This window comes from Pristiophorus japonicus, chromosome 1, assembly GCF_044704955.1.
Source record: "Pristiophorus japonicus isolate sPriJap1 chromosome 1, sPriJap1.hap1, whole genome shotgun sequence".
NCBI classification, from domain to species: domain Eukaryota; kingdom Metazoa; phylum Chordata; class Chondrichthyes; family Pristiophoridae; genus Pristiophorus; species Pristiophorus japonicus.
Window position 1 is genome coordinate 383,985,810 of NC_091977.1, and position 144,179 is coordinate 384,129,988.

Below are 144,179 nucleotides of genomic sequence, written 5' to 3' on the forward strand. Positions count from 1 at the left end.
CATCCCAACCAATCTGATTGATGGGGCACAGTTTGCTGGGCTGCTGAGGCACCGTGGGATCCCCAATTGACCAAGGTGAGGGAAGGGGAGCAGGCATGCAGGAAGAAAGGTGGTCAGAATGCCAAACGATAAGGCCTTCTGCTTTAACAGGAAGGTGGGGGGCGAGGGGAAGGTGGGGGGGCGAGGGGAAGGTGGGGGGGCGAGGGGAAGGTGGGGGGGCGAGGGGAAGGTGGGGGGGCGAGGGGAAGGTGGGGGGGCGAGGGGAAGGTGGGGCGAGAGGAAGACTTTCACTTACCAATGTTGCCTGCAGCAAGCTCGGCAGTGCCCACTGCCATGGTGATGGCCACCTGCGGGCCCATAACACGCAGTACTCGCTTCTCCACATCTGTCAGATGGCGAAGTTCAAGCTCTCCCCCCTTCTGTTTGCTGCTGCTGCAACCTGTTAAGTGCCATCTTGGCCTGCAAAAGAAAGGTGAGTCACATTATGTATGTGGAAGAAATGTATGGGCAGCTTAAGGATTCTAAGCAAAATTTCAAATGAGGCAATAACTGAGTAGGCACAGATGATTTTTGGCTGCATTCTGACTTAAATGCTAGTTTGCACAGAGGCTGCTTTGTAAGAGTTGTGGGAACAGACAGTGACAGGTTGCTAGGTAAGAGTTGGGTGAACATGTACTCACTTTGACTATGCGAGTGGGGTCGCTGAACTTCTTCTGACACTGTGGGTGTCGGTCAATGACGGAGGTACCCCGCACCTCGGCAGCCACCTCTGCCCAGATAGCTGTGAGAAGCTGTGGAGCGGCCCTCCCAGCCGCAGGGAAAAGGATATGCATCCTGTGCTCCACTGCCCCCACCAGTGTCTCCAATTCGGCATCGGAAAAGAGAGTCACCCTTGTGTTGCCTTGCCCAGTTGCCATGACGGCCCTTCGTGAGCAGCGACTGAACTTTACATATGAAGAGAATGAGCAGAACCTACCTGCAAGACATCCCCTTTACGAAAGTCAATGACCAGATGCCTCATTATGACTGAATGAAAGTCAGCTGAAATTGGGTCCACATTCCTAGCAGCACTCATGTAGCGCCCCGCGGAGGCCATTTGGCGCTCCAATACCGTCCCGCTCCTTTTTTCCGGCCATCTCGCCAGGCACTACTTTTTCAGATAATTCAAATTATGCGCCCCAAACCGGGCACGGGGCAATTTCGACCCCATAGTGTCTGATTCATACTATAGCCCAAAGTCAAATTACACCCCCCCGCAGCTCCAAGGAGGCCATCTCACACAGCTTGGGCTTGCCACTGCAGGGAGTGTTGCACACCTAGTTTAAAAAGTGCTCCCTTGTACTTTCTGGAAAGTTTTTAAACCTACCTGCAGGTAATTTCAAAGTTTAGACCATGCGGGTGCTCTTGTCCACGCTATTTAAACATTTCAAGCTTAACCACTGGGAGAGTAGCTCAGCACATGCACGTAACCGCACATACATAGAGGACTTGGCTGAGCAGGAGAATTGCTGTTCCAGCCTGGCAATATAAGCAGGGAACCCATTCTGAGGTTGGCAACTGCAGTATAAATGCCCCATTAACCCTCTTTAGTTTTGCCCAAGGGGAATGGCTCAGCCTTAACTGCAGTATCATACCTCTTACCTTTGTAAATTTTTTCTATTTCTCACACCAGTTATCTCTTGTGCTCTGTTTGTAATTTAAAAATAACTAGTGCCAAATTAAGGGAAGTTCTGTGCCATGGGCCCATGCCCACTAGGAACTGGATTGGTGCTGCCAAAACACATTTCACATAAGACATTCACACCCAACAGAGGAGACATTGGCTTGGATTTTGCCATAGTAATGACGATGAAACTGTCAGCATTCGCCGTCATTATTCCTCTGAAAGTGACAGTGACTTCTGGAGTCAGGACATGCCTAGATAATTGCGGAAATTCACAAGTTTCTGTCAGTGATTCTATGCTTTTTCATAGGTTGTGCTGTGGAACTCCCCAGAGCCAGCAATCAATTCAAATCACACTGAAATGTAGCTCCAGACAAAAACTTCTTCTATTATACTAGAATATCGCTGTTAGAAAAAAAAAGTTAAGCCTTGTTGAAAGAGGTGTAATTGGGTTTTTAGCAGCATATTGACTGCTGAACAACCTGGCTCTGAAAAACTAATTTTATATTTGTGAATGTCTGATTTTTCCGTTAATATGATAAGGATATTTCAGATTCTACCTTAATTCTATGTGTTTGTTCCAATCTTTATTTTGCTCTCTGTAAAGTTTATAAAAGGTAAATTATAATCAGTACATTTTACTTCCTGGTTTGCTGTCTGTGAGAATTCTTTAATGTGATTGGCTGCTTAGCCTGCTTGATGATATCAAGCTGCGGCACAAATTTTGAAAGCAGGAAAGGGGTACTGAGGTGAATGATCAGCCATGATCTTATTGAATGGTGGTGTAGGCTTGAAGGGCCGAATGGCCTACTCCTGCACCGATTTTCTAAATTTTCTATGTTTCTATCACTGTTGCTGGACGCTGGCAATTGGCTTGATTTAGTGCCAGATTCAAGCTAAATGTCGGGAGAGGTGAAATTCACATCACAGAAATCGCTCGAGGTCAGTGGCGAGCGCAAATTCCAGGCCATTCAGCCCATTAGTCTAGCTTGGGTTTGAACCGAGGATCCAAATTTGAGCTTTGCTGCATGAGGCATGTTAATTATGATTTGTGTAGTAAGCCTTTTGAGTGAATTGGCTTCATCTCTTTGTTCCGCAGATCATGTTGAGAGTTGTATTGTCCAGATGCCTGCTGCATTCAACTTCCCTTTACTGGGCACTATTTGTTTCAATGTCACGTAAAGAAATTTGAGCCAGGAATTTCCTGCTTTTAAGTTTATTGCATGGTTTTTGCTGAAGCTTACAGGCATGTGACAATAGTGTGTATGTGTCTGCATTGCTGAGCTGGCCCAGTGCCTGTAGATTACAGTGTTTAGGCCATGAGTTAGAGAAGGACCGAGGTGGGAGATCATATCGACAGGGAGGTCAAAGGTGAGTGGTCACAGGCTTAGAGCTATGAGAGGAAAGACAGATGTGTTTGCTTAAGGTCTAACTGTATTGCACATTCAACATTATTGAAAAATTGCAAATACATTCAACTTGTACCAGAAATCCACCTATGTTTTACAGTCTTCTATATAGAACACCTCCAAAAATCCATAGGCCTTCTGGCTCACTTCTGTCATTAAGTCGGGCAGGAGTGCAGCAGAAGGCCTGCGAATTAGCTCGAAACCTGCTTGCTGCTCATCTCTGCAGGGTTTTGTTTTGGGTAGTTCCCCCTGCAGCAGAGGATTCCCAAGTATCCTCAGCTCCACCTTGGGATCCGCTGGAAGCTGGTGTGCTGAGTGAAAGGATGAATACCCAGCCTCCCGGCTGACAGAAGTGGGTCCCATATGGGGTTCCTGGCTTGAACCCTTCAAAAGAAAACTAGCACATTAGTGAGTGAACCCAGCCCCTTTGCAAAGGGGGTTAAGGTGACCCAAAATAAATGTCTTTGTGCTCATGGTGAGCACATAAACATGCTGCTGCAAATGCCGCCCTGCTCTGATGGGTGCCCAAGATGCACTCATAGTGGCATGGGTACATACTGATTTCATGCAAAAGAGGGAACCTCCACCTTGCCCAGGGTACTTTTGCAGGGTGAGTGATGGAGGTTCTTGGTATTAACTAATCTCCTGTGACACTGCAAATGGGGAGTCAAGAACAGATGTGGTAGGATTAGATTGCAGAGTTTAAATGGGCCAAGTTGTGCAGATGTAATTCAGTCCACATTTTAAAGCCACATATTCTGTCTTTATTTTTATATTTAATAGAATCATAGAAAAATTATGACACAGAAGGAGTCCATTTGGCCCAACATGTCCATGCTGGTTGAAAAAGAACTACCCAGCCTAATCGCACCTTCACGCACTAGGTCCATAGCCCTGTAAGTTACGGCACTTTAAGTGCACATCCAAGTACTTTTTTAATGTGATGAGGGTTTCCGCCTCTATCACCTTTTCAAGCAGCGAGTTCCAGTCCCCCACCACCCTCTGGGTGAAAAGGTTTTTCCTCATCTCTCCTCTCATCCTTCAACCAACTACTTTAACTCCATTCCCCCTGGTTAAATTACCTCTCTGCTAAGGGAAATAGGTCCTTCCTATCCACTCTATCTAGGCCCCTTCATAATTTTATACACCTCAATTAAATCTTCCCTCAACCTCCTCTGTTCGAAAGAAAACAACCCCAGCATGTCCAATCTTTCCTCAGCTAAAATTTTCCAGTCCTGGCAACATCCTCGTAAATCTCCTCTGTACCCTTTCTAGTGCAACCACATCCTTCCTGTAATGTGGTGATCAGAACTGCATGCCGTACTCAAATTGTGGCCTAACTAGCGTTGTATACAGTTCTAGCATAGCTTCCCTGTTCTTGTATTCTATGCCTTGGTTAATAAAGGAAAGTACTCCGTTTGCCTTTTTAACTACCTTATCGACCTGTCCTGCTACCTTTAAGCATCTGTGGACATGCACTCTAAGGTCCCTCTGTTGCTCCACACCTCTCAGTATCCTCCCATTTATTATGTATTCACTTGCCTTGTTGCACCTCCCAAAATGCATTACCTCACACTTCTCCGGACTAAATTCCATTTTCCACTTTTCTCCCCAACTGAGCAGTCCATCGATATCTTCCTGCAGTCTAAAGCTTTCCTCCTCACTGTCAATCACATGGCCAATTTTTGTATCATCTGCAAATTTCATTATCATGCCCCCTGCTTTTAAGTCTAAATCATTAATATATACTACACAAAGCAAAGGACTGAGCTCTGGACCCTGTGGAACCCTACTGGAAACAGCCTTCCAGTTGCAAAAATGCCCATCAACCATTACCTTTTGCTTCCTATGGCGGAGCAGGCTCGAGGGGCTAGATGGCCTACTCCTGTTCCTAATTCTTATGTTCTTATGTTCCTATCACTAAGCCAATTTTGGATCCAATTTGCCACTTTCCCTTGTATCCCATGGGGTTTTGCTTTTTTGATCAGCCTGCCATGTGGGACCTTATCAAAGCCTTGCTAAAATCCATGTAGACTACATCAAATGACCCTCCTCGTTACCTCCTCGAAAAATTCAATCAAGTTAGTCAGACATGACCTTCCCTTACAAATCCATGCTGACTGTCCTTGATTAATCTGTGTCTTTCTAAATGAAAGTTTATGCTGTCCCTCAGAATTGATTCCAATAATTTGCCCACCACCGAGGTTAAACTAACTGGCCTGTAATTACTCTGTGTATTCCTACCTCCCTTTTTAAACAATGGTACGTTAGCAGTTCTCCAATCCTCTGGCACCACTTCTGTAGCCAGGGAGGATTGGAAAATGATGGTCAGAACCTCTGCAATTTTCTCCCTTGCTTCTTTTAATAGCTCAGGATATATTTCATCCGGTCCTGGCAATTTATCTACTTTCAAAGATGCTAAACCCCTTCATACTTCCTCTCTTACTTTGTTTATCCCTTCCAATATTTCACTCTCTTCCTTCTTAACTTTAATGTCACCATCGTCCCCCTCTTTTGTGTGAAGACAGCCGCAAATTATTCATTAAGTGCCTTACCCACATCCTCCACCTCCACACATAGGTTACCATTTTGGTCCCGCATAGGCCCTACTCTTTCCTTAGTTATCCTCTTGCTCTTTATGTAATTATAAAATATCTTTGGGTTTTCTTTGATTCTACTTACCAGTATTTTTTCATGCCCTCAACTAGCTTTCCTAATTTCCTTTTTGATTTCACCCTGATACGTTCTATATTCTTCTAGGCTTTCTGCAGTATTGAACTCTCAATGTCTAATATAAGCTTCCCTTTTTTGCCTTATCCTCTCCTGTATGCACCTTGTTATCCAGGGGGCTCTAAATTTGGCAGTTGTACCCTTTTTCTTTGTGAGTACATGTTTACCCTGAACCCCTTGTATCTCCCTCTTGAATGCCTCTGACACTTCAAAATAGCTGTTTCCAGTCCACTTCTCAACCTCGTAAAATTAGCCTTCCCTAATTTAGAACCTTTACCCCTGTTTTATCTTTGTCCTTATCCATAACTATGCTAAAACTAACTGAATTATGATCACTACCACAAAAATGCTTTCCCACTGATACTCCTTCCACCTGCCCAGCTTCATTCCCTAAAACTAAATCCAGAACTGTCCCCACTCTTGTTGGGTTTGCTACATACTGGCAAAACAAAGTTCTCCTGAATGCAATTTAGAAATTCAATGCCCTCTATATGTTTTACACTAATTGTATCCCAGTTAATATTACTTTGATTTTATATTGTTATTTACCTTTAAAAATCAAAACTGAGGATAATTTGGGAGAGTTGGCTGAAACAGGAGCGTTTCTTGCAGTACAGGGTAAGAAGCTAGGAAATTCAAAACTGAGCTACCACACCACAACCCTGGAAGGAGGGTGTGATTACAGCAGGACAAGTTTCCATTATAAATGTGGATGTAGGGATTGAGACAGGAAGTGCACAGAGACATATTTATATTAGTTGATCTCCCATGGCATTTCAATCAAATCATTAAAAAATTATTTGATAAAAGCTACTAACTGAAAGTTAGATGGTATAGTAAAATATTCCTTCAGTACAGCTGACTGAACTGTACTGATGCTTCCTGGGAATTTAGGCACACTACCCATGTTCAGACTGCACCATCCAAATTCAGCTCACAGAATCACAAATATGGGCACAAATACTGGCCTAGAAATTCAGAGGTTTATCGCCACCCGTTACAACCAGATTCCAGCGAAAAAATGTGATGGTTAATAACAGAGGGAAGGTGAATTATAGGACTAATGTTGAAAGGGGAATTTGGGGTTGTGGTCGCTGGGACCACAGGTGGATGATTCCATCCTGGATATCCTGGTTAACCTGGCATGCCTAGGACCAGCGCTGAGTTCAGTGGTAGGGTCGAAGTTCGAATTTATGATGCTAAGTCGGCGATATACACCGATTTTGTTCAGGATGGTGCTGCCAGTTACCAGCAGTGCAAAGGTAAGGACCAAAATGGTCGGTCCGCGGAACCCGCCACCAGCTGGTGAAAGAGCAGATTAGCACCAGTTAATGGTGCTCTGGAGTAGTGCTAAGGTCACAAATTTTTCACCCGTTCGGTCTTAACACTGTTCGTTTCATGGCCATATTCAATTTCTAGGCCATTAAGTCAAAGCATTGACTTTTGGGAAATGCTGATCCCTTCAAGTAAAATCCTGAATGAAAGCATTACAAAACACAATATTCAATTCAATTGATAAATTAAATCATGCTATTACAAAATGTAGAAGGAGAAAATTTCCGTTGCGCCCCATTTGGGGGTGGTAACATCCGGGAGACGGGACATTTTGCGGTAGGCTCGGAAGTCCCGCCTGGCTCGCTAAATTTGGGTTGCCACCCCCGAATGATAGTGGAGAGCAAAATAACGCATCCCATTTCCTTTCTGGGTTGGTATTGGGGTGGACCTGTCGGGAGCAGGGTGCAGCGCAATGCACTGGGCTGTGTAGCACTGCCGCGTAGGAAGGGCTCTTCCCTTAATTAAAGGGAAGGGCCCAAGCGGCAAACTTTGCAGTAATGAAAGGGGCCTCCCCGGACTGCCAGGGAGCGGGGCTATTATGCCAACAGTCCGCCATGCAAGCCGGGTGCTGGGTAGTCCGATCGCGACACGGACTCCGCGTTCAAACACCAACGCTCGTCAAAATCGTCTGAATTTTATTTGTAAAGGCCCACACCGCCCCTTTTATTTGTAAGTGCCCCCTGAAGCTGTCGTTGTCATTGCCCGGTGCAGCTTCAGGGGACAATACCCAATTTAGGGTCTGAGGCGCTAATGGGGCACTGCACACAGTGATGATGTTGTCATCATCGGCACAGCAAAGCGGGACACTACGGGCTACTACAGCCACTAAATACCCGCGGAATTTAGCTGGAGTTGTTAGTGGCACCGCGCCCAGGTGAAAAGTCATTTACGCCTCCAACAGGGGGTGCAAACAATGTGAATTTCTAGACCTCTTAGAATTTCTTGAAATCTGAAGTTAGAAATCTCAATTACTGAAAGTTGCCGTACAATCACAAGGCAATATAATGGGTCAGATTTTGCGATAAGAATAATGATGAGGCTGACAGCGCTTCGATGATGCTAGCTCTCCATTGCGACCTTCGAAAAGTACACCTCCACTTTACAACTAACTAATACATTTTGGATTATGTAAGGCAAAGAAAATGAAAAACTATTCTTCATAAATTTTTATTTACCACTCATGAAAAACAGTTGAAATACCAAGATCATTATTTTAATATTTAAACAATCAGCTTTTCCATAGATATTTGCATGTGGATTTCAAGGTGGATGACGTACATACAGTGTCAAAGTTTAAGTACCCATCTTTCAAAAATATTTTAAATACAAACACAATCAATAATATTAGCATGTTTGGGACAGTACAGTACAATGTAGAGTGAAATAAAATTAACAAACATATGCTGTTATTGCTTAGGAGAGAGTACCAGTTTTCCAGATAATTTACTTCATTTTGGGATGAGCTCAGTTTTGTTGTTAACAATGCTACTGGAATCGGGCCTGATTTTCTTGCTTATGGCAATTGCTTTGAAATTATGCTGTGGGATTACTGTGGGTAATTTTAACTTTGGCGATAATGTAAATGGGGAGATATCAGATTGGTTACATCTTTCATGATTTTTTCTATCACCAAAAGCAAAAATAGGAAAAGAAGAATTAGGAGCAGGAGTTGGCCATACAGCCCCTCAAGCCTGTTCTGCCATTCAATAAGATCATGGCTGATCTTCAATCTCAACTTTACTTTCTCACCCGATCCCTCTATGCCAGCTTTGAATATACTTAACGAATGAGCATCCAAAGCCCTTTGGGGTAGAGAATTCCAAAGATTCACAACCCTCTGAGTCAAGAAGTCCCTCCTTAACTCATTCTTAAATGGCCGACCCCTTATCCTGAATCTATGCCCCCTAGTTATACACTCTCCAGCCAGGGAAACAACCTCTCAGCATTTACCCTGTCAATCCCCCTAAGAATATTATATGTTTTGATGAGATCACCTCTCATTCTTCTCAACTCCAGAGAGTATCGGCCCAATCTTCTCACCCCACGGGTCAATCTAGTGAACCTTTGTTGCACCGCCTCTAAGGCAAGTATATGGTTCATCAGATAAGGAGACCAAAACTGTGCACAGTACTCCAGGTGTGGTCTCACCAAACCCCTGTACAATTGTAGCAAGACTTACTCTTGTACTGCAACCCCCTTGCAATAAAGGCCAATAAATTGCAATTTGCCTTGATAATTGCTTTCTGTATCTGCATGCTAACTCTCTGTGTTTCTTGTGCCAGGACACCTAAACCTTTCCGAACACCAACATTTCACAGTTTCTCACCATTTAAAAAAAATTCTGTTTTTGTATTCTTCCTACCAAAGTGAATAAACTCGCATTTCCCCACATTATACTCCATCTGCTACTTTATTGCCCACTCACTTAAAATGACCCCAATGCACCCGTAATATCCAACCCTGGCATTATTTTGTTATTTTAGTAGAGAAATGAACATGTTTAATATAAATTGGTTGTCGCCTCTGCTAAAAAAGCAGAGAAGGAATTGTAGAGAAATGCATTAAGCGCGCATATATTATCACACAGCGTAATTTTAAGGCTGATTTAAGATTTGTGTAAACTGGGTGAATGCATATTTTGAGAGATTAACTGAAAATTCTATGCTGACTATTTTGTATTCTTTTTAAACTTTGAATTTAAAAATAGAATTGTACCTTATTTCGATGCCCTGTTTAAATTTGAAAATACAGGAGCTTCAAAAACTCGAGGGTCAGAAGCGATCATGATCGGGGAGGGAAACACACAGCAGTGGTGGCCGAAGGTTCCTTGTGGAGCCCAGGTGAACACTCTTGCTCCTCTTGGTCCACAAGGAAACTAAAAGAAAATGTTTAAAAAACCTACCCTGCTGGTCCTAATCTGGCCCAGCTCCTGTTTAACTTCCCCATGCAGACCAAGCATTAATATTGCATCATCAGGACCCAATCGGCATAATTACATAAGGAACCCGCCGCTTTGGTCCTTGGTGCTTGCTATTTAAAATTGCAGTCGGCAGTATCAGGGTGAGAGGCCAGCGGGCAACTCTCCTGTTCCATTCTAATTGCCCCATACCTGGTTTTAGCCCGGCTGAGTGGGGTTTAACATGCCCCCCAATGTATCTGTGAAATGTAATGGATGATGAAACCTGTAAGTAATAACTCTTGGATCTGTGACTGTCAACAAAAACATGCCCTTCAAATAAACAAAAGTTGAACCTGAGTTGTGCAGTAGCCAGATCAAAGAGTTGAAGGTTCTTTCAAGCAAACACACTCATTTCCTGTTCACTGCCCCTATAAATGTTTAATGTTTCACATTTTTTTTCTAACGTGTAGCTTTAAAGCATAACATTGGCAAATTAATTACTCTCCAACGGAGTTTGTATCGGCACTGACACACAAATTCAGTGTTACTAATTTGTGCTAATAAAGCTAATTTGAGTGAATTTTCAACATGTTTGAATCTGCGTATCAAAATTCCAGAAAAACATGAATTGACCTTGCATGAAGCAACACAAGAGCCTCTGCCCATTTTATTCATCCCTGCCCCAGCTACAAAGGGCCAAAATTTGACCCTCTGGTTTTTTTCGTCGCGCCTCTGAGCCCCCTGCCGACATGTTACCTTAGAAGCAGCGGCAAAAACAATCCGTGCGATCATGACCGATTCTTGGGCCATCTGTGGAGCTGGCATGGCGCAGAAGAAAGATAGGGGGGCGGGGCTAGGTCCCGGCACTATAAAACAGAGTCTGCGTGCATGTGCAGTAGCTCCTGGCAGGCCGTTTTGGCAAACGCGCGCTGCAGGCTGTGTGGGAGGGGCCGAAGCACGCCGACCCTAGCCCTGGCCGAATGGGCTCCCTCATCGGCGGCCCTCTGCGTTCCCTAAGGTAGGAGTTCTATTTCTTATTTGTTATTTACTGATTGATTTTGGTGCTTTAGGTGCAGGGTTACTTCTATTTTTTTATTTGTTATTTATTGATTGCTTATTACTTTGGTCTTGGTGCTTTAGGGGCAGGGTTCCTTCTATTTTATTTGTTCATTAATTGCTTATTACTTTTTGTGCTTTGTTTGGTGCTTGGTGGTGCTTTAAATGTAGTTACTTACACCGATTCCTTAACTGTAAGTAAGGTCCTTCTGTGCGGACAAAAGTGGACACATACGCTGCCCTAAGTTAGTTTAGTACAACTTTTTTTCTGGCCAAATTGGCATAAATGGTATAAGTGGCTGGGAACGCTCCCCTTTGAAAAAAAAACTGACCTAACAAAAAACCTAACTAACTCACTTACACTGGCGCAAATTAAATGGCCATATTTGCAACTAAAATGATACACCAGAAAAATCAAGTTACACCAAAAAAAAATGGTGCAACTCATGGGGAAATTTGGGCCCAAAGAGAGTTAAAAAAAAAAACGAATTCTTAATCCCTCAAAATTGAACGCATGTGAGTGGATTTGTTACTGAGTGTTTCTGTTATAAATTGTCAGCACTCACAGAACAGTGCAGAATTCTACACTGCATTGGTCACAACTGCACCATTGCCAGATTCATTTTAAAATTGTTTTGTCAGTGTTTTTCACTGCATTAAGTTAGTCTCTGCTCCCTCTTTCATGGTGCACAGTAAAGGCAATTTACTGCCGCAAATGGAGGAATGGTAAATGAGTCATACCATGAAAAAAATGTCGAGCAAAGACATTTCTGTTACGATGCAGTTTTTAATGTTCTCCTCATCAGTTTTGTCTGCTATCTTTCTCTCCTTTCCTGAAGGCATCGATTCCCATTTGGAATACAATTCAATGTGCAAACTGGTATCTCCTCCAAGTGCGAATTATTCATGGATGAGCCTCACCAGTCATCATTGTCAAGGTATTCTTCTGTAGAGGGAAGAGTCTTCACAGCTGAGCCTGCTTCTGCTCTCATCTGGTGTCCACATATGCACACATCCCACAACTTTCCCTCCGTTACCTAGTAATAGTGAAGATAATTATAACTGTTGCCCCAGGTGAGATCAGCTGACATAACACAAACTGAGGAACCAACCTGGGGCCTTCCTGTTACCTACAGGCCCAGCTACTCACTGGAGACAAAATTGTTTTTAAATTTAGCCCATAATCTCATAAAGGTATCAAGCTTTATTATCATAATTTTGGCAATACTTTGGCCTTCAGCATACCTTCAATATATAATTTATGCAGAAAATCACCAATATACAAAACACACTCATTTGCATGACCTATTCAGATAAATAAGTATGGCACAACTTCAGTTATTCCCATTCACAAGGGCTTACCTGTATGCTTCATTAGAACTGGAATTACTCAGCCAGCAACAAGAAACACTGGGATAGAGTTTCCGCTTTGAATGCAATCGGCGATCCAGGCACAAATCGTACCCAAAAATGCCCTAGTTTTGAGATGCGTTCTTTTTCCCAAGCTTCCGCTCAAACGCGGTTGCATTTCACCGAACGCAAAATCTGCTTTAAAAAATATTCCTTGATATATTTAAGAGTGGTAACTTGGTGCAGTTTGATTATACAGCTGAAAATGGGCTTATCACAAAAAATGGCATTTTAAGCAGCATCTAGTCTACCACTTGTGTGTAACCCAGTTTTAAATAACTGAAAATGACTTAAAAAGAACCATACAGAACAATTTGCTGGTTATATTGGCGTACAGTAATCAGTTTCTTAGTAAATTAAAAACAAATTATATTCAAAAACTTTTAAAATGTGCCTATTAGTGTCCTTCTGCCTAAAAGAAGTTTAATTTTTGGAGGCTCCTCGAAGGCCTGCAAATGAGCGCAATAAGCGGAAAGTCACAATGGAGATTAATTCGATCTGGGAGCGTGGATAGTTCTGTGTGTGGGGCCAGGTTCTAGCGTTTTTTAAACCAGCGCAATAGATCACAGAAACTCAAGTTATGCTGAACGTAATTTGTGCTTAAAATTCAGCTATCTTTTGCACTGGTTTCACCAATTTTACACGAATCGCAACTGAGCAGGAACTTCAGGCCATTGTGTATGTTACATAAATCCAATCTACATCAAACTGAAAACACACCTCAGTGACCAGCCTTTGCCTGCTCAAGTGGTCATTCTTTGTGATTTATTTCTTTCCATGTATAACGTTCCTCATAACTGGGACAATTATCAAGAATGTTACACATGTTGCAAATCGCTTTTTATTTTCCTTTATTTTAATTATGATTGGGATTTCTAAAAATAAAACCAAGTAGCCAAGAATGATAAGCACAAAGCGAAAATAACAAGCTTTCATTCCAATATGACTGACATTTCCTCAGAGAAACGTCCCACAGCATTTGCTCAAAAAATGCATCACCTTCCCCAAATTCTGTCTCTGGGATTTGCTAGAGATTTTGCTGATCATCTCTATTTAGAGTGAATTGTGTACATTTGTGCACTGGTTTGGCATTAAACTTGTTATTATGTGAACGTACACATTGATCTGTGAAGTGCCTTGGGACATTTTACTGTGGAATATGCTATATAATTGCGTTCATTGTTGACATTTAGTGGGAAAATAACATTGTCAAAATCGGCAAAACATTGTTTATGAAATAAAACAATGAGGATCTAGTAAAAATAAAGGTTTGGGACCTCAGGGAAGGAGAAAGGATAATCATGCAGTCAGAGACAATGTTAGACGACAGTGAGTTGAATCCTCTGTAACTGTTGCAGAAATGATTTTTTGCACAAGAGCCTGCTCATGTGCTACCTGAAACTACAGATGTGTTTGTATGTTTGAGCTGCCAAGAGCTACAGTTTATAAATTCCCATTGTTACAGGAAAATATGTAAGTGATCAAAGTATTGATCCGAATGATCTCTAGCACCCTTATCGATTGCTCTATATTTTGTTACATATTTTACTATCTTAGATAAGTACCTTAAAGTTATGCCTGACACAGAACAGTGTGTCTCATGGAATAGTAGTTTCCTTTTTAAATAAATTTTTTAGCACCATGAGAAGCTTTAATAGTTAGACTGCCACGGTTATTCAGAGCAGAGATGATTAAATTATCATTTGCTATAATTACTGCTTTCTACAAACAAGTCCCTTAGCTCATTTAACTGTCCCTCTAGTTTTAACAGTAACCAAGGTGCAAACCTATACATACCCATTATGGATAAATAATGTACTGTTTGACCAACTCAGTAATATTATACCATATCCATGCACAAAAATTGCTGTAAACTGCTTTCTATTCTCACCTGTAAATAAAAAGGTAGCAATATTCTGAAGTATCATGCTGTTTTTCTTCATAAATAGTGTTGATATAATAAATTTTACATTTCTATAAGAGCTAACTCGGTGAAAGTTAAAAGCAGTACAATGATAATATTAAGTGTTTTGTAAGATGATATCTTTAAGGCAAAACTTTCAGTAATAATAATGGGTATATTAATGAAAATATGTTCTGCAAAGTCTCTTCCGCTGACTAGTAACTCTGTTGAGCAATCCTAATGCGGCTCTGCTAACATATTCCGTAAACCTAACCGATCACTTGAACCAGTATAGGTAGTTTGAGGTTACTCGTGGGAAGCATTGATTGTTGTTGCAGACTCCTCCATAACTGGGTGGGCAGGCTGAGCATGGCACTCCGACTTTATACGGTGCTTCTCCAATCCAGTTTCCCCTAAAGAAAACATTAAAATAAGCTATGAGGTTGTAATAGTGCTTTGGCAATGAGATTAAGCACAATACTTTAAATGTAAGGCCGATTAAATGAATATTTGTTTCTGGGACGGGGCCTTAACTGCTAGAGGCGCATTTCAGGAAACCGTAGGTAGGGGCATCTATTGGGAATCCCACCCTTGGTTTCCTGATATACACTTCAATTTCAAGGGGACATAGCAGAAACTCCAGCCTGCAGAATATCCTCAATTTCCCAATAGGAGATCCCGGTAGGCAAGTCTCTGTGCTGGGAGCATGCCTTCATAAACCTGGCCCTTATATGGTTTACTATGTGTACAGCAACATATTTAATTCACATGGTCTACCTGTGACTCTTCCCTTCCTCAAATTCTCTGACTCCATTTCTGGAGATCAATATTCACTACAAGCCCACTGACTCCCACATCTAACTTGACTGCATTTCCTCCCACCCTGCTTCCTGTGAGGTCTCTATTCCATTCTCCCCATTTCTTTGCCTCCATTGCATCTGTTCTGAGGATGCCACCTTCCACACCAGTGCTTTTGATATGCCTTTCTTTTTCCTCAACCAAGGATTCCCCTCTACCATGGTTGACATGGCCCTCAACCATGTCTGTTCCATTTCCCGCACTTCTGCTCTCACCCCTTTCTCTCCCGGAGCCATGATAGGGTTCCACTTGTCCTCGCCTTCCACCCCACCAGCTTTCACATTCAACGGATCATCCTCCGCCATTTCCGCCACCTCCAGGGTGATTGCAGCACCAATCACATCTACCCCTCCCCTCCCCTTTCAGCATTCCGAAGGGAACGCTCCCACCACTAGCCCCTGGCCCCCTCCTCAATCACCCCCATCACTACTCCCCATGGCACTTTCCCAAGCAAGCACAGGAGATGCAACACCTGCCCTTATATCTCCTTCTTTCCCACCGTCCAGGGCCCCAACTATTACTTCTAGGTGAAACAGCGACTTACTTGTACTCCTTTCAATTTAGTATACTGTATTCACTGCTCACGATGCGGTCTCCTTTACATTGGGGAGAACAAATGCAGCTTGGGTGACTGCTTTGCGGAGCACCTCAGTTCAGTCAATAAGCGTGTGTCCGAGCTTCCGGTCACCTGTCACTTTAATTCTCCGCTCCACTCCCACTCTGACCTCTCTGTCTTTGACCTCATACGCTGTTCCAATGAAGCTCAATATAAGCTCGAAGAGCAGTACCGCATCTTAGTCACTGTACAGCCTTCCGGAATCAACATTGAATTTAACAATTTCAGATCATAACCTCTGCCCCCATTTTTTCGGATGGCAGCTGTTGATGAGTCTGCTATTCTCATTACACCTCTTCTGGACCCATCTTTTGTTCCTTTACATTACCATCTCCTTTTGCCTCGCACCATTATCCTTTTGTCTTTGAATCTCTCCTGCCTTCCGCCCTATCACAGACCTTCCTTTTTGTTCGTCCCTCCCCTTCCCCTTTCCCAATCTCTGCACTTGCTTAAAACCTGTTATATCTCTAACTTTTATCAGTTCTGATGAAAGGTCATCGACCTGAATCGTTAACTCTGTTGCTCTCGCCACAGATGATGCCTAAGCTGCAGAGTATTTCCAGCATTTTCTGTTTTTATTTACGATTAACTGCATCTGCAGTATTTTGCTTTTGTATTTAATTCTACTGGTTGGTTAATACAATTGTCAAGTTATAGATAATTGTCAAATAGATTTTGATATTGTTTAGTTTGTTTTATTGACTTAAGTTCATGAAATGTAAAGTGTTTTTGTGTGCCTTTTATTTAGGAACCTCTGCTCGACAAACCATTCTGTCCAAATGGGAGGAGAAGCAGCTATCTACTTCAAGGTCTCTGCGACTGGTGATCGAGAGCGAAGTGATGATGTAAAATGGGCTGCCTCAACGATGAACAAAGCAAAGTGTAGCACTAAATGTGAGACTATGAGTTTTTAAAATTAAAATATCTGGTACCTTGCTAAAGAGTATCCTAAGTTGACCGAACGCTAGCATTTTGTACCTTAGCCTTCTCACCAATTCTGCCATTGTAGCAACATCTGACCCAGCAGAAATCATGCAAACAAACAAATTAACATCAGAATATGAAGTGCAATTACAATGGGGTAATTATTTACCTTCACCACATGGGCAGAAATCTAGCAGAGTGGGCCTGTTATTGAATCTGTCCAGTTTACATTCTGTTGATTTCTCCGCCAGATTACCCTCCATGCGGTGAAGGTTAAAACTTACGCCAGGATGAAGTTTGCTAGCTAATATCATGTAATGAATACAAATGTGACTATCTACAACTTTCATTTAGAGACTGAATAAAACAAATAATGCAATTAGTAGAAATGAATCTGTGCACCTACTTTGGAGCATAGTTGCATACGAGGTAAATAGCACGTCGCCATGTTGATCCCCAGACATGCATATTGTGGCAGGTATGGATTGCACAGCCTATTCGGTTGGATGTTGCCCAAACCATCTGAAGCGTAACAAGCATTGTTTTCAGTTATTACACAATATCACTTAATAAAACCTTTTCTTAAAAATAAGCCAGAAGAAATATTATAAATATTTGTACCTGGGTGTAGTGTGTGCACACTGGTCCATAACATTTCAGGGGACACCTGGGGTTACAGTCACGAGGATATGGAAAACCATAGTTCTTCACTTCATCATACCAAGGTTTTACTAGTTGTAGAATATTTCGATAACTACACAGAATAATAAACATTATCAAACTGTTAGATAAAAGACAACAAAGTACTAATTAAAGGAATACTTCTATTAATAAAGCATCTTATCACACTTCTCAAAAACATTTCAAAGCACATCACATAAAATAAATTGCTTTGAGGTTCAGTGTCTGTTACTCTGTACAACAAAATCCCACAGTAAGCAATGAGATGAATGAATAGTTCAATCTGCTTTGCTGGTGTTGATTGAAAGAGGAATGTTGACCAGGAATCCAAGATAACTCCGTGCTCTTCTTCAAATAATTTCCTAGGATCTTTAACATCCACCTGAACTACCAGAACAGACAAAGTCCTGGTTTAACTATTCAACTAAATTGCTGTACCTGTGATCTTTCCCGGAACTCCATGTTTAAATCCCTCCAATCGGGTTTCTGCCGCTGCCACAATATGAAATGGCTCTCATCAAAGTCACAAATGACATCCTTTGTAACTGTGACAAAGGCAAACTATCCCTCCTCGTCCTTCTGGATTTGGTAGCAGCCTTTGACCCCGACCCCTGGGAGTCCCTGGCCAAAGAACGTCCTAAGTGGAGGAAGTGCATTTGGGAGGGCGCTGAGCACCTCGAGTCTCATCACGAGAGCATGCAGAGATCAAGCGCAGGCAGCGGAAAGAGTGTGCGGCAAACCTGTCCCACCCACCCCTTTCCTCAACGACTATCTGTCCCACCTATGACAAGGACTGTGGCTCTCCTATTGGACTGTGCAGCCACCTAAGGACTCATTTTAAGAGTGAAGCAAGTCTTCCTTGAGTCTGAGGGACTGCCTATGATGATGATGATGATGACCACTCTATCCTTCTCCAACGCCTCTCCACTGTCGTCCAGCTGGATAGGACTGCACTCGCCTGATTCCATTTTTATCTATTCAATCATATCCAGAGAATAGCCTGCAATGGCTTCTCTTCCCGCCTCCGCATGGTTACCTCTGATGTCCCCCAAGGATCTATCCTTGGCCCCTCCTATTTCTCATCTACATGCTGCTCCTCAGCAGCATCATCTGAAAACACGATTCCCTAGCCACCCACTCCATTCCTCTCCCTAGCATCTGCCTGAGGATGAACCAGGCTGTTTGCAACCTTGGTGTCATATTCCCACATTCTACCCTACGTAAACTTGAAGTCATCCAAAACTCGGCTGCCCATGTTCCAACTCGCACCAAGTCCCGCTCACCCATTACCCCAGTGCGTGCTGAGCTACATTGGCTCCTAGTTAAGCAATGCCTCAATTTAAAAATTCTTATCCTTGTTTTCAAATCACTCCATAGCCTTGCTCCTCCCTATCACTGTAATCTCCTTCAGCCCCACAATCCTCAGAGATATCTGCGCACCTCTAATACTGCACTCTGAATATAATTGTTCAACCATTGGTGGCCGTACCTTCAGCTGCCAAGGCCCTAAGCTCTGGAATTCCTTCCCTCAACCTCTCCGCTTCTCTACCTCTCTTTCCTCCTTTAAGATTCTCCTTAATACTTATCTCTTTAACTAAGCTTTTGGTCGTCTGCCCTAATTTCTTCTTATACATATTCAAATTTTGGTGTAAAATTTTGTTTTGTAACACTTCTGGGAAGCATCTTGGGATGGTTTACTATGTTAAAGGCGCTATATAAATACAAGTTGTTGTTATTATTGTTGTTGATAATACAACACTCTCTCAATCCCACACTCGAGTGTCAACTCAGATCCTTGTGTTGGGCTTCAACCTACAACCTTCTGACTTGGGCAATAGAACAACCAATTGAACCAAGCTGACAATTAGGAAATGACAGTGCAGCTGATTCATTAAAAATGAACAACAATCACATTATTTATATTAAAAATAAAGGATACACAGTGACAACCTTATATTTTTGTTTGGACATGTTTGCATGGTGTAGTCACAACAATATATACAAATCTCAACGTTGCGAGCGTGAAGATATCAGGCGCAGGCAGCGGAAGGAACGTGTGGTAAATCAGCGCCACCCCCCCTTCCCCCGACGAATATCTGTCCCACCTGTGACAGGGTCTGTGGCTCTCATGTTGGACTGTTCAGCCACCAAAGAACTCACTTTAGGAGTGGAAGCAAGTCTTCCTCGATTTCGAGGGACTGCATATGATGATGATATACAAATCTAAATCAATAATAGATCCCATACCTGTTTCATTTTGTCCCTCCCTTTGTAAAAAAAAATCACCTGTCACATTATTGTGAACTGGTTACATAGATAAAGATTGAATTTATAATAAAGTACAAAGGAATAGGACACCAGGGTGCAACATTACATAAGATGTGAACATTTTTGAGAGGAAGCAATTTGCCTTAGTGCCACAATCTGCTCGTTCTGATACAGGAATACATGGGTTATAATTTTTACCTTTTTTTGACTCTGATGACACTGTTCTTGCTGGCATGCAGCTCCATGCCAGCCATCTTCTAGTACCTCACCCAAGTGGGCATCTTTCATGTGAAATGCTAGACTGTGAGTGCTAGAAAGCTATTTAATCATAGCGAAGATCATAGTCGCATCTGATCCAGTCATCACATGGCATGCACATACACGCCATTAGCTGTCACTGGATAGAGATCAGGTCTCAGAGCCCTGGTTGATTTTCCCCCTCTCTAGTCCCAGAGGACTGAGGCCAATTGTGGAGTCACTACTACCTCCTTGGCCGAGATCAGCAAACAGAGCACAGAATGAGAATTGGACCAGGGATCTTCCTGGTCTATACGGCTCAGGATATAGAAGGGAATTAAATGAACTTGCATACAAAATGGAAAAAACATTCAATCACATTTCAGGAGAAATAACTTAAAAAGCAAACATTCACCGTCCAGAGCGAACTGATAGATTTTGTCCAAGAAATCTCAGTAAATACGATGGTCCATGGTCCCATATACACATAGTAGCCCACGACTCGGCAGACTTTGCTAGATTTTCATCCCAGACCTATATTAACACAAAAATAAATAATTAACTTCACATTATGAACCTATAAATTAAGTTGAATGTCATACTTTTCCCACCAACTACACATGATATACAATTTCCTTCTGATCTAATAGCTTTCATGTTTAATATTAAATTTTCAGTCCCAATTTCCAGTGAAGAATCATACTCTATATGCAAAAATAACTTTGCCCATTTTGAAAAATATTTTTTACATAATGATAGATTTGTTGCTATGTTTTGATAATGAAAGAAAATTTATTTTGGTTGTTATTTCTAGCTAAATCATTCTAATCGTGAAGAACATCTTTAGGAATTCACCAGAACTAACTAACACGGGCATCTTCCAAAAGCGTTTATCATTTCACAAACACATGATGGCCAGAGGAAATCTTCCTCCAATGTATGTCCTTTTCCAACACATATATACAAGTTTTAGAATAATATCTAATGTAACTTCGATGCATGTTATATATATACAAAAATATTAAAATCGGTAAATGTATCATGATTTCCAAAGTCCTATGAATTTTTTCTTATGGAGAATCCCATTTTAAGTTCTTTGGGCTAAATATTCGCCTACCTTGTGCCCATTTTTTGGGCAATATTTCGCCCAAACTGGGAAATTCGGAGAAGTCTCGCATCAGCGGTTTTTAAGAACCGCTGGGGAGAGGACCGCCGGTCTGCAAGACTCGAAATAGCGCTTTCGCCAAAAATTTGGCTCACAGCGCACCTGTTGTTAGGACAAAAAAAACATTCACGAAAAACCTGCGTTGCAGCGCTTGGAACAGCGATAGGTATGAAGACCTGCAAAAAAAGGTAAGTTAATGTTTTTATGTTTTGATTCTTTTGCAGCGATTCTTGTGAATGTTTTGTGATTTTTTATTTTTTGTTTTTTGCAATTTTTGCGGGGGGGTTTTCCCCCCTCCCAAGGCCTATCTTGCAGCGGTATCGGCCTTGGAGAAAAGTTACAGAAAATTCATGGTTTGCATCACGATTCCTCGTGCAATGCCGATTTTTACCGCTGAGCAAATTGCAGGCCGAATTTTAGGCCTCGTAGTGGTAGTGGAGTGATAGTGGTATTTTTGGCAAAAAAATACCACCATCACCAAAAATGAAATTTCTAGCCCTTTACATTTACCTGTTATAATCTCATGTGATGCCAATAGATGGCACTCTAAGAGAATTCCCTATGTTAATTTATCATGTAGCTGTCTCAGTTGCCTGTCATGGATCCCTGTCAGACCATGACTCAGTGTTATATTATCTTTTCATCACAAATCACTTGAAATGCTTTCTGAGAAAAATGTCGACTGCCGTTTTGTCTCAGTAATTAAAAAGGAACAATGACAGACAGGTAAATACCCTTTGGTCCCGCGAGCCTGTCCCACATAATTATGAGACCTTGTGTATCACAATATATACACACCACCCCACCTGAAGCCATGTGGTCTCCTGGAGCGGCATATAAATATTTTAAAAACAGGTCAATTTGGAGGGGGGAATCTGGAAAATTCCTCTTGTTTATTTTCCAATTAAAAGCTGAATTTTAAAGACAACGGAAGTTTCTAATTATTTCACTGGTGTTTTGCTGACATAAAATGAAAATCTATTTGTGATTGAGATTCTAATTGCGAACACAATGAGAGATAAAAACAGGGAGGCACACATATAGGTAGAGAGAGCAGGCAGAGTGTGTTTTCTATTCTCATTTAAAGCACAAGTAAGTTGAATGTTCGAAAGGAAAGTATGTTTGAAGAAAGCATAGGATGGGAACAAATTGAGAGGGGGCCTTGTACATCTAGCCTTGGGGGAGTATGGAAATGGAAGAGTCAATGCAGAGTTCATCATCATAGACAGTCACTTGAAATCGACTGCTCCCACTCTAAAAGTTAGTTCTCAGGTGACTGAACAGCCCAATAGGGGAATTACAGTCTCTGTCACAGGTGGAACAGACAGTCATTGGAGGAAAGTGTGGGTGGGGAGTCTGGTTTGCCGCATGCTCTTTCCGCTGCCTGCACTTGTTTTCTGCATGCTCTCGGTGACAAGATTCGAGGTGCTCAGCGTCCTCCCAGATGCTCTTCCTCCACTTAGGGCAGTCTTTGGCCAGGGACTCCCAGGTGTCGCTGGGGATGTTGCACTTTATCAAGGAGGCTTTGAAGGTGTCCTTGAAACGTTTCCTCTGCCCACCTGGGGCTCACTTGCCGTGTAGGAGCTCTGAGTCGAGCACTTGCTTTGGGAGTCTTGTGTCGGGCATGTGAACAATGTAGCCCGCCCAATGGAGCTGGTCGAGTGTGGTCAGTGCTTTGATGCTGGGGATGTAGGCCTGATTGAGAACACTGACGTTGGTGCATCTATCCTCCCAGGGGATTTTCAGGATCTTGCGGAGACATCGTTGGTGGTATTTCTCCAACGATTGAGGTGTCTGCTGTATATGGTCCACATCTGGAGTGGAACTAAACTATAGAACCAGTGGGAACCTATTCAACCTTTGTTGCCTCCAGGCTACATCCAAGACGGTCCCATCCTCTGTTGTCGAACTACAGTGCACGGATGACACTTGCGTCTGCGCACCTTCAGAGGCTGAACTCCAAGCCATCGTCAACATCTTTACCAAGGCATATAAAAGCATGGGTCTTACACTAAACATTCGTAAGACAAAGGTCCTCCACCAATCTGACCCCGCCACACAGGACTGCTCCCCCGGTCATCAAAATCCATGGCGCGGCCTTGGACAACGTGGACCACTTTCCTTACCTCGGGAGCCTACTATTAGCAAGGGCAGACATCAAAGATGAGGTCCTACACTGCCTCCAATACACGAGTGCAGCCTTCGTTCGCCTGAGGAAGAGAGTGTTTGAAGATCAAGCCCTCAAATCTGGCACCAAGCTTATGGTTTACAGGGCTGTAGTGATACCTGCCCTCCTGTATGGCTCAGAGACATGGACCATATACAGCAGACACGATGCAGGGTTAAGGATGAGGTGAGTGACAGTGGAGCAAAGGGAAGGAAGAGACCAGGAAAAAGTTAGGGTAGTGATGGGAGTCAAAGGATATGGGCGTAGGGTGGGAACGTGGAGTCGAGGTAGAAGATCAGCCATGATCTTACTGAATGATGGAGCAGACTCAAGGGCCCTAAGGCCTACTCCTGCTCTTATTTCTTATGTTCCCATGTTCTTCTCCCACTTTGATGTCATAACTTTGGCACAAACCCTGTTTGCACTTGTAGATGAGGTCTTCACTGATCTTCCACCTCCCATTATAATTCATTCTTTCCCAGCACCTCAAAATTGTAGAATTTCTCACCTCCCTCAGTCCTACAATCTTCAGGCATTTAAGCCCCCAAGTATAGGGTCACCTTATCTTGTCTTCTGTTTTACAACTTCACTTTTGCTTTTCATCTTGGTTTTTCATTTAAAAGAACGCAACCAAGAAATGTCCATTTTCTCAGACACGAGAAAAACAATACTAAAACTATTAGCAGATATGCATATGATAAGGTAAGACTAAAAAGGTTATCTTTTTTTTCTGCATTACAACAGTGATTATATTTCAAAAGTACTTCATTGGTTGCAAAGTGATTTGAGACATTCTGAGGTTGTGTAAGGGGCTATATAAATGCTAATTATTTCTTTGTTTCTAAGGAAGTATGGATCTAAACTGCTAGCATTTTTAGCACTTCCATAAAAAATAATTCTTGAAGATATTTACAGTCACAGGACCAGCTGACACTAGCCAGCTATTGTAGTAATCAGTGCAGTTTGGAACATAGATCAAGTATGCGATAGATATAGTTACCTCAAAGTGACAAGTAGAAAGAGTTCTATTAGAAGTGGGAATGTTTAACAATTGCAATGAGGCAATTATTGGCAATCTCAAAATAGTTTCTAGAGGGCACCAGTACACATCACAAAAAAGCTCAGAATTGGACACAACTGTCGTTAAATCAGCAATCAGACTCAGAGAGGGCATGAGGATGGTTGTGTAGAAAATCTAATAACATTGGTATGGTAGGGGTACTGTACACAAACCTGGATTAAGGTACATTGTTGGGGCAGTGCAGTAGGAGCACTGTAAATTTCTATCAGTGCAATGCTTGATCTGGGACAATTTCATGCTGACTAGCTGCCAACACTGACATTTATCACCCTCACGAGGATAAAAAGGGTAAAGAAAATAAAGTATTGCTCAGAACCAGAGGAGTATTCTGATGAAGGATCCGACTCAAACAATTAACTTGTCTTGTCTCTTTCTCTTTTGGATATTGGGCAACCTCACTATACATTTTTAACATTTTCTGTTCTTATTTCCTACAGTAGCACAAACGTTTCCGTCCAGCCCACTCCTCCGAAAATGGTGAGCACTTAAAGAGAGACCACAACCAACAAGATTATATAAACTAGGCTGATGCTTGAATGTACAGCAGGGTTTGCCCCCTTCTTATCAGTTGGATGAGAAATTTATGGCGACATTATTCCACTTGAAATTTTGCCCAAGCAGAATGACAGCAGCAGGTGATTTAACATTGAGAGAATCTTAATTTGGGCTAGATCGTATCCTCATCCAATGTCCATACTGTTGTTTATGGAGAAAGAGTCAGACTGAACACTGTGAGCTCAAAGTAAAGTGTGACCTTCGTCTTTTATTGCAGGTCTCCAGAGTGTCTCTCCAACCTGTGAAGCCTTCTTAAATACCTGTGCTTCCAAGGGATTATGGGATCCGTTGGGACGCCAGGGGAATGAGCCCTCTGGTGGCTGTACAGAGTAAATACAAGTCCACATATATAACAACATTCCCCCCCAAAGTCAATAGTGTAACTATTTACAATTAACTATTCTTGCCCTGGTTGATCGTCTCGGTGTGAAAGCTGGTGTTGTTGAATCATTTGTTGGGACCTCGCTGGGCTGCTGTGCAGCTGGCCTTGCTGGAATGCCTGGTGTGTTGGGCCCTGCAGGGCTGCTGTGGATGATGGGTTCTGCTTCGTGGTCAACAGTGGAGTCGGTTGCCACTGGTGTGTATGTTGGGGGATCAAAAAAAGTAGGGTCCAAGTGGGTTGCTCAGGGTAGTCCGTGAATCTGAATTTGATTTGGTCCAAGTGTTTCCAGTGAATGTGTCCACTTGAAAGTTTGACCTGAAACACCCTGCTCCGCTCTTTGGCCACGACAGTGCCAGGAAGCCACTTGGGAACTTGTCCATAATTTAATACAAATACAGGATCATTGACTTCAATCTCGCGTGACACATTTGCGCTAAGCTAAGCAGGACTCGGGATAGGCGAGTTTGCAGTGAGCCTTCAGTTACCCTCTTCAAAACCTGCTTGATGGTTTGCACTGCTCTCTCTATCTGACCATAGGACGCTGGTTGGAACAGGGCAGATGTGACATGTTTGATCCCGTTACGGGTCATGAATTCTTTGAACTCAGCACTGGTAAAACATGGCCCGTTGTCGCTCACTAGGACATCGGGTAGGCCGTGTGTGGCAAACATGGCCCGCAGGCTTTCAGTAGTGGCAGCGGACGTGCTTGTCGACATTATCTCACATTCAATCCATTTGGAGTACGCATCGACAACCACTAGGAATATTTTACCCAAGAACGGTCCTGCATAGTCGACGTGTACCCTAGGCCACGGTTTGGAGGACCAAGACCATAAACTTAGCGGCGCCTCCCTGGGTACATTATTTAACTGCGAGCATGTATTACATCTGTGAAAGCAGGACTCTAAGTCCGCATCGATACCGGGCCACCACACGTGGGGTCTGGCTATCGCTTTCATCATTATGATGCCTGGGTGGGTACTGTGGAGGTCATTGTTGAAGGTGTCGCTGCCCTTCTTGGGGACCACTAATCGACTGCCCCACAGAAGGCAGTCTGCCTGTATAGACATTTCATCTTTGGGCCGCTGGAACGGCTTTATCTCTTCCTGCATTTCCACTGGGACACTGGACAAGCTCCCGTGAAGCACACAGCTTTTGACTAGAGATAATAAGGGGTCCTGGCTTGTCCAGGTTTTGATCTGTCGGGCAGTGACGGGTGATTGCTCACTCTCAAATGCTTCCATAGCCGTGGCTAGATCTGCAGGCTCCGCCATTTCCACCCCCGTGGTGGGCAATGGCAGCCTACTGAGAGCATCGGCACAGTTTTGTGTGCCTGGCCTGTGGCGGATGGCGTAGTTGTATATGGACAACGTGAGTGCCCATCTCTGGAGGCGGGCCGATGCATTGGTATTCATCCCTTTACTCTCCGAAAACAGGGATATAAGTAGCTTATGGTCAGTTTCCAATTCAAATTTTAGCCCAAGCAGGTATTGATACATTTTCTCTAGCCCATAGACTCACGCTTCTTTTTCAATCATGTTGTAGGCTCTCTTGGCCTTAGACAGACTCCTGGAGGCATAAGCAACCGGTTGCAGTTTCCCGAAGTCATTAGCTTGTTGCAAGACATACCCGACGCCATATGACGATGCATCACATCCTAGTACCAAACGCTTACATGGATTATACAACACGAGCAATTTGTTTGAGCATAACAATTTTCTCGCTTTTACAAAGGCATTTTCTTGGCTTTTGCCCCAAACTCATTCGCCCCCTTTTCATTGTAAGACATGTAGTGATTCTAGCAGGGTGCTGAGACCCGGTAAGAAGTTACCAAAGTAGTTCAAGAGTCCCACAAACGACCGCAGCTCCGTCACGTTCTGTGGCCTTGGTGCGTTCTCGATTGCCTCTGTCTTCGTGTTGGTGGGCCTGATGCCGTCCGCCGCAATCCTCCTTCCCAGGAACTCCACTTCAGGTGCCAGGAAATCGTACTTCGAGCGTTTTAACCTGAGCCCCACACGGTTGAGTCGACTAAGAATCTCCTCCAGGTTCTGCAGATGCACGACTGTGTTCCGATCTGTGACCAAGATGTCATCCTGGAAGACATGGTGTGCGGGACCGACTTCAGTAAGCTTTCTATATTTTTCTGGAATATCGCCGCTGCTGATCGGATTCCAAACGGGCATCTGTTATAAACAAAAAGAACTTGGTGCGTGTTGATGCAGGTGAGGGCCTTCAATGATTCCTCCAGTTCCTGCATCATGTAGGTGGAAGTCAGATCCAGCTTCATGAACGTCTTTCCTCCCACCAGCGTAGTAAAGTGGTCGCGGCTTTTGGTAGTGGGTATTGGTCCTGCAGGGAGAAACAATTGATAGTTACTTTGTAATCGCCACAGATTCTGATGGTGGCGTCTCCCTTGAGGACTGGGACAATAGGACTGGCCCACTCGCTGAACTCGATCGGTGAAATGATGCCCTCTCGTTGCAGCCGGTCGAGCTCAATCTCTACCCTTTCTCTCATCATGTACGGTACTGCTCTCGCCTTGTGATGGATGGGTCACGCCCCTGGAATTAGGTGAATCTGCACTTTTGCTCCTTGGAATTTCCCGATGCCTGGTTCGAACAGCGAAAGAAATTTGTTGAAGACCTGGGCAAAGTGTCGTCAGCGGGCAATAGCGCTTGGATGTCATTCCAGTTCCAGCGTATCTTTCCCAGCCAGCTACTGCCGAGCAGTGTGGGACCATTGCCCAGTACAACCCAGAGTGGTAGCTTGTGCACCGCTCCATCGTAGGAGACCTTTACGGTAGCACTGCTGATTACAGGAATCAGTTCTTTAGTGTAAGTTCTTAGTCTAGTGCGAACTGGAGTTAAGATTGGCCTTGGGGCTTTGTTGCACCACAACCTTTCAAAAGTCTTTTTGCCCATGATGGACTGGCTTGTGCCCGTGTCCAGCTCCATTGACACCGGAAGTCCATTTAGTTCAACATTCAGCATTATCGGAGGAGAATTTGTGGTGAATATGTGCGCCCCATGTACCTCTGCCTCTTTTATCTGAGGCTCTGGTTCGTAGTGATCCTCCGTGGATCTGTCCTCCTCTACAACGTGGTGGTTTGCAGGTTTAACAGGCTTAGCAGCTCACCTGCACACTCGTTGGAGGTGTCCCATTGTTCCACAGCCCTTGCAAACTTATCCTTTGAACGGGCATGAATGGAAATGATGATCACCCCCGCAGCGCCAACAAGGTGTTAATGGCCTTGCATTCATCACCCTTGATGGTAGACTCTGAGACATCTGCAGACGTGTAGCTGCAGGTATGTGTGACCTGCCCTGTATGTTACGCTTCGAAAACAACATCACTTTGTCCACAGTACTTGTAGCAGCACTTGGGTGCTGAGAGATTTCCTTCTTATTGTCACTGGTGGCAATGAACACCTGGGCTATCGCTATGGCCTTACAGTTGGGGTCTCTACAGTCAAAATTTTGCGAAGTATGGTTTCGTGGCCAATGACAAGTACAAAAATGTCTCTGAGCATGTGTTCCAAATGTCCTTCAAATTTGCAATGTCCTGCAAGGCGTCTTAGCTCGGCGACATAACTCGCCACTTCCTGGCCTTCAGACCTTTTGTAGGTGTAGAACGGGTACCTCGCCATCAGAACGCTTTTGTTCGAGTTCAAATGATCTTCGACCAGTGTGCACAAATCGTCATACGATTTCTCCATGGGTTTCGCTGGAGTGAGCAGATTCTTCATGAGGCCATATGTTGGTGCCCCACAGATGGTGAGGAGGATCATTCTACGTTTGGCAGTGCTCTCTTCCCCATCTAGCTTGTTGGCCATGAAGTATTGGTCGAGTCGCTCCACAAAAGTTTCCCAATCATCTCCCTCCGAAAATTTCTCCAGGATGCCCACTGTTCTCTGCATCTTTGGGTTTGCTATCTGTATCTCGTCGGCAGTTGTTATGTATGGAGAAAGAGTCAGACTGAACACTGTGAGCTTAAAGTAACGTGTGACCTTCGTCTTTTATTGCAGGTCTCCAGAGTGCCTCTCCCACCTGTGAAGCCTTCTTAAATACCTGTGCTCCCAAGGGATTATGGGATCCCTTTGGACTCCGGGGAATGAGCCCTCTGGTGGCTGTACAGAATAAATACTAATCCACATATATAATACATATATTGGCACTTTCCACCAGAGATTACTTGATAGCAATCAGGAGTTGGAATGACAACAGATTTTCTGCTCCCCAGCTCACGGTCAATTGTAATGCAGCAATTTGTTTCCATTCCAGTTTACCCCTATTCCTCTCAAACCATTAACTCATGTTGGGGATCAGTTCCATGGGTGATCAATCTTTGCGTGTAAGCACAGAGAGTGAGTGTTGTCAGGCCATTTAACCTTGTGTGACCAGTACACATGAACAAAATGCAATGCTTACCCAATATTCACATGAGGCCTTTGCAACAGGAGTCATTGCACTGGTAACCCTGACTTTCCTTCTCCAATGCAGTGTAATTGAGTGAATTCTAGAGCGTTTACCACTGCTCTGACTGAAATCAACTAAATCAGCCAAACATGTCCTTCCTGACCTGTACAACTTAGTACCATATTGGATTTAGTTCTGGGGAATGAAGTAGGGCAAGTGGAATGTGTTGCAGTGGGAGAACATCTGGGTAATAGTGATAATATATAATTAGGTTTAAAGTAAAGTACAGCGTCGAAAATCCGGAGTTCTGAAATTTGGAATGTTTCGGAAACCGGACACTGGGTTGATCCATGGTGGGGTCGTCCGGAAACCGAAAAATGCTCCGAAATCCGGACTCCCCCGCCTCGGCTGCCAGACCTGCCCCCGCCTCAGCCGCCCGAACCCCCTCCGCCTCGGTCCCTCACCTCAGCCGCTCGACCTCCTCCCGCCTTGGCCGTCCGACCTCCGACGACCCCCCACCCCTTACCTCGAAGCACAAGCTACATTCAGAAAAAAAATACAATCAAAAATCAGCACCTGCTCCATTTTAAAAAAAAAGCTTACTCACCTGTCACTTTGCCAGAATGGGGATTATCGAAAAAGGACATTTGGTAAAGAGTCTGAAATAATGAGCTACATGTTTGGGAATGTAATAAAGTTAACCATATTTGAGCTAGTTTTTAGTAAGTATATGAAAGAATGGAAGTGGAAGTTTCCATTCATCTAGTACCATACTCTCAGAAATACCTCGGCCGCCCGACCTCCCCTCCCCTCTCCTACTTACCTTGGCCCAGGCGTTTCCGGGCTTGGGACGTTGGAAAGACGTTCCAAAGTCCGGAAACGAAGAATCCGAAATGGCCTCGCTCCCGAGGCTTCAGGATTTTCAACACTGTACCTGTAGTTGCTGAAAGGGACAAAGAAAAATCAACGGTGAAAATATCCAAGAGAGGCAATTTCAGTGATATGAGAAGGGATCTAGCACATGTTGACTGGAAACAAGATTGGCCAAGATAACAATAAATGAGCAATGGCAGGCCGTCAAGGCGGAGATAGTTCGGGTACAAACCAACAATATTCCCATAAGGAGGAAGGATGGGGCATCCAAAACTTGACCTCCCTGGATGACAGAGGTTAAAATAAAACAGAAAAAGGAGATTTATTAGATGGAGAGAAATATGCAAGAGCATCCCTGTGGGGCCCATATTAGGACTATTGCTTTTCTGATTATATATAAATGACCTAGAATTAGGTACAGGGAATACAATTTAGAAGTTTGCGGATGATACAAAACTTGGCAACGTAGTAAATAGTGAGGAGAATAGTAGCAGAATTCAGGAGGACATAGACAGACTGGTGAAATGGGCAGACATAAGGCAGATGCAATTTAATGCAGATAAATGTGAAGTGATGCACTTTGCGAGGAACAACAAGGAGAAGCAGTATAATCTAAATGGCATTATTTTGAGGAAGGTGCAAGAGCAGAGGGACCAAGTGGGCATGTTCACAAATCTTTGACGGTGGCAGGGCAAGTTGATAAGGTGGTTAAGAAAGAATATGGGATACATGGCTTTGTAAATAGGGGAATGGAATACAAAAACAAAGGAGTCGTGCTAAACCTTTACAAATCCAGGTTTGGCCTCAGCTGAAGTAGTGTGTTCAATTCTGGGCACCACACTTTAGGGAGGATCTCTGTTACCTCATCAAAAATGCAATCAAGTTACTTAAACACGAATTGCCCCTAACAAATCCATGCTGACTCTCTTTTATTAGTCCATGTTTTTCTAAGTGGCTGTTGTAATGTATTTGCTTTGTGGATTCTTTGCTTAAGAATTCATAGTAGCACATTGCTATTAAGAACAAGTTGGGTTATTAATAAAGGTTTAACAATCACACTACACATTACCAGTTCATCCACTAGGCTCACAATTGCATACCTCATCGTGGATGACCTAGACCCAACTGACTGGGGATTTATTGAGCCTTGTGAACATCACATGACTGGCTAAGCTACTCACAATGCAACAGCTCTACAACTATTTTAAAACATAATTTTAAATTGTGCACCTTTTTGGTAAGGGCACTAGAAACCACAAATTTAAAAATTAACTGGGAACTTTGCCAATCAAATTTAAATTATTTTCCCGGGGTGATGATGCACTCCAGTCCCTCTGGCGCCCACTTCTCGTAGAAGGCCGTGAGCGTACTGGTGGACACTGTGTGCTCCATCTCCAGGGACATCCTGGCGCAAACGTAACTGTGGAAGAGAGGCAGGCAGTTGGGCTGAACGGCCCCTTGACTGCCCGCTGGACCTGTTAATGGCCACCTTGGTCAGGCCCACGAGGAGACCATCTGACCTGCCTGTTCCCCTCCGCACCGGATGCCCAAAGATCAAGAGCATGGGACTGAAGTGCAGCCAGAAATTGAGGAGCAGCCCCTTCAAATAATGGAATAGTTCTGCAACCTTGCACATTGCACGCAAATGTGGAACACGGACTCCCGCAACAGCTCTATAAACCTGTGGGCATACTCACAGGTGCATACATTACCGCTGTTAATATTCACTCAGATTATTGTTTCTAAAAGCTTCCCCACCACCGATGTTATACTGACTTACCTGTAAGTGCCAGGTATATCCTTCTCCCCTTTTTTGAACAAGGGTGTGATATTTGCAATCCTCTAGTCCTTTAGCACCACCCCTGTATCTAAGGATGATTGGAACATTGTGGCCAGCACCTCTGCAATTTCTACCCTTACTTCTCTCAGCAACCTAGGATGCATCCCATCTGGCCCAGGTGACTTATCCACTTTAAGTACTGCTAGCTAGTACCTTCTCTTTATCTATTTTTATCTCATCCAGTATCCAAGAACCTCCTTGTTTACCATAGCTTTGGCAAAGTCCTCTTCCTTGGTAAACACTGATGCAAACTACCATTTAGCACCTCAGCCATGCCTTCTGCCTCTACCAATAGTTTTCCATTTTGGTCCTGAATCGTCCCCACCACTCCTCTGACAACCCTTTTTCTGTTAATATGCCTATAGAAGACCTTTGGATTCCTTTTTATGTTCGCATCTTGTGTTAAGATCTGGAACATACTATCTGTAAGGGTGATGGAACAGATTCCATCGGAACTTTTAAAAGGCAATTGGACATGTACTTGAAAAAGATTACATTTACAGGGTTATGGAGAAAAAGCTGTGGTGTATTACTAAATTGGGCATCTCTTGCAGAGAGCTGGCATGGGTACGATTGGCCAAACGGCCTTCTTTCTGTGCTGTAAGATTCTCTGATTCTCGGCAATACAATTACCAACATAGCCATGGGGGAACTAACATTTTTATCTTAATGGACCAATTATGAATCAGCTGAATTGGGACAAAGAGAACATGTATCCAAAGCAAAATCCCGACAGTATTCAACAGCAATGGAAAAGTCTGACATCCTACTCTGCTTCAGCTTCAAATTTACAGTGCCAGAAGAGAATACCTAAAAAAAGATGATGGGTGGAATCCAAAAGTGGGTGTGTTAAATCTGTCCGCCAGTGTAGATTTGGCCATAGAGTATTCCTATGAGTCATAAGAAAACCCTGGAAAGTTCACAACCACACCAATAATTATACACTTGGCCTCACAGGCTCTTGTAGAGCCACAGATTAGAAACACATCGTATTCTTGAAGATCTGTTCCTTGTCAGTAGGTCGTCTGAGAGTCACACATTTTCCACGTAGACAGTACAAAAATCTTGGATTTGGAAAATTTAATACCCTACCTCACAGTGCTGCTGGAGTGGGGCCTTCAAAAATAGATGTATTTGTTGTCATAACCAAAGCAACTGTTTCTTGTATTACAAACTGGAGTATAGGTGCCTGACCTTTAATTGCCATCTCTCCCATTGAGGCTCACGGAGTTATAACAGTCCATTCGACGTACTAAGATTGTGTAGCCTGTGCTGTTCACAAAATCACATTTTGAATTTTCACACATCTGTGACACTTTGTGCTTGTTTAACGTTTACCGATACATCAGTTGAGGTTTTGGCCGAACTGAGAAAGATGGCTCACATCCTGAAGTCCCTTTTCTTGTAGTCTCCTTTCTTGGTCTACTGCCTATGGTGTATACTGATGTATAAATAAACATTCACAGAAAAAATTGTTGCAGATACATAGCTCCCTTTGAATGCTCAACGTAAGTATTTCAGCAAAATATGAGCACCTGATACCACATTTTTTTGCACACATTCACAACCTTTTTCATATAGTCTTTGCTGCAAAATTATACAAAGTCGATTAAGAAACATAAGTTTTCCCCTGAAAAAGCTTAGTAATTGGGAAGGTGCTTCCACCATCCACATGAAATGTTGATGGAAAATTGGGCAGGTGCTAAAGTAAGTGATGGCCCAGCGCTACAAGCCTCCATCCCAATTCTGGCTACTGTCCCCCCAATTAGCACCACAATTGCCAGAGGTCGTCTGAGAGTCACACATTTTGTAAATGAAAACTCTATGAGGGTGAATTTCCACAAGGGTTCTTCTGATCATCTATCTTAACTTCAGTGGAAGTGCCACAGAAGCTCCAGAACCCCGCCACCCCCCCCCCACCCCCGGGCAATTCAATCGCTTTGTATCTATTGCGCTTTCTGTTTTAGGTCTGTTGCTCTCTCACTCACCCCTTCAACCGGTTATCTCTCTCCTCCTTGTTCCCCAGCAATAGGCTTTATCACTTCTTTCTTGTTCTTTTCATTTTTCTAGCCGCCCTCAACAAGATATCTCTCTCTGTCCTTGAACAGTTTCTCTGTCTCTTCCTGTCTCACTAGATCCACTCCCTTCCCTCTTTCCCAACTGTTGAATCGGACCACTCTCGTTATCTTTAACACTGTTCAACAGGGTTTGTCTCAAAATCTTCCCTTTGCATCAGGGCCTTTCTCTTTCATGGACATGAGGGGGAAAAAAGTACGGTCATCTGCCCCTTCCCCACAACATGGTCTCTACCCTGCTCAGCAAGATGTCTCTCATCTCCAATCTCACGCACCCCCCACTCCAATTCTTGCTCAACAAAGGTCTCTCTTCCTCCCCTCATTGGGTTCTCTCTTTTCCAAGTCAAGGTCCATTTTTGTCTTTCTCCTCCTTCGACAAGCTATCTCACCTTCTCCTGTCAACTTATAACAAGATGTCTTTAGTTCTCCTTCTCCATCTCTCTCAATAGATTCTCTGTCCTTCTCTTTCACCATTTAGCAACAGCTCTTTTCTCACACTCAGCAGGGCCTTTGCCCTCTCGCTACTCTCTCAACAACAAAAAGCCACATGTTCCTTTAAGCCTGAAATTTGTATTTTTATCATTAAGTAATTTAAGTATGAAGAATTATCCAAATTATTTTCGAAAGCATCATTAAACTCTATGTTCTGAATCTGACGGTAAGTATTTGTAATGGAATTAAATCCTAAATATGCCAATCTACCTTTTAAAGACTCTAATTATATTTAAATTAATAATTCTGAAAATGGACTAAATTGGAACAATACCAGTTTAAAAGAAAGTACTTTCCGGGAATCTTTTACAGATTTTTATTTCTTTCCAGCATCAGACCTGGGCATTGGCCACACAGCTGCACTGCAGCCAAGAGCCATGGGTAGACGAAGGAGTATAGGCTAAATCAGGTCACCTTGGTAAAGAAGATGAGGCTAAGCAGCCCGGGAACATGCTGAATGGCTGCAGTCAGGAAGGTGTTGAGATACAGGTCAGATAGCCTTGGGTTGGACAGAAGTGGAAACAGAGCATGCAGGGAGCTCTCTGTGTGGGCTATTATGTTTTTAAAGGCAGGTTTGAGGCAGGTTTGAAGTCGGAAGTTGTGTGATAGAGCTGGAGTCTGTGAAGAGGCTGCTGCTGAGGAAGCAAGACAATTGTAAGATCTGGAGATAGATGCTCAGTAAGTGTCAATGTTCTATGATTTTTTTCTTCCTGTGATTCTTCACACCAGGAAAAGAGTTTCTGAGAGAAAAAGAAGCAGATGTTTCATGGGTAATTTTCCGACTTAATATTTCCACTGGGATGTCTGGTAGTGGACATTGTAAATTTAGAACCACAGAACCATAAATGTTTATAGCAGTGAATAAGGCCATTTGTCCATTGTGCCTGTGCCAGCAACCCTTTCACCACACTAAGCTTTGCTCTTTTCCAACCTAGCACACTTGACTTTCCATTATCTTCTTCTATTCTTACATTGACCGTAAATATTTTGATATTCGTTTTGCTGGTTTTCTTACTTAATTTTTAATTTACTTAATTTTATTAATATTCTTTCCAAATTCTCTCATAAGTTTTCCTTTCTCCTCTCATAACATTGGCCTAAATTTTAATACTTTGGTGGGTTGGAAGAGGTGGAGCTTGGAAGCGATCGGGAAGCCTAGGATAACAAGTTTTCCGCAGGCCCTGCCGAATTTAACGGCAAAGTCTGATTTGCATTTGAAACATCCGTTTCTCACCCACAGCCAGCCAGACCACCAGAAAATGGGACACCCACTCAGTCAAGTACTGGGTGGCTCCTCCCGAGAGGTCAAAGCAGCGGGATCGTTACTTCAGTAGACCGATGGTCTGCTCGACGATGTTCCTGGTGGCAGCATGGCTCTCATTATATGAGTGCTGGCGTTGCAGAGGGGAGTCATGAGCCAGGTGGAGAGCGGATAGCCCTTGTCTCCAAGTAGCCACCCTTGAGCTTGATTTGGTGGTTGGAGGAGTGCTGGCACACCAGTCTGTTGCAGGATTGCTACCAGTGCCATGTGCTAGTCAGAGTAGGAATAGCAGGATAGCTAAGATGAATACGTGGCTTGAGGAATGGTGCAGGAGGGAGGGATTCAAATTCCTGGGACATTGGAACTGGTTCTGGGGGAGGTGGGACCAGTACAAACTGGACGGTCTGCACCTGGGCAGGACCGGAACCAATTGCCTGGAGGAGTGTTTGCTAGTGCTGTTGGGGAGAGGTTAAACTAATATGGCAGGGGGATGGGAACCTATGCAGGGAGACAGAGGGAAATAAAATGGGGGCAGAAGCAAAAGATAGAAAGAAGAAAAGTAAAAATAGAGGGCAGAGAAACCCAAAGCAAAAATCAAAAAGGGCCACATTACAGCAAAATTCTAAAGGGAGAAAGCGTGTGAAAAAGACAAGCCTGAAGGCTCTGTGCCTCAATGCAAGGAGTATTCTTAATAAGGTGGATGAATTAACTGCGCAGGCAGCTAGTAACAAATATGATATAATTGGGATTATGGAGACATGGCTCCAGGGTGACCAAGGCTGGGAACTCAACATGCAGGGATATTCAACATTCAGGAAGTATAGACAGAAAGGAAAAGGAGATGGGGTAGCATTGCTGGTTAAAGAGGAAATTAATGCAATAGTAAGGAAGGACATTAGCTTGGATGATGTGGAATCTGTATGCGGAATACCAAAGGGCAGAAAACACTAGTGTGAGTTGTGTACAGACCACCAAGCAATAGTAGTGAGGTTGGGGACAGCATCAAACAAGAAATTAGGGATGCGTGCTGTCATGTATTCAACTGTCATTGCAACCCATGTATAAACTGACCTAAGTTGAACACCGTGAGAACATTGACCACTCCTAAACTGGACTTCCCGGTATAAAAGGGGAAGCTCCACCCACTTTCATCACTTCAGTGCTGGTGAATAAAGGTTACTGGTCACAGAGTGACCTTCTCTCAAGTATGGGCCTCGTTTGCATTTATACTGTAAGGACATATTATTGGCGACCAGAAACTGGGATTTAAACCATGCGAGCATGGCCACTAGCAGCACATCGAGAGGTACTGTGTTGGTGATGATTGGGACGATTTTATTGAGAGATTACAGCAAAGTTTCATCACCAAGGAATGGTTGGGACAGGATTTGGCCGACAAATGCAGGGCTCATCTCCTGACCGTTTGTGGATCCAGGACGTACTCCCTGATGAAGGATCTTCCAGCGCCAGAAAAGCCGGTGGACATGTCTTTTGAAGAGCTCAGTAAGTTGATCGGGGAACACTTTAAACTGACAAGCAGCATGCACATGGCGAGACACCGGTTTTACATGCACCGGTGGTGAGAAGGGCAAAGCGTTCCAGACTTCGTGACAGACCTCCGGCGACTGGCGAGCCTCTGTAAGTTCCCAGATGCATGCAGAGCGGAGATGCTGCGAGACTTTTTTATTGAGGGCATCGGGCACGCTGGGTTTTCAGGAAACTGATTAAGACCAAAGACTTGACCCTGGAAATGGCAGCTTTGATGGCCCAGACATTTATCTCAGTGGAGGAAGAGACCAGAATGATGTTTGACAAAATTCTTGGCTTCAATGCAGCACAAGGACATGGAGTCAACATTGTTAATGCGGGACACAGTTCTCCAGGCAGGCAGGGTCAACCCGAGCATATAGTTGAACCCAAAGGGGGAATTCAACAGAGACAATGGCTAGCTGAACGGCGATTCATGCCATCGCAAGGGACAATGTGGCCAGTAATGGGGCCATCAACACCTGTCAATGGTGTGCTTAAGGACAGTTACAGAGACAGTCAGAGACGATCGACTGGTAATAGACCTTTTGTTTCCAACAACGGCTCATGTTGGAGGTGTGGAGGCAAACACCCAGCCAGAGCTTGCAGGTTTCAGCAATATACCTGCAGAAACTGCAACGTCAGCGGTCACTTGGTGCATATGTGCAGGAAGCCTGCAGCCAGGTTGATGTACGAGGAGGACGGGCCCGATATAAGCCCTACGAGGCCAAATGAACACCGGGGGAAATCGCTGGAAGCTGAAGTTCAGCGAGTTCATGTGGAGCACATATACAGTTCATACACCAGGACGCTACCGATAAGGATGAGAGTGTTCCTCAATGGCATCCCAGTATCAATGGAGCTAGACACAGGGGCCAGCTAGTCCCTGATGAGCATCAAACAGTTCGTCCAAGGCCAGAAGGCCAAAATTATCGCCGATTGACGCACAGCTACGGACATATACAAAGGAGATCATTCCGGCGCTAGGCAGCGCCACGGTAGTCGTGACCCACAAAGATTCGGAGAACAGATTACCACTCTAGATCGTCCCGGGGGACGGTCCCGCACTACTGGGGAGGAGTTGGCTTGCTGTCATGAACTGGAAATGAGGCGATATCAATGCAATTTCTTCTGTGGAGCGAGTATCATGCTCACAACTCCTGGACAAATTTGACTCATTATTTCAACCTGGCATTGGCACTTTCATGGGGACTAAGGTAGTGATTCACATAAACCCGGACGACAGGCCAGTACACCACAAGGCCAGAGCGGTGCCAGACGTGATGCGGGAAAAGATAGAAAGCGAATTGGACCGCCTGCTGAGGGAAGACATCATCTCGCCAGTCGAATTCAGTGACTGGGCGAGCCCGATTGTCCCGGTGCACAAGGCGGATGGGTCGGTCAGGATATGTGGTGATTACAAGGCCACCATCAATCGTGTGTCACTCCAAGTACCCGCTATCGAGAGCGGAGGAACTCTTTGCGACGCTATCCGGTGGCATAACTTTTTTCAAAATTGGACCTGACCTCAGCTTACATGACCCAGGAGCTGGCGAGTGAGTCGAAGAAGCTGACCACAATCACGACACATAAGGGGTTGTTTGAGTACAACAGATGTCCATTCTGGATTCGCTCGGCTGCCGCGATCTTTCAACACAATATGGAAAGCCTCCTCAAGTCAATTCCAAAGACGGTGGTTTTTCAAGACGACATCCTCATCACGGGTTGCGATACTGAAAGACACCTCCACAACCTGGAGGAGGTGCTACGCAGACTGGACCGGGTAGGGCTGCGATTGAATAAGGCGAAATGCGTCTTCCTAGCTCCAGAGGTAGAATTCCTGGGGATGAGGGTTGCAGCAGACGGGATCAGACCTACTGCGTCCAAAACGGAAGCGATCCAGAGAGCACCCAGACCCCATAACACGATGGAGCTGCGTTCATTCCTGGGGCTCCTGAACTATTTTGGTAACTTTCTTCCCAAATTGAGCACGCTGTTAGAGCCGCGACACGTGCTTCTATGCAAAGGTCGCGATTGGTTCTGGGGGGACAGCCAGGAAAGGGCTTATGATAGAGCATGCAATTTGTTATGCTCCAACAATCTGTTAACGCTGTATGACCCATGTAAGAAACTTATTTAACGTGCGATGTGTCGTCCTATGAGGTCGGGTGTGTGCTGCAACATGTCAATGCCAAGGGTCAGTACAGCCGGTAGCTTATGCCTCCAGAAGTCTGTACCAGGCAGAAAGGGGCTACGGGATGGTAGAAACGGAAGTGCTTGCATGTGTATCTGCAGTAAAAAAAATGCACCAGTACCTGTTTGGCAGGAAATTTGAGCTGGAGACAGATCACAAACCCCTAACGTCCCTTTTGGCCGACAACAAGGCCATAAATGCAAATGCATCGGCCCGCATACAGAGGTGGGCACTCATGTTAGCCGCCTCTGAATATACAATTCGGCACAGACCGGGCACTGAAAACTGCGCCGATGCACTCAGCAGGCTCCCACTAGCCACCACCGAGGGGGCAACCGAGCATGCTGCTGAGATGGTCATGGCTGTTGAAGCTTTCGAAAGCGAAGGCTCACCCGTGACAGCCTGTCAGATCAAAGTCTGGGCAAATAGAGACCCGCTACTGTCTCTAGTCAAAAAATGTGTCCTGAATGGGGACTGGGCAGCCACGTACAGGGCATGCCCTGAGGAATTTAAACCATTTCACAGGTGCAAGGATGAACTCTCGATTCAGGCCGATTGCCTACTATGGGGTAACCGAGTAGTCTTGCCCCAGATGGGCAGAGAGGTGTTCATCAGAGAACTCCACAATGAGCACCTGGGCATTGCCATGATGAAGGCAATTGCCAGGTCACACGTTTGGTGGCCAGGGATAGATGCAGACCTGGATCTTTGTGTTTGCAGGTGCAACACGTGTGCACAGCTGGGCAATGCGCCCAGGGAAGCCCCCCTTAGTCCTGGTCCTGGCCCGCCAAGCCATGGCACGCATCCATGTGGACTACGCAGGTCCTTTCATGGGAAAAATGTTTTTGGTTGTAGTAGACGCCTACTCCAAATGGATCGAGTGTGACATTCTTAATTCAAGTATATCCTCTGCCACGGTAGAAAGTCTACGGGCAATGTTCGCCGCCCATGGTCTACCGGACGTCTTAGTCAGCGACAATGGCCCATGCTTTACAAGCATTTAATTCCAGGACTTCATGGCAAGAAATGGTATCAACCATGTCAGAACGGCACCGTTCAAACCGGCCTCAAACGGCCAGGCGGAATGAGCAGTGCAGAAAATCAAACAGGGGATGCACAGAATCCAAGTGGGTTCCCTACAAAGCCACTTTACACGCTTCCTGTTGGCCAATAGATCCAGACCACACTTGCTCACAGGGGTTCCACCCGCAGAGCTGCTAATGAAAAGGACGCTCAAAACCAGGCTATCCCTTATACACCCCACCATGAAAGAAATTCTTGAGAGCAGGCACCGGTCACAATATGACTACCATGACAGGAATGTGAGGGCATGATGTATTGATGTCAATGACCCTGTCTTTGTCCTCAACCACGCTGCAGGGCCCAAATGGCTCGCAGGCACTGTGATTGCCAAAGAGGGAAATAGGAATCTGTTAGTTAAACTTACCAATGGACAAATCTGTAGCAAACACATGGATCAAACAAAAAGGAGGATCATCAACCCATTAGAAGAAGCAGAGGAAGAACACGATGTAGAGTTCACTCCATCATAGGTGACCGAACACCGTAACCAAGTGGAGGAGAGCCCAGTCACTGTGGGCAGTCCGGACAGGCCTGAGGCACCGCAAACAGCAGACACTCAGGCCAGCGCCGAACAACCGGAGCTCCAACTCAGGCGCTCTACAAGGGAGCATAAGTCACCAGAGAGATTTAACCTGTGATCCCAATAAGACTTTTGGGGGGAGGTGATGTCATGTATTCAACTGTCATTGTAACCCATGTATAAACTGACCTAATTTGTACACCGTGAGAACATTGACCACTAGGTGGTGAACTTGTGGGAGACACTCCTAACCTGGACTTTCAGGTATAAAAGAGGAAGCTCCACCCACCTTCATCACTTCAATGCTGGCAAATAAAGGTTACTGGTCACAGAGTGACCTTCTCTCAAGTATGGGCCTCGTGTGCATTTATACTGTATAGTAAGGACATATTATGTGCAATAGAGGTACAGCAGTTATCATGGGTGACTTTAATCTACATGTAGATTGGGCTAACCAAACTGGTAGCAATACAATGGAGGAGGATTTCCTGGAGTGTATTGGGGATGGTTTTCCAGACAAATATGTCGAGGAACCAACTAGAGGGCTGGCCATCCTTGACTGGGTGATGTGTAATGAGAAAGGACTAATAAGCAATCTTGTTGTGCGAGGCCCCTGCAATATGATAGAATTCTTTATTAAGATGGAGAGTGACACAGTTAATTCAGAGACTTGGGTCCTGAACTTCAGAAAAGATAACTTTGATGGTATGAGACGTGAATTGGCTAGAACAGACTGGCGAATGACACTTAAAGGGTTGACGGTGGATAAGCAATGGCAAACATTTAAAGATCACATGGACTTCAAGAATTGTACATCCCTGTCTGGAGTAAAAATAAAATGGGAAAGGTGGCTCAACTGTGTGTAACAAGGGAAATTAGGGATAGTATTAAATCCAAGGAAGAGGCATATAAATTGGCCAGAAAAAGCAGTAAACCTGAGGACTGGGAGAAATTAAGAATTCAGCAGAGGAGGACAAAGAGTTTAATTCGGAGGGAGAAAATAGAGTATGAGAGGAAGCCTGCTGGGAAAATAAAAACTGACTGCAAAAGCTTCTATAGATATGTGAAGAGAAAAAGATTAGTGAAGACAAATGTAGGTCCCTTGCAGTCGGAATCAGGTGAATTTATAATGGGAAACAAAGAAATGGCAGACCAATTGAACAAATACTTTAGTTCTGTCTTCACGAAGGAAGGCACATATAACCTTCCGGAAATTCTAGGGGACGAGGGTCTAGCGAGAAGGAGCAATTGAAGGAAATCCTTATTAGTCAGGAAATTGTGTTAAGGAAATTGATGGGATTGAAGGCTGATAAATCCCCAGGGCCTGATAGTCTGCATCCTAGAGTACTTAAAGAAGTGGCCCTAGAAATAGTGCATGCATTGGTGATCATTTTCCAACAGTCTATCGACTCTGGATCAGTTCCTATGGACTGGAGGGTAGCTAATGTAACACCACTTTTAAAAAAAGGAGGGAGAGAGCAAACGGGGAATTAAAGACTGGTTAGCCTGATATCAGTCGTGGGGAAAATGTTGGAATCAATTATTAAAGATGAAATAGCAGCGCATTTGGAAAGCAGTGACAGGATCAGTCCAATTCAGCATGGATTTATGAAAGGGAAATCATACTTGACAAATCTTCTGTAATTTTTAGAGGATGTAGCTAGTAGAGTGGACAAGGGAGAACCAGTGGATGTGGTGTATTTGGACTTTCAAAAGGCTTTTGACAAGCTCCCACACAAGAGATTGGTGTGCAAAATTAAAGCACATGGTTTTGGGGGTAATGTATTGATGTGGATAGGGAACTGGGTGGCAGACAGGAAGCAGAGAGTAGGGATAAACGGGTCCTTTTCAGAATGGCAGGCAGTGACTAGTGTGGTGCCGCAGGGCTCAGTGCTGGGACCCCAGCTATGTACAATATACATCAATGATTTAGATGAAGGAATTGAGTGTAATATCTCCAAGTTTGAAGATGACACTAAGCTGGGTGGCAGTGTGAGCTGTGAGGAGGATGCTAAGAGGCTGCAGAGTGACTTGGACAGGTTAGGTGAGTGGGCAAATGCATGGCAGATGCAGTATAATGTGGATAAATGTGAGGTTATCCACTTTGGTGGCAAAAACATGTCGGCTGAATGGCAGCAGATTAGGAAAAGGGGAGGTGCAACGAGACCTGGGTTTAATGGTACATCAGTCATTGAAAGTTGGCAAGCAGGTACAGCAAGTGGTGAAGAAGTCAAATGGCATGTTGGCCTTCATAGCTAGGGGATTTGAATATAGGAGCAGGGTCTTAATGCAGTTGTACAGGGCCTTGGTGAGGCCTCACCTGGAATATTGTGTTCAATTGTGGTCTCCTAATCTGAGGAAGGATGTTCTTGCTATTGCGGGTGTTAAATATGTAAACCTGTAAATACCTTATGTAACCACCAGTGGGCTCATCCCCTGGAGTCCCAAGGGATCCCACAAACCCTTGGGAGCACCTGTACTTAAGGAGGCCTCACAGGCTGGAGAGGCACTCTGAAGACCTGCAATAAAAGACTAAGGTCACAATTTACTTTGAGCTCACAGTATCTGGTCAGACTCTTTATTCATACATAACAACTGCCGACAAGTGACAGATGATGAACCCAATGTTGCAGAGAACAGTGGGCATCCTGGGGAAATTTTTGGAGGGAGATGATTGGGAAACCTTCGTGAAGTGACTCGATCAATACATCGTGGCCAACGAGCTGGAAGGAGAAGCGAACCCTGCCAAACGAAGGACGATTCTCCTCACCGTTTGCAGGGCACCAATGTATGGCCTCATGGAAAATCTGCTTGCTCCAGCGAAACCCACAGAGAAATCGTACGATGATTTGTGCACACTCGCCCGGGAGCATCTGAACCCAAACGAAAGCGTTCTGATGGCGAGGTACCGGTTCTACACGTACAGAAGGTCTGAAGGCCAGGAAGTGGCGAGCTATGTCGCAGAGCTAAGACGCCTTGTGGGACATTGCGAATTTGAAGGACATTTAGAGCACATGCTCAGGGACTTCTTTTTACTTGGCATTGGCCATGAAGTGATACTTTGCAAACTTTTGACTGTAGAAACCCCAACCTTGAGTAAAGCCATAGCGATAGCCCAGGCGTTCATTGCCACCAGTGACAATACCAAGCAAATCTTTCAGCACACGAGTGCTGCTACAAGTACTGTGAACAAAGTAATGTTGTTTTCGAATCGCAACGTACAGGGCAGGCCTCACATGCCTACAGCTGCATGTCCGCAGATGTCTCAGAGAGCATCATAGAAACATAGAAAATAGGTGCAGGAGTAGGCCATTTGGCCCTTCGAGCCTGCACCGCCATTCAATGAGTTCATGGCTGAACAAGGATGATGAATGTTCTGCCATTAACAAATTGTTGGTGCTGTGGAGGTGATCATCATTTCCATTTATGCCGCTTCAAAGGATACATTTGCAAGGGCTGTGGATCAATGGGACTTCTCCAACGTATGGACGGGCGAGCTGCAAACACTGCTAATCCTGCAAACCACCATGTTGCAGAGGAGGACAGATCCACAGCGGATCACGATAAATAAGAGCCTCAGACCGAGGAGGCAGAGATATATGGGGTGCACACATTTACCACAAAGTGTCCCCCGATAATGCTGAAGGTTGAATTAAATGGAGTCCCGGTGTCAATGGAGCTGGACACGGACGTGAGCCAGTCCATTATGAGCAAAAAGGCTTTCGATAAATTGTGGTGCAGCAAGGCCTCAAGGCCAGTCCTGACTACCATTCGCACTAAACTGAGAACTTTCACAAAGGAACTGATTCCCGTAATCAGCAAAGCTACTGTAAATATCTCCTACGATGGAGCGGTGCACAAGTTACCACTCTGGGTAGTACCGCGCAATGGTCCCATGCTGCTTAGCAGGAGCTGGCTGGGAAAGATACACTGGAACTGGGACGACGTCCGAGCACTCTCGTCCGTCGACGACACTTCGTGTGCCCAGGTCTTAAACAAGTTTCCCTCGCTGTTCGAACCAGGCATCGGGAAGTTCCAAGGAGCAAAAGTGCAGATCCACCTAATTCCGGGGGCGCGACCCATCCATCACAAGGCAAGAGCAGTACCGTACATGATGAGAGAGAGGGTGGAGATCGAGCTGGACTAGCTGCAACAAGCGGGCATCATTTCGCCGATCGAACTCAATGAGTGGGCCAGTCCGATTGTTGAAGTTCTCAAGGGAGATGGCACCGTCAGAATCTGTGGTGATTACAAAGTAAGTATCAATCATTTCTCCCTGCTGGATCAATACCCACTACCAAAGCCAGATGACCTGTTTGCGACACTGGCGGGAGGAAAGACCTTCACGAAGCTGGACTTAACCTCGGCCTACATGGCGCAGGAACTGGAGGAATCTTCGAAGGGCCTCACCTGCACAAAGGTCTCTTCTTTTACAACAGATGCCCGTTTTGGATTCGATCAGCCGCACGATATTCCAGAGAAACATGGAAAGCCTGCTGAAGTCGGTCCCGTGCACGGTGGTCTTCCAGGACATCTTGGTTACAGGTCGGGACACAGTCGAGCATCGACATAACCTGGAGGAGGTTCTTAGTCGGCTCAACCGTGTGGCGCTCAGGTTAAAAAGCTCAAAGTGCATTTTCCTGGCACCTGAAATGGACTTCCTGGGGAGAAGAATCGCGGCGGACGGCATCAGGCCCACCGATTCGAAGACGGAGGCAATCAAGAACGCACCGAGGCCACAGAACGTGACGGAGCTGCGGTCATTTCTAGGACTCCTGAACTACTTTGGTAACTTCTTACCGGGTCTCAGCACACTGTTAGAACCATTGCACGCATTACTGTGTTAAGGGGATGAATGCGTATGGGATAAAAGCCAAGAAAATGTCTTTGTAAAAGCTAGAAAACTGCTATGCTTAAACAATTTGCTTGTGTTGTATGAACCATGCAAGCATTTGGTACTAGCATCTGATGCATCGTAATATGATGTCGGGTGTGTATTGCAACAAGCTAATGAATCTAGGAAATTGCAACCGGTTGCTTATGCATCCAGAAGTCTGTCTAAGACTGAGAGGGCCGACAGCATGATTGAAAAAGAAGCGTTAGTGTGTGTTTATGGGGGTAAAGGAAACACATCAATATCTGTTTGGGCTCAAATTTGAATTGGAAACTGATCATAAGCCACTGATATCCCTTTTTTCTGAAAGTAAGGGGATAAATACGAATGCATCGGCCCGCATCCAGAGATGGGCGCTCACGTTGTCCGCATGCAACTACGCCATCCGCCACAAGCCAGGCACAGAAAGCTGTGCCAATGCTCTCAGTAGGCTACCATTGCCCACCATGGGGGTGGAAATGGCACAGCCCGCAGATTTAGTCATGGTAATGGAAGCATTCGAGAGTGAGCAATCACCCATTACTGCCCGACAGATTAGAACCTGGACGAGCCAGGACCCCTTACTGTCCTTAATAAAAAACTGTGTGCTTCATGGGAGCTGGTCCAGTGTCCCATTAGAAATGCAGGAAGAGATAAAGCCATACCAGTGGCGCAAAGATGAAATGTCTATACAGGCAGACTGCCTTTTGTGGGGAAATCGGGTAGTGGTCCCCAAAAAGGGCAGGGACACTTTCATTAGTGATCTCCACAGTACCCACCCAGGCATTGTAATCATGAATGCGATAGCCAGATCCCACGTGTGGTAACATAGAAACATAGAAACATAGAAAATAGGTGCAGGAGCAGGCCATTCAGCCCTTCTAGCCTGCACCACCATTCAATGAGTTCATGGCTGAACATAAAACTTCAGTACCCCATTCCTGCTTTCTCGCCATACCCCTTGATCCCCCGAGTAGTAAGGACTTCATCTAACTCCCTTTTGAATATATTTAGTGAATTGGCCTCAACTACTTTCTGTGGTAGAGAATTCCACAGGTTCACCACTCTCTGGGTGAAGAAGTTTCTCCTCATCTCGGTCCGAAATGGCTTACCCCTTATCCTTAGACTGTGACCCCTGGTTCTGGACTTCCCCAACATTGGGAACATTCTTCCTGCATCTAACCTGTCGAAACCCGTCAGAACTTTAAACGTTTCAATGAGGTCCCCTCTCATTCTTCTGAACTCCAGTGAATACAAGCCCAGTTGATCCAGTCTTTCTTGATAGGTCAGTCCCACCATCCCGGGAATCAGTCTGGTGAATCTTTGCTGCACTCCCTCAATAGCAAGAATGTCCTTCCTCAAGTTAGGAGACCAAAACTGTACACAATACTCCAGGTGTGGCCTCACCAAGGCCCTGTACAACTGTAGCAACACCTCCCTGCCCCTGTACTCAAATCCCCTCGCTATGAAGGCCAACATGCCATTTGCTTTCTTAACCGCCTGCTGTACCTGCATGCCAACTTCAATGACTGATGTACCATGACACCCAGGTCTCGTTGCACCTTCCCTTTTCCTAATCTGTCACCATTCAGATAATAGTCTGTCTCTCTGTTTTTACCACCAAAGTGGATAACCTCACATTTATCCACATTATACTTCATCTGCCATTCATTTGCCCACTCACCTAACCTATCCAAGTCACTCTGCAGCCTCATAGCATCCTCCTCACAGCTCACACTGCCACCCAACTTAGTGTCATCCGCAAATTTGGAGATACTACATTTAATCCCCTCGTCTAAATCATTAATGTACAATGTAAACAGCTGAGGCCCCAGCACAGAACCTTGCGGTACCCCACTAGTCACTGCCTGCCATTCTGAAAAGTACCCATTTACTCCTACTCTTTGCTTCCTGTCTAACAACCAGTTCTCAATCCACGTCAGCACACTACCCCCAATCCCATGTGCTTTAACTTTGCACATTAATCTCTTGTGTGGAACCTTGTCGAAAGCCTTCTGAAAGTCCAAATATCCCACATCAACTGGTTCTCCTTTGTCCACTTTACTGGAAACATCCTCAAAAAATTCCAGAAGATTTGTCAAGCATGATTTCCCTTTCACAAATCCATGCTGACTTGGACCTATCATGTCACCATTTTCCAAATGCGCTGCTATGACATCCTTAATAATTGATTCCATCATTTTACCCACTACTGAGGTCAGGCTGACCGGTCTATAATTCCCTGTTTTCTCTCTCCCTCCTTTTTTAAAAAGTGGGGTTACATTGGCTACTCTCCACTCGATAGGAACTGATCCAGAGTCAATGGAATGTTGGAAAATGACTGTCAATGCATCCGCTATTTCCAAGGCCACCTCCTTAAGTACTCTGGGATGCAGTCCATCAGGCCCTGGGGATTTATCGGCCTTCAATCCCATCAATTTCCCCAACACAATTTCCCGACTAATAAAGATTTCCCTCAGTTCCTTCTCCTTACTAGACCCTCTGACCCCTTTTATATCTGGAAGGTTGTTTGTGTCCTCCTTAGTGAATACCGAACCAAAGTACTTGTTCAATTGGTCTGCCATTTCTTTGTTCCCCGTTATGACTTCCCCTGATTCTGACTGCAGGGGACCTACGTTTGTCTGACTGCAGGGGACCTACGTGGTGGCCCGGTATCGATGCAGATTTAGAGTCCTGTGTGCACAAATGTAACATATGTTCACAGTTAAGAAATGCACCCAGGGAGGCGCCAGTAAGTTTATGGTCTTGGCCCTCCAAACCGTGGTCTCGGATCCATGTCGATTATGCAGGCCCGTTCTTGGGTAAAATGTTCCTAGTGGTTGTTTCGCATTCTCCAAGTGGATTTAATATGAGATAATGTCGGCAAGCACGTCCGCTGCCACCACTGAAAGCCTGCGGGCCATGTTTGCCACACACGGACTGCCTGATATCCTTGTGAGTGACAACGGGCTGTGTTTCACCAGTGCCGAGTTCAAAGAGTTCTTGACCCGCAATGGGATCAAACATCTTACATCTGCCCCATTCAAACCAGCATCTAATGGTCAGGCAAAGTGAGCAGGGCAAACAATCAAGCAGAGCTTGAAGAGGGTAACTGAAGGCTCTCTGCAGACTCGCTTATCCCGAGTCCTGCTTAGTTACCGCACGAGACCCCACTCGCTCACTGGGATTCCACCCGCTGAACTGCTCATAACAAGGCTCTCATTAGTCCACCCTGAACTGCATGAATAGATAGCGAGCAGGCGGCTTCAACAAAGTACATATCATGATAGCGCAAATGTGTCACACGAAATTGAAATTAATGATCCTGTATATGTATTGAACTATGGACAAGGTCCCAAGTAGCTTCCCGGCACTGTTGTGGCCAAAGAGGGGAGTAGGGTGTTTCGGGTCAAACTTTCAAATGGACTCATCTACAGAAAACACATGGACCAAACGAAACTCAGATTCACGGACTATCCAGAGCAACTCACATTAGACCCTACCTTTTTTGACCCCCCGCAACACACACACCAGTGGCAACCGACACAGCAGTTGACCACGAAGCAGAACCCATCACCCGCAGTAGCCCAGCAGGACTCACCACACCAGGCACCCCAGCAAAGCCAGCTGCACAGCAGCCCAGTGAGGGCCCAACAAACGACTCAACAAAACCAGCATTTGCACCGAGACGATCAACCAGGGAAAGAAAGGCCCTAGATCGACTCACCTTGTAAATAGTTACACTATTGACTTTGGCAGGGGGGAGTGTTGTTATATATGTAAACCAGTAAATAACTTGTGTAACCGCCAGAGGGCTCATCCCCTCGAGTCCCAATGGATCCCACAATCCCTTGGGAGCACCTGTACTTAAGGAGGCCTCAGAGGCTGGAGAGGCACTCTGGAGACCAGCAATAAAAGATTAAGGTCACACTTTACTTTGAGCTCACAGTATCTGGTCAGACTCTTTATTCATACATAACAGAGTGAGTGCAGCGAAGGTTCACCAGACTGATTCCCGATGGCAGGACTGACATGTGAGGAGAGACAGGATCGACTGGACCTGTATTCACAGGAATTTAGAAGAATGAGAGGGAATCTCATAGAAACATATAACAGAGACGGGACAGGTTAGATGCAGGAAAAATGTTCCCGATGTTGGGGAAGTCCAGAACCAGGGGTCACAGTCTAAGGATAAGGGGTAAGCCATTTAGAACCAAGATGAGGAGAAACTTCTTCACTCAGAGAGTTGTTAACCTGTTGAATTCTCTACCGCAGAGAGTTGTTGATGCTAGTTCATTAGATATATTCAAGAGGGAGTTAGATATGGCCTTGACATCTAAAGGGATCAAGGGGTATGGAGAGAAAGCAGGAAAGGGGTACTGAGGTGAATGATCAGCCATGATCTTATTGAATGGTGGTGCAGGCTCGAAGGGCTGAATGGTCAACTCCTGCACCTATTTGCTATGTTTCTATGTTTCTAGGATGAAAGTATCATGGCTGCTGCCATTGAGGATTTGCTGTGTATGGTCACACACCAACTTCACATTTAGTGAGTGTTTGCCTTTACAGTTGTGGAGGATCTCAGGATTGTTATGTAGTGCCTGCAAAGCCACATGGGTGCAGTCGATGGCACCCTGCACCAGAGAGAAGCCTGCTATCCTGGCAAATCCACATAAATGCTAGTCCTGCAATCTGATGATCAGGAAGCCAATGTAGTGCCTTCTCCTGATGTAAGGAGCCTTTGTGACCTCTTGGATGCAGCGATGACGGCAAACTGTGAATTGTTAGATATCTCTCCTGCTGCAGACTGGAAGGATCCGCTGGCGAAGAAATTAAGGGCCACAGTGACTGCCACTGGGCGAGCTGTGGCCGCCCTGCTCTCAGGCTGAAGGTCTGATTACAGGAGGTGGCAAAGTTCTATGACCACTTCCTTGGTGAAGCAGAGCCTCGTAATGTACTGCTCCTCGCTTAACTGAAGGTAGGAGAAATGTTGTCAGGTTGGGTAAGGCTTCCTGTTGAGAGCCTTGATGGCCCTCCTCCTCCCTCTGTGCACATGTTCCTATCTTTATCACTGCCCCCGCTTCCTCCGCTGTAGATCCTGGAGGGCGAGGTCGACTGCTATACAACCCCCATGATTGTTAGAAAGTTTGTAGCATGTCAAAAATAATTAGGGAGTTTGGTACTTGCCAAAACACTCCCTTATACCAACTAACTTTGAAATAACTAAAGGAAACTCTTGCAGTTGCAGGAAGTAGCGCACAACCACTCAAACTGCAAATCGCTGTCAAGTGCGAGTGATTGGTGATAATCGCTTTAAGTAGTGTCAGTGGAGCCGGCTTCCTGCTGCTGCATGCCACCTTTACCTATCGTTGCTTTCTCCAGCCAGTAACTGCAATGGCCAAAATGAAATTGGGAGATCGGGTGTCAAGTGAGCGTTGCACACTCACTGATGTCATGATCTCCGTGATTGCGATGTCACCGCCGATCGAGTTTAGCGGCAGTGCTACCAGCAACAAGGAAATGGCATGCACCTCTGGAACTGCCATCAGTTGGCGGTAGAGTGGTAATAACCCATCTTGTGGTGCTACATGTGGCGCTAAACACACACATTTCTCCCCCTGTAAATGTACTTATTAGTGCACAAACCTATGTAGTCATTTTGTAAACACTCAGAATACTGGCACTGTTATGCTATGGTTACAAAAACAAGAAATCTCCTTTATTACTGTTAAAGTTAAAAGCAATCTTGGCTTAAATGGACAAACCATTTTGTAACTTAGCTTTCATAATGAAGAGTCAGTAGTTAGCATCATCTTTGATATACAGGTTAGCGTTTATTGATATGGGAGCACTAACTATTTGAATCTCTGTAATTCAATAGTCATTGTCTCCTTTGCATCTGATGTTTTACCCTTTCTGTTTCTCTCCTTGTTCCTGTGACCTTTACTAATCAGTCACCTTTAAAGTCTGTTTTCTCTTCCCTCTGTAAACATTCGAACCTCTGCTAGAAATGGTTATAAATGGTACTGGTGAAAGGTTGACATCCTTTTCACCATCTGTTTGTTGGTGGTCTGTAATTTCTAAAGCTGCAAACCAGATGCTGTTGAATGGTCATCATTGGCAATGTCATGATGCTTAGAAACCTTCAACCAATCCAATCAAACCCAAACAGCTTATATTTCAGTTACTACTTTTCATTCACCTCATACTCATTGTACATTTCCAATTGTCCTGTTTTCAATTAACATAAGGAGTTAAAGATTGTTATTTGTAGACCAGAGGCTGGTAATTACCATTAACATAGGACATTTATCTGTACATTATTTTAACCAGTTCATTTTAAATGAGTTAATATCTCAATTAAAATAGTGGGCCGAGGAATGTCATGAAACATTCATCCACCATTATCACCAACAGTCATTTCTAATTTTATCTTAGTATCCATGGGGAGAACAAGTCTGTTCCAAAATCCAGTGCCAAATGAAGTTTATCTAAAACAAAAGAATATAGAATTTGCATCCTCCTCATGAATAGACCTGTTCTGGCCACATTTAAGCAGTAGAACTGCATTGCTTTCTGAAACGAAATATAAGAAAAATCCAGCACTATACATATCTACAGCTTTGGAAATCACACGAGCCATGCTGACACTGGGATGTAAGATAGAAAGTGTTCCATCCCCCACGTTGATCCACATAAAGATTGTACAAAAAAATTATTTAAAAAAATTAACGCCTACCTGTACAGATTAATTGAGCTGATTCCCCCAACAACCTTGTTTTCCATTAGTTTCTAAAGAAACATAATTTGTGTTGACAGTCCTAGAATGTAAAAGTAACGCATAGAACTAACTCTAAGGAATTGGGATGATCCAAAGGCATTCATCCCACTATATTTATTCCAGAATTTTGTAATGACTGAAGGAACAGCAGAAAAGGGGAGAGAGAGATAGAGAAACAAAACAAAGGGCTGGATAATACAAAGGCAGCGAGGGAGTGGGAGAGCTGCTTTGAGGTCGGGAAACCCGGAAGAATGGGTTTCCCGAAGCTCCTGCCAAATTTAACGGCAGGACCTGATTAGCATTTTTTATCACCGTTTCCGGGCCACAACCAGCCAGATTGAGGGGCTGGCTGGCTGTCCGGCGGCTACTCCTTTGTCACCAGGCCATAGCCAGGGAGCGGAGAGGAGAGGAAGGGGATCAGAAAGGCCGGAGAGGATGAGGAAGATTGGAGGCCAAAGGAAAGATTGGGGTCCAGGGTCGGGGGGCAGATCAGATGCCAGAAAGAAGATCAGACACCATTGGAAAGATTGGGGTCGGGGGTGGGGGCAACCGGAGGCCAGAAGGAAGATCGGAGGCCAGAGTTTGCCACAATCCAACACAATCTGTAACCTCATGGTTCGGCACATCCCTCACTCTACCATTACCATCAAGCCAGCGAAACAGCCCTGATTCAATGAGGAGCATAGAAGAGCGTGCCAGGAGCAGCACCAAGTGTACCTAAAAATGTGGTGCCAATCTGGTGAAGCTTCAACACAGGACTACTTGCATGCTAAACAGCGGAGACAGCATGCTTTATGTTGTGTTCATACTCTATTTGTTACAGCTCACAAGACAGGCATTAGGACCCTGCAGGAGCTATTCACATTTGCTGGAGTCATGCTGGATCATGCTGGTTTGGGGACTCCATTTTGGGTTGTATAAAAGCATAGTTGAGTTAAGTTACATTTCTCCTGGCTCAGTTTGCCAGTTATTTACGCGTACACAACATAATTTGGTGACGAGGGTGACTCAAATTAACCTTCCTACCACCCACCCCTCCTCCACCGCCCCCACCACATCCACCTTTCCTCTCCACACCCGGGGAGCCTCAAATTCTGTGGCTGAGATGGATAAAACGTTTTTCCGCCGACATGGGTTAGACAGCGACAATGTAACACCAGCTCACCGCTGTTCAATACTTATCCATTTCCTCGGCACCAAAGGCCAACACATCTTTGGCCACCTCGAAGACACGGAGTCCTATGACAAAACGGGAAGCACCCTAGAGAAATATGTTGGGCCAAAGAAAAGTATTGTGATGGAGAGATACCAATTTCGTAAAAGGGGGCAAGGGAACGGTGAACCAATCAAAAAATACATCATTTCATTAACCGAACTGGCCGCTATGTGTAACTTTGGAGCATTGACAGAGGAAATGATCACAGATCAAATTATTGAGAAAACAATGATTCACTGCATTCAGGAATGCTTGCTAATGGAGGATGATAAATTGATATTAATCAAAGCAACTAATTTGGCCATCCAAATCGAATCAACGCTTTCTGATTCAAAAGTGATCAGATCCCCTGCTCCCCCTGTGCAGCTACAGCCCATGTGTAATGCATTTTGTTAAGTCCTGACTCTAATGTACTGACTTACATGAGACACATGCTGAAGTCAAGGTCACTCAGGACCTGCACCTTTAATTCCAGCTCTCCAGTGCTGCACTTGCCTGAAACCTCCCTTTATATACCACAGTGGGACAGGTATGGAGTGTCTCCTGCAAGTGCATCCCTGGTGGTAAGGTATGCTTATTGTTACAGGTCATATCCAGTTACAGTCATGTACAGCATGGTAAGATACAGTTATATAGAGTAATGTGATATACATGAGATCACCCTCCCCCAAGGTCTTATTACCTTTATAGATTCAGTCTCTCAGGTGGTCTGCGCTCTCGCGTGGAGCGTCTTAGTTGTGGTTCAGTTGTTTGACTTGGTGCCTGTTTTTCGTTCGGTGTGATTGCTGGTATCTCGCCTGGGCTGCCTGTTTCGTTCGGTGTGATTGCTGGTATCTTGCCTGGGCTGTCTGTTGAGACTGCCCTTTCCTCAGGTTGTTCCACCTGTCTGTCCACCAGGTGTGGTGTGAGTTCCACATTATAGTCTGCCTCTGGTTCTTCAGTGTTATCAGTGAATCTACTTTTTACTTGGTCTCCATGCCACCGGCAGGTTTGGCCATTGTCCATTTGTACAACCAGTAGCCTGTTTCCCTCTTTGTCTGTTACTGTCCCTGCAAGCCATTTGGGACCCCTGCCATAATTTATCACAAACACTTTGTCCCCTATCTCATTCCACCTCCCCCTCAGTTAGCTTTTGACGCTTAGCCTCAACAATTTCATGCATGTCTGGGAGGATTAACAAGAGCCTGGTCTTTAAGGTTCATTTCATCAATAGTTGTGCAGGGGGATCCCCAGTCAACGAATGCGGATGAGATCTGTATGCCAGCAGCAGTCACGACAGGCAGCTCGACAGCGTAGGACCTTGGATTCTGAGCATGCCTTGTTTAATGATCTGCACTGCTCGCTCCACCTGGCCATTGGAGGCCGGCTTGAAAGGTGCCGTCTTAACAACTTTAAAATCGTGAAAATCTGCGCTGGTGAAGCACGGACCATTATCACTGACCATTATGTCAGGAATGCTGTGCATTGCAAACATGGTTCTAAGGTTCTCCACAGTGGTGGAGGTGGTGCTCGAGTTTAAAATGGTGCACTCGATGCATTTTGAAAATGCATCAACGAGTACGAGGAACATTTTGCCCATGAATGGGCCCGCATAATCTACATGGACCTGCGACCACGGTTTGGTGGGCCAGGGCCAGGGGCTTAGGAGGGCCTCCCTGGGGGCATTACTGAGTTGGGCACAAATGGTGCACCGACGGACGCAGAGCTCCAAGTCCGCGTCAATGCCAGGCCACCAGACATGAGATCTGGCTATGGCCTTCATAAGGACGATTCCCGGGTGCTCGCGATGGAGCTTCCGGACAAATGCCTCCCTGCCTCGTAAGGGCATAACTACTCGGCTGCCCCACATCAGGCAGTCTGCCTGTAGTGAGAGTTCATGCATGCGCCTATGGAAGGGTTTGACCTCCTCGGGGCAGGCATCGCGAGCCTCTGCCCAGTCACCAGTTAAAACGCATCTTTTAACTAGAGATAACGTGGGGTCGCAGGTCGTCCAGGCTCTGATTTGGTGAGCCGTCATGCGCGAACCTGTGGATTCAAAGGCATTGATTGCCATGACCACCTCACAGTCTTGTTCGTCGGACCCTTCTGTGGTCGCCAGGGGTAGCCTGCTAAGCGCGTCAGCACAGTTGCCTGGTCTGTGCCTTATCGTGCAGTCGTAAGCCGCCAGCATGAGTGCCCACCGCTGAATGCGCACCGAGGCATTGGCGTTGATTGCCTTGCACTCGGATAGTAGGGACGTAAGGGGTGTGTGGTTGCTTTCGAACGCAAGCTTGGCCGCGAAAAAGTATTGGTGCATCTTTTTGACACCGTACACGCACCCGAGCGCCTCCTTCTCAACCATACCGTACCCGCGCACCGCCCGCGAAAGTGACCTGGAGGCTTAAGCAACGGGCTGCAATTTACCCGTATCATTGACGTGCTGTAAAACGCACCCAATCCCGTACGCTGACACATCACACGCAAGGACTAACTTTTTACCTGGGTCAAAAAAGGCTCAGACACTCTTGGAACATAGAAGGTTGCGTGCCTTATTGAAGGCGCGTTCTTGGGCGTCCCCCCAAAACCAATCACACCCCTTTCTGAGTAGCATGTGGAGAGGCTCCAGCAACGTGCTCAAGTTCAGCATAAAGTTCCCAACGTAATTGAGTAGCCCGAGAAAGGTGTGCAGTTCCGAGACATTACGGGGCCTGGGTGCCAGGTGAATCGCTTCGGTTTTGGATTTGGTTGGGCGGATTCCATCAGCGGCAATCCTTTTGCCCAAAAATTCAACCTCAGGCGCGAGAAACAGACACTTGGATTTCTTAACTCTTAGGCCTACCCGATCCAATCGACTTAGTACTTCCTCAAGATTGCGGAGATGAGAGTCGGTGTCCCTGCCCGTGATGAGTATGTCATCTTGAAACACAACCGTCCCCGGGATGGACTTGAGCAGACTTTCCATGTTGCGCTGGAATATAGCAGCTGCCGACCTGATGCCGAATGGACATCGATTGTACACAAAAAGGCCTCGATGTGTGTTGATGGTGGTGAGTAGCTTAGACTCTTCGGTCAGTTCTTGCGTCATATACGCAGATGTGAGGTCAAGTTTCGAGAACAGTTTTCCTCCAGCCAATGTGGCAAATAGGCCCTCCACTCTGGGCAGCGGGTATTGGTCCTGTAGGGAGACTCTGTTTATGGTAGTAATCCCCACAGATTCACACGGATCCATCAGGCTTCATGACAGGGACGATGGAGCTTGCCCAGTCACTGAATTCCACGGGAGAAATTATGCCTTCCCGCAGAAGCCAGTCCAGTTCGTTTTCAATCTTTTCCCTCATCACATAAGGCACAGCTCTAGCCTTGTGATGGATCGGTCTGGCATTCTGTGTGATGTAGATTCTAACTTTAGCCCCTTTGAAGGTGCCCACACCTGGCTGAAAGAGATGTTTAAAACGGCTTAGAACTGTTGAGCAGGAGGTCCGTTCCTCTGACGACATGGCGTGAACATCATCCATTTCCAATTAAGTTCTGCTAGCCAACTTCTCCCCAACAGGGCTGGGAGATCCCCGGGGACAATCCACAGGGAAAGTCGGTGCACCATCCCTTTGTGTGTGACTGAGAGCATGGCGCTGCCAAGGACTGGGACGATTTCTTTCGTATAGGTCCTTAGTTTGGTGTCGATCTTTGTGAGTTTTGGTCTGTTGCTTTTGTGCGGCCACAGCTGTTCAAATTGTTGAACGCTCATGAGGGATTGACTGGCCCCCGTGTCCAGTTCCATGTTGACGGGTATCCCGTTGAGTAGAACCCTCATCATAATTGGAGGTGTCTTGGTGTAAGAACAGTGGATATTGATCGTGTAACTCGCTGTACCTTGGCATCCCGTGCACTGTTCCAACTATCTTCTGGTCCGCTTTCGACCCTTCCGATTTATATACCAGCCGAGCTGCTGTTTTTCTGTACATGCGAGCCGGATGCCCCGTGTAGTTGCACTTTCTGCAAACGGCATGCTGAAATCGACACACCCTGGTTGAGTACCTTCCCCCACATCTCCAACACAGACCGTTTCCATTGTTTCCAAAGGATGAGCTGCTTCTGGCTGATCTCCCTTGAGCTTCTCTCAATCTGTTGTTGATTGCTCGCATTATGGGTTGATGAGCTGTGATCGGCTGTTCATGTGGCCCTTGATTTTGATGGCTTCTGGCGCCACTGTCTGCTGTTGAAGGCTTGCTCTCCTGCCTTTGTCTGTGTGTGGGGGTAGCGGTTTGTTTCACAATGTGAACCCCTTGTTCCGATGCCTCGTTGGTTGTCGTACCCAAAGTATAGATCAGCCTCGTTTCTTCTTCGCCTGCCAAGAACGTCTGTGCGATCAGTGCTGCTGCCTCTAGATTCAAGTTCTTAGTCTCTATAAGCTTTTGAATATGCCTGCGTGGCCTATTCCTTCAATAAAAAAGTCTTTCAGTACTTCTCTCCTTAGTTCATCGGGGAACTCACATGAACTAGCCAGCCTCTGAAGTTCCGCCACAAAGTCGGGTATGCTTTGGCCCACACAGCGTCTGCCGTTGTAGAACCTGTATCTGGCCATGTGTAGGCTGCTCGCTAGCTTCAGGTGGTCTCTCACCAGTGTGCTCAACTCCTCAAACGACTTGCTTGCTGGTTTCTCGGGTGTCAGCAGGTATTTCATTAAAGCGAATGCTTTCGAGCCACAGCTGGTCAAGAGATGGGCTCTTCTCTTGTCTGCCTTATCGTCGCCCAGCCAGTCTTTGGTCACAAAGCTTTGCTGGAGCCTTTCTATAAAGTCATCCCAATTGTCTCCAGCATTGTATTTCTCATCTGAGCTGTTGGTAGCTATCCATAACTCGTCGCCACTGTTAAGTCCTGACTCTAATGTACTGACTTACACGAGACACATGCTAAAGTCAAGGTCACTCAGGACCTACACCTTTAATTCCAGCTCTCCAGTGCTGCCCTTGTCTGAGACCTCCCTTTATATACCACAGTGGAACAGGTATGGAGTGTCTCCTGCAAGTGCACCCCTGGTGGTAAGGTATGCTTATTGTTACAGGTCATATCCCGTTCCAGTCATGTATAGCATGGTAAGATACAGTTATATACAGTAATGTGAGATACATGACACATTTGTCCAAAGCAGAAATCACAGCAGAGACCCAGGGCTAGTAATAATCCATCCATTACAGATCGTGGGCTTAACTGCCACTGCTTTAACTCTGGGGACAAATCACACTCAACAAGGAGTCCTACCTGTCCTGCACATGGGAAGAAATGCTCTCCATGTGGTAAAATGAATTTTGCTAGTGGCTGTCGCTCATCGCAGCATATTCGACATGTGGACAACCCCGATAGTGATAAATCTTGTGTGGTTTACACCATTGTGACATTTCGCATATTGGTTCGGGCAAATTCAAGGACTGTGAGGTAAACGTTGATGGCACGCTCTGCTGCCTCCTCATTGATCTTGGAGCCAAATTCCCCATATTGAGCGAGGCTGTGTACAAAACCCATTTCACGCACTGTCAACTGCAGCCCGCAACTTCCACTCTACATGCGTACCCTGACTCCAAGATTGAGGTACTTGGGGTCATATCTGTCCCGATATACTACAAGGACATAACATTGGAGAACTTTTCCTTTTATGTCGTGAAGGGACGAAGCCTCATGGGTGTTGACCTTTTTGACAAGCTTGGGTTCAAAATTTATGATCCAACGGGCACACCTGTGTACAAGGTGGACTTTGACAAGCAATATCCCTCAATCTTCATAAGGTTTGGAGTGACAACAAAATTCTGCCATCGTCCCCACGTTGACCCTTCCATCAAACTGGTTACGCAGCAAATCGCCGTCTCCCATTCACGGTTTGCGACCAAGTATCCGTAGAATTAACGCGACTCAAATCTCAGAGAATCATTGAGAGCATCGACTCCTCACCCTGGATCTCAAACTTAGTCATTGCTTGGCGTAAAAATGGGGAGATCCGCCTATGCATCGACCTGAAAGAGGTCAACAAGGTCATCATCCCTGACAAGTATTCTCTTCCTACCATTGACGAACTATCTTCAGAATTCTACAGCTCAACAGGTTTTACAAAACTCAACATGCAGCGCAGTTACCTGCAAATACCCCTAGTGGAGGACAGCAAACCGCTCATGGCATTCACAATGCATGATGGTCTGTATCAGTATCGACGCACTCCCTACGGACTATCTTCTGTACCAAGTGCATTTCAGAAGATTGTCACTACTATGCTAGCAGGCATAGAGGGAGCCCTCAATCCGCTTGACGATATCGTTGTCCATGGACTGACAATGGAAGAACATGACCAGCGACTTCGCGCAGTTATGGCTAGACTTGCTACACATAAAATTACACTTAATGCCGATAAGTGTACATTCATTGCTGGAGAAATAAACTTTTTGGGCTACAGAGTCACAGCACACGCTTGACAACATTGATGCGATCCAGCGAATGCTGGAGTCTACCAACATCAAAGAACTTTCATTATTCCTCGGCACGTGCTACTTCTATCTGAAGTTCATCCCGCTCTACACGTACATTGCCGAACCACTTTGAAAGTTGCTGTGCAAGGACGTCCCTTGGGAATGGACAGATTCCCAGACTCAGGCATTTACCATGCTTAAGGAGAAAATCACAACCCCTCCAATCCTCACGCACTTTGATCTGAATGCCACTACGTACGTCACCACGGATGCATCAGGCACCGCCATGGGTGCTGTGCTCTCGCAATGGATTGATGGCTTGGAATGCCCAGTAGCCTTCGCCTCTCGCACACTTTCGTCTGCAGAACGTAAATACTCTACAGGGGAACATGGCAGGAAATTTACCCTCCGTATGGATCACCAAGCACTAACTACGCTATTGGCTACAACTGGATCTGGGCACAAACCGCTACGAATGACTCAGCCGATGGTCAGATCACCTTCATCGGTATAACTTTGATGTACAGTACATCGCTGGCAGTCGCAACCACGTAGCAAACATGCTCAGCCACTCAACACCTGTTTCAGACTCTGGTGCTGACATGTTCACAAATGATTATACATATGTCACATCGACATTCAGATATGTCACTCAGTCCATCAGAAACCTTGTCTCCTGCGATGAACTCAAAGCCAAATCACAGAGTGATGCTATGCTCCAGCACATGTGCCACTTCATCCAGACTGAGTGGCCGAAGCAAATTCCAGAAGAACTGAAAACATTCCACAGACTTCGCGATGAATTTTCCATTTGGAGCAATGGCTGCCTAGAACAGAAATTCCCAACTCACTTCAACAGCGCATTCTCTCATTGGCACTCGATGGATGCCCTGGCATTGTCCGCTTGAAGCAGAGATAAAGTGATTCAGTATGGTGGCCTATGATTGACACTTGCATCGAGGAGTTCGCCTCACACTGCAGTCTGAGCGAAAAGGCCACAAACATCCAACCAGCGCCAATGTAGCCCATTCCATGGCCACAAAGACCATGGCAACAACTTCAGTTGGACATCTTCGGTCCAGTTAAAGCAGCTCCACAGCAGCAACAGTTCCTTGTTTGTAATACATGACCTGCATTCCAAATGGCCAGAAATCACTACAACAAGTTCAGTGACCTCATCAACGATCGTCACGATTCTGCAGCATATGTTCACGAAGTGGGGCCTCCCAGGGCATAATCATTGAAAATGGACCACAGTTTATGTCCGATCAGTTCGCCGATTTCCTCATTCGTCATGCTATCAAGCATTGCCTTACTGCTCGGTACAATCCTCAAAGCAATGGAGGTGTTGAGCATTTTAACTGCGTTATCAAAGAGGGTTTGAAAGCCAACCGTGCAGCATGCTAAACATTCGACGAAACGGTTCAAACCATGCTCCGCACATACCATTCGACAACGCACTTGCTAACGGGGAAGACAGCCGCTAAGCTCATGATTGGGTGGAATCTTCGCTGGCTACTGGACATTCTCAAACTCCCAGCTAAACCAAGCGCGAAGAGACCAGCAGGGTGGAACAGAGGCGCCGTTCTGTTTCCCAACCAAAACCTAGAACAAACACCGCAAGCTCCATGCCGATCTCAGCATATCAGAACACGACCTGGCTATCTCAAGGATTTGTCTGTACATAGACTGCAGTTTGAAAAAGGGGGGAAAATATGTTGTGTTCATACTCTATTTATTTGTTACAACTCACAGGACGGGCATTAGGATCCTGCGGGAGCTATTCACAGTTGCTGTATTCATGTTGGTTCATGCCGGTTTGGGGACTCCATTTTGGGTTTATAAAAGTATAGTTAAGTTAAGTTACATTTCTCCTGACTCAGTTTGTCAGTTATTTTCGTGTACACACCATAGAATGAGCTAAGCGATCCCAAAATCAATGGATCAGATTAAAGCTCTGCAGTCCTGCCACATCCAATTATGAATGGTGGTGGACAATTAAACAATTAATGGGAGGAGGAGGCTCCATGAATATTCCCATCTTCAATGATGGTGGAGCCCAGCACACGAGTGCAAAAGGCAAGGCTGAAACGTTTGCAACCATCTTCAGTCAGAAGTGCCGAATGGATGATCCATATCAGCCTCCTGCTGAGGTCCCCACCATCACAGAAGCCAGTCTTCAGCCAATTTGATTCACTCCACGGGAGATCAAGAAACGGCTGAGCGCACTGCACACAGCAAAGATTATGGGCCTTGAGAATATCCTGGCTGTTGTGCTAACGACTTGTGCTCCAGAACTAACCGCACATCTAGCCAAGCAGTTCCAGTACAGCTACAAAAATAGCATCTATCCGGCAATGTGGAAAACTGCCCAGGTATGTCCTGTCCACAAAAAACAGGACAAATCCAATCCAGCCAATTTCCACCCCATCAGTCTACTCCCAATCATCAGCAAAATGATGGAAGGTGTCGATGACAGCACTATCAAGCGACACTTACTCACCAATAACCTGCTCACCGATGCTCAGTTTGGGTTCCACCAGGACCATTCAGCTCTACATCTCATTATAGCCTTGGTCTAAACATGGACAAAAGAGCTGAATTCCAGAGGTGAGGTGCAAGTGACTACCCTTGACATCTAGGCATTTGACCAAATGTGGCATTAAGGAGCCCTAGTAACATTGAAGTCAATGGAAATCAGGGGGAAAACTCTCTGCTGGCTGTATTCATAACTAGCACAAATGAAGATGGTTTTAGTCACTGGAGGTCAATCATCTCAATCCCAGGCCATCGCTGCAGGAGTGTCCTAGGCCCAACCATCTTCACTTGCTTCATCAATGAACTTCCCTCCACCATAAGGTCAGAAGTGGGAATGTTCGCTGATGATTGCACAGAATTCAGTTCCAGTTGCAACTCCTCAGATAATGAAGCAGTCCGTGCCCGAATACAGCAAGACCTGAATGACATTCAGCCTTGGGCTGATAAGTGCCAAGTAACATTCGCGCCACACAAGTGCCAGGCAATGACTATCTCCAATAATCAAGAGTCTAACCACCACTCCTTGACATTCAACGGCATTACCATTGCCGAATCCCCCACCATCAACATCCTAGGGGTTACCATTGACCAGAAACAAAACTGGATCAGTCACATAAATACCATGGCAACAAGAGCAAGTCAGAGGCTGGGTATTCAGTGGCGAATGACTCACCTCCTGACTCCCCAAAGCCTTTCCACCATCTACAAGGCACAAGTCAGGAGTGTGATGGAATACTGTCCACTTGCCTGGATGAGTGCAGCTCCAACAACACTCAAGAAGCCCGCTTAATTAGCACCCCATTCACCACCTATTCACTCCCTGCAGCATCAATGCACCATGGCTGCAAGGTGTACCATCTACACACTGATGGTACACACTGCAGCAACTCACCAAGGCTTCTTCAGCAGCACCCCCCAAACCCGCGACCTCTACCACCTAGAAGGACAAGGGCAGCCGGTGCATGGGAACTCCATTACCTGCAAGTTCCGCTCCAGGTTGCAGACCATCCTGACTTGAAAATATATCACCGTTCCTTCATCATCACTGAGTCAAAATCCTGGAACTCCCTCCCTAACAGCACTGTGGGAATACCTTCATCACAAGGACTGCAGCGGTTCAAGAAGGTGGCTCACCACCACCTTCTCAAGGGCAATTAGAGATGGGCAATAAATGCTGGCCTTGCCAGTGATGCTCACATCCCAGGAACGAATTAAAAAACATTTTTTAAATAATTTTAACATCCCACCCAAACCCATACATCCTCCCATGGCATACCACTCCCATCCAATACAAAATTAGGTGGGAAAATAAGTTGTGAGGAGGCTGCAAAGAGATGGCAAAGGGATATAGACAGGCCAAGTGAGTGGGCAAGAACATGGCTGATGGAATATAATGTGGAAAAGTGTGAAGTTATCCAATTTGATAGAAAAAATAGAAAAGCAGAATATTTTTTAAATGATAAAAGACTGGGAAATGTTGATATTCAGAGAGACCTGGTTGCCCTTGTACACGAACCACAAAAATGTAACATGCAGGTACAGTAAGCAATTAGGAAAGTAGATGGTATGTCAAACTTTATTACAAATGGATTGGAGTATCAGAGTAAAGATGTCTTATTACATTTATGTAGAACCTTGGTGAGACCACAATTGGAGTACTGTGTACAGCTTTGATCTCCTTACCTAAGGAAGGATATACGTGCCTTAGTGGGTGTGCAACGAAGATTAATTAGACTGATTCCTGGGATGAGGGGATTGTTCTATGAGGAGAGATTGAGTAGACTAAGCTTATATTCCCTAGAGTTTAGAAGAATTGGTGGCGATCACTTTGAAACATATACAATTATTAAGTGGCTTGATATGATGATGCGGGGAGGATGCTTCCCTTGGCTGGCGAATCTAGAACTAGGGGTCACAGTCTCAGAATAAGACTGTGATGAGGAGAAATTTCTTCACTCAAAGGGTTGTGAATCTTTGGAACGCTCTACCCCAGAAGACAGTGGAAGCTCAGTCATTCAGTATATTCAAGACAGATCGATAGATTTTTGGATACTAAGAGAATCAAAGGATATGGGGATAGTGTGGGAAGATGGAGTTGAGGTAGAAGATCAGCCATGATCTTATTGAATGGTGCAACAGGCTCAAAGGGCCTAATGCTTCTATTTCTTATGTTCTTATGTTAATGGAGGAGGACCACCAGTGTGTGGCAGTGAGAGAGAAGGCATTGGTACTGAGCTACATCCCCCCCAGGCACCAAGGTTGACACTCCTGGATGACTTGTTGCCTGGCACACCCAGTCTGTCCCTCCTGTCTTCCATCTCTTCCAGGAGAGTTTGCAGGTCTCTCTGTGAAAAACTCACAGTCCTTTCGAGAGATGTTGCCCTGTTGTGATGTCCTGTGGGCACTTCTGGCCTTGGTTCTGGCACAAGGCATTTCTGATGAGGATGGGAGATGCCCTAAGTGGATGAAACGTAATAGGGCAAGGAAGCAGTCTCTCCTTCCTGTCACCATCATTACAGAGGTTCTACTGCTTTACACCCAAGTTTCCTGGTGCCTAAACTGCTCACTACACTTTTAGCATCCAATGTCTCCAAACTTGCACCACTTCATATGCAAATGAACATAAACAGCATTGTAATTTAGCGTATCCAGGAAACTTGCATGCAACCCCCTCTTCTCGTAAACGATGTAACTGTATGGTGCAACAATGGTGCAACAAACTTCGAGGAGATTCAGGGCACATGAAAATGGGAAAAATATAGAAGAATCAATATTATTAGATCAGTGTGCCCTGAGAGAATTAGGTGGCCCAATGGATTACGATACTATTCTTTCACTTCTACAATCTGAATTTGATTCCTGTACTGAGTAATTGGATAAACACCTGATCTCTGACAGCTGTAAGAGTCCTATGTGAAATGGGTTCAGGAAGCTTCAATTCAGTTCCAGTAGGTGGAAACAATGCAGAACTTCCCACTAGTGAGCAATCTCTCTTAGAGAAGCCACAAGGATAATAAATTTAGTTACAGGAAATTTCAATCTGGTGCATTAGTAAGCTACCAGCTTGCAGAATTGACTGATTTTGAAGTGCAAGAGTGCTTAATTAACTTTAATTGATGCATCAAAAGCCCAGGATGCTTCAGTTACAGGTCTGTCCCTCGTACCATCTGGCTCAGAAACTCCTCTTCTTTTATGATGTCATTGGTGTTCACTCTTCCAGCAAAAATAAAAGTTATTGTTAAAGTTGATGCTTTTCTTTCAATTAAATGGTGTTCAAAGTGAGGAATGTTACTACTGGAGAACAGAACATTTTGGCACTCAGTATGAGTTTGAAGTATTTGTTGACTAAGCATATAATGGACAGAACCATAGTAAAACTCTCTCCACTCCATCTCGATAATATATTAGAAAAGTACTCCCACTAATGTGGATTTGAATAATTCTAATTCAAATTCTTATTATGGCTCTTCTGACTAAATTGTGAATTTGCTGCCAATGTATGCTGAATTTGAAGCAGTTTTGCCCAATCAAAATTGGGTTGAGACTGTCTAAACCCATCTCAACCAGGTTCCTTACAGCCAACAGAGAGGAGTTTTGTCCCATCAGTCTGGATTAGAACTCAAGCCAGGTCCCAGAGATGAAAGGAAAGTGTGCCAACCTCCTATTCCCCTAATCTTAATTTGTTTTATTTGGTTGATTTTAAAGTGACACCATCTTCATGAAATTGTTGGAAACTCTTTTTGTGTTCAGAAGGATAATGAACCAAAGGATCCAGTTATAATTTTGCAACTATCATGATGCAAGTGTAAGTGACATGATGATATACTTTCACATGATTTACCTTACCATGTTTGCTTGAAAATAAATAAACAGCACTTTTCATTAATTGGTGTGCCTTTCAAATGGATAAGTGAAGACAAACTAAAATGGACATCACCCACTGATATTGTGGAAAATATGAATACAGAACTACTAATCTCCTCAAAACTGCATATATTTGAAAGTAAAAAGTAGGTGATTAATGACAATAGAAAAATTTTAGTGCGTGAGTTGGCTGTTTACATATTCCAACATTTCATATTGTTTTGATTAGTACAGCTTACATTTTACAAGGTGATTTTAAATGGTGTTACTCTGTCATTGCTACCCGCCCCTAGGCCCTGGAGACAAGCTGACAGATGTACTGTGAAATATTAGAATGACTTTTCAAGAAAAGCATCTCCTACAGCCCTTTTCCCACAAAATGGTCAAGTTAGTGTATGCGGCCTCAGAACGTTCGACCTGAAAAGCCTTTCTGAAAGAATTTTGTTTTTTTTCAAATGATATTTCATTTGCATTCATATAGTATCTCTTTATGGAACTCATTGAACATAATTCGTGGACCAACCAGTTTGAGCATTAAAATAATTCATTTTCCGTATTGCAGTGAATGTTTAGTATCCGCTTTTGATATATTCCTTGGAATTTTAAATAAACCGTTGAAGAGTAAGAAGAACGCTACATTTTTGTATGTTCTGGCTATTTAACTGGTTTCTCCAGTAGGGGGTGTGAAACTGCTGAGACATTTAAGAATCTGTATTAGAAATGTGTTAGTTACCATCACTCCCGACTAAAACCCGCCTATGATTCTGATTGGTAAACACGCATTCCAACTGGGGGGGGGGGGGGGGATTATGTTCAGAAATGGGACAATGAACTCACCATGTACTCCATATTTGCAGCAGGTGGGTTGACTTGACCTCGAATCTTATTGTGGTAATCGAGAATAACCGACATGTCATTCTGGGAGATATATCGCCTCCGTCTGGCTTTAGGGACATTCCCAGGTCCCAGATATTTTCTCCAAGACGATTCTTTCTCGCTGAAGTTGGATGGGAGGAGCGTTTCAGTGACATTTGGTGAAACAAATGCACTTGTTCCATGCAGAGCGCACAGTAATCTGATGAGACTCAGTGTGGAGCAGAGCCTCATGATTCCCGGTTGAAGTTTGAAGAGCGGTGCACTGCAAACCAGATGTTATACTGAATAAAGAACAATGTGTGCAGGCAGTTTAAAATTAAGGTGCAACTTCCAAACATAACTGAATTCAGGGGGGAAACGCCTCATCCTATATTAGTAAATACATGAACTCTATGTCATTCCAATATTATTAATCAAAAGCAAATAAACGAAAACATTCAGTTAACTGTTTAACACTTTTAAAATAAGCTGATTAATTCGTATTTTCCTTGCTGGTCAATGCATATTTCCAGAAACACGGCTGCGCTTCGAATTCCTTATTCTGATGTTAAGAATATATTTAGTCTAACGATAAATTTAGCTCACCTCTTGCATGCAGTCACTGGCAAAAATGTAGCTCCAGTCCTTCCAAATTTCAAATTCTGTCTGGAAGGATTCTTAAAAAGTATTTTACTCTTGCGACGGGAGTGAGGTAAGACTTGCAGTAATGTGGGATGTAGCGTGGAAGGAGCCTTGCAAGAGAGAGGGGTTTCTGCTGGTCTGAGGTTACTGTTATTGGGCTTTTATATTGGGCAAAACGCTTCAGGAAGGCAAACTCATTCTCCTTGATGATGGTGTCTCTTTAACTCTTCACGGCCCCTGAATCAGTACATTATCATCTGGAAACCCAATGCGTCACTGTTGCCAGACTGTCATCACAAGCTTTTCCAAACCACATGTGTGTGTAATTTGGAGAGTTGGCAGGGGAGGAGGACACGGTCCTCGGTGTCAGTACAAAGCGTGAATCATGTACCAGTTTTGGGAACCTCCTTTTTATCAGTATTTTAAACACAGATAATTTGGAAATTACCCAAATTAGTGCATATAGTTTTGAGGGAGGGAGAATTTGGCAGAGGTCTTATAGAAAGTCTAAACGCACACAAAACTCACCCGTACACATTAAAACCATCTTTAATTATAGTCTTTGTAAATTAAATAATGATTGGTGCAGTCCCTCTGGAGAATGATGGTGAATCCCGATTTCCAAAGTTTGAGTTTAACGCATTCATTAGTCACGTCCATCTTTTGCAGCACCTGCTTTGTGGATGGTTTCAAATGTGACGGGAAACGGACTGATAGACTGATGTCTTTACTCGAATGTTTTTGAATGATGTGCTGTGCAAGGTTCAGAGATGCCAAAACCAAACAGCGTTGCAAAATGAGGCACAAATTTCATGTTTCCTTAAAATGACAGCTTAAACCACGCGGAATATAAAATAACTCTGCACCGAAGTCCCACGCACCCCTTTGTGCCACATGTGTTGTGGGCTGTAAAATAACACTCCAGCAAACTACAAGGGATTTCCAGGAACAACAAAAGGATGACAAACTTTAAATACATGTCTGCATTTTACAGGCGCTTTGAAGCCTCGGTGGGAGAGACTACCATCCCCTGTTCCCCATGAACCCCAGCGCCTGACAGAATCTCACACACACACAAGAGAAGGGGTGAAGATGCACATCTTATGTACATTGCAGTACTCGCCAAACTAGCAAAGAACCGGGGCTTGCAGCATCGCGATTTAAGAAGCGCGCTAGATCTGTACAGACAGTTCACCGCACAGTTTACACGTTTTGATTTTTGCCAAAGAATGACAGCTTCAAGCGGGTCATATTTAATGCTGAAAGTCAGATTTAAAAAACTAAGAGCAAAGTGACGCACGAACTGCAGTTGAGAAACTATATTTTCACTCAGGAAATGTTTCCTATTTTCATGTTCCCAATCGTTGCCTAAAGTCAACAAAGGAATAGAATGATGCAGCTCAGAAGGAGGCCGTTCGGCCCATCATTCGTGCGCCGACTCTTTGAAAGAGCGACCCAGTTAGTCCCACTCCCTGCCCTGCTCTTTCCCCACAGCCGGGCGGGCGCAGGATAGAATAGTGAACAATCCAAGAACGCTGGTTTCGCGGGACACAACTGTAATTGCGGCGAAACTCGTCCAAATAAACCATTAAACCTTTTGTTCCTATTGTGTTTGAATATTTTGGATCTGATCCAATTAATACATTTCCAAATCAAGATTTTTCTTGACTCCGAATTCGCAACCTCAATAAAAATGATTAAAATCTAGAACATTTTAGATGGAGATTAGAGCGTGGGTAATTGGTCACTCCCTAAAACATTAGTCATTGAAAACCACAGCCTCTCAAACTTTGGTTGAAAGATTGAAATTGTCAATAAAAATGTGAGGAGATCAGATCTCTGCAGTGTCGATTAAAAAAGAAAAAATTGGGGTAATTTTGGCCAAAGGGTGAACAAAGGCATGAAATGTGTGTTGTGCTAATAAGAAACGCCTGTTTGAAAGTATGGTATTAGCACTCAATTTTGGGGTAATTGATGATAATCGTGATTTGAACATGCCTGTAGGAGCTGAAACTGACAACTTCAGGTTTAGTTGATTAGACACAATTTTCCTGGAGCTGTATGTGTATCCTGCACTCAATTCCATTGAAGTTGTGGAGCATGTTGGCTGGGAGAGAAGCCAACATGGAATGATGGCGCAGGGACCTAAGGAGAGGGCACACAGGTTCTCCGATGCGGCACTGGGTGTCCTGGTGGAGGAGGTCCAGAGGAGGAGGGATGTCCTCTAACCGTAGGCAGGAAGGAGACCACAGAGGCAGCCTGCAGGCATGTTCAAAGCATGATAATCATCAATTACCCCAAAATTGAGTGCTAATACCACAGCGAGCATGTGAAATGAGTTTGCCCGGGAGGTGACAGCCAGGAGCGCTGTCCCAGGACATCGCTGCAGTTCCACAAGAAATTTAATGACTTGACTTGAGTGGTCAAGGTAAGAGCTAATCTTACAAACACATCGCTCAATAACTGCATTGAGTGCTAATACCAGCATCACAACCTCAACACACAGCATCCACACCTATATCCAACTATACAGTGACATTCACACATTTCACACTATTGCATCCTTCACAGGCATCACTCATACATCAGACACATCTCACAGCTATTCAAACATCCGAGGCATCACACATACAAACACACCTGCCAATACTCATTCACAATCACCACTCTTTCTCGTCCATGATAAGATTGCGAAAAACAGGCACCAGTAGGACCTGAAGGGGAAGGTAAACCATGCCTGCATGATATCACTGCTCTTGAAGAGGCAGTGCTGGCCAAGATCCGGAGGGGAGTGGGAAATGCCGTGCCCAGAGGTAGAGCAGGGGCAGATTGCTTAAAGGTATGTGGCCACTCTAGTTTCCTTACAGATACATAAATATTCCTGAGCCCTAGTCCTCCAAAGCTATCCTCATTCTCAAGATCTATATGGTCGCATCACACACATCCTCCTATAGAGGCCACACATGCTAACGCTTCCAGCATTTTCATTGCAAGCTCCCAGAAGCAAAATTCATCTCCCCCCCCCCTTCCCCTTCCTCCCCCCCCCCTCAGAGCAAGTGCAAGATGAGCAACAGCCACCCCTCCCCATCCTTACCGGAGGAAGAGAGAGGAAGAGAGCAAGGAAGATGGCACTACATCAATTGCTACCACTGTTGCAGGCATCAGCTCATTGACTGCAGCATGTGTAACTTAGAGGCTTAGAAGAAGGATCCTCACAGTGGGATGCACTGGGCACTAGAGGGCAGCAACCAGGCTGGGTGGAAGGGACAACACAGGTGCCACCTTTCCATGGGGCAAGGTAGCATACTAGTTCTGCTGTAAAGGAGTCAGATGAAGACCTTGCAGGGTCAAGCTTCACAAGAAGGCTGATGGGTTTGACAAACCAAATGCTCGGTGCAATGGCGAGCCTGCCTGAAAGCTTATGGATTGTGGCTAGAGGGATGGAGGAGTTCACCATCACCTTGGTCTGTGGCTTCATGCAGAGCCTGAAACCCATCCTCTCCAACATGTAGAGGCTGGCCAATTCCAGCCAGAGACATCTGGAGCCCAACATCATGCATTGTCTGATGCCTGAGGTTGCAGCTTCCAATGCAGTCATTGCAGTTTGCATAGAATGACAAAGTCACTGCTGGGCTGAAAAGAGGCCCTGAGGAACCTAATGGTCTCTGTCCGGATGCCAGCATTGTTACCCTCCTAGCCCCTGCCCCCCACCCACCTCCCCACCACTCCATCATTGCCCTTGCAGTTGCCTGTCAGCCAGGTGGCCCAGACTGCTGAAGCCCACGCTGAGATGGTGCAGTCTGAGGCCGGGTCCACAGCCTCTCAAGGGCATCGCAGGAGGACATCTGAATTGCCCTCTTCAGAATCTCAGCAGCCATCCAGCTCGCCTGATGTTGCTGCTGGGTTTGCACTTTGTAAAAGCACCAGATTCTGCAAGAGCACTTAGAGATAGCCACTAAGGATAAGCACCAGGGAGAATAGTTTAATATTTGTTAGTTGTGTGATGTTCCCATTGTTTTATTGTGCTGCAGATAAAGATTGATTATGGTAATTGGGTAGTGGTGGAATCGATGATCTTTTTTATTGTGATCTTCAGGGGGAAGGGGTTGAAAGGATTGAGTGCAGATGATGGACTGCCTGATGGATCCTCAGTCATGGAAGGTGCATCATGTGACAACAATGCTCCAGAGTCTGATGGTCTCTCAAAAGCGCTCTTCAGTCAGATGGCAGTGAGCCTTGGTGAGACCGCATCTGGAATATTGTGTGCAGTTTTGGTCTCCTTACCTAAGAAAGGATATATTTGCCATGGAGGGAGTGCAGCGAAGGTTCACCAGACTGATTCCTGGAATGGCAGGACTGTCGTATGAGGAGAGATTGGGTTGACTAGGCCTGTATTCACTGGAGTTTGGAAGAATGAGAGGGGATCTCATTGAAACTGGATGCGGGGAGGATGTTTCCCCTGGCTGGGAAGTCTAGAACAAGGGGTCACAGTCTCAGGTTACGGGGTAGGAAATTTAGGACCGCGATGAGGAGAATTTTTTTCACTCAGAGGGTGTTGAACCTGTGGCATTCTCTACCACAGAAGGCTGTGGAGGCCAAGTCACTGAATATATTTAAGAAGGAGATAGATAGATTTCTAGACACAAAAGGGATCAAGGGATATGGGGAAAAAGTGGGAATATGGTGTTGAGATAGAGGATCAGCCATGATCATATTGAATTTCGGTGCAGGCTTGAAGGGCTGAATGACCTACTACTGCTCCTAGTTTCTATGTTTCTATGTTGCTGAGGGCCCTGAGTGGATAGGGCCTTTTGCTGAGAGCACTCTTTGCCGTCCTATCGCTCATGCCCCTCTTCCTGCAGCAGCTGTTGCTACTCTGCCTGGCCTCATCTCCTCCTACCATTCCTCAAGCAGACCAAGGGGGATCCCTACCAAGATGGCCATGACCAAGCACTCCCTTTTTTTGGTGACTCCCATAAGGTGCCCAATAAGGTAGGGTAACACAGCACTCACTCTTTTTAGGTGAAGTCCTGAGAGAATTTCTGGGAAAAGTGTTGATAGGGTGTTGGTGAAGTTTTGATAAGTGTCCCAGAAAATCTTCCAATGTGTCTCATAAGACCTCTTCAAACGCAGTGTAGTCAGTTGATCTCCAGCAGCAAGTGAACAGTGAAAGTTGAGCATGACTCTAGAAATCCTCATCAACGACTTGTTTACTCCTGTTCAGTTGGGCGCTGTTCAGAGAGGTCATTAATTGAAGCATTACCCATCAAAATGCTGTGCAGCCTCTTTAATGAGTGATAGCAGGCAAGTTAAGTGGCAATCAATCCCTTAATGATCCTCCGGGCGGCCGTTCCTAGCCTACGTTTCAACTCCTTTACCAAAATGGCCTGTTGCGCTAAACACGGGCTAAACCGGAAATATGGCGTGCAACATGAGCTGGCTTAGTCCATTCTGGAAGTGCAACACACATCATATTGGTTTTGGCAGTCTGCTGTCATCCAGGGAGCTAACCTGAAATTGGCAAAGCAGTGATTAATGCCTCGGTCCGGTGCTTTTTCAGAATTGGGTCATATGAACATAAGAAATAGGAACAGGAGTAGGCCATACGCCCCCTCGAGCCTGCTCCGCCATTCAATAAGATCATGGCTGATGTGATCATGAACTCAGCTCCACTTCCCTGCCTGCTCCCCATAACTCCTTATTCCCTTATCGTTTAAGAAACTGTCTATTTCTGTCTTAAATTTATTCAATGTCCCAGCTTCCACAGCTCTCTGAGGCAGCGAATTCTACAGACTTACAACTCTCTGAGAGAAGAAATTTCTCTTCATCTTAGTTTTAAATGGGCTTCCCCTTATTCTAAGATCATGCCCTCTAGTTCTAGTCTCCCCCATCAGTGGAAACATCCTTTCTGCATCCACCTTGTCAAGCCCGCTCATAATCTTATACGTTTCATAGAAACATAGAGGCTTTTGACAAGATCCCACACAAGAGATTAGTGTGCAAAATTAAAGCACATGGTATTGGAGGTAATGTACTGAATGGCTAGAGAACTGGTTGGCAGACAGTTTTGATAAGATCACCTCTCATTCTTCTGAATTCCAATGAGAAGAGGCCCAACCTACTCAACCTTTCCTCATTAAGTCAACCCCCTCATCTCCGGAATCAACCTAGTGAACCTTCTCTGAACTTCCTCCAAAGCAAGTATATCCTTTCTTAAATATGGAAACCAAAACTGCATGCAGTATTCCAGGTGTGGGACTGAGTACAGCGTACACCATGCATGTTGTGATCAATTGTTGCGGACGTACAGCAGCCAAATCAGGCATCGCTAAAGGGTTCGCTGGAGGCTGCCACTGTAGGGTGTTTGTTTTTCACTCTACTCTGATTCTTAGACCTCGGATCTTATAATGGGAAAGGACAACACGTGGCACAAAATTTAGGCTTAACCCAGTGTCAGTTTTATTAAGCAAAAACTGACTAAAACTACAAGACTAGACTTCTGAGAGAAATCGACTGAAAACGTACAATCACCCTTCCTGGCTGTAGCTATTGTAGGTTCATGGTCATTGGTTCCGTGACCGGTTGGTTCTTCTTCTGGCCGTTCTCTGCAGTGCTGTTCCTTCCGTGTACGTTCCATACCACATGTCCTTCCGTCCGTTTGTCTGTTCGTTCTTTCGACCTGTGTCCATCTGTACACGTGTCCTTCTAGTTCTTCTGTGTGCTTCTTCTTCCGTCTGTTCCTGTCCTTCTTCTGTCTTCTAGCATATTTATATCCACTTTATGACTGATCTCCCGCCATTGTGGTTTTGATACTGTGTTTGATTTGGTACATTGTCTTGTGATCCCCTTGGTTGATTGACTGCAATAATGGACTCGTCTGTTTTCCCATTTGCACACTGAAGCTGCAAGGCACAAGTTGATTTCTCATCTTAACACTTCGTTCCCAAAAAATGTGCACCTAGTGTGGTTCCATTGTTGTCCGGTCTTTTTACAGACTTGGGGCTAGAAACTCCACTTTTTTGCATGCTTAACGACCACTTCACGCACATTTTACCGTTGAAATGATGTATAACGCCCATATATCACCCATTTTGGCACAAAATGGAAGCTGGCGGGCATTTTTCGGAAACTTATTGCCAAGTGTTACTTTCCCCATGTCCTTAACACCACGGAAAAATATTACCGCCTGCCCATTTTTTTGGGCGGATTCAGCAGAATGGGTGAATTCAACGCCCATAATATTGGCCAGCGTTACTTTCTGCACGGAATTAAAGCTGAGAATCAATATTAATGCCCGCCCACTGTTTTCGTCATAAAGAGCATATTTACCCAAACTTGCGGCCATGGAGATCGCCCATCGTCAATTTCACCACCTCGCACACATATCACCCACAATATCGCTCGCGCAAAAAAACGCCCACAAAAAGTTGAACTAACCGGAACTAATCACAGCGTTATGGACACCATGTTCTAGATCACATGTCGCGTCCTTTAAAAGGCTGCTGTGCTTCAAACTTGGCGGAGTTCGGATGTACTCTGCAGGTCGTTGGAGTTGATGTGAACATCTGTAAAAACATCTTGACCATACAGTGACCGATTGGAATTGACGAGGTGTCTTCGTCGGGGCATTCCTTGTTTGTGAGCATGCGGTGAAAAACAGAGAGCTACTGCAATGGAGCCTGTCCTTTCTCACCCTCCCTTGGTGACCAAATACATGCAGCAGACTCGACATCGCTGAAGGAACGCTCCACTGCATTATGTGCCCAACGTAAGAAGTGACAGACAGATGAGGAAGATCAGACTTTACACGCCCCGCAAGTACAAGGAGAAGCATTCTTACCTCGACTTGCCTGACACTACCTGCCTTCGGAGACTGCGCTTCCACAAAGAGGTTATCACTGAGGGATGCCAGCTGATAAAGTCAGATCTGCAGCCTGCTAGCACTGTCCTTCGAAGTCAAAGTCTCCACGGCATTGTCATTCTCTGCCTCGGGTTCTTTTCAGGTCACAGCTGGTGACATTTGCGGACATTCTCAGCATGCCACACATCGCTGCATTAGACAGGTCACTGAAATCCTGTTCGTAAGCAGGAGGGACTTGATCAGCTTCCCTATGACCAGGGAGGCACAGAGTGAGAGGGCTCTAGGATTCTCCAGAATTGCAAACTTCCCCAAAGTGCAGGGAGCAATAGACTGTACCCACATCACGATGCGGGCACCTTTTCAGGATGCTGAGGTTTTCAGGAACCGCAAATGATTCCATTCCCTGAATGGCCAACTGGTTGTCGACCACCAGCAAATTATAATGGCAGTGAATGCTCAATTTCTGGGCAGCATCCATGATCCTCACATCCTCCGTGAGAGCGTTGTATCTGACTTGTTTAACAATGAGCCACAAGGTCAATGCTGGATGCTTGGTGACAATGGATATGGCCTCGCCACCTGGCTGATGATCCCCCTGCGTGACACCCACACCGAGGCTGAGAGGTGATACAATGAGAGCCACAGAGCAACTCGCAATATCGTGGAGAAAACCATTGGAGTGCTGAAGCAGCGCTTTAGATGCCTGGACCATTCAGGAGGCGAGCTCCAATAACACCCTGAGCAGGTAGCTCAATTCATGGTGGTGTGCTCCATGCTGTACAACTTGGCTATCAGGAGAGGACAAGAATTGCCTGATGAGTCTGATAGTCCACCTCACCAGAGAGAGGAAGAGGAGGACGAGGAGGCGGACATAGAAACATAGAAACATAGAAAATAGGTGCAGGAGTAGGCCATTCGGCCCTTCTAGCCTGCACCGCCATTCAATGAGTTCATGGCTGAACATTCAACTTCAGTACCCCATTCCTGCTTTCTCGCCATACCCCTTGATCCCCCTAGCAGTAAGGACCTCATCTAACTCCTTTTTGAATATATTTAGTGAATTGGCCTCAACAACTTTCTGTGGTAGAGAATTCCACAGGTTCACCACTCTCTGGGTGAAGAAGTTCCTCCGCATCTCGGTCCTAAATGGCTTACCCCTTATCCTTAGACTGTGACCCCTGGTTCTGGACTTCCCCAACATTGGGAACATTCTTCCTGCATCTAACCTGTCTAACCCCGTCAGAATTTTATATGTTTCTATGAGGTCCCCTCTCATTCTTCTGAACTCCAGTGAATACAAGCCCAGTTGATCCAGTCTTTCTTGATAGGTCAGTCCCGCCATCCCGGGAATCAGTCTGGTGAACCTTCGCTGCACTCCCTCAATAGCAAGAATGTCCTTCCTCAGGTTAGGAGACCAAAACTGTACACAATACTCCAGGTGTGGCCTCACCAATGCCCTGTACAACTGTAGCAACACCTCCCTGCCCCTGTACTCAAATCCCCTTGCTATGAAGGCCAACATGCCATTTGCTTTCTTAACCGCCTGCTGCACCTGCATGCCAACCTTCAATGACTGATGTACCATGACACCCAGGTCTCTTTGCACCTCCCCTTTTCCTAATCTGTCACCATTCAGATAATAGTCTGTCTCTCTGTTTTTACCACCAAAGTGGATAACCTCACATTTATCCACATTATACTTCATCTGCCATGCATTTGCCCACTCACCTAACCTATCCAAGTCGCTCTGCAGCCTCACAGCATCCTCCTCGCAGCTCACACTGCCACCCAACTTAGTGTCATCCGCAAATTTGGAGATACTACATTTAATCCCCTCATCTAAATCATTAATGTACAGTGTAAACAGCTGGGGCCCCAGCACAGAACCTTGCGGTACCCCACTAGTCACTGCCTGCCATTCTGAAAAGTACCCATTTACTCCTACTCTTTGCTTCCTGTCTGACAACCAGTTCTCAATCCATGTCAGCACACTACCCCCAATCCCATGTGCTCTAACTTTGCACATCAATCTCTTGTGTGGGACCTTGTCGAACGCCTTCTGAAAGTCCAAATATACCACATCAACTGGTTCTCCCTTATCCACTCTACTGGAAACATCCTCAAAAAATTCCAGAAGATTTGTCAAGCATGATTTCCCTTTCACAAATCCATGCTGACTTGGACCTATCATGTCACCTCTTTCCAAATGCACTGCTATGACATCCTTAATAATTGATTCCATCATTTTACCCACTACCGATGTCAGGCTGACCGGTCTATAATTCCCTGTTTTCTCTCTCCCTCCTTTTTTAAAAAGTGGGGTTACATTGGCTACCCTCCACTCCATAGGAACTGATCCAGAGTCAATGGAATGTTGGAAAATGACTGTCAACGCATCCACTATTTCCAAGGCCACCTCCTTAAGTACTCTGGGATGCAGTCCATCAGGCCCTGGGGATTTATCGGCCTTCAATCCCATCAATTTCCCCAACACAATTTCCCGGCTAATAAGGATTTCCCTCAGTTCCTCCTCCTTACTAGACCCCCCGACCCCTTTTATAACCGGAAGGTTGTTCGTGTCCTCCTTCGTGAATACCGAATCAAAGTACTTGTTCAATTGGTCCGCCATTTCTTTGTTCCCCGTTATGACTTCCCCTGATTCTGACTGCAGGGGACCTACATTTGTCTTTACTAACCTTTTTCTCTTTACATATCTATAGAAACTTTTGCAATCCGTCTTAATGTTCCCTGCAAGCTTCTTCTCATACTCCATTTTCCCTGCCCTAATCAAACCCTTTGTCCTCCTCTGCTGAGTTCTAAATTTCTCCCAGTCCCCAGGTTCGCTGCTATTTCTGGCCAATTTGTATGCCACTTCCTTGGCTTTAATACTATCCCTGATTTCCCTTGATAGCCACGGTTGAGCCACCTTCCCTTTTTTATTTCTATGCCAGACAGGAATGTACAATTGTTGTAGTTCATCCATGCGGTCTCTAAATGTCTGCCATTGCCCATCCACAGTCAACCCCTTCAGTATCATTCGCCAATCCATCTCAGCCAATTCACGCCTCATACCTTCAAAGTTAGCCTTCTTTAAGTTCTGGACCATGGTCTCTGAATTAACTGTTTCATTCTCCATCCTAATGCACAATTCCACCATATTATGGTCACTCTTCCCCAAGGGGCCTCGCACAACGAGATTGCTAATTAATCCTTTCTCATTACATAACACCCAGTCTAAGATGGCCTCCCCCCTAGTTGGTTCCTCGACATATTGGTCTAAAAAACCATCCCTTATGCACTCCAGAAAATCCTCCTCCACCGTATTGCTTCCAGTTTGGTTAGCCCAATCTATGTGCATATTAAAGTCACCCATTATAACTGCTGCACCTTTATTGCACGCACCCCTAATTTCCTGTTTGATGCCCTCCCCAACATCACTACTACTGTTTGGAGGTCTGTACACAACTCCCACTAACGTTTTTTGCCCTTTGGTGTTCTGCAGCTCTACCCATATAGATTCCACATCATCCAAGCTAATGTCCTTCCTAACTATTGCCTTAATCTCCTCCTTAACCAGCAATGCTACCCCACCTCCTTTTCCTTTTATTCTATCCTTCCTGAATGTTGAATACCCCTGGATGTTGAGTTCCCAGCCCTGCTCATCCTGGAGCCACGTCTCCGTAATCCCAATCACATCATATTTGTTAACATCTATTTGCACAGTTAATTCATCCACCTTATTGCGGATACTCCTTGCATTAAGACACAAAGCCTTTAGGCTTGTTTTTTTAATACCCTCTGTCCTTTTAGAATTTTGCTGTACAATGGCCCTTTTAGTTCTTTGCCTTGGGTTTCTCTGCCCTCCACTTTTCCTCATCTCCTTTCTGTCTTTTGTTTTTGCCTCCTTTTTGTTTCCCTCTATCTCCCTGCATTGGTTCCCATCCCCCTGCCATATTAGTTTAACTCCTCCCCAACAGCACTAGCAAACACTCCCCCGAGGACATTGGTTCCGATTCTGCCCAGGTGCAGACCGTCCGGATTGTACTGGTCCCACCTCCCCCAGAACCGGTTCCAATGCCCTAGGAATTTGAATCCCTCCCTGCTGCACCATTGCTCAAGCCACGTATTCATCTGAGCTATCCTGCGATTCCTACTCTGACTAGCACGTGGCACTGGTAGCAATCCCGAGATTACTACTTTTGAGGTCCTACTTTTTAATTTAGCTCCTAGCTCCTTAAATTCATTTCGTAGGAACTCATCCCTTTTTTTACCTATGTCATTGGTACCAACGTGCACCACGACAACTGGCTGTTCTCCCTCCCTTTTTAGAATGTCCTCCACCCGCTCCGAGACATCCTTGACCCTTGCACCAGGGAGGCAACATACCATCCTGGAGTCTCGGTTGCGGCCGCAGAAACGCCTATCTATTCCCCTTACAATTGAATCCCCTATCACTATCGCTCTTCCACTCTTTTTCCTGCCCTCCTGTGCAACAGAGCCAGCCACGGTGCCATGAACTTGGCTGCTGCTGCCCTCCCCTGATGAGTCATCCCCCTCAACAGTACTCAAAGCGGTGTATCTGTTTTGCAGGGGGATGACCACAGGGGACCCCTGCACTACCTTCCTTGCACTACTCTTCCTGCTGGTCTTCCATTCCCTCGCTGGCTGTGGACCCTTCTCCTGCAGTAAGACCAACTCGCTACACGTGATACTCACGTCATTCTCAGCATCGTGGATGCTCCAGAGTGAATCCACCTTCAGCTCCAACTCCGCAACGCGGACCGTCAGTAGCCGGAGGTGGACACACTTCCCGCACATGTAGTCGTCAGGGACACTGGTGTTGTCCCTGTGTTCCCACATGGTACAGGAGGAGCATATCACGTGACCGAGCTGTCCTGCCATGACTTAACCCTTAGATACACTTAAATTGCCGACAACAATGTTAAAAGTTACTGACTAATAAAGAAAAAGAAAAACTACTCACCAATCAGCAGCCAATCACTTACCACGTTGGCTGTGACGTCACCTTTTGATTTCTTTCTACTTCTTTTGTGCCTTCTCTCCCAGCTGGAGCTGCACCGGTACCCGGACTGCTGAGCCTTTTATAGGCCGCTGCCTCTCTGGACTCCCGCCTCTCTCGACGCTCCCCGGACTGCTGAGCCTTTTATAGGCCGCTGCCTCTCTGGACTCCCGCCTCTCTCGACGCTCCCCGGACTGCTGAGCCTTTTATAGGCCGCTGCCTCTCTGGACTCCCGCCTCTCTCCGCTGACATCGACCCAGACAATCAGGCTGATGCTGAAGCCATGCCCCCGCCGCCCTGTAGACCACATGAAAGGGCCCGTGGTGGCATGATACTGCAAGAGCCTTACATCAGGAGCTCATCAATGATCTCTTTTCCTGAAAGAACGTTGGTGTTATTTACAAGGCTGATACACTGCTAGGTGTGCAGGTCATACATCAATGGTGGGCATTACCTTAGTGACAGTTAAAATTTAAGTTGATTGAAGTTAAGTGCGATTATACCCTTTGATGTAAAGGAATTGCCAGCGTGTAATGGTGCAGCTATCTGAGCCAATGCACTGCGAGGTTTTGTTAAATAAAAATCATTTAAACCGAACATTAGTCTGAAATCATCAGTATTTCTGTACAAACCAACCCCTCCCTCCTTCCTCCCCCCTCCCCGCACCCCCCCCCCCCCGCTTCTTCTCCTCACCTCTACCCGTTCCCCTTCCCTTCCTGACTCCAAGCCACCTGGTCGAGGAAGTCCTCAGGTGATGCTTCATTGGGGGGGTGGGGGGTGGGGGTGACGGCCGAAGCGCTGTTTGGACGGAAACGGGAGAGGACGGTCCCAAGGTGTTAACGTGCTCTGAGCCACAAGCAAGATGTTGCTTCTGGCTCTCATGTGTGGCTGGCAATGGGGGTGTGGCACCTTGGGGTGCAGTGTGGTGCTCTGGGACCAGTGTTCCTGGCTTCCAGCTCCAGGGCCTCCTCCATCCCTTTCATGTTATATATTATTTGTTGGACAAAAACTCAGTGTCAACTATGTTCTTGGTGCTCAGTAGGCTTTTAGCTACTGGTGAATCTCTGTCGTTCCTCCTACAACAGCCAGACAAGCACACACCACATCCACACACGCTTTCAGTCCCTCTGAGCTCCCTCTCTCTCTGTCTCCTCTTCTGCACATGTCATGTTTGGGCGATAAGCACAAAAGTGGAGGTTCTAGCCCCTAGTTTACATTTTTGAAAATGGGTGTTACCACGAGCGATATCAAATGGGCGGCAGCATTAAATTTCTTTGACCTTCTGCCGTAAAGTGTGGCCGTCCGTAGCAACAACATGGCAGTGATTCCCGTGATTCAGGAGGTCAAGGGTCATCATGACATGCGCAGAAGAGGAGACAGAGAGAGAGGGAGCTCAGAGGGACTGAAAGCGTGTGTGGCTGTGGTGTGTGCTTGTCTGGCTGTTGTGGGAGGAATGACAGAGATTCCCCAGTAGCAAAAAGTCTACTGAGCACCAAGAACATAGTTGGCACTGAATTTTTGTCCAACAAATAATATATAACATGGAAGGGATGGAGGAGGCCCTGGAGCTGGTAGCCAGGAACACTGGTGGCAGAGGGATCCCAGTGGTCCCTGAGCGTGCCACTGCACCCCAAGGTGCTGCACCCCCATTGCCAATTACACATGAGAGCCAGCAGCAACATCTTGCTTCTGGCTCGGAGCACATTCACACCCGGGACCGTCCTCTCCTGTATCCATCCAAGCAGCGCTTCGGCCATCACCCCTCTCCCCCCCACCCCCCCACCCCATGAAGCATCGCCTGAGGAGCTCCTTGGCCAGGCAGCTTGGAGTCAGGAGGGGAAGGGGAAGGGGTAGAGGTGGGGAGGAGAAGGGGGTGAGGGGGGGATAGGGGTTAGTTTGTACAGAAATACTGATGATTTCAGACTAATGTTCGGTTTAAATGATTTTTATTTAACAAAACCTTGTAGCGCATTGGCTCAGATAGCTGCACCATTACACGCTGGTGATTCTTTTACATCAAAGCGTATAATCACACTTAACTTCAATCAACTTAGACTTTAACTGTCACCAAGGTAATGCCCACCATTGATGTATGACTGCACACCCAGCAGTGTGTCAGCCTTGTAAATAACACCAAAGTTCTTTCAGGCAAAGCGAACATTGATGAGCTCCTGACGTAAGGCTCTTGCAACTATCATGTCACCATGGGCCCCTTCATGTGGTCTACAGGGGGGTGCGGGGCATGGCTTCAGCATCAGCCTGATTGTCTGGGCCGTCATCAGCGTCCGTCTCCTCGTCCTCCTCTTCCTCTCTCTGGTGAGCTGGACTGTCAGACTCATCAGGCAATTCTTGTACCCTCCTGATAGCCAAGTTGTGCAGCATGGAGCACACCATCACGAACTCAGCCACCTGCTCAGGGTGGTATTGGAGCTCGCCTCCTAAGTGGTCCAGGCATCTAAAGCGCTGCTTCAGCACTCCAATGGTTTTCTCCATGATATTGCGAGTTTCTCTGTGGCTCTCGTTATATCGCCTCACGGCCTCGGTGTGGGTGTCACACAGGGGGTTCATCAGCCAGGTGGCTGGACCATATCCTTTGTCACCTTCTCATTGTTAAACACATCTGACACAGTGCTCTCACGCAGGATGTGAACATCATGGATGCTGCCCAGAAATTGAGCATTCACTGCCAATATAATTTGCTGGTGGTCGACAACCAGTTGGACATTCAGGGAATGGAATATCTTGCGGTTGCTGAAAACCTGAACATCCTGAAAAGGTGCCCGCATCACAGTATGCGTACAGTCTATTGCTCCCTGCACCTTGGGGAAGTTTGCAATTCTGGAGAATCCTAGAGCCCTCTCACTCTGTGCCTCCCTGGTGATAGGGAAGCTGATCAAGTCCCTCCTGCGTGCGTGAAGGGCTTCAGTAACCTGTCTAAAGCAGCAATGTGTGGCATGCTGAGAAAGTCAGCAAATGTCACCAGCTGTGGCCTGAAAAGAACCCGCGGCGTAGAACGACAGTGCCATGATGACTCTGACCTCAACGGACAGTGCAGTACTGATGGTGCTGGCAGGCTGCAGATCAGCACTTATCAGCTGGCATACCTCAGTGATAACCTCTTTGTGGAAGCGCAGTCTCTGAAGGCAGGTTCTGTCGGACAAGTCAAGGTAAGAATGCTTCTCCTTGTACTTGCGGGGGCTATAATGTCTGGTCCTCCTCATCTGTCTGTCACTTCTTACGTTGGGCACATAATGCAGTGGAGCATTCCTTTGGCGATGTCGAATCTGCTGCATGTATTTGGTCAGCAAGAGAGGGTGAGAAAGGACAGGCCCCATTGCAATAGCTCTTTGTTTGACACCGATTGGTCACAAACAAGGAACGTCCCGACGAAGACACCTCTTCAATTCCAATCGGTACAGTACAGTCAAGATGTTTTTAAAGATGTTCACATCAACTCCAACGACCTGCAGAGTTCATCCGAACTCCACCAAGTTTGAAGCACAGTAGCCTTTTAAAGGACGCGACATGTGATCTAGAACATGGTGTCCATAACGTTGTGATGATTCGTTCCGGTTAGTTTCACTTTTTGTGGGCAGTTTTTTGGGCGAGCGATATTGTGGGCGATATGTGTGCGAGGTGGTGAAATTGACGATGGGCGATCTCCATGGCCGCTAGTTTGGGTAAATATGCTCTTTATGACAAAAACAGTGGGCGGGCGTTACTATTGAATCTCGGTGTTAATTCCATGCGGAAAATAACGCTGGCCGATATTATGGGTGTTGAATTCACTCATTCTGCTGATTCCGCCCCAAAAAGTGGGCGGCCGATAATATTGTTTCTCGGCGTTGGGGAAAGTAACGCTCGGCGATAAGTTTCCAAAAAGTGCCCGCCAGTTTCCATTTTGTGCCAAAATGGGCAATATATAGGCATAATACATCATTTCAGCGGGAAAATGGGCGTTAAGTGCGTGTTAAGCATGCAAAAAAAGTGGAGGTTCTAGCCCCATAACTTTGTGGAAATGCAAATAATCACAGATTACAAGTTTCAGGTCTTCAAGTGGAATAATAGGGTTCAACCTTATTCATAACTATCATACGTGCAAAACAAATCCTAATGAAGGCCACACAGTCAGAGTATGGGTTTTACAGCGTTGTAGGATAATCCATATTGGCCTAGAAATTCGGGATTTTAGCGCCACCCGTTACCGCCAGATCCAGGGAAAAATGGCAGCCGGCGCTCTTCTGCCCGCTACCGGTGGATCTCACGGTGGCCAACATTTTCGGATGCCCGGCAGCTCTGCCGATGTCCGCGCTTGCTAGGGATATGTAGGTTATGTGCATCGTGATGCCAGTGAGTGTGCAAAGCTCACTTGATGCCCGATCTGTGAGTTCTGACTTCGGCGCTCCACCTATCAGCATGCATTAAGTGCGATGAGCTGAGCAGGAAGGAGGCTCCAGCAGTGTTATTTAAAGGGATCATCAGCAACAACTTGCAACTGACATATTTCTGTAGTTTGACTGGCTCTGTGCAACTTTCTGCAACTCCAGCAGCTTTATTGACACGTTCAAGGTTCTAAGGTGGCAGAGAGTGTTGTTGCAAGTGGAGAATGTCTTCATTCTTATTTAAAGGCTTCTGCTCGCAATGCTTACAATCATGGGGGCTCTACTGACAGTCTCTCTTGTGCTTGAGTATCTTCAGGAGAGGGAGCAGAGGCAGCGAAAAAGACAAGAAGATGTGCACAAAGGGAGGAGGAGGAAGGCTAGGAGCATTCTCAACAGGAGGCCTTATTCACATTGGGCTAGATTTTCTAACAACCCGCCAACGCCCGATTGCTGCCCAAAAGACTGCTAAGATTCCCAAGATTACGCCGGCGAAAACTTCCCCCTTAAAAAAAGAAAAAAATCCACCCAGCGAAAAAAATGGGCGTTGCACCCCGATTCTCGGCGAAAAAGTAGAATTTAGGGTCGATTGGGCGGTTTCTAAAGAAAATGGGTGATAAATAAAAAAATCATTCAAAATTTATCCCAAGACTGTGGGTTGGGCCCAGAAGCAGAAAAACATTAAAAATATTTTTTTTTAAAACAGAGCATAAAAAATAATTAAAACATTCTCCAGACCCTTTTAACCTAAATCACCACAACAGAATTTCAAAATAATGAGTAAAAAAACAATTACTAACCTTTTTCTTGAAGAGCTACTGCCCATCTCCGCTGATTCTAATGTGCATTTTTTTTCATACTTACCTACGGTGTAACTCAGATGGGGAATTTTTCGCTCACCTGGTTATTGCCCACAATAGCCAATACTGCCCAGAAACTGGGCGGTAAGCCAATGGAAATTCTAGCCCTCAGGGTCTTCAGAGAGCACATCTTGTATATCTACTTAAGTGCAGAGCATTGTATTCAGAGGCTTTGCTTCACTACGATAGTGGTCACAGAACTCTGCCACCTCCTGCAACCAGACCTGCAGTCTCAGAGCAGGGCAATCACAGCTCTCCCAGTGGCAAGTAAGGTCACCATGGCCCTCAATTTCTTCACCAGCAGATCCTTCCAGTCTGCAGCAGGAGACATAGCTAACACCTCCCAGTTCACTGTCCATTGCTGGTCTGGAAGGTCATTGAAGCTCTCTACACCAGGAGAAGGGATTACAGTGTCTTCTCTCTGGACAGCTAGAAACAGGACCTGTATGCATGTGACTTTTCCAGGATAGCGGACTTCCCCATGATGAAGGACGCCATTGACTGCACTCACGTGGCTTTTTGGGTGCCGCATAACAATCCTGAGACCTTCTGTAACTGCAAAGGCTACCATTCATTTAATGTATAATTGGTGTGTGGCCACACCCAGTGCTTCCTGATGGTCAATGGCTGCTATCCTGGTAGTGGTCATGATGCCTTCATCCTGTGTCAGTCCGGTGCTCCAGCAATCTTCCAGCCACCACATCAAGCTCGCGGTTGGTTGCTCAGAGACAAGGGCTATCTGCTCTGCGCCTGGCTCATGATTCCCCTCCGCAACCCTACCACTCATGCCCAGCAATCATATAATGAGCCATGCTTCTACCAAGAACATCATCAAACAGACCATGCTACTGAAGCAATGGTTCCGCTGCCTTGACTGCTTGGGAGGCACCCTCCAGTATCAGCAGAGTGGGTCTCCCACTTCGTGGTGGTCTGCTGTATGCTTCACAACTTGGCAATCATGAGGGCGCAACCCTTGCCACCAGGATTGCAAGACAACCTCAGGAGGAGGGAGAGGAGGAGGAAGAGGAAGAGGATGAGGAGGGAGGGAGGAGGCAGGCAGCCAATCCCCATTCCTGATGTGCTGTCTGTGAATGCCTCATCAGACTCCGACTGTAGATTTGCACCACCTCGGCATCAGCGACAGCAGTCTGGGCTGGCAGGCAGTGGCTAGGGCAATAGCGGAGTGGCAGTGGTGAGAACAGGAATACTGTCATCCTGAGAGGACAGCATGGTCCTGCTCCACTGATGCACTGCCACTTCCCCAGGGCGCTGCCTCAGCATTCCTAACACTCTATTGGAGCACAGATTGCTGGGCTGCTGCGACACCCTGCAAGCCCCGGTTGACATTTGTAAACCCAGCCTCAATGGCAGCAGTCTAAGCTTGGGCAGCAGCAAGCTGCAATTGTATGAGAGAAGTCTGAACTTGGGAGGCATCAAGCTGAGAACTGCATGAGAGCAGTTTGAGTTTCCACTGCAGCACTAAGATATTGGGTCGCTTCTGCCTGTGCTGCAATGGCAGCCGTGATATTGCCCTTCGTGGTGTATGTAGCACACAAATCACTGACTCCACACGGTCTGGTGTAAGTCTAACTGCTGTGACCTTCGTCCTTTATTGTTCAGCTCCAGAGTCTCCCAGGTGTGGTGGTCACCCTTATATAGCACCTGTTACAGGCACTACCAGGGTTTCCTACCGCAGCGCCCTCTGTGATGTGGCATAGTACTTACATTACATTTAAGGTACTGGGACGATACACACATCATTACATAACATCACCTGCCCCCCCCCCGCCACCTGGACGCAGGACAACGATACACACATCATTACATAACATCACAATTGTCCAACGGAAGGCAGGTGGGCATAGACAGTGCGTTAGTATGGTACATATTATCTGGTACATTAACTGGTAGCGGAACCTTGATTTCCTTGTTAGCCGTTATCATTAATTGTACTTCATCCATTATTTTACACAAATACAGTGGCATTCAGCATAAAAAAGGTAATTCTTATTATAAATTCACTATCTCACATCAACATTGCTCATTTTAGATTCGCTCTGCCAAACAGAAGTCCTTTGTGGGGACCACCTCTTTGTAAGGCCCTTTTAAGACTCCAGGGTGCATTTCCTCTTTAAGGCGCCATCTTTGATGCAGGAGGATTCCACGAGGCTTCTCCTTGGGCACTGCCATCTTTGATGCTCTGCAGCTCCGACACGATGCCGCCGCCATCTTCTTCTCCGCCGCTCCGAATGCCCTCCGCCGTCGCAGCCTCCGCTGCCACCTGACTTGCCGCCTCTCCTGCGGCCGTCGTGGCCTCTCCAGCGGCCGCACTTGCCGCCCCACCCCCGGCTGCCATGGCCGCCCGACGCTACCAGCTCCTCGGGGGGGGGGCCCGCCCAACGGCCTCTTCCTCTGCGGGGCCCTTCCAAACCGCCGGCCCCTGGATCCCTCAGCACCCCGCCCGCAACGCCCCGCCGGCTCACCCCCCCCCCCCACTAGGCCCCTCTGTGCAGGGCTGCTTGCCTGTGGGGGCTGGGGCTGCAGGGTCTCTGTGTGAGGTCTAGGCCTGGGACTTGCCTGTGGGGGCTGGGGCTGCAGGGTCTCTGTGTGAGGTCCGGGCCTGGGACTTGCCTGTGGGGATTAAGGCTGCAGGGTCTCTGTGTGAGATCCGGGCCTGGGACTTGCCTGTGGGGATTAAGACTGCAGGATCTGTGTGTGAGGTCTGGGCCTGGGACTTGCCTGTGGGGGGGATTGAGGCTGCAGCTCCAGCTCGGTCGGCACTGCTCTCTGGGGACCCGGGGCACGGCAGCACCCCGGGGAGCAGCAGCCTGTGGAGGAATGAAGTCTTCCCAGCTCCCACGGACCGTCCCCATCCACCTCCGGCCGAGGAGCATCGGCCCATCGCCTGCAATGACCCACGCGTGCATCTCGTCCCGGTGGGATACCTGCACCATCGCTCTGCCGAGAACAGGTATTAGTTCCCTGGTGTAGGTACGCAGTTTCACCGTGACCGGGACCAGCTTGGGTCGTGCAGCTGGGTTAATCCATAGTTTATCAAAAGTTCTCCGACTCATCAACGACGGACCCGAGCCCGTGTCCACTTCCATACTCACTGGGACTCCGTTGATTCTTATTTCCCTTATCACTGGGGGCGAATCGTCGGTGCACGTATACAGTCCAAGCACCTCATCTTCTTCTACCTGCTCCTTGCTGAACAGTGGATCATCCCCCATCTCCTCAGCCACATGGTGAGTCTGATCTCTTTTACACATACGCTGAAGGTGGCCTTTAACGTGGCAGGTATTGCATGTGTACTCCGCAAACCTGCACCGGTGAGCCCCATGGCTTCCTCCACAACGCCAGCATGGTGCTGCTTGATTGGCCCCCCTCAGCGGACTCTGAGCTCCAGGATCCCGAGGTCCGTGCTCTCTGCCCCGGGTAGAACCACGTTCTGCAGTTTTGTCCGTGGTGGGCGCTATCCTGTGGACAGTGCCTGCCGGGTTCGAGACTGTGTGGATTATTTGCTTGGTGCTGCAAGTCGAGGTCATATATGCCCGGCTGATGGCGATGGCCTTTGTCAGAGTGACTGTAGGTTCCGTGGCCAGCAGCTTGTGAAGGAGGCCCTCGTGGCCAATCCCCATAACGAAAACGTCCCGCAAAGCCTCGTTAAGGTGTGCCCCAAAATCACACGGCGCCGCGAGTCTCCTGAGGTCCGCAGCATATTTGGTGACATCCTGGCCCTCAGGTCTGCAGTGATGGTAAAATTTGTATCTGGCCGTGAGGATGCTCTCCTTCTGTTTCAGCTGGTCACGAATGAGATCAGTCAGCTCCTCGTATGACTTGTCCCTGGCGCTCCCAGGTGCCAGCAAGTCCCTGACGAGACAGTAAACCTCATCTCCACAACCGGAGAGCAATATCGCCTTAGGCTTCTCTCTCATTGCGTATGTGTCCTCCGTCAGGTCATTTGCTGTGAAGTAGTACTCGAGCCTTTCCGTAAAGGCCTCCCAATCATTGCCCACGGTAAAATTCTTTAGCGAGCCCAGAGTAGCCATGGTTGCGTGGAGTTCGTCCGCTTCCTCGTTGCCAATGTGGTGTATGTAGCACACAAATCACTGACTCCACATGGTCTGGTGTAAGTCTAACTGCTGTGACCTTCGTCCTTTATTGTTCAGCTCCAGAGTGCCTCCCAGGTGTGGTGGTCAGCCTTATATAGTCCTTCTTACAGGTACTACCAGGGTTTCCCACCGCAGCGCCCTCTGTGGTGTGGCATAGTACTTACAATACATTTAAGGTACTGGGACGATACACACATCATTACATAACACCCTTCACACAGCATCATATCTGGGTCGACACGTTCTCTCCGGGAATTTTCCATCATTTCCAGCCTGGCACTGCCCATGCAATGTTGGAGGCAGACTTCTGCATGCTCGTTGACATTGACAAGAGGCTCTCTGGCAGGCTTGCCATTGCACTTTGCAATTTGGTGCACATGCCCATCAATCTTCTTCTGAAGGCTACCCTATTGCGGTCCTCATCTGAGTCCTGTGCAGCAGAATTCGCGCATGAATTCGCCCCCTGGGGAAGCTAGCTCCCCGAACTACCGATTCCCCTGGACTTGCTGCAGCCCATTCGTGCCTGGTGCCTCACCCTGTGCAGATCCCACTTCTACACTAGCCTCTAAAGTACACGCAGTGCCAGTTTCTTTTGAAAAAAAAATACCTTACCTAAAACCAACCTAAACTAACTCACTAGAACTGGAGCAAACTAATATCCGAGAATTGCAATTTATAACATACTCCAAACTAAACTAGTTGTTCCAAAAAACTAGGAGCAACTCCACCCGAAACTTGGGCCCATGGTGAGGGGGCTGGTGGGGGAAGCAAGATATCCATGCATACAGCAACAGCTTGAAAGTGAGAAGAGATTGTGGGATGAGGGGGAAGTGGCATTTGTGAAGGAGGATTAGGAATGAGCATACCATTGTTTTCCCCAAAGGCTTTGACCTCGCCAGTTGCCATGGCCTCCAAGATCTGCTGCCCAATGATCTCCAGCACTCTCTCCTCCAGGTTGGTAAGGTGCTGGATGGCATCTTGCCTCCCGCCTGACTGCCGCTGCTCCCTCCGGTTATGCGCGACATTGGCCTGCAAGAGAAAGGGCAGTGTGTGAGTGAGTGTGGTGCAATGTGTTTGGGCAATGTGCCTCCCATTGTTGAATAGCTGTCAGTGTGTGCAAGGTTTAAGATGTGGGTGTGAGTGCTGCAGCAGTGGTAAGATTGTGAGGGTGAAGTGAAGCTATGATTGCATGGTGTGAGTGGTGCTAGGTAGAGATTGTTTTTACATAAGTACTGGGGGTGTGGTGCATTGAGCAATGTGTGAGGCTTGTGGTACAGATGGTGGGATATAGCATTTGATGAAGCCTTCACTCACCTTGCCCAGTCTTGTGATGTCATAACTTCTGCTTTTGCACTCACAGCACGGAGCATTGCTGGGAGTACTTATCAGAAATTCAGGCATGCGTCATGCAAATTAATAGTTAGGACATTTCTGATATGCATGCCTGGCAGTTGAGTCTCCCTGCAGCGATCATGAAGCAGAAAATGACCTCCTTTGTTCTAGAGGCAAAACAATCTTTAAAAAAAAGAGAGCGGGAGAACGCCAGCCACTTAATCTGCATAGATTGGACTCTGATTGACCTTTACCAGGGTATGGAGAAAGAGCAGGGGAGTGGGACTAATCTGATAACTCTTCAAAGAGCAGAAACAGACAAACTGGACCAAATGGCCTCATTCTGTGCTGTATGATTCTATAAGGGGACATACCTTTACATTTAGAGCTAGGCTGTTCGGGGATGATGTCACTGTTTCCTCTAGATACTAAGGTAGGTGGCGACAATTAATTTTGCAGATCGGGCGATCAGTGAGCGTTGCACACTCATTGATGTTACGATCCACCTGGCATTGAGGCTCTCACCAATAACTGCACTGCGGGCTGTGGAGGCAGGATTTGGCGTGCGCCATTGGATTCGCCTTGCCCTGGCGATAATGCTCGCGTCCCGTTAGGGGCATCTGCTGGCACTAACGGGAGGCGCTAAGGTACCGAATGTTTCCCCCTTACTCTCTCCACCACTGGCGCACTGTGACTGCAGTGTATACCATCTGCAAGATGCATTACAGCAACTCGCCAAGACTTCTTTGACAGAACCTCCCAAACACGTGACCTCTCCCACCTAGAAGGACAAGGGCAGCAGGTGCATGGGAACATCACAACCTGTAGGTTCCACTCCAAGTCGCACACTATCCTGCTTTGGAAATATATCGCTGTTCCTTCATTGTCGCAGAATCAAAATCCTGGAACTCCCTCCCTAACAGCACTATAGGAGTATCTTCTCTGCACCACCACCACCTTCTTAAGAGCAATTAGGGATGGACAATAAATGCTGGCTTTGCAGGCGATGCTCACATCCTATGAATGAATTAAAAAAATGACCTGAGGCTCTCTTTACTTAATAACAATTACATTTTGTGGACATGAAAGGATTGAGTACCATCTCAGCAGCAGACTAACACATTGTGCAAATATTGTATAAGCTTGCTGTCCTTGCAAAATATTATAACATCGACCAACAATGAGCAACTCTACAGGCAATCCATACATATAGAAAGCCTATTTTATGAATTTGGGGAATTAAAAAGTTCAATTTTTTTCAGCAACTGTCTATATTTCTACTTTTTGATATTAAACATCGCAACGATTATTTTTAGAAGGAGTAGCTAATGATTATTGCTGTAAATCTCCTGAGAAAGAAAACTTAGGAAAAGCTGGTTGTTATTGTAACCATTTACATGACCCTTTTACTTCTGTTATCAAGACTGCAATCACTCCACCGTAGTGAGATGAAACGCTCCTCTCTGGCAGCCCAAAGTTTTCCAAGTGAAATAAGTTTGGACATTCTCAAGTTCAATTGTGTTTATAATGGCCATGAGTCCACAACACAACATTTTCCATAAATGTGGCAGTAAATTGGCAATCTGCCTCAGAACTTAAAAGAATAACGAATGTGAGAAATTAAAATTTTGCATTGGTGCAGGATGGTGTTCTTTTGAAAATGTGGTTAAGACACAAGGGCACTTTGAAACAGGACACAGTGGAAAGTATTCAGCAATGGGAGTCCTGGTAGAATTCCCCTTTCCTTATCACAGAGACACAAGGCTATTTGTTGTGTCCTATCACTGCCACCCGAGATCAGTCAGCTTAGCCCAGACCAAAGATGGAACCTGTGACCTGCCTGGTCAGTATGGTTCACTCCGATATCACGTGGTGCATTTATCCACTTAATCAGATAGTTAAATTTTAAGCAATTTACCAATGAATCAGTATTTTAGAGTTTCACTGATTAGCAAATCGCTCGTGACATTATTCACTGTGAGACAGCACAATCACTCTTTTACAACAACCAGATATGTATATGCCATGTAGGGCATAACCTCAGGGCCTCTGGTTTACAATGACTGAAAAGTCAAGTTAGATTTTTATTAAAATTCTGTAATTTCCATTGCTACTTTGGAGATTGAACTCGAGGCAGCAGATTTTAACTTTCACTCGTGGATTCCTATCAGCAATACACAGAGGGGAAGAGCATGATCTTAAAAGCGCTTGGACGGGGAGGGGGGGCAGGTCTTAGATCTGGCAGCAAGTTTGTAACTTTCCTGAGAGATTTCTACAAATATTAAATTTGTTGTTTTGCAATTGGTTCCTGAAAGTGCACCTTTGTGTCTGTCTCTATGGGCTGGATTTTCCAACCTTGATTGGCCGTGGCAGGCGACCTCGGTGGCAGGCCCCGGCCTTACTGCCGCCTCCAGCCCACTGTCCAAAATTATTTTCCCATGATCGGGCTTGTGAAGCCCGTCCAGCACATTTCCGGACCAATTAAAGGAAGTGAGTCTGATGAAATCATTTGATGATGCGTCATCTGCTGGTTTCCTTAAAGGGACCATGCACAAATTTAGTTTGACAGTTGTGCTGACAGTGTTCTACAGCATTGAAGTACTGCAAACACTGACAAGCTCTGCTCTCCCATGACTCCCTCCAGAAGTTTATGGAGGGAGTCATAGCATGCAGGGAGTTTTTCTTCCCTTTCCATGGGTGGAAGAGACCTCTCCAGGAGACCAACGCAGCCTAGTTGCACATTACACAGGAGACACCAACAGGGATATCATCAGGAGGACCTGGCTGCAGTGACACAAACCTTTCAATGATCTCAGTAGATCATAAACTGTTACTGCAAAGCTACACTCAACCTCATCCAGCTGTGTCACTCATCACTTCTCCATCAATCTGCATTCTGTACCATACTCCTGCACATCCTTACTCACACCAACTTACCTTGCAACTCCACCCATCTCTCTCCATCTACATTATTACTTCCTCATCTCACCATCCTCCCCTCACACTCACCTTGATACTAGTCCAATCATACCAACTAACAACACACAAGGGTAGGCACTTGGGTGTTTTATGCAATGTTCATGTAAAGTTTCTTTTAATGTGAAGTCAAACATTGATACCTTTATTTTGAACATATTGCATTCTTGACAGATTTATGTGCACCTTTGGAAGTGGCTTAGTGAGTTGCAATGAGGAGGACACAAAAAATATGCAAAGGGATATAGACAGGCTAAGTGAGTGGGCAAAAATGTGGCAGATGAAGTATAATGAAAGAAAATGTGAGGTTATCCACTTAGGCAGAAAAAATAGAAAAGTAAATGATAATTTAATTGGAGAAAAATTGCAAAGTGCTGCAGTACCAGAGGGACCTGGGGATCCTTGTGCATGAAACACAAAAAGTGAGTATGCAGGTACAGCAAGTAATCAGGAAGGCAAATGGAATGTTGGCCTTTATTGCAAGGGATAGAGTATAAAGGCAGAGAAGTCCTGCTACAACTGTACAGGGTATTGGTGAGGCCACACCTAGAGTACTGCGTACAGTTTTGCTCTCCGTATTTAAGGAAGGATATACTTGCATTGGAGGCTGTTCAGAGACGGTTCACTAGGTTGATTCCGGAGATGAGGGAGTTGACTTATGAAGATAGTTTGAGTAGGTTGGGCCTATACTCATTGAAGTTCAGAAGAATAAGAAGTAATCTTACCGAGACATATAAGATAATGAGGGGGGCTTGACAAGATGGATGCAGAGAGGATATTTCCATTCATAGGGGAAACTAAAACTAGGGGACATAGTCTCAGAATAAGGGACCACCCATTTAAAACTGAGATGAGGAGGAATTTCTTCTCTCAGAGGGTTGTAAATCTATGGAATTCTCTGCCCCAGATTGCTGTGGAGGCTGGGTCACTGAATATATTTAAGGTGAAGTAGAGATAACAGAAGTGATCTGTCAATGGTGGGAGAGCTAAGGAGATCAGACTGGATGGAGACTTGTGTAAAGATTTGCAGCATTCTGAATCTGTAGTGGAAATACAGTTTAGAGAAGCTGGTGGCTAAGGGAAAAAACCTGATTCAGCTGGGAGCTTGGACTTGACATTTGAAGCTGTCAACTCATCATCTGAAACAATGGCAAGTGACCTCAGCTTCTCAGGCAAGGTCTAGGCACAGCAGAAAACCGGCGGGCAAGCTGTCAAAATCAAAAAGCTTGGAAAAAAGCATTGTTAAGTAGCTGTAAACAAACCACCAATGACCTGAATTTCCTCCTCCGTCGCGGCGTGTTGGGTCTGCTCAGCACTACCAGACCCGACATTTGGGAAAGGCACGTGGTGGCGGGATCACAGCGGGGTCCCGACCTGCTGCCAAAAAAAAACATTTTCCCACCCAACCCGCCACCATTCGCGCACACTGACCCCCTGGAAAATTCTGCCCTATCTTTCTGCCCAAACTAAAGCTCCAAAGTTCTGTAATCAGTACTGTCTGTCATTTTCTTTTTTGCTCTTTCTCACGCACAACCTCTGTTTTCAAAAATACTCAATACAACATTTTCCTGAATAAAATGTTTGAATATTGTCCTCTAACTTCAAATAATTTCGAAAAATAGCCAATTAGATTTTTCGAGAGACCGAGAGAGATGTAGTTTTGTTATTTTGTTAGTTCAAATGCTACTAATGCATCCTGGGATGTTATACACATTGCACATGCTCAGACTGCAGGATCTACATTTTGCCCTCAAATAACAGTCATCACTCTGGGCAAAAATATCAAATCTGAGCCTAGGCGTTTGAACGAGGCTTTGGTTTTTAAGTAAAAACGTTAATGAGAGTATTAAAAGACAAGAAAAGAAACAATTTAATGGATAATTTCAATTTTGTTATGAAAGAAAGAACTTACATTTATATAGCATCTTTCACAACCTCAGGATGTCCCAAATACTCCACATACAATTAAATACGTTGAAATTTAGCCACTGTTGCAGTTTAGAGCAATATTATTGTGAAATGTGTATTTTGTGAATTTTCAATTACGCTTTGCATCTTATTTTTATTAATAGAAATTTCAGTAATTGAGAAACTAAATGTTGGTAATTTTTTTTTCAGCAGCATTTTTGAGCAGTTTGTTCAACAAACTGTAAGGCGGACTATTCAGATTTGGTATTCCCATTATACAATGTTTATATGCAGAATCATAGAAACATTAAAAAAAGGTGCAGGAGTAGGCCATTCGGCCCTTCGAGCCTGCACCACCAATCAATAAGATTATAGCTGATCATTCCCTCAGTACGCCTTTCCTGCCTTCTCTCCATACCCTTTGATCTCTTTAGTCGTAAGGGCCATATCTAACTCCCTCTTGAATATATTCAATGAATTGGCATCAACAATTCTCTGCGGTAGGGAATTCCACAGGTTAACAACTCTCTGAGTGAAGAAGTTTCTCCTCATCTCAATCCTAAATGGCTTACCCCTTATCCTTAGACTATGTCCCCTGGTTCTGGACTTCCCCAACATCGGGAACATTCTTCCTGCATCTAACTTGTCCAGTCCCATCAGAATTTTATATGTTTCTATGAGATCCCCTCTCATCCTTCTAAACACCAGTGAATACAGTCCCAATCGATCCAGTCTCTCCTCATAAGTCAGTCCTGCCATCCCGGGAATCAGTCTGGTGAACCTTCGCTGCACTCCCTCAATAGCAAGAACGTCCTTCCTCAGATTAGGAGACCAAAACTGAACACAATATTCCAGGTGAGGCCTCACTAAGGCCCTGTACAACTGCAGTAAGACCTCCCTGTTCCGATACTCAAATCCCCTAGCTATGAAGGCCAACATACCATTTGCCTTTTTCACCGCCTGCTGTATCTGTATGCCAACTTTCAATGACTGATGTACCATGATACCCAGGTCTCGTTACATCTCCCCTTTTCCTAATCTGCCACCATTCAGATAATATTCTGCCTTCGTGTTTTTGCCACCAAAGTGGATAACCTCACATTTATCCACATTATACTGCATCTGCCACATGTTTGCCCACTCACCTAACCTGTCCAAGTCACCTTGCAGCCTTTTGGAACCCACTATACATATTTGCATAGCAAGTTTAGTCATAAATGTTGACATTAAGAGTGTTACAGGAAGTAACATTTGTGGACATGAAGTGTACACATTGCATTTCATTTTAATAGTATCTGTCAACTATATATTAAATGTGCAAAGGCAAAATACTGCAGATGCTGGAATCTGAAATAAAAACAGAAAATGCTGGAAATCTCAGCGGGTCAGGCAGCATCTGTGAAGAGAAAAACAGAGTTAACGTTTCAGATCGATGATCTTTCATCAGAACTGGCAAATGTTCGAAAAGAGCATATTCTTAACAAGCACTGATAGGAGGAGGGGGAGAAAGAACAAAAGGGAAGGCAGGAGAGATTAGAGAGAGAAAAGGGATGATGGGCTGAATTGAAATGGTAATGGCAGAAGTTAGAAAAAGGTTGGTCTCGATAGGCTGTGAATGGCGGAATAATGACCAGCTGCCATTGGAGACAAAGAGAAAAAAAACATAAGATCGGGGGGGAGGGGGGCATGGGGGGAAGGAGCCAAAGATGGGCAGAGGTTATGCTCTGAAATTGTTGAGCTCGATGTTGAGTCCAGAAGGCTGTAAAGTGCCTAAATGAAAGATGAGGTGCTGTTCCTCAAGCTTGCGTTGAGCTTCATTGGAACAGTGCAGGAGTCCGAGGATGGAGATATCAGGGTGGGAGTGGAGTGTAGAATTAAAGTGACAAACAACCGGAAGCTCAGGGTCACACTTACAGACTGAAAGTGGTCACCCAATCTGCGTTTGGTCTCCCCAATGTAGAGGAGACCACATCGTGAGCAGTAAATACAGTATACTAAATTGAAAGAAGTATAAGTAAATCGCTGTTTCACCTGTAGGGATTGTTTGGGTTCCTGGATAGTGCGAAGGGAGGAGGTAAAAGGACAAGTTCAGACCTGAAACATTAACTTTGTTTTTCTCTCCACAGATGCTGCCTGACCTGCTGCGATTTCCAGCATTTTCAGTTTTTATTTCAGATTCCAGCATCCGCAGTATTTTGCTTTTGATAAATATGCCAGCTTATGAATTGCCAGAAGTGTTTGGTCTCCATTGGATAAGAACAAGCTTAGTGCTGCAAAATTGTGAACCCTGTTATGTTCTCTGTGGCCTCATGCCCAGAATGGTTAAATTCCAGTGTATGACCAGAACATGTATAGCAGTTTGTCTTTCTAGCAGCAGCCCTATTACCCACCAAGGGATGGGATTTTAAAGCATTTTAAGAAAGTGGTACACCGATGTATTATCCTGAGCAGGCCCTCTTGTGTCCTGATGCAATTTGTAGTTGTGAGTATTTGCTTCCATACCTGTATCCATTCTTGCTCTGCTATCTAGTTCTCTTGGACTTGCGTTGTCTTTTTTGATTTGGAGGTGAGCTTGGAGTTGTCTTTTTTGATTTGGAGGTGAGCTTGGAGATATGCTTACTGGGAGTTCTTGCTGGAGGTGACCACCCATTCCATGTTGGAAAGGATGGACTCCAAGGTCTGCGTAAAGCCCTGTGCCAAGTTGGCGCTAGACTCCTCAATGCTCCTTGACACGGTGTACAGGCTTTCTGGCAGGCTTTTCAATGCACCAAGTATTGGTTTTGTACAACTATCAGCCTTCTTCTGTAGCCTGGCCCATCAATGTACAGGAAATGCAACACCTGTCCTTTTACCTCCTCCCTTCCCAATATCCAGAATCTTGCCATCATGCAGCCTTTGAAAAATTGGATTCCTGCCCCATTAAACTTGAAATTCTGCAGCAGTGCATAATTTTCTGCCCCAATGGCCAAACTCCCAATGAATGGCGTAGAGCTTGATTATTATTTGAAGTTAGTGCACTACAGGCAGCCGGGTGCACACCACCCAAATTCTAGTTGATCATATTGGATAATTTACGCTATGACCTTCAATAGTCTTCTCATCTTTTCTATTCCAGTTACATTGTACTGGAGTGAAGGGGATAATCTTCAGCATCCAGAAGATAAGTCTTGATTAAATAACTCTTCTTGGCAGCAGAATTATCATACTGTAATTATTGTAAGAATTACTTAGAATACGTAGATGCTCATAAACTGAATTTAGCAGTTTTTTAGTCCATGCTGACTCTAGCCTCCATATGTCATCCAAGGTCAACTGACTTTGCAGGGCATTTGTCCACCTTATCGATTCACAGTAGAAATCATCTGATGTCTATATATTGTTGATACATCGGGGTTGAAATTCACCCCCACCGGAAATGGGTCGCACCTGTAGGGTATTTGTTTTTCACTCTGCTCTGATTCTTAGATGTCGTAACTTATAGGGGAAAGGACAACATGTGGCACAAAATTTAGGCTTAACCCAGTGTCAGTCTTATAATGCAAAAACCAACTAAAATCACAGTACTAGACTTCTGAGAGAAATCGACTGAAAACATACAATCACCCTTCCTGGCTGTAGCTATTGTAGGTCCATGGTCATTGGTTCCGTGACTGGTTAGTTCTTCTTCTGGCCGTTCTCTGCAGTGCTGTTCCTTCTGTGTACATTCCGTACCTCACTTTGCTTTGGTACCCCTCTTCTGTTTCCCACCGAACGATGCTGGACGACTGGTGGAGTAACCTCTGAGGTACTTCTGGCTCGACTGATGGAACTGGTTGCTCTGGGCTGCTTCTAGCCCGACTGATGGAACTGGTCGACTCATGGTCTCCTTGTGGTCTCTTCGTGGTCTCTTGAGCTGCTTCTAGCTCGCATATTTATATCCATGTTATAACTGATCTCCCGCGATTGCGGTTTTGATAATGTGTTTGATTCGATACATTGTTTTGTGGTCCACTTGTTTGATCGACTGCAATAATGGACTCGTCTGTTTTCCCATTTGCAAAAAATGTGCACCTGGTGTGGTTCCTTTGTTGTCCGGTCTTTTTACAGACTTGGTGTCTCCAGTGGATTTGTTTTTCCCCACCCTGGTCAATCAAGTTCAGGGCCTCACGTAGCAACTCCATTTTTGTTATGCATGAAGTCAGTTTTGGTTCCTGACCACAGAATGTCCTTAATTGTCCAGCTTACTTCCAAAAGTTTGTATTAAATTCCAAAAGCTTGTATTAATCAATTTTTAGTTCATGGTCTCCTTCTGTGCTTTTCTGAAGATTAGTAACCTTATACTCCCTCCTTTAATATCTCAATTAATATAAAATTAGAGACATTACTTGTGGATTTCTTCTTTTTCCAAAAGCCTTTTTGGGTGTATTGCAGTCTCAGTCAAAAACTCCAGATTACATTCCTTTTATAACACAAAACAGTACTTTTCCCGACAAACCAACGCTTTTTACAACAAAAATGTTTGGCCTTGATCTGACTTCAGTTCTATATACAAACACTTTGGCCTTGGTTCATCTTAATAACCCTTCAAGATTCCCTTCCTTAGTTTTCTGTTTTAACTTACAGGATAAGATAAATAGGTACACTACTATCACCAAATGTATAATGACTTGTGCATGTGACACGATTCGATCCCGGGGGGAATCTCAATATTGAATTCCAAATCCCATTGTGGATGGCTATCATTTCCTCGATTTCCTCCCTTACTTTTTCATTTATTTGGTGTAATGTGTAATAATGTTTGTGGGATAGCTTGATGTCCTTTAATAACTTGGTCAAATGTTCGGGTAACGGCGGGATATCGTATCCAAAACACAATGTGTAATCCTGGAGGTTCGGTATAGTACTGTTGACTGTGATACTTATGTGTTTGTGGTCTGAGTTAGGAATTATCCTTTCTTATGTTATGAGTGTCTCTACCTGGGGTGTGAAACAAAAGGTGGAATCTGTCACTGGACACCAACTGTCCTGGTGTACTCTGTACTGACTTTCGCTGGTGGTGACACAGTATGTCCCGTTTCCCTTGTATGCAACCTGTGGCGGGACACGGTCGTGAGCCGTCGCATCCATGATACAGCTTATAGGCTGCCTGTCCTCATACTTAAACCCACATACCAGCCGGTCGAAAGGATTCAGATGATAGGGGCACAGTATCACATGTGTACCTCCTCACTGGCATCCCTCCAGACTAGCACCGGTTATTGAGTCTCCAAATTTTACCACATATTGTGGGGTTTTATGATGCCTCACATGTACCCCATTCCGAATTATTCCAATGTTTTCCACCCTGTATACCGGTACGGGTCGTTGTGACTGATCCATCACCAGTATTTGAAGTACTATCCCCATTATGGATTGTTTACTTTGACCACAGTTGACCGGGACTGGATACGCTTCGGAGGCTGACCGTAGCTGGCATGAATTCAGGAGGTTGTTATAGACACTCACTGCCTTTAGATGCTTGTTACTGACCCACGACGCTATGGGGTCTTGTTTTAAATCCTCTAAATTACTGCGTCCTTCATTTAACATGACACACACGTCATTCTGAGCAGCTAGATCTGACAATTTTCTACCCACCTTGAATAAAATGTTGATAGTCTGAGCTTGTGTTTCCACCTCAGCTACCATCTCTTTCAAATGAATTATCATTGCCTGGTCCTCTGTAGTTCATTACCCTCAATGAGCTAGATTTTTCACTTTTGTGCTTATCGCCCAAAAATAGGCATTATTTCCGGCGTGTGCGAGAAAATGGGTTTTCAGATCGCCGGCTTCTCACCCATTCTCAAAGCACCTAGTTTCCATTTTTTGAAATGGGCATTACCGCGAGCGATATGAAATGAGCGGTAGCGTTAAATCTCGTTGACCTTCTGCCGTAAAGTGTCGCCGTCCTTAGCAACAGCATGGCAACGCTCGATTCCCGCGATTCAGGAGGTCAAGGGTCATGATATGCGCAGAAGAGGAGACAGAGAAAGAGGGAGCTCAGAGGGACTGAAGGCGTTTCTGGGAGTGGTGTGGCTGCTTTGGGAGGAAGGAGGGAGACTTTAGAACTTCACAGCAAGTAGCAAAAGAAAAATTAGCTGTTACTAGCCACATATTTGCCCGAATTTGGCCTATAATGGAGGGAGAGGAGGAGGCATCACAGCACGCTGTGGAGACTGAAGCTGGAGAGAGCAGTGAGGTGGGAGAGGAGCACATTGGAGGGCGCAAAAGAGCCAGGAGGTTCTCGTATGAGGCAAATGCCTCCCTCCTGCAGGAGGTCGAGTCACCGAGGTTCATGAGGGCAATCAATGCTGCAAATGATGGAACGACCTTGTGGGATCCGCAAGAGTAAGTATTACATTGATTTATATGTACTTATGTATTTATATAATTTGATTTGTAACAATCATGAGTGACTATCAGCAGATGTGAGATCTTTCACTTTTACCGGGGGTGTTTTACTCAAAACCTGCGGACACGATGCTCGTCTTTGGGTAAAGAATGATAATTTTCATAATAATCATGATTACATCTGTCTGTTATGTGTTGTATCAGTCTCTGTGATAGTACCTACCAATGATATCACGCAATGGTCTTATGCGATGTTGTCCCATCATCTTTTACAGAAGAAGCTATCGACGATTAGGTCCATGCAGAGGCGAACGGGCGGAGGGACCACCAGTCCCCAGCGACATCACTGAAAAGGAGGAGCGGGTGCTCGCACTCGTGGGGAAGCACACCTGTACAGCCATGGACGCATCTGCAGACGCTGAAGTGAAGCAATGTGAGTAAAGTTTACACCACTGCATCATGTAAAGTCAATAGAAGCCACACCCACTCATATCTGAACAATCATATATGATTGATGATTTCTAAAAGTGTCCAATAAATAATGTTGACCTAATAAAAATCATTGCAATGCTAATGTGTTGATGGTCATGAAATGTGATATCTGTGAAGATTTTGATAGCGGTGATGCTTTTGTCGTGCATATGCTGTGTGTAGCACTGGACTCACCTTGTGACCCTAGCACCCCATTCTCCTTTAATAACCTCATTTGTGTTTTGCAGCTCAGCCAGCAGCGCGGCCCAAGGCAAGACCACAGAGGCCAGAAGGTGGGGGTGCAGGGCCCGACTCTCCGGACGATCCTACATCTGGTGCTGAGGAGCTCCGATTCTCGCCCGTCAATCCGCTGGGTCTGTTCTCCACGGATGAGAGCGCAGACTTTGAGGAACCTGCATCACCAATGCACCAGAAGCCATTCCACCTCAAGGCCATCTAGTGGTCCTCCGGTCATTCCTGCCTCCACTCTGGAGGTACTGGGCCCAAGGCACCTCACCACAGAGCACCCCATTTGTCCCAGGCTGGCGCCGACCCCGCGGAGGCCTTGTAGACGCGGCAGGTCTGTTCCACGAGCACCACATGAGAGCGGAGAGATGGTACAGTTGTCCAGGTGGACTGTAGACGTTGGTGACCAGCTCATCGAAGCATTGGGGGGCATATCCTGACAATTGGCCGGCATGACTGAGTATATTCCATGGATGGTGGAGTCCCTGGATGCGATAGCCAGGAACACTGCTGGCACAGGCCTCCCAGTGGTCCCTGAGCGTGGTACTCCACCCCTAGGTTCCGCACCACCACTGCAAATGAGAGATGAGAGTAAGGACCAAGATCCTGCTTCTGCATCAGAGAATGTTGCCCCCTCGGCAACCCCCACTCCCGTACCCGTGCAACAACTGCATCTGCCTTCATCCCCCCAATGAGGCATTGCCTGAGGAGCTATTCGGCCAGGCGCCATGGAGCGAGGAGGGGAAGGGTAAAGGGCGGGGAGAAGAAGGAAAGGGGGGAAGGAAAGTGAGGAGCATGTCCGCAGGTGATGGCTGTGTTATATCTCCATCTTGGTGTATGCAATTTGTTGTAATGTATGGGGGGAGGTGACCACCCTCCTGCTTTGCCTTTGTATTCTGTATTGCTGGACATGTTGACCATTTGATTGATGTCAATGGTGGAAAAAGTGGAGTGTGGGCAGGGGTTGGGTGTTATTGCCTGTGATACTTATGATTTCAGACCAATGTTGGTATAACATTTTTTTTATTGAATATAACTTTGTTGCGCATTGTCTCAGATAGCTGGACCGTTACACAATGGCACACTGGTGATTCCTTAATATGAAAGGGTTGAATACAACTTAACTTCAGGAGTTTTGGCTGGCAGCTGATGGACTAGTGACATAGACCTGATAATATTTGGGGGTAATGACAGAACCCATCTTTGCAGTTATTAGAGGAGGCACTACGATGATGAAAATATTTTTTTTTAAATTCTGGACAAAGCTACAGTGCCGATTATGAAGCTAACTGACCAAGAGACAGAAGTTAAAACAGGCACCAGTTCCAATGTAGAAACTGGGATGAAGACAGCTCAGTTATTTAAAGACTTTATCAAGTTTCCAGGAAGTAATCATGGGCTTTTTATGAAATAAAGTTTAAGTTGGAACTCGATCACCTTTTGTCAAGCCGGAGAGCTTTTCTCAGGACTGGGCTATCTGTTTTATGTGTCCCTACAGGAAGGAGATCGACATGAAACAGGTCCTCCTCCTGTTCGCCCTGATTGGGGTGAGCATCGGTGATCGAGGTGACGTGGAAAAATCTCTCATTTATGGGTGCTCGGGAGAGAGAGCACTGATCGTAATTGCAGGGGGTGGCACACCAGGTGTGGAAGAGCTCGCCATTTATTTCCACAAGGGAAGGTGGCCATGGTGGCTGGGGTCTAACCCCACTCGATACCCTAGCTTCCTTCCCATGCCCCAGGATGCGAATCGTTGCTGCGCGGGTCAGTGTCACGGAAGGAAAACGTGTGTGTCTGACTTGTAAAGGACAGATTCCCCTGGATAGATGGTGGTGGCTCAGGAAGCTGAGCAAGGACGTGGGGGACCAGGTAACTGACTGGGAACGACTCGGTAACGATACTTGTCGAACCATTACGGAACACAGGGAGGAGTGAGTGTGTGTTGGAACAAGTGGTGGAAGTCGGAACAGGGGATTTACGTATGCATGTGGGGATCAGAGAGGATCTGTCCCGCAGGCATATCAATCGCTTTCGCCAGGCAATGGCAAGATGTCGGGAAGGGGATGGGGTGGAATTCCAGCCTACGCATGTGTCCAGTCCCACATTCCCCGCTCCCAATCAACGCCACCGAACTTGTAGCACACATTAAGAAACCTCTGCCCATGACCCCAACAGGAAGGACAGTAATAGAGGGATGTCCTACCACCAGCAAGGGACCAGGGAATGGATTAGTATTGGTACCAACCGAAAAGGTGTTATACCAGGGGATACACTATGCAGTAGCTTCAGTTATTTTACACCTTACCAAGGTGCACTTACCTGATTGGTGCCCGAAGGAAACAGAGCAGCTATACCAGGCCCTACTCAGAGAAATGTTCAAGAAATTTTAAGAGTTAGATTTCGGCAACGTAGACAAAGCAGATTTATATACCCTACACGCTGGGAACACTATGGGCACGGGGAGACAAAGAAGGGGAACCTGGAACGACATTTTTACTGCATATAATACAGGATCCTCTGTGATAAATAGTATGGATGACATAGAACTGCAGACACAAATAACTGGTCTAAAGAACCAACTAAGAAAGATCCTAAAAGAAGAAAACACAGTGGTGGGCTCAGAGCTACACGAGGACTGGGCTATGATAGTCCATTTAAAAGAGATTATTGCTGAGCTGGAAAGGCATGCACAAACGGTGAATGCACTCATACGGGAGGATAGGAAAGCTTCAGACCAGGCTACACAGAATGAGGTGTGTGTGCTGTACGGGGCATGGTTGTTGGGCGAGGGGCGTAACAACCTGAAGGATTTAAAACAAGGTTTAGTCCCCTCCTGGATCAGCAACAAGCACCTCGCAGCCCTCCACCCGTATAGTAATTCACTAAGCCCGTGCCAGCTCCACCTAGCTTTTGAAGCCTACCCTGTCCCAGTGGATTGCGGGCATTCTAATCACACCTTCATGGGGATAGTACTAAGGATGCCGGTCATGGGTGGGACAGCCCGACCCACACCGCTATACAGTGTGGAGAATATTGGAGTCATTCAAGGAGGTGCAACGTTCGTTTCACAGCAGTCCCACCTTATGTCATAAAGTGGGAGCATGCTATGACAGATACTGACCTCTCCGGGTGCCAGAGCCGGGATGCACACATACTACTGTGTCCCCAGTACTTGAACGCCTATTCTAAACCAAAGTGCGGGTTTAAAGCTGCTGGGACACAGACTATTAACTGTACCATGGAGGTAATGGCACAAGACCATGTTCCCTCACAGGTAGCATACATAGGGGGTGGGACATATTGTCCCACTATCAGCATGGACAACACTTTTGGTGTCCAGTGAGTGACAGCAGTTTTTGTTTTAAACCCGAGGCAGAAGTTCAAGTGGCCCAGGAACGGATTGTCCCCATTCCCGAACCCTCCACTGTTCACCTCACTGTAAGTGAAAACATCACAAACCTGCAAGATTATGTTGCACATTTTGGCTATGAAATCCCCCCTCTACCCAAACATCTTACCGCTCTACTGGAAGCTGTAGCAATCTCACAGAAACATTTCCACACTCTAGAACAAAAAACAATTGAGATAGGGAGGAAAATTCTGGCGATCACAAGTCCACCGTGGTAGGACATTTTCAGAAACATAGAAGTCCCAGCTGGGGTCAGAATAGCTTCCCATGTTTTAATTGTCTGTCAACTCGTGATCATTCTCTACTTGCGGTGTATTACTTGCCGAGTGAGAGGCAGAGGCCGTCGAGTCCGGCACCAAAGGGTGCTGTACGCTCCCTGGCCAAACTTGTGGATCGCATCGGGAGGGACAATACCATATTGTAATGTCTGATTTGTGTTTGTGACTTTACCTGCTGTAAAAACGCAGAGTTCGAGTGTTGTAAGAGTTTTGCTTATGTGTTTTGACTGTGTACTTTAGTTTTCTGTAAAATCGGAATAATGGAGGGGCGTCAGACCCCTTCTATGCTATAATGTAACCGGAATGACTGTATTTGCCTGTAAACTGCAAAGGGGGAACGTACGTTTAAGTTTTAATTAGGTAACTACAGGGGAAGGTTGGCTCTCGGGATCAAGAATTTTGCTCACTTAGCATGACACTCTAGCAAGTAGAGTGTCACAGGGAGGCATGTAAAACTCAAAGTTTTCTCAAAATTCAAAGATTCGCCCTCTGTGTAAAGAAACCCTAAGAAAGGATCATTTTGGACTTGCTTAAAACCAACTTGGGGATTTTAAAAGATACATGGGTCTGCAAGGGAAAAGGGCTGCAAACCAGGGGACCACTAACCTCTGAAAATCCAGCCTTTGGGTATTGGAGCTGTCTGGGATATTGGAGCTAAACAAATTGCCTGAGGAATTGTAAACTCCAAAACTCTGCTCCCGAGAAGACATTAACATAGCAACAATTGACCCAGAGATAGCCAGCTATAGCTCTAAGCATGAAACCTATCCAGCACATGCATAATGTTAATCACCTATCCGGCCTGCATGGCAAACCCAGGCCTAGGCAGACAACGTAAACACAAAAATAATTTTTACAATCGCAACTCGAATTCAACAGATCTCACATCCTAAACAAATTATCATTAACGAGCCCGCCAAAATTCAACAAAGAATTACCAAGCTCGCCAAAACTAAGACAAAGAATCGGGTTTGATTTGGTGCGCAAATTAGAAAGGCTCTCAAGATATAATTGAGACCCTGTTTTACAGCCAAAAGCAGGCACATTTTGCCTCTACACCAGCTTCGTATGCTTCAGACTTTGCAGACTTCGAGATCAGCACGCCAGCTTTCGTTAACCTGGTTCTTCAGAACATCAACCAAGACAACTTTGCAAACGACCAGGGCACCAAGCACATCGTGGCAGCAAGAGGCTCATGAAATAACCACCAAGATATTACCAGCAACCAAATTGGTAATATTGAGTCACCGCAACCAACGATTTCCAAACCAAAGTCAACTCGACGAAAGAGCGAAGATTCGCAAGCTGTTTCCACTCTACAAGCTATCCCTGAGCTACCAACGGGTAAAACATTATCTAAAAGAACTTTAAAACCTACTGCTGAAGGAAGAAAGTGGTTACTTACCCCATAAATCCAATAAGCGCCCGGCCCCATCAGCGGACACCACCCAACTGAAGACTATGCAGTAAGAAGTCTTCCACGACGTTCGGGGTACGGTAAGCCGAACCTACAGAGTCCAGTGAACCCCGAAACCGCGAACCACCGCTAACTGTCAATAAGAGGATTGGTGAGCATTATCCCTGTTGCCCTAGAGTTTAACCTCATCAGGTTTAAGCATTGGGAGGTGGGAGGTGTATTATTTTCTGTAATCCTTTTGTATGTGTACTAAAGTGTTCCTTATTTTAGAGATTGTAAGTTTTGACATTGTACTTTGCTTTCCTGAATAAAATCAAAGTTTCTTGCACCAAAACCAGTTGTCTGCTGCACTTTGTCACATCCCCAAATAAATCCAAAGTCTAGAACCCAGGGAGTGGGAGCGATTCGAACCGCTCAGAAGGTCAGAAGTGAACCTGATCCCCACACCACCCCTACAATTGAGCCATCTGCACTCTGCAGCATCTGCGTATTAATCGATACAGGCTGAGAAATGACTGGCCCCATTGCAATGAAAGTATAATAGCGATTGATCAGATGCAATGATTTCTTCCACTAAAATACACCTAGAGTAAACCCCCAATAGTTCAGAATCAGAAAATATGTCTATTGAGATGGTCACTTCACCTGAGAAGAACTCCAGAGTCAATGCAAACTCCCCCGAAGTTAAAGTAGCCTTTTGAATGAAGCGACCTGCGATTTTTAAAATGGCAGCCTCACCGCTGGCGTTCGTTCAGGACAGTTCCATTTTTCTGGACGTTTTTTTGGGCGTGCGTTATTGTGGGCGATATATGTGCGAGGTGCTGAAAGTGACGATGGGCGATCTCCTGGGCCTTAGTTCCGCCAAATATGCTCTTTATGACAAAAAAAAGTGGGCGGGCGGTATTATTGAAACTCAGCATTAATTCCATGTGGAAAGTAACGCTGGGCGATATTATGGGCGTTGAATTTGCCCATTCTGATGATTCCGCTCCAAAAAATTGGGCGGGCAGTAATATTTTTTCCCGGCATTAACACATGGGGAAAGTAACGTTCGGCAATAAGTTTCCTAAAAATTACTGTCAGTTTCTATTTTGTGCCAAAATGAGCGATATATGGGTGTTATACATCATTTCAGCAGTAAAATGGGCATTAAGTGGACGTTAAGCATGCAAAAAAAGTGGAGGTTCTAGCCTCATGTCACTACCCTCCTCCAGTATCTTCTTTAACTGGTCCCTTAAGGTATTCACTTGGACTTGCAACTACGTGTTATCCACACTATTTACCAATGATGTCCCAGTATTAACCACTGTAACTGCATTACTCATTCGCCCCCTTTTCCGTCTCAGTTTGTACGCTTCCCCCTGACTCTCGTCCTCGTAATTCTTTTGATAGAATTGTTTAAACATTCCCCTTAATAGTTTTTCGTATAACTTTTCCGTTTCTGGCGGGCACCATCGGGGTAATTGTAACTCTGTTAAATTTAGGATAACCAACGCTACTTCATAATATACAGAATTATACAACATCTTCCCTGTTGGGATTAACGCCAGCCCATTCTTATGTCCAGGTGTTCGGACAGGACATGGAATTTCTTGGTTTGGAATCTCCAGCATTTTAGGGAGAGGTTCTATTTTGCTCGCGATCAGCTCGGTTTCATTGACTGTTTCTGGAGGGTTCAAGGTCACACAGGAATCAAAACCCTGCGTCCAATTCATTCCTGACCCAGAATCCTGCCATTACCATTTAAAGACAATCCTCACACCTCCCCTGCACTTGTGGCTAGATCCAACCAAACAGACATAAATCCCTTGTTCCTCCTTTCACCGCTTTTTGCAACACAATTTCATCCCCTCTTTTGTTCCTGTGGTCCGCCTGTTTGAGCTCTTACCCAGTTTCTCCCATTCTGTGGATGCATTAAATTTTCCCCTGTCTATTTTCCATAACCACCACCCTTCCATGGGGATAATCCCTTTACATTCCAGACAAACTCGTCTACACTCGCTCACCAGTACTTTCGCGGTCGTGATATTTACCCTTGGGCAGGACACTGACACCTCCCCCAAGTTTATTCTCAGTTTGTCTGGAGTACTTGGTCAAATTTGACCCTAACCACTCTGGCCAACTCCCTGTGTGAGCATAGGTGTTTGTGCTCTTGTTGCTCAGTATGGCTCCCCCTTGAGTTACAGTGGGGCCGGTTCCTCCCACACACCCGTATGTAAGGAATGTCTCGGTGTCTCCCCGATCTCCTCATCCTTTAATAATCAGGGCCATCCAAAGGCCTATCCACAGCATCCACCTCATCTCGTATCCCTGGCTCGATTCACTCCTATGAAGACAAAATGAAAGAAATTATTTTGCTCTGTGGGGGGCTCCCCCTCACAGGTCCTTCTTCAGTTATTCACATATATACATAACATCTTTTTCCGATCACTGCTTCCTCTCCTTTCATCCCGATGCTTGGGCTTACGGAGGCTCGGGGATGGAGATGGAGGAGGCATCCAGGGCACTCGAGGTCATGGTACCCGACCACCCCGCCTTACTGCTCCGTCTCTTCTCCATCCTCCTCATTCCACAGCATTGGTGAAAGGCTTACACTGATCAAACTCATTATAGTTCCTTGTGCCTTGGCCCCCTTTTTACTTTTCACTCCGGGGTTGTACAGCTTACACTAGTTTATATGGAACCATTTTATATGTTTTGGCAACTGGATCGTGTACACGATAGGGCTTGCCTTGTCTACAATGCTATATGGTCTTTTGTACAATGGTTCAAATGCCCCTTTCTGGCATAATTCCTGACCATTACCTGATCCCGTACCTTCCATTCCTGTGTAACCCGAAGTTTCAGCAGCAGTTTATTTTGCTGGTGCTGTCTGTCCATATTATTAGCTGCTTCCCAATGCAGCCCCTTCAGAGTATCATACAGATCTCGTGTCCCGTGTGACCTCTTTAACCTGCTTTTCGGTCAGGAGTGGTGCTAGGATATGGGCCGGGGTCCTCATTAGTCTCCCTGTCATCAGCGCATGTGGGGAGTGTCCCGTACCCTTAGAGAGACTGGCTCGGTGGCTCATCAGGCTCATCAGGAGCTCATCCCATTTCTTCAGGGTATTTCCTCTCTCCTTCCCGAACTTGACTTTTAAGGTTCGGTTTGTCCTTTCTACTGGACTTGACAATTTGGGGTTATACGCCACATGCCATTTTCCCTGTATCCCTAACAGCTTTAGGGTGGCCTGCATTATCGCTCCGGTGAAATGACTCCCTTGATCTGATTCCACTATCAGGGGCAGTCCCCATCGAGAAAATGCTTCTCGCACCAGAATCTTTGCAGTGACTACTGTGGTGGCTGCCCTACAAGGAAAAGCTTCTACCCATTTTGTAAAGAGATCTATTAATACCAAGCAATATCTATTGCCTCTGCCTGAGGTGGGCAGTGGCCCTATGAAATCTATCTGTGTAGACTGCCATGGCCCCTCTACCCTCCTTGTGTGTCCCAACAGAGCCTTTCTCTGATGGGGGTCTGGATTGTTTGTGGCACATACCAGACAATTCTGGCAATAATCCCTTACATCACTTCCAAACCCGGGCCACCATCCCACGACCTCTACTTTATTCCAGCTCCTGGACCCCCATGCACTAGTTGCAAGAATTCTTCCCTGCACTGCCCAGGCACGATCCAACTGTCTCCCTTAAACAGCATTCCCTGCCTGACTGTTATGTCTGCAGTTCCCAAAGGTCCCGCTACAGACTTCCCATCTATCTTTCCCTACTTGCTGCTCTAAGATCTGCATCCCATAGGTGAGCCTGTTTTAAATCAGGTGGTAATGGTACTTCTTTGGGCCCTTCTCTGTCTATTACAGCCATAATCTGTCCACAGTGATATGGGTCCCAAGGTGTCAATTCTCCTTCCCCTGTTTTGGCCAGTGTGTCTGCTTTTTCATTCCATTTCCACTTGGGCTCTGTCTTAGAGTGTGCTTTAACCTTTTGGATGTAGTAATCCTTCTGGTCCCTACCCGTGACGTCCAAAATGACTTTTAACAATGGAGCCGTCACCAACGGTTTTCCGTCTGAGGATTTAAATCCTCGCCTAGACCAAATGGCTAAATACTCTGTATACAGGAGTTACAAGTGAACATGGAGTCCCAACATATATAGGGAGTTGGGAATTCGTTCGGGTGTGTGACTATGTACGCTACCGCTGCTAGCTCAGCCTGCTGCGCACTTAAAGTGTTGGGGAATTTTATGGCTTTTTCTATCACTGCCTCGGGATCGTAAATCCCACAGCCTGTTTTTCTCTCTCCTTTTATTACTGAACTAGACTCATTTACATAGATGTCCCTGCCTGTCGGGTGTTCTCCTGCTTTGAATCTCACCTCTACATCCCACAGTCCTTCCATTGAACACACATGAGCTGCCCTCGGATAAACCAGGTTCTGGGCTAGCTTTGGTTCTCCTAGCCTTTCGACCTTCAGGTCTAACCGAGTAAGCAACAATGTCCAGCGGGCAATCCTGTTGCTGCTCACTGTCCCATCTTTCCTTCTACCGTCCAGTAACATTTGTGTCAGGGTGTGACAGATCAGTAGAGTTACTGTAGCCAACTCTGTGAACGACCGAAAATGCTTTACTGCCCAAAAAGTTGTTAACAGATGTCGTTCGCAGTTTGAAAAGCTCTTTACTACTTCGGTGGGAGGCATAGGCCACTGGTCTCAGCTTGCCATGTAGCTCCTATAGTAACACTGCACTCAAACTGTCCCCAGTCGCTGCTACCTCCAGACTAAAGTCCTGGACCCCATTTATTGCCCCCAACGCTGGTGCTGTCTGTAACACCTCTTTTAACCGAACGAACATTTCTTAACAACTCTCACTCCATTCCCACTCTACTCCTTTCCTAAGAAGCCAAAGGAGCTGCCATGGATGCATATCCCTCTATGAATTCCCTGCAGCAACCCGTTATTCCGAGGAAAGACCTTACTCCAGACACGTCCTTAGGAACAGGCAGTTCCTGGACTATCTTTCTCTAAGCTCCATCTATGGCTCTCTCTCCTGCTCTAATGGTCAAACCTAGAAACTGCACCTCCTCTTGGCCTACCTGAGCTTTCTTGGGATTTACTTTGAAACCTGCTTCTTTCAACAAATGCAGTAACTCACTCAATAATGGTCCTCAGCACTTTCGGAGAATAACAATAGGTCGTCCACATATTGGACCAACCGATCTGGCTGACTAAAACTTTTTAATGCCTCGGCCATACTTTGGTGAAAAATTGAGGGACTATTGTGAAACCCTTGTGGAAGGCATGTCCACGTATACTGCTGACCCTTAAAGATAAAGGCAAATTTATACTGGTCATCCCGTCTCAGAGGAATGGACCAAAACCCATTTGAAATGTCCAGCACGGTGAAAGTTCTTGCGGCCGCAGGGATACACCCTATCAAATTTGCTACCACCGCTATCGTGGGTACACAGGCTGGAATATTTTTATTCAGGACTCTGTAGTCTACCGTGGTCCTTCATGAATTATCGGGCTTCTTTACTGGCCATAGGGGTGAGTTTACATTGTGGCTATGATCCTCAACACACCTTGATTCACCAGGGAATTTATAGCAGTTTCCAAATCCCTTTCTACTTCCCGGGGAAAATTATACTGTTTCTGGGGCCGTATCATTGGATCCCCATCTATTTTCACCTATACCCCAATTACTCACCCGCAATCATGCTTGTGCGTGGCAAATGCATCCATATTCTCCCGTACATACCCTTGATACTGGGCCAGAATGTTATCGACTAATCCTTCTAAGTCATACTTCCTTTTGGCTTCATCGTGCAGGTGTTGCCTTTGCTGGATCAGTTCCTATGGACTGGAGGGTTGCTAATGTAACACCACTTTTTAAAAAAGGAGGGAGAGAGAAAACAGGTAATTATAGACCAGTTAGCCTGACATCAGTAGTGGGGAAAATGTTGGAATCAATCATTAAGCATGAAATAGGAGCACATTTGGAAAGCAGTGATAGGATTGGTCCGAGTCAGCATGGATGTATGAAAGGGAAATCATGCTTGACAAATCTTCTGGAATTTTTTGAGGATGTAACTAGTAGAATGGACAAGGGAGAACCAATGGATGTGATGTATTTGGACTTTCAAAAGGCTTTTGACAAGGTCCCACACCAGAGATTGGTGTGCAAAATCAAAGCACATGGTATTGGGGGTAATGTACTGACGTGGATAGAGAACTGGTTGGCAGACAGGAAGCAGAGATTCGGGATTAACGGGTCCTTTTCAGGATGGCAGGCAGTGACTAGTGGAGTGCCGCAGGGCTCAGTGCTGGGACCCCAGCTCTTTACAATATATATTAATGATTTGGATGATGGAATTGAGTGTAATATCTCCAAGTTTTCAGATGACACGAAACTGGGTGGTGGTGTGAGCTGTGAGGAGGACGCTAAGAGGCTGCAGGGTGATTTGGACAGGTTAGGTGAGTGGGCAAATACATGGCAGATGCAGTATAATGTGGATAAATGTAAGGTTATCCACTTTGGGGGCAAAAACACACAGGCAGAATATTATCTGAATGGCGGCAGATTAGGAAAAGGGGAGGTGCAGCGAGACCCGGGTGTCATGATTCATCAGTCATTGAAGGTTGGCATGCAGGTACAGCAGGCGGTGAAGAAGGCAAATGGTATGTTGACCTTCATAGCAAGGGGATTTGAGTACAGGAGCAGGGAAGTCTTACTGCAGTTGTACAGGGCCTTGGTGAGGCCACACCTGGAATATTGTGTTCAGTTTTGGTCTCCTAATCTGAGGAAGGACGTTCTTACTATTGAGGGAGTGCAGCGAAGGTTCACCAGACTGATTCCTGGGATGGCAGGACTGACATATGAGGAGAGACTGGATCGACTGAGACTGTATTCATTGGAGTTTAGAAGGATGAGAGGGGATCTCATAGAAACATATAAAATTCTGACGGGACTGGACAGGTTAGATGCAGGAAGAATGTTCCCGATGTTGGGGAAGTCCAGAACCAGGGGACATAGTCTTATGATAAGGGGTAAGCCATTTAGGACTGAGATGAGGAGGAACTTCTTCACTCAGAGAGTTGTTAACCTATGGAATTCCCTACCGCAGAGAGTTGTTGATGCCAGTTCATCGGATATATTCAAGAGGGAGTTAGATATGGCCCTTGCGGCTAAAGGGATCAAGGGATATGGAGAGAAAGCAGGAACGGAGTACGGAAGGAATGATCAGCCATGATCTTATTGAATGGTGGTGGAGGCTCGAAGGGCCGGGTGGCCTACTCCTGCACCTATTTTCTATGTTTCTATGTTTCTCTGTCTGTATTGTCCCTGGGAATCACTATGATCTCTCCCATCCTATCTGCATCAACTGCCCCCCATAGACAATTGTTTTTCATATCCACTGTGGCGTGGTGTGCCAACATGTAGTCGGCCCCAAGAACTCCTGAACTGGGCTGTTGCCACTTCATTAAAATGCACTCCCATTTGTTATGTTAGGTCCTAACTCTATGGTTAAGGGTTTCGACACTGCCCCAGTCGGCTCATTACCCATAAAACCCGTCAGTGTAAATGGGACTCTGGTTGACCATGGGGAAGTGGTCGGATTCGGTGAGTGGCCAACTGTGCCAGAGGCTCCTGTATCTACTAAAACCTTCCCCGAACTGTTTCCACCTTCACATCCATACAGGGCCTGCCCCACACATCATATATGAGCGGTCACAGGTATTCTGGCTGGCCGTAACGTAAAAGTGGGGCACCGACACATTGGGTCCCTTTTCTCCCACTGCTGCGGCCAGCTTTCCTCCACCCATACCCATAACCTGCTTTAATGCGGCCACTAAAATCTGTACTAGGTCGTCAGAATGCAATAAAGATACAGCAGTTATCATGAGTGACTTTAATCTACAAATAGATTGGGCTAACCAAACTGGTAGCAATACAGTGGAGGAGGATTTCCTTGAGTGTATAAGGTATGGTTTTCTCGACCAATATGTCGAGGAACCAACTAGAGAACTGGTCATCCTAGACTGGGTGTTGTGGAATGAGAGAGGATTAATTAGCAATCTTGTTGTGTGAGGCTCCTTGGGGAAGAGTGACCATAATATGGTAGAAATCTTCATTAAGATGGAGAGTGGCACATTTCATTCAGAGACTAGGGTCCTGAACTTAAAGAAAGGTAACTTCAATGCTATGAGACGTGAATTAGCTAGGATAGACTGGCAAATGATACTTAAAGGGTTGACGGTAGATAGGCAATGGCAGACATGTAAAGATCACATGGATGAACTTCAACAATTGTACATCCCTGCCTGGCATAAAAATAAAACGGGAAGGTAGCTCAACCGTGGCTAACAAGGGAAATTAGGGATAGTGTTAAATCCAAGGAGGTATATAAATTGGCCAGAAAAAGCAGCTAACCGAGGACTGGGAGAAATTTAGAATTCAGAGAGGAGGACAAAGGGTTTAATTCGGAGGGGGAAAATAGAGTATGAGAGGAAGCTTGCAGGGAACATAAAAACTGACTGCAAAAGCTTCTATAGATATGTGAAGAGAAAAAGATTAGTGAAGACAAACGTAGATCCCTTGCAGTCAGAATCAGGTGAATTTATAATGGGGAACAGAGAAATGGCAGACCAATTGAACAAATACTTTGGTTCTGTCTTCAACTAAGGAAGACACAAATAACCTTCCGGAAATACTTGGGGACCGAGGGTCTAGCGAGAAGGAGGAACTGAAGGAAATCCTTCTTAGTCAGGAAATTGTGTTAGGGAAATTGATGGGATTGAAGGCAGATAAATCCCCAGGGCCTGATAGTCTGCATCCCAGAGTAGTTAAGGAAGTGGCCCTAGAAATAGTGGATGCATTGGTGGTCATTTTCTAACATTCTATAGATTCTGGATCAGTTCCTATGGATTGGAAGGTAGCTAATGTAACACCACTTTTTAAAAAAGGAGGGAGAGTAAACAGGAAATTATAGACCGGTTAGCCGGACATCGGTGGTGGGGAAAATGTTGGAATCAATTATTAAAGATGTAATAGCAGCGTATTTGGAAAGCACTGACAGGATCGGTCCAAGTCAGCATGGATTTATGAAAGGGAAATCATGCTTGACAAATCTTCTGGAATTTTTTGAGGATGTAACTAGTAGAATGGACAAGGGAGAACCAATGGATGTGATGTATTTGGACTTTCAAAAGGCTTTTGACAAGGTCCCACACCAGAGATTGGTGTGCAAAATCAAAGCACATGGTATTGGGGGTAATGTACTGACGTGGATAGAGAACTGGTTGGCAGACAGGAAGCAGAGATTCGGGATTAACGGGTCCTTTTCAGGATGGCAGGCAGTGACTAGTGGAGTGCCGCAGGGCTCAGTGCTGGGACCCCAGCTCTTTACAATATATATTAATGATTTGGATGATGGAATTGAGTGTAATATCTCCAAGTTTTCAGATGACACGAAACTGGGTGGTGGTGTGAGCTGTGAGGAGGACGCTAAGAGGCTGCAGGGTGATTTGGACAGGTTAGGTGAGTGGGCAAATACATGGCAGATGCAGTATAATGTGGATAAATGTAAGGTTATCCACTTTGGGGGCAAAAACACACAGGCAGAATATTATCTGAATGGCGGCAGATTAGGAAAAGGGGAGGTGCAGCGAGACCCGGGTGTCATGATTCATCAGTCATTGAAGGTTGGCATGCAGGTACAGCAGGCGGTGAAGAAGGCAAATGGTATGTTGACCTTCATAGCAAGGGGATTTGAGTACAGGAGCAGGGAAGTCTTACTGCAGTTGTACAGGGCCTTGGTGAGGCCACACCTGGAATATTGTGTTCAGTTTTGGTCTCCTAATCTGAGGAAGGACGTTCTTACTATTGAGGGAGTGCAGCGAAGGTTCACCAGACTGATTCCTGGGATGGCAGGACTGACATATGAGGAGAGACTGGATCGACTGAGACTGTATTCATTGGAGTTTAGAAGGATGAGAGGGGATCTCATAGAAACATATAAAATTCTGACGGGACTGGACAGGTTAGATGCAGGAAGAATGTTCCCGATGTTGGGGAAGTCCAGAACCAGGGGACATAGTCTTATGATAAGGGGTAAGCCATTTAGGACTGAGATGAGGAGGAACTTCTTCACTCAGAGAGTTGTTAACCTATGGAATTCCCTACCGCAGAGAGTTGTTGATGCCAGTTCATCGGATATATTCAAGAGGGAGTTAGATATGGCCCTTGCGGCTAAAGGGATCAAGGGATATGGAGAGAAAGCAGGAACGGAGTACGGAAGGAATGATCAGCCATGATCTTATTGAATGGTGGTGGAGGCTCGAAGGGCCGGGTGGCCTACTCCTGCACCTATTTTCTATGTTTCTATGTTTCTCTGTCTGTATTGTCCCTGGGAATCACTATGATCTCTCCCATCCTATCTGCATCAACTGCCCCCCATAGACAATTGTTTTTCATATCCACTGTGGCGTGGTGTGCCAACATGTAGTCGGCCCCAAGAACTCCTGAACTGGGCTGTTGCCACTTCATTAAAATGCACTCCCATTTGTTATGTTAGGTCCTAACTCTATGGTTAAGGGTTTCGACACTGCCCCAGTCGGCTCATTACCCATAAAACCCGTCAGTGTAAATGGGACTCTGGTTGACCATGGGGAAGTGGTCGGATTCGGTGAGTGGCCAACTGTGCCAGAGGCTCCTGTATCTACTAAAACCTTCCCCGAACTGTTTCCACCTTCACATCCATACAGGGCCTGCCCCACACATCATATATGAGCGGTCACAGGTATTCTGGCTGGCCGTAACGTAAAAGTGGGGCACCGACACATTGGGTCCCTTTTCTCCCACTGCTGCGGCCAGCTTTCCTCCACCCATACCCATAACCTGCTTTAATGCGGCCACTAAAATCTGTACTAGGTCGTCAGAATGCAATAAAGATACAGCAGTTATCATGAGTGACTTTAATCTACAAATAGATTGGGCTAACCAAACTGGTAGCAATACAGTGGAGGAGGATTTCCTTGAGTGTATAAGGTATGGTTTTCTCGACCAATATGTCGAGGAACCAACTAGAGAACTGGTCATCCTAGACTGGGTGTTGTGGAATGAGAGAGGATTAATTAGCAATCTTGTTGTGTGAGGCTCCTTGGGGAAGAGTGACCATAATATGGTAGAAATCTTCATTAAGATGGAGAGTGGCACATTTCATTCAGAGACTAGGGTCCTGAACTTAAAGAAAGGTAACTTCAATGCTATGAGACGTGAATTAGCTAGGATAGACTGGCAAATGATACTTAAAGGGTTGACGGTAGATAGGCAATGGCAGACATGTAAAGATCACATGGATGAACTTCAACAATTGTACATCCCTGCCTGGCATAAAAATAAAACGGGAAGGTAGCTCAACCATGGCTAACAAGGGAAATTAGGGATAGTGTGACAAAGGGTTTAATTCGGAGGGGGAAAATAGAGTATGAGAGGAAGCTTGCAGGGAACATAAAAACTGACTGCAAAAGCTTCTATAGATATGTGAAGAGAAAAAGATTAGTGAAGACAAACGTAGATCCCTTGCAGTCAGAATCAGGTGAATTTATAATGGGGAACAGAGAAATGGCAGACCAATTGAACAAATACTTTGGTTCTGTCTTCAACTAAGGAAGACACAAATAACCTTCCGGAAATACTTGGGGACCGAGGGTCTAGCGAGAAGGAGGAACTGAAGGAAATCCTTCTTAGTCAGGAAATTGTGTTAGGGAAATTGATGGGATTGAAGGCAGATAAATCCCCAGGGCCTGATAGTCTGCATCCCAGAGTAGTTAAGGAAGTGGCCCTAGAAATAGTGGATGCATTGGTGGTCATTTTCTAACATTCTATAGATTCTGGATCAGTTCCTATGGATTGGAAGGTAGCTAATGTAACACCACTTTTTAAAAAAGGAGGGAGAGTAAACAGGAAATTATAGACCGGTTAGCCGGACATCGGTGGTGGGGAAAATGTTGGAATCAATTATTAAAGATGTAATAGCAGCGTATTTGGAAAGCACTGACAGGATCGGTCCAAGTCAGCATGGATTTATGAAAGGGAAATCATGCTTGACAAATCTTCTAGAATTTTTTGAGGATGTAACGCGTAGAGTGGACAAGGGAGAACCAGTGGATGTGGTGTCTTTGGACTTTCAAAAGGCTTTTGACAAGGTCCCACACAATAGATTAGTGTGCAAAATTAAAGCACATGGTATTGGGGGTAATGTATTGACATGGATAGAGAACTGGTTGGCAGACAGGAAGCAAAGAGTAGGAATAAACGGATCCTTTTCAGAATGGCAGGCAGTGACTAGTGGGGTACCGCAAGGTTCAGTGCGGGGACCCCAGCTATTTACAATATATATTAATGATTTAGATGAAGGAATTGAATGTAATATCTCCAAGATTGCAGATGACACTAAGCTGGGTGGCGGTGTGAGCTGTGAGGAGGATGCTAAGAGGCTGCAGGGTGACTTGGACAGGTTAGGTGAGTGGGCAAATGCATGGCAGATGCAGTATAATGTGGATAAATGTGAGGTTATCCACTTTGGTGGCAAAAACATATTATCTGAATGGTGACAGATTAGGCAAAGGGGAGGTGCAGTGAAACCTGAGTGTCATGGTACATCAGTCATTAAAAGTTGGCATGCAGGTACAGCAGGTGGTGAAGAACGCAAATGGCATGTTGGTCTTTATGGTGAGAGGATTTGAGTTTAGGAGCAGGGAAGTCTTATTGCAGTTGTACAGGGCCTTGATAAGGCCACATCTTGAATATCGTGTACAGTTTTGGTCTCCTAATCTGAGGAAGGACGTTCTTGCTATTGAGGGAGTGCAGCGAAGGTTCACCAGACTGATTCTCGGGATGGCAGGACTGACATATGAAGAAAGACTGGATCGACTAGGCTTATATTCACTGGAATTTAGAAGACTGAGAGTGGATCTCATTGAAACATATAAAATTCTGACGGGACTGGACAGGTTAGATGCAGGAAGAATGTTCCGATATAGGGGAAGTCCAGAACCAGGGGTCACAGTCTAAGGATAAGGGCTAAGTCATTTAGGACTGAGATGAGGGGAAACTTCTTCACTCAGACAATTGTGAACCTGTGGAATTCTCTACCACAGAAAGTTGTTGAGGCCAGTTCGTTAGATATATTCAAAAGGGTGTTAGATGTGGCCCTTACGGCTAAAGGGATCAAAGGGTATGGAGTGAAAGCAGGAATGGGGTACTGAAGTTGCATGATCAGCCATGATCATATTGAATGGTGGTGCAGGCTTGAAGGGCCGAATGGCCTACTCCTGCACCTATTTTCAATGTTTCTATGTTTCTTCTGCCTTTTTCCTGCCCCAGCACACTCGTATCCTGGCTTCCCTCCTCGCGAGAGTCTACAATCCTTGCTCCAATATCCTAACATCCCACAGTTAAAACCCTCGCCTTTAGATACCCGCATTACCTCCCTCTTGTCTCCATTCTCTCTTTGGCCTAACCCCTCCTTTAACTTCGTGCACCTTCCCTTTTAGTTTCTTCTCCTCCCCTTGCCTGGACTTAAAAGCTAGAGTTAATCTTCGCAACACCCCTGCCTCTGTATTCTGGAGATCGTCTGGGTCAAACCAGGCTTCAATCTTTGCTCTGAGCCATGGCAAACCATTAGCCATGACGGTTCTCAGCCAATGGTTTCTGGTTTCCCCTATTAAGTCTGCCCGTATCAGATTCCCTTCAGTGGCCCTTAAATAAATAGGCCACAGCCTGTCTGCAAACGTATTGGGTGATTCGTTTATTGCTGCCTAGTCTGTTCTATCTGCCAGAACGGACGACACTGACTGTACCCTAACGCTGCCATGATTTCCTCCTTTAAGCCCTATGGGGTTCCTCCACCTAACTTGGTGGCTGTCAACAAGCTCTGATAAAGCTTCCCCTCCAGTGAGAGCAGTGTTAGCTTCACTTTCCCCTCCTCGCTGCAGTTATTTATACCCACTATCTGCTCTATATTAGCTAAATGAACGGAGGCATCCCCTCCTTGCTTTAACTTTACTACACCCGTCAGCATCTCCTGCAGCTGAAGCGGCGTGAATGGGATCACATATTCACTCTGTAATTGAACCGGACCCCTATTTGGTGGGAATGGGCTAAATTTCTGCTGTCTGAAAGGACTCATTGGTTTCGGGGGTTCCGGCGCCTCGGGAGCCGGCCAATGCTCGCTATACTCGGGCCATCATCTGATTCTTTCTCTTCTGGATCCCAACCTTCCTCCCCCGTTCTGGGTACCACGAGACAAACCATCTCTTTGGCCCCGTCTACCTTTGTCGCTAACTTGCAGATCTTTTCCTTACAAGGTTCGTGATCTGCTCTCTTGTAACCCTGTTTCTGTGCTACCTGATAGGCTATCTTGATTTTCCTGAGCTGTTTCTCTGCCTCTTTGGTTTTTTCTAACTGTCTTTCACTTTGCTCGTTGTAGGTCTGCTACTGCTTTTTACACTCGGTCACTTGGCACTGTAAATACTCCAATTGATTCCGTGCCGTTTCCTCCCTCATACCTTGATCCTGCCTTTCTTTCTCGAAACTGGCTACCTTGCCTTTTAACTTTTTATTCTCCTCCTCCAGCTTGCCTACTCTTTCTCTTAACAGTTTTTGCAGGCACATGAGTCAAATCGCCTTCTCTTTTGACACTTTGTGGTTGCTACAGACTGTCCACTCTGCCTCTTTTTCCTGCAGATCCCCAGTGTTATGCTCATATAAAGGATACAACTGAGTACTGTATGCAATGAGTAAGTGTGACCTTAGCTCCTTTAATTAAACTCCAGAGTGCAGAGACCAACTTATAAACAGTGCTCCCAAGGGATGCTGGGATCCCTTGGGACTCCAACAGGTAGGCCCTCTGGTGGTGGTGTGATACAGGTTGCCAAGGGTTACATACATAACATCACTCCCTCCCAAAGTCAATACTACATTTATTTACAGGATGAGACGATCTGGGGTTTTCGCTCCCTTGTCGATCGTCTCGGTACAAATGCTGGTGTAGGTGAGTTGGTTGGTTCTTCGCTGGGCTGCTGGGCAGCCGGCCTTGCTGGTCTGCTGGGGATGGTGAGTTCGGCATCGTGGTCAACCGTGATGTCGGTTGTCACTTGTGTGTGTGTTGGAGGTCGAAGTTGGTGGTGTCCTCTTCGAGTTGCTCGTGGCTGTTTGTGAAACACAATTTGGGTTGGTCCAAATACTCGTTAGTCCATTGGCTAATTTGACCTGAAACACCCTACTCCCTTCTTTGGATATGACTGTTCCAGCAAGCCATTTGGGACCATTTCCATAGTTGAGTACAAATACAGGGTCATTGACTTCAATATTGCGTGACAAGTTTGCGCGATCATGGTACATGCTTTGTTGATGCTGCCTGCCCTCGACGTGATCATGGAGATCAGGGTGGACAAGAGAGAGCCTTGTTTTGAGCGCCCTTTTCATGAGCAGCTCGGCTGGGGGAACCCCGGTCGAGTGGGGTCTGGTGCGGTAGCTGAGCAGGACTCGGGACAGTTGGGTCTGCAGGGAGCCTTCTGACACATGTTTCAAGCTTTGCTTGATGGTTTGAACTGCCCGTTCTGTCTGGCCATTGGATGCAGGCTTGAACGGGGCAGATGTGACATGCTTGATCCCATTGCGGGTCATGAATTCCTTGAATTCAGCACTGGTGAAACACGGCCCATTGTCGCTGACAAGGATATCCGACAGGCCGTGTGTGGCAAACATGGCTCGTAGGCTTTCAATGGTGGCGGTGGACGTGCTTACAAACATTATTACACATTCAATCCATTTTGAATAAGCGTCCACGACAACCAAGAACATTTTGCCTAGAAATGGGCCCGCAAAGTCAACGTGGATCCTAGACCACGGTTTGGAAGACCATGACCATAAATTAGCGGTGCCTCTCTGGGTGCATTGCTCAGTTGAGAGCAAGTGTTGCATTGATGCACACATGATTCTAAATCTGAGACGATGCCGGGCCACCACACATGGGATGTAGCTATGGCTTTCACAATTACTATGCCTGAGTGGGTACTGTGAAGGTCGTGTATGAATGTTTCCCTGTCTTTCTTGGGCAAAATCACGCGATTATCCCACAAAAGACAGTTCGCCTGTAAAGACATTTCGTCTTTGCGCCTCTGGAATGGTTTGATCTCTTCCTGCATCTCCCCTGGGACGCTGGACCAGCTCCCATGGAGGACACAGTTTTTTTACCAGGGACAGTAAAGGATCCTGGCTGGTCCAGGTCCTGATCTGGCGGGCCATAACATGTGCTTTTTCATTTTCGAATGCATCCATCACCAAGAGAAAGTCTGCAGGCTGTGCCATTTCCACCCCGGTGGTGGGCAATGGTAGCTGACTGAGAGCATCAGCGCAGTTCTCTGTGCCTGGTCTGTGGCGGATTACATAGTTGTATGCCGACAGCTTGAGCGCCTATCTTTGCATGCGAGCAGAGGCATTGGTGTTAATCCCTTTGCTCTCTGAGAATAGCGATATGAGCGGCTTATGATCAGTTTCTATCTCAAACTTGAGACCAAACAGATACTGGTGCATTTTTTTCACCCCGTAAACGCATGCCAAAGCTTCTCTTTCAATCATGCTGTAAGCCCTTTAGGCCTTGGACAAACTCCTGGATGCATAGGCGACTGGTTGCAATGTTCCCGATTCGTTAGCCTGTTGTAACACACACCCGACCCTGTATGACGACGCATCACAAGCTAGCACTAATCGTTTACATGGGTTATTGTGGACAAGCAGTTTGTTGGAACATAACAGATTTCTGGCTTTCTCAAAAGCAGCCTCTTGTGATTTCCCCATACCCAGTCATCTCCCTTACGCAGTAGTACATGTGCAGGTTCTAGCAAGGTGCTTAACCCGTGTAGGAAATTACCAAAGTAGTTAAGGAATCCCAGGAACGACCGCAGCTCCATCACGTTCTGTGGCCTCGACGTGTTCTTGATAGCCTCCGCCTTGGCGTTGGTGGGTCTTATGCCATCTGCCGCGATTCTTCTTCCTAAGAACTCGACCTCTGCCGCCAGGAAAACACACTTCGAGCACTTCAACCTGAGTCCCACGCGATCTAGCTGACTTAGAACCTCTTCCAGATTCTTCAAGTGTTTGATGGTGTCCCGACCTGTGACCAGTATGTCGTCCTGGAAAACCATGGTGTGAGGAACCGACTTTAGCAGGCTCTCCATGTTCCATTGGAAAATTGCTGTGGCCGAACGAATCCTAAACAGACAGGTGTTATAGATGAATAGACCTTTGTGTGTGTTGATGCACTCTACTCTGATTCTTAGACCTTGGAACTTATAATGGGAAAGGACAACATGTGACACAAAATTTAGGCTTAACCCAGTATCAGTTTTATTACGCAAAAACCGACTAAAACTACAGGACTAGACTTCTGAGAGAAATCGACTGAAAACATTCAATCACCCTTCCTCGCTATAGCTATTGTAGATCCATGGTCATTGGTTCCGTGACCGGTTGGTTCTTCTTCTGGCCGTTCTCTGCAGTGCTGTTCGTTCCGTGTACGTTCCGTACCTCACTTCGCTTCGGTACCTCTCCTCCGTTTCCACTGAACGATGCTGGACGACTGGTGGAGTAACCTTTGAGGTACTTCAGGCTTGACTGATGGAACTGGTTGCTCTGGGCTGCTTCTAGCCCGACTGAAGGAACTGGTCGACTCGTGGTCTCCTCGTGGTCTCTTCGTGCTCTCTTCGTGGTCTCTTGAGCTGCTTCTAGCTCGCATATTTATATCCACGTTATGACTGATCTGTCGCCACTGTGGTTTTGATAATGTATTTGCATCGATACATTGTTTTGTGATCCCCTTGGTTGATTGACTGCAATAATGGACTCGTCTCTTTTCCCATTTGCACGCTGAAGCTGCAAGGCTCAAGTTGAATTCTCATCTTAACACTTCGTTCCCAAAAAATGTGCACCTGGTGTGGTTCCTTTGTTGTCCGGTCTTTTTACAGGTTTGGTGTCTCCAGTGGGTTTGTTTTTCCCCACCCTGGTCAATCAAGTTCAGGGCCTCACGTAGCATGTTGTTATGCATGAAGTCAGTTTTAGTTCCTGACCACAGAATGTCCTTAATTGTCCAGCTTACTTCTAAAAGCTTGTATTAATTTCCAAAAGCATATTCCAGAAATTCTCTGAGGACTTCACCAAAAAAGAGTAAGCGCTGTGCTACTCTACCTTATGGGACACTTTTGTATGAGTCACCAGGAGCATCTTGCTAGGGGTCCCCCTTGGTCTGCAGGAGGAATGGGAGGAGGACATGAGGCCAGACCGAGCAGCACCAGCTGCTGCAGGTGAGAGGCACAGGAGGACAGAAGGGTGAGCTGGCTTCCTTCCCCACCTGCCCGTACAGGACATCCCTACTTCTCTGGACCTCCTCCACCAGAGCCTCTAGTGCTACGTCTGAGAACCTGTGCACCCTCTCCCTCAGTCCCTGAGCCATCTTTAAAGGGGAGAGCCGCTGTAAGCTCTGCGATTATTTTAGTTAGAACCCGGGGGGGGCATAATTGTTGGGCCGACCTGTTAGCCAGCCGACAAAAAAAATAAGATGCCGGCCGTGGCACTGCGCCCTCCCCTTTAATGGTGGTCGCACCACCATTTTACACATATTACACACACAGTGCATTGACAGAAAAAATTTGGGGAGCACTGCGCGGCAGCCGCAAGATTTTTTAGGTGAATTTTGCTTGCAGGGCGGAACATCGGCGGATCGCGCTTTGATGATGCACTTAGGAGAGTTTGGCGGCAGTGGGGAAAAACCACCGAGGAGAATTTTGTGAGTAGCGACTAGTTGACAAAAAAAATCGGCGTCCATTCGACACCACCGCATGGCCGCCGCTTTCCGGCAGTAACAACCCTTATCGGGAGGCTGAATTTCGGCCCCACTATATCTAACAGGGTGCACATGAATTTTCACTGCTCCCTCTAGCCCAACATTCTATTTTCTTTCATTCGCACCCTGCTTTATCGATTGTTTTTGAGCCCTCTGTTTTTTTTTCCTTCAAATTTGCAGAACCCCAGTCATTTTTTGTTTTAGGCATGAAAGAGCCTTCAAGTTGGTCAAGATGGGGTCATGGGCTGCAACATCGGTTTAGCTCGCCTTTAGTGAAGAAGTTGAAGCGCGTGCTAGGAACGGCTACCCGAAGGATCATTAAGAGGCTGATTGCCACTTAAATTGTCTGCTAGCGTCCATTAAAGAGGAGAGAGGGACAGGAGGACAGAAGGGCAAGCTGGCCTCCTCCACCCCCCGTGGTACAGGACATCCCTATTCTTCTGGACCTCCTCCACCAGAGCCTCTAGTGCTGTGTCCGAGAACCTGTGCACCCTCTCCCTCAGTCCCTGAGCCAATCCTGAAACCCACCATTGTATGTCAATTAGTGCACTCCACATTTTCAGTGGAAATCGGTGCATGGAGCCCACATATACTGCTCCACGAAAACTGCTTCTAATTCGTGCTTGAGTGCTAAACCTGCAGCTGTCTGGTTTAGCACACCCAATCAAGTTTAAATTATGGTAATCAGCAATTAGGCCCAAAATTGCATGCTAAAACCAGACTTTCAAACAAGCATGCCTTATTAACATAGCACCCATTTAGCACCTGTTTTCACCCTTTCTCCAAAATAATCCCATTGTTTTGTTAACTGCACCCTCAGTTGCCTTTGCCCTTTCTTTGGTGTTTCAATTACAATGCTTACTGCTTATATGTTGTTTCTTGTCATTTGTTTGCTCATTATTAAATCATTGAGCAATAACTTTAACATTACAAAACTGAATCGTGATGATTTGGACAGACAGACAATCAATAAATGTATCTCATAAATATCAGCAGCTTTAAGAACTATAGTATGGCAGCATAAGAACATCCCTGCTCCTGATCTCTATCCGATGAGCCCTGCTGGAAGTTTATGCTGTGTAGATATTGAGTTTTATCTCCCGTAACTAAATTATTTGCTTGCACTAAGAGCTCAATATTGCTCTGCTGTCCCACTCAAAATTAGGAGAAGAGCAGTCGAAATGGTGGGGAAAAGAGGCAGTGAGGCCTACTGCCGCTTCCCTGTGCAGATCTCAATTTCCGCCCCCCCCCCTCCCCAATTTCCAACTCCACCAGGTCTATCAGCAGTCGTTCATTCTCTACTCACTTCATGTAAATGCTGGCGGGGGAAGAGAACCCAGCTTTCTGGCCCACTCTCCTCCTGTCCATTCCTCTTGCTGACATTTTCCAAGACCACGTGGTAGAAGATACTTGTAGGCCCAGAGCAGCAGCAGTAAGGCTCCAGTGTTTATTAATGGAAGAAGAGGGCCGAGTATTGGCTGCCCTCTCCCTCCAATCTGGCTCCTATACAGTTATATTTTTAGGCATCGTTGTCTGTTAAGGATTATAGGTCTGCAGCTTCATTCATCTTCGGTGCTTTTCTGCCTCTTTAAGATGCCTTGCCACATCTCCAGACTATGTGGCATAACAAAGTTCATCTTTGGCCCTGGTGGGCTCCCTCTTGACATCAATCGCACCAGGAGCCTGTCCTGCCAAAAACCTCGACCCAGGAAAATGGGTTGGGATTCAGCAGAGTTGAGAGATGAGAGGAGGATTGCAGCAGAGTCGGAGAGATGAGTGGAGGATTGCAGCAGAGTCGGAGAGATGAGAGGAGGATTGCAGCAGAGTCGGAGAGATGAGTGGAGGATTGCAGCAGAGTCGGAGAGATGAGAGGAGGATTCAGCAGAGTTGGAGAGATGAGTCGAGGATTCCAGCAGAGTCGGAGAGATGAGTGGAGGATTGCAGCAGAGTCGGAGAGATGAGAGGAGGATTGCAGCAGAGTCAGAGAGATGAGAGGAGGATTCAGCAGAGTTGGAGAGATGAGTGGAAGTCCCAGCCAACAGTAAGCAGCTGCTGGAAGAAAAATCCAGCCCTCACTGTCTTGGCTTAAGCGTAAAAATTGGCCTCTTCAGACCCATCCCCCAGATTTTCTCATGTTATTGCTCAGTGTCCAGTTTCACCTTTGCAAAATGCTTTGGGACATTTCATTACATTACAGGTGCTATACAAATGCGAGTTGTTGTGTGAGTTACCAGAAAATGGTCAGACCCCATGGAACCTTGCCCCAGCCTGAACTGAGGAGGGGAATAATTTGGACAGGCAATATTTTTGAAGAATCACTTTATAATAGTAGTGTAAATAAAGTGCTCCAATTTATTAGCCGACCAAATTCTGCTTGATTGAGCAGACAAAAGTTGGCTTGAGCCCAGCACTACACGATTGGCTGACTTTGGCAATAAAGAGATTAAAAACATATGTTTTTTTTAGTAGAAAATTCGACAGATTTTTATGAAGCACATTTCAATGGTACGTATTTTACCATGAAATGCCATGTTCCAGCTGCCACATGCTGATTCTGTTTGTCCAATTACTAATAAAAATCAGAATGGCATAATAGGAGCAATGTGAGCTCTTTGCCTCATCTGCGTCAAACTTTGATAAGCTATTTGAATTTAAACAGAAGGGCAGCAATGATTCCCAGGAAGAATTGCTCCATATACAACGAAAGGATCACATGTTTTACAGTTTGGGTTGTGAAATAAGTATTGTCATGTACAGAATTTAATAGATGTGGCATAATGGATTAAAGCAAATTTGCTTTCCCACAGTACATGAAATGTAGACACAACAGAATAAGGTCAACAGTGGTTCAGTCTTCTGTGATGAATCCACAGCTGATCTTTGAAGGCAAAGGCTGGTATTTAGTGGCACAGTGGCCAATAGAAACAAAGGCAACATATGAACCCTTACAAGCATAACATAATAGACGCATTGCAGAGTGGATGAATGCTGGGATACAGCATGATTCAGCGGATGATAGGCCAGGGATTTGCATAGGGTGTCGCAACCATTTAGAAGTGCTAGCAGGTGAGTCAACCGCCTTCATTTCCAAATTAAAAGCCCCAACAGGCTAGTGGGTTATTTTTCACATCCACCCCCCTTGCAACCATAAATGAAAAAGCAACAAACAACAAAAGCAACAACAACCTACAAGCGAGGAGTGGTGGCAGCCAGAGAAAGCTAAGTATTTCTTTAAGTAAGCTCTAATTTGTAGTTTCTACTTTGTAACAACTTCAGTGGGTAGAACAGAAGGAGGCCTAGAAATGTGGTTATGAGGGCCAATTGTTTGGGTGCTACATATTCCAAATTGAGTCCTAAATGGTGTCCGAGCAATGTCTGCACACTTCTGGTGAGGTCCGTGCCAGATGCCATCTTGGTGAAGGCAGTTGGGCAGCCATTAGAAGCGTGCGCTAGAAGTCTGATAAGTAAGAAGATCATGATGTCAATCAGCATGCAACGCTGATTTGATGCCACGTTGCTATTTTTGCTGACAAACAGAAAACAGAGAGTCGGGGTAAATGGTTCATTCTCTGGTTGGCAATCAGTAACAAGTGGGGTGCCGCAGGGATCAGTGCTGGGACCCCAACTATTTACAATTTATATTAACGACTTGGAAGAGGGGACTGAGTATAATGTAGCCAAGTTTGTTGACGATACAAAGATGGGAGGAAGGGCAATGTGTGAGGAAGACATAAAGAGGCTGCAGGAGGACATAGACAGGCTATGTGAGTGGGCAAGAATTTTGCAGATGGAGTATAATGTTGGATAGTGTGAGGTCATGCACTTACGCAAAAAAAAAATCAAAGAGCAAGTTATTTAAATGGAGAAAGGTTTCAAAGTGCTGCAGTACAGAGGGACCTGGGGGTACTTGTGCATGAAACACAAAAGGATAGTATGCAAGTACAACAAGTGATCAGGAAGGCCAATTGAATCTTGGCCTTTATTGCAAAGGGGATAGAGTATAAACGCAGGGAAGTCTTGTTGCAGCTGTACAGGGTATTGGTGAGGTTACACCTGGAATACTGCATGCAGTTTTGGCTTCCATATGTATGAAAGGATATACTTGCTTTGGAGGCAGTTCAGAGAAGGTTCACTAGGTTGATCCCGGGGATGAGCGGGTTGACTTATGAGGAAAGGTTGAGTAGGTTGTGCCTCTACTGATTGGAATTCAGAAGAATGAGAGGTGATCTTATCGAGACGTATAAAATTATGAGAGGGCTTGACAGGGTGGATGCAGAGAGGATGTTTTCATTGATGGGGGAGACTAGAACTAGAGGGCATGATCTTAGAATAAGGGGCCATCCATTTAGAACTGAAATTAGGAGAAATTTCTTCTCTCAGAGGGTCATGAATCTGTGGAATTCGCTGCCTCAGAGAGCTGTGGAAGCTGAGGCATTAAATAAATTTAAGACAGAAATAGACAGTTTCTTAAATGATAAGGGGATAAGGGGTTATGGGGAGCAGACAGGGAAGTGGAGCTGAGTCCATGGTCAGATCAGCCATGATCTTATTGATTGGCGGTGCAGGCTCGAGGGGCCGTATGGCCTACTCCTGCTCCTATTTCTTATGTTCTTATGTTTTTATGTTATTATCGCTGGAACTAACGCTCTGTGTTAACCTTGCACATGCATTCAGCTGCAGGAAGGACCCCCCACCAGAACTATTGAAAGAGATCATCAAAAACTTGATTTCTACTGGGTCTGTGTAAGTTTGTGGAAGTGTTTGCAGTGTTTGCAGATTTCTAGAGTTGTATAAAGTTGGTGAGGTGATAGGGAGCGGTGCTGCAAGTGAAAAAGACCTTCATTCTGACTTCAAGGGCTAGAAATTACGCAGCTCCCTGTTTGGGATGATAACTTTTGCAGGAGCGCAAATGTATCGCCGGACGCTACCCAATTTCAGCGAATGCGAACTTCCGGTTTAGCATTCCAGGAGGGAAGTAGAGCACTAAATCAAGCGCAAACACTTCCCTTGGAATGCTAAACAGAGCAAGAGGGGCAGTAGTGGCAGAGCGCTGCACAATGTCCCATGCAGCACTGCCGAATCACAGGCTCTTTCCCTCCCTTAAAGGGAAGAGCCATTGCTGATGTGCTTTGAGGGTAAGTCTGGGAATGGTGATCCACAAAAAGCAGCCCCAAGCACTGTAAGAGAGTGTAGAACTGCTCCAGCGCACCATGGGAAACATTCAAAAAGCAGCACAGAGGGCTCAGAATAACATTTTGGTCTACATGGCCACCAATGCCTTTAAGTACCGCTCCCCAAGCTGCCGGCCAAGCTTACAACGCCTCCTGCAGCTGACATTGTTGACTCCCAGGATGCTGCAGGAGGCAGAAGGGAATTTAGGATCTGGGGCGGTAAAGGGGCGCTGCACACCGGATGATGTCACGAACTCTGGGTTGCAGGAGATCATAGCGTTAAGGTTTAGCGCTTGCATCAACCTGCAAGGGAAGTTCACGGATATCAGTACTTCCACCGCGCCCAGTCGTAAAGCTGTTACCACCCTATTATCGCCCCCTGCCCCCACCGAGGTGCTAATGGGAGGTGTAAAGGAGGCCATTTTCTTCCCCCAGTCATGCATGGGAGCAATTCTCTTAACTGAATCTGAGCCAGGAGCAGTGTCTGAGACATCTGCACTTTACATGTCAGCTGAGGCTCAGTGGGTAGCACTTTCTAGGTGGGAGGGGCTAGGTGTGAGCAAATGCTGCTGATTACTGCAGGAGTTGGAGTGAGTTTGTAAAAATTTGGTGGTGTTTTCTTTTTCAAATTTTCGGGCTTTATTGGTCTATAAACAGCAGCTAGATGGCTCCTGGAGTGCCGGAGACCTCAGAGGATATTGCTCCCAGGATGAATTTAATCAGGAGAGAAAATGTTTTGTGAAGGGAAAATAAAAGGCCCAAAGATTTGGGCCGGGACCCCAGGAGGTTTGGAGAAGAAAACACGGTGGTGGTTCACTTCCAGGATAAGGAGATACAAGCTTGTGATATTATCCAGGCAGCGCATGAGGGAAGTTGCTTTGCCTGCCGACCAAAGCCGAATGTTGGAGTCGAAGTGACGGTCAGTGGTCGCGAGGAGGTGGAAAGACTTTTACTGAGCCTGAACGTTGGTGAGAAGTACTTGGATGTATCTCTACTGTATTCTGAAGAGGTGGTGGTTTCATTCTTAAACCTGACGGTTAATGTTGAGGACGATGTGTTGATAAAAAAGCTGTGGGACATTAAACTTTGCTCAGTAATAAAGAAGAGATGCTATCCAGGAACGCGGGTAGCCGATGGAACCCGTTGTACAAAGGTGCGGATCCCAGAGGGGGTGAAGTCATTGGCCTACTCCTGCAGCTATTTTCTATTTTCTATTACCCGACGGCATGAAATTTGAGACAATGGGAAGAGTGCAGTACTTCCGGGTGCTGCATGATAATCAGGTGAAGGTTTGCGATTACGGTCTTGGACACAATCATCTTATAAAAAGCTGTCCAGATCTGTTATAATTGTGGCGAGTCTGGACACATTGCTCGGAACTGCAAGGCAGAGAGCTGTGCGGCTTGTCACAAAGGCCCCACCTGCTGTGAGTGTGAGTCCAAAAGAAGCCCCTTGAGTGAGCAGGAGATGGGAAAAGGAGCAGGAGGTGTGAGTGGAGTGGTCAGAAGAGCGGAGCAGGCGGAGGACACAGCCGGTGAACAGAATGAGAAAAGAGTGTAAGGAGAGTCAGAAAATTACGGAGCAGAAAACAGGATCGAGATGGTGGAAAACACCAAGTTTGGTGGAAAAGGACAAAGTCAGCGGAGGACATCATGGGTCAAGGACAGAGTCGAGCCATAATATGGCTTGCCTTTCGCAAAAGAATCAGGTGTCCGTGGGGAATCGGAGGTGGGAGCGGGGTGTGGGGTAAGTGTAAAAACTCCAAAGAAAGACAAGGAATCGTACATCTCGGGGAGCAGGAGGGGGCAAGAGCCTTAAAGAGGCAGCAGGACAGGAGGGGGGAGACAAAAACGGCAAAAGGGAGCAAGATGGGTGGAGACGTACCATTATCCCAGAGAAGAAACAGGGAGCAAGGATCAGCGGTGGATATGAGGCTGAAGGGAATGACACTGTTAGAAACATAGAAACATAGAATCATAGGCCTGTACCACCATTCAATAAGATCATGGTTGATCATTCACCTCAGTATCCCTGTCCTGCTTTCTTTCCATACCTCTTGATCCCTTTAGCCGTAAGGGCCATATCTAACTCCCTCTTGAATATATCTAATGAACTGGCCTCAACAACTCTCTGAAGTAGAGAATTCCACAGGTTAACAACTCCCTGAGTGAAGAAGTTTCTCCTCATCTCAGTCCTAAATGGCTTACCTCTTATCCTTAGACTGTGACCCCTGATTCTGGATTTCTCCAATATCGGCAACATTCTTCCTGCATATAACCTGTCCAGTCCAGTCAGAATTTTATATGTTTCTATGAGATCCCCTCTCATTCTTCTAAACTCCAGTGAATACAGGCCCAGTCGATCCAATCTATCCTCATATGTCAGTGCTGTCATCCTAGGAATCAGTCTGGTGAACCTTCGCCACACTTCCTCAACAACAAGAATGTCCTTCCTCAGATTAGGAGACCAAAACTGAACACAATATTCCAGGTAAGGCCTCACGAAGGCCCTGTACAACTACAGTAAGAGCTCCCTGCTCCTATACTCAAATCCCCGAGCTATGAAGGCCAACATACCATTTGCCTTCTTCACCGTCTGCTGTACCTACATGCCAACTTTTGATGACTGATGTACCATGACACCCAGGTCTCGTTGCACCTCCCCTTTTCCTAATCTGCTGCCATTCAGATAATATTCCGACTTCATGTTTTTGCCACCAAAGTGGATAACCTCACATTTATCCACATTATACTGGATCTGCCCTGCATTTGCCCACTCACCTAACCTGTCCAAGTCACTCTGCAGCCTCTTAGCATTCTCCTCACAGCTCACACCACCACACAGCTTAGTGTCATCTTGGAGATATTACACTCAATTCCTTCATCTAAATCATTGGTGTATATTGTAAATAGCTGGGGTCCCAGCACTGAGCCCTGCAGCACCCCACTAGTCACTGCCTGACATTCTGAAAAGGACCCGTTTATTCCGACTCTCTGCTTCCTCTCTGCTAACAAGTTCTCTATCCACGTCAATACATTACCCCCAATACCATGTGCTTTAATTTTGCACACCAATCTCTGGTGTGGGTTTTGTCAAAAGCCTTTTGAAAGTCCAAATACACCACATCCACTGGTTCTCCCTTGGCCACTCCACTAGTTACATCATCAAAAAATTCTTGAAGATTTGTCAAGCATGATTTCCCTTTCATACATCCACACTGACTTGGACCCATCCTGTCACTGCTTTCCAAATGCGTTGCTATTTCATCCTTAATAATTGATTCCAACATTTTCCCCACTACTGATATCAGGCTAACTAGTCTATCATTCCCCATTTTATCTCTCCCTCCTTTTTTAAAAAGTGGTGTTACATTAGCTATCCTCCAGTCCATAGGAACTGATCCAGAGTCGATAGACTGTTGGAAAATGATCACTAATGCATCCACTATTTCTAGAGCCACTTCCTCAAGTACTCTGGCATGCAGACTATCAGGTCCTGGGGATCTATCAGCCTTCAATCCCATAAATTTCCCTAACACAATTTCCTGACTTATAAGGATTTCCTTCAGTTCCTCCTTCTCGCTAGACCTTCGGTCCCCGAGTATTTCTGGATATTTGTTCAATTGGTCTGCCATTTCTTTGTTTTCCATTATAAATTCACCTGATTCTGACTGCAAGGGACCTATGTTTGTCTTCACTAATCTTTTTCTCTTCACATATCTATAGAAGCTTTTGCAGTCAGTTTTTATGTTCCCAGCAAGTTTCCTCTCATACTCGATTTTCCCCCTCCTAATTAAACCCTTTGTCCTCCTCTGTTGAATTCTAAATTTCTCCCAGTCCTCAGGTTTGCTGCTTTTTCTGGCCAATTTATATGCCTCTTCCTTGGATTTAGCACTATCCTTAATTTCCCTTGTTAGCTATGGTTGAGCCAACTTCCCCGTTTTATTATAACTCCAGACAGGGATGTACAATTGTTGGAGTTCATCCATGTGATCTTTAAATGTTTGCCATTGCCTATCCACTGTCAACCCTTTAAGTATAATTCGCCAGTCTATTCTAGCCGATTCACGTCTCATAACATCGAAGTTACCTTTCCTTAAGTTCAGGACACTAGTCTCTGAACTAATTGCGTCACTCTCCATCTTAATAAGGAATTCTACCATATTATGTTCACTCTTCCCCAAGGAGCCCCGCACAACAAGATTGCTAATTAGTCCTTTCTCATTACACCTCACCCAGTCTAGGATGGCCAGCCCTCTAGTTGATTCCTTGACATATTGGTCTAGAAAACCTTCCCTTGCACATTCCAGGAAATCCTCCTCCACTGTATTGCTACCAGCTTGGTTAGCCCAATCTATATGTAGATTAAAATCACCCATAATAACTGCTATACCTTTATTGCATGCATCCCTAATTTCTTGTTTGATGCTGTCCCCAACCTCACTAGTACTGTTTGGTGGTCTGTACACAACTCCCACTAGCGTTTTCTGCCCTTTGATATTCCGCAGCTCTACCCAAACAGATTCCACATCATCCAAGCTAATGTCCTTCCTTACTATTGCATTAATTTCCTCTTTAACCAGCAACTCTACCCCACCTTCTTTTCCTTTCTGTCTATCCTTCCTGAATGCTGAATACCCCTGGATGTTGAGTTCCCAGCCTTGGCTACCCTGGAATCATGTCTCTGTAATCACAATTATATCATATTCGTTAATAGTTGCCTGCGCAGTTAATTCGTCCATCTTATTCCGAATACTCCTCGCATTGAGGCACAGAGCCTTCAGGCTTGTCTTTTTAACACACTTTGTCCCTTTAGAATTTTGTTGTAATGTGGCCCTTTTTGCTTTTTGCCAAGGTTTCTCTGCCCTCCACTTTTACTTTTCTTCTTTCTATCTTTTGCTTCTGCCCCCATTTTACTTCCCTCTGTCTCCCTGCATAGGTTCCCAGCCCCGTGCCATATAAGTTTAACCCCTCCTCAACAGCAATGGCAAACACTCATCCCCTAGGACATTGGTTCCTGTCCTGCCCAGGTGCAGACCGTCTGGTTTGTACTGGTCCCACCTCCCTCAGAACCGGTTCCAATTTTCCAGGAATTTGAACCCCTCCCTCCTGCACCACTCTTCAAGCCACGTATTTATCTGAGCTATCCTGCTATTTCTACTCTGACTAGCACATGGCACTGGTAGCATTCCTGAGATTAATACCTTTGAGGTCCTGCTTTTTAATTTAACTCCTAGCTCCCTAAATTCAGCTTGTAGGACCTCATCCCGTTTTTACCTATATTGTTTGTACCTCTATGCACCACGACAACTGGCTGTTCACCCTCCCCTCCAAAATGTCCTGCAACCACTCCGAGGCATCCTTGAACCTTGCACCAGGGAGGCAACATACCATCCTGGAGTCTCGATTGCGGCCGCAGAAACGTCTATCTATTCCCCTTAGAATTGAATCCCCTACCATTGTAGTTCTCCCACTCTTTTTCCTGCCCTCCTGTGCAGCAGAGCCGCCCATGGTGCCATGAACTTAGCAGCTGCTTCCCTCCTCTGATGAGTCATCCCCCAACAGCACCCAAGGTGGTGTTTCTGTTTTGGAGGGGGATGACCGCAGGGGACCTCTGAACTACCTTCCTTCCACTGCCCGAGTAACCTTTACCTGCGGTGTGACCAACTCACTCAATGTGATATTCATGACATCCTCAGCATCACGGATGCTGCAGAATGAATCCAAGCACAGCTCCAGTGCCGCAATGCGGTCTGTCAGGAGCTACAGCTGGATACACTTCCTGCACATGCAGTCGTCAGGGACACTGGAAGCATCCCTAACTTCCCACATAGCACAGGAGGAGCATGACATGAGTCTGGACTCTCCTGCCATGACTTAACCCTTAAATTAATTTAATTTGGCAACAATGTCAAAGGTTTCTTACTGATAAAGGGAAAGAAAAAGAAGAAAACTACTCACCGATCACCAGCCAATCACTTATCCCCTTGGCTGTGACGTCACACTTTGATTTATTTTTTCTTCTTTTTTACCTTCTTTCCCTGCTGCAGCTGCAGTAGCTGGCTCCTGCTCCGACGCTGCCGCTCCCTCCACTTCTGGGTCTTTTATGGGCCTCCCCTGGACTCCCGCTCCTCCTCTGACGCTGCCGACGTTGGAGAAACCATGCTAGCAGGAAGACACTCTAAGGGAGATTATGTATCTGATGGGGAGCTGGGTTGGGAGATTACAGAAGTGCTCGAGAGTGAGCTGTCAGAGGAGGATGGAGACATTGAATTGGGGAGTGGGGGGGCATCATGTGGAAAGGGAAAGGTTCGTGAGGGGTAGAAGGAGGGAGAAGGGGCAGTTCAACAGCCGAAATCTAATGTAAGGAAGAGGCTGAAACTGCAGGGAAAGTTCAAACAGGAGGTGAAAAAGAGCCAGAGGCTGCAAGAGAAAGCAACAGCTGGCCAAAAAGTTGGGAAGGAGCATGAGAGGAGGGAAGGGCCAGTGATTAAATGATGATGGGGGTATTATCAGGCACACTTATTTTATTAGGAACATTGGTTTCGATCAATATGAACGGACTGAGAGGGGAGAAGAAATTGCAGCAGTTATTGCAGTGTTTTAAAGGCACTGACCTGTTGTGTCTGCAAGAAATCTTTTGGGATGAGGATACCTAGAAAGAGTTCAGAAGCTTTGGAAGGGAGAAGTGTTTGTAAGTTGCACAAATAATAACCGTGGAGGGGTGGCTGTTTTAGTGAGTTCATCCATAAAAGAGAACATTGCATTGGTGGACAAGGACACTGAGGGAAGATTTTTACAGCTAAAGGTACAAATGGAGGAATTGAATTGTGATCTCTTTAATATCTATGCGCGAATGACCATTGCAAGCGGTAAGAGTTTTTGCGGTGGTTATTCACAGAAGTGGCAGAGGCGGAAAACCCTTGTATAGTGGGGGATTTTAATGTATTTTTATCTCAGATGGACATTTCAGCCCAGATGACCTTTAAGGATGATAACTCCAGCGAGATGATTGTAAAACTGATGGCAAATTTAAATTTGAAAGACTTATGGAGGGATCGGAATCCCATAAAAAGGGAGTTCTTCAGAAGAGGTTGTGTGAGTGATGTTTTAAAACAGAGCCAAATAGATCTTGTGTTAATGCGGGAAGGGTTAAGTTATGAGGTGATGGAGATCTATTATAAAAAAGTGTTTTTTAGTGACTAGTGGTGTCAGTGAGGAAAACTGTGGGAGTAGGGGAGCATTGTAGAGCTTCAGGAACCAGTGAATTATAGTAAGTCCCAATGCCTGGTTGTAGGAAAGAGTAAGGGGGAGTGGTTGGGGGAAAGCCCTTTTAAGGTGGTGGAGCTTTTGAAAGTTCTGGGGGTGTATATGGGTGCAAGAAGGATAGGGATGAAGTGGATCAACTAAACAGGTTATGAAAGTTAAAAAGATTTTGGGAAGATGGGAAAGAAGATGGTGGAAAGTGCAAGGAAGAGCGACAGTGGTGTCAGCTCTCCTGCTATCTCAACTATGGTACTTATCGATGGTGAAATATATCCCTGATTGGGCATAAAAGTCTATCCGAGAGGCTTGTGTGAGATTGTTATAGGAAGGGAAACCAGCCTTAGTTGCTTACAATACCATCATTGGACAGCAAAATCAGGGAGGACCAAATTTCCCAGATATTTATTTGAAGAAAAAAGCCTTTAGAATTAAATGGGTGAAGAGATTTCTTCTGAAGTCAAATACAAGTTTTTGGGAGAGTTGTTTCCAGCACTTTTTTTAATTAAGTGGGATGGGAGGACAGGGAATATTTTACATGGAATACAACAATATGTTTTTGAAATTGATTAAACCTCTCGCTAGATTTTATAAGGGGGTTGTAGAGACTTGTGCTCAATTTTTTTAAAGTGTGCATTTATGCCCAAAGGTGCTGAGGAATTTTTAGCGCAGTCCTTATTTTTGAACAGGTGAGTCAACATTGAAGGAGAGGTATTATTTAGTCAAACTTTTTAAAAAGCTGGTATTACATATGTGAAAGATGTATTATATGAGGTAATCCCAGGTTGGTTGCCGGAAGCGGTAGTGAGGGACATTGTTTGAGAGGAGGATCAGGAGGTAGAGGAAAAAGCAATTCTGATCATGTATGAGGAGATTGTGAGGGCAATGCAATAGGATTGGATGGAAGAAATAAATGCGTAAATCTCCAAAGAAGGTAAAATGCATCCCCCTTTTCCAAACTTTCTTCTGGAGAAAGGGGAGGAGTTGGTCCAACTTGACAACGGTAATACTCGAGATTTCTATGGGGTACTTAGAGAATGGAGATTCAAAACACCTGCCGGTCAGGAGTTTTGGCAGAGTATATACCCACAGCCGGACTGCAACAGGATTTGGAAGGGAGTGTGGGTGAATTTTAAATGTCCAGAGTGAAGTGAACTGCACTTCAAATTGTCTCATAACCGGATTTTTACCATGAAAGTCTTATGTAAGATTGGGCAGTAGAGGTGGCAACTTGCCCAGTATGTGGGATGCGGGATGAGACTCTGTCCCAGTTAAAGAATTTTAAGTACTGGGATTATCTGTGGAGCTCGATTTGTCTAATAAATATACCTGTTTATGATGTGCGGATTGGGGTGGGGGGTTTCGGGAGATTGGGACTGGGAGAATGGAGGGTTCTGGAGATTGGAATTGGGGAGGGGAGTTTCAGAAGATTGGGATGGGGAAGGGGTTCTGGAAATTGGGATTGGGAGAGTGAGACTGGGGAGGGGTTCGGGAGAGTGAGTCTCAGGGAGTGAGGGACTGAGGAGAGGGGTTGGGGAAAATAGGACTCAGGGAGGGGGGTTTGGGAGAGTGGGACTGGGGAAGGCGGATTTGAAGAGTGGGACTCGGAGGAGGGTTCGGGAGAGTGTGACTGGGGAGTGGGGTTTGGGAAATTGGGACTCAGGAATGCGTTTCGAGAGAGTGGGACCGGGGAGGGGATTTCTGGAGTTTGGAAATGGGGAGGGGGGTTCGGTAGAGTGGGATTGGGAGGGTATTTCGGGAGAGTGGGACTTAGGGAGTTGGTTCGGGAGAGCGGGACTCAGGGAGTGGGTTCGGGAGAGCGGGACTCAGGGAGTGGGTTCAGGGGAGTGGAACTGGGGAGGAGAGTTTGGGAGAGTGGGACTGGGGAGTGGGGTTCAGGGGAGTGGGACTGGGGAGTGGGGTTCGGGGGAGTGGGACTGGGGAGGAGAGTTCAGGGGAGTGGGACTAGGGAGGAGAGTTCAGGAGAGTGGGACTGAGGAGTGGGGTTCAGGGGAGTAGGACTGGGGAGTGGAGTTCAGGGGAGTGGGACTGTGGAGTAGGGTTCAGGAGAGTGGGACTGAGAGTGGGGTTCGGGAGAATGGTACTGAGAGTGGGGTTCAGGGGAGTGGGACTGGGGAGTGGGGTTCTGGAGAGTGGGACTGAGAGTGGGGTTCGGGGGGGTGGGACTGGGGTGTGGGGTTCGGGGTAGTGGGACTGGGGAGTGGGGTTTGAGAGAGTGGAACTGAGAATGGGGTTCGGCAGAGTGGAACTGAGAATGGGGTCCGGGGTGTGGGACTGGGGATTGGGGTTTGGGAGAGTGGGACTGGGGAATGGGGTTCAGGGGAGTGGGACTGTAGAGTGGGGTTTGAGAGAGTGGGACTGAGAATGGGGTTTGGAGGAGTGGGACTGAGGAGTGGGTTTGGGCGAGTGGGAGTCCGCGAGTGGGGTTCGGGGGAATGGGACTGGGGAGTAGGTTCGGGAGATTGGGAATGAGAGTGGTGTTCGGGGGAGTGGGACTGGGGAGTGGGTTTGGGAGATTGGGAATGAGAGTGGTGTTCGGGGGAGTGGGACTGGGGTGTGGGTTCGGGAGAGTGGGACTGGGGAGGAGAGTTTGGGAGAGTGGGACTGGGGATGATGCTTCGGGAGAGTGGGACTCAGGGAGGGGAGTTTGGGAGAGTGGGCATCAGGAAGGGGAGTTTTGGGAGATTGGGAATTGTGTATGGGGTGCTTAAGAGTTTGGGACATGGGGAAGGGAGAGTTCTGGAGATTGAGTCTCGGAGATGGGGGCTCAGAGTAATGAAACAGGAGGGGGAAAGAGGAAGAGGGTTACAGGGAACTGGGGTTCTGTGCTGAGTGGCGAGGGGAAATTGCACGCTCTGATTGTGCATCGCAAATTCCAACTGCTGTTGCTCACACTGGGCTGGGCGAGGTGGAGAGCAGTATGCGGCACAGCCGCTGACTGTAGTCCCAGTACCTCAGCTCCTCTCTCATACCCATGAACAAACTAGGCCTGACACCCTGGTGTCATCTGTCGGTCCTTGGTTCCGGATCTCACAGCCAAAGCCCAAACTTCAATCAGCAGCAAGGGAAACAGCTGAACAATGGGATTCGAGGGGGAGGCTAGTGGTTCAGGTGGCAGGGGCTATTTTTCTAAATTATTTTTGAGTGCCTTTCATGATCATAGGATGTCTCAAAGTAGTTTACAGCCAATGAAGTACTTTTTGAAGTGTAGTTACAGTTGTAATGTACGAAACACAGCACCTAATTTGTGCTGAACAGTTGATGTGTTCAAGTTCCGAAGTAGGGATTTAACATAGATATTAACATGAATGTAAGATTGTACACTCACCTGCCCAACAACATACACCACCGCCTCATCTCCTCCCCAA

At 45.8% G+C, this 144,179-nt stretch overlaps 1 protein-coding gene across 1 annotated transcript; it reads right to left on the minus strand.

Annotated features, from left to right (window-relative positions):
- Positions 1-14,682: 14,682 nt before the first annotated feature.
- Positions 14,683-68,450, minus strand: pi15a (peptidase inhibitor 15a). The gene is made up of 5 exons (XM_070875237.1): positions 68,160-68,450; positions 20,405-20,523; positions 17,425-17,557; positions 17,210-17,325; positions 14,683-14,818 (listed from the first exon to the last, which is right to left on the minus strand). Exons 1-5 carry the CDS (start codon positions 68,427-68,429, stop codon positions 14,683-14,685), a joined length of 774 nt encoding a protein of 257 aa, XP_070731338.1. The 5' UTR covers positions 68,430-68,450.
- Between the last annotated feature and the right edge of the window lie 75,729 nt (positions 68,451-144,179).

What these genes read in the sequence shown, in the direction of transcription:
- pi15a (XM_070875237.1), bottom strand. Translation starts at nt 68,429, where the DNA reads ATGAGGCTCTGCTCCACACTGAGTCTCATCAGATTACTGTGCGCTCTG. An exon ending in CTATCAGTTCGCTCTGGACG is followed by an intron (nt 17,558 to 20,404) that starts GTGAATGTTTGC and finishes TATTCTGTGTAG; the next exon opens with TTATCGAAATATTCTACAAC. An exon ending in GTATGCAACTATGCTCCAAA is followed by an intron (nt 14,819 to 17,209) that starts GTAGGTGCACAG and finishes TGTTTTCTTTAG; the next exon opens with GGGAAACTGGATTGGAGAAG.